Source organism: Cupressus sempervirens, chromosome 9, assembly GCF_028749045.1.
Source record: "Cupressus sempervirens isolate cs-2001-9-10 chromosome 9, ASM2874904v1, whole genome shotgun sequence".
NCBI classification, from domain to species: Eukaryota; Viridiplantae; Streptophyta; class Pinopsida; order Cupressales; family Cupressaceae; genus Cupressus; species Cupressus sempervirens.
The window spans coordinates 601,895,762-602,039,940 of NC_143126.1; positions in this window are offsets into that span (position 1 = coordinate 601,895,762).

Consider the following 144,179-nt stretch of genomic DNA (forward strand, 5'->3'; position numbering starts at 1 on the left):
TAGTGTCTTAGACTAAAATCCTTTTTTTATAGTGACCAAAATTCCTCTATCCACTTGCTCAAGGGGTCACCCATGCTTGTGAAGACATCTCACACTTCCATGGTCCTTAATAGAGACAATAGTCCCTTCAGAAGTGATGCCCCTTAGGAAGTAGATCTTGGTATGCCTAAGAAGTGAGTGCACTATAAGGGGGAGCCTGTGCTACCAAGATTCTAGGTTGTCCACTCTAGATAAGTGCAGCTAAACTTCAGTTCAAGTGAGAATTTAGTGGATATTTTCCTTTTAGCCTAGGTAACAGTGTGTTTGTTCATTTTTAACAACAACCATTGTGTCTATTGTGTCTTGTTTGAGTGTTTCACATTAATCAAGATAATTTCCAAATTTACAAACTTGAAAAAATGTGTCAAAAAACCTTGAAAATATTTGCAAAACAATACACTTTTCAAACTTGTTCAATACCTTCAAGACATTTTGCAAACATACACTTATCAAACTTGTGCAATAACATTACAGAAACATGGACACCCAAACTTGTTTCACATCATGTCCTTATCATATTCCTTGCATAATTTATATTTTTCACTTAGGATCCCTTTTGCATAGCATAGCCCTCATCTTGATCCCTAGACTATCCTTATTTTGAACTTATCATACCTTACATCATCCTCATTTTGCACATCATAGTCCACATTTTGATCCTCATAGTCCTCATTTTGATCCCATCATGTAATCTTCATTTTGCATCTAGGTTCTTATATATCCCTCATTTTGATCCCATCATAAACCTCATTTTCAAACTTTTGTTGAAAATCCAAACAAAATATGAGTCCTAGAGTATACTCTTGTTCTAATAAATAAAGGATCTTGACATTGGTCTTTTTTAAAATAATTTTTCCTTTTACCATTTTACTTGAGTCAAATTTTATCTAAATCATGGTGGATTTGACTTGGTCCTTTTTATCAAAATTGTCCTCTTGATTTTGTCTTTTATTTCTTGGTCAATGTCCAATATTCATCCTTGTAAGGTTAGACTCTTAGCCTTGTATTTTCCAAAGATTTTCCTCAAAATTAAAACCTCCTTTTACACATCCCTAGTTTTCATAGTCCTCATCTTAGATAACCTTAGGTTGCATAACCTTGTCCTCATTTTTCACTATCCTAGTTTTCACAAACCATAGTTACATAAACCTTGGTTTGGATTTCATTTACTTAGCCCAAAAAATCCAAAAAATAATTCCATTTTTCATTTTCATATCAATATCCAAAAAATTTTCATATTATATCTAAAAAAAAATTCAAAACATCAAAAGCCTCCAAAGTCCAAGGAGCATTTCCAAACATCAACTTTGTCCAAGTCCACCAACATTTCAAACCAAACATTTCTTTGCATAAGTTGACCTTTGCATTACCCTATATTACACTTTAATCTTTCATGTCCTAAACACCATTAACCCCTTTCAAAATTGCACACATAAACCCTCAGTTACATTTTCATAATCCAAAATTCAAAAATTAAAAAAAAAATATTTTGCATACATACCCTTAGTATGCATTTTTCATACTTACATTCCAAAAAATCCAATAATACTTGCATTTTCATACCTTCATCCAATACAAACTTGCATTTTCATTTCAAAGTCCAAAAGATCCAAATAAATAAATAAATAAATAAAGTTTATTTTGCATACACCCTCATAATTAGGTGAATTAGGATACATTCTTAGACATCATGCCAATTTTTACAAGATCACAAACTTTGATAAGGCAACAAGGTCCATACCAAACCATGTACATTTTAAGTGACAATAATCCACAAACATTCTTTGACCCAATGCAAGACACATGTGAATAAGAAGGTTTTCATCCAAACATCATGGACACTTCAAAAACACCTTTTGTTCAAGCATAAGGTTTTGACCCCAACATGACATACACTTCAAATGACATTACCCCTTTTGATGAAACACAAAAAATACCCTCAACAACTTATGATCAATCACTTGAATCTTACATACTCCTTATTAAAAGCTTGCAAAATAAATTGGATAAAGAAGCCAAAAAGGTTCAAGAGAAAGTGGAATCTAGTATAAAATGAGGCTATGACATGGCTAAACTTTATAACTATCCATGAAATTTTTTTCCTCAAGCTCACATAAAATATCCCATGGATAGATAAAAAATACCAAAACTTATTGCATAACTTGCAAAGTTAAAGGGAAAATTTAACAAAATACTTCGAAATGAAGACGTTAAATATGATCAATCCAATCCTATTACATTCGAATCAAGTGAGCCTTAAGAAATGTCACAACCTTTCATCCCAACAATTCAATCACAAATAAGTTGGCCTTCAAAACCATTTCAAGATTATCAAATATATCTTATAAGTCTTGTTGAAAGATTGTTGGTGGCATTAATGTTGATGATATTCCTATGGGGGAGTATTGTAGATATGTTACTATGGTGATATGTTACATTAATTTCTAAGTTTGTCATTGATATCAACATAGAAATTTTTTGTGATATCTAACATAAGAACAATAGAAAGATTAAGTTGGTAGAAATGACTAGTTGATCATTTATATTATCTGAAGTTATGGGAGGTACTTTTAAGTATCTAATATATGTAGTTAAAATTGGTAGATGAAATTATAAGTCTAGAAGAAGTTATCTAAGTTTTGGTGATCTCTATTCCAAGACAGAGTTTACATAGGCATGTTTTAGTAAACTTGTTATATCTTTTAGTAGAATTATTATTCTAAGAATCGAGGTTGAGAATGTATCGAAGGCATGTTGATGATGACATGGCTAAGGTAACTTGTCATAATATTATGTCTATAGAAATTTATTCAAGTTGCAAGATAGAATATTAATGTTATCACTAAGTGTCATGTGTTCTTAATGTGGTCATTTAATAATTAATGAGAAGGTCTAATAGCCAACTTCGGGAATTTTTTTATGTACTAAGTAGAAAGGAAGGACATGTTCCTTTATCTAGAAGAGAGATGATGTGGTTTTATGATTGATGAGAAGTAGTAGTAAGAGTGGAATGTGAAGTTGAAAAGAGCAAAGTGGAAGTGAAGGAAAATTCATTTATGAGGTTTTGCTGAGTGATCCAAGGATTGATATTTGGAGCCCAAGTTTATGAACTAGTCTACAAGGTTTTATAGTGATTTTTTTAGTTCATGGAACTAAATAAAGGAGGACATAATAGTAAATTACTTAGTTGAGAAATGAGCTCTTCTTGTAGTCAAAATTTCATATTTGGGCAATGGGCTCATCTTGCATACATTACACCACAACTCCTAATAGGGTTAGAATCTCCTAACAAGGATTCAAAGTCTCCTAATAGGGACTATATGTACTAAATCTTGTAATAGACTCCTAATAGGGTCCACTTTTAAGAATCTACCTTAGGGAAAAATGACGCCAAGATCAAGAAGCTCAAGAACTTAGCACAATATGGACCAACAATGTATGATCATAATAAGAATAGGGTAAAACTATAAAGTTATGTCACCTTTTAGGCTGACTTATTAGAATGACTAAAATTGAGTATTTTTATTTAAAAAGCATTTTCTTTTCAAATATATGATCTTTGATAAAAATTATTCTAGCTAAGTTATATATGGTCGTACACTTTTTCAATTGGAAATGTCTATTAAATACATGTTTTATACTAGTTAGTATCCAATTACTAAAAACATACAATTATTTCAGAAAATAAACATTTCAATAACTCTTACTATTTATTTATTATGATTTTTTTTAATAACAAAGAGACACCATTTATAGAGCTCAAATTCAAGAATATTCTAATATAGACTTCATCGTGTCTTAATTAGATATAGTATATTGTAATTAAAAAATTCTACAAGTATGTATTTTAACACTCAAGAAGGTGTCAATTTTGAGAAAAAAATATTAAATAATATCAAAAAAATTTAAAATTATATGATGTTCTAGAGGAGAGAGCCTTCTTCTAGATTCTATAATTTTTCTTTTGGTTGGAATAGATTTATTTTGAAAAAAATGGTGGGAGATGAAAACTATCAATTTGAATAAGTTAAAATTTGAATCATTATTAAAGAGAAAATATAGGTCTAAAGCCAATTTTTTTTTTTGATTTTTCTAGCTACATATATTATCGATAACATAATCTAAGGTCAAAGGGAAATAAATTTAATTCCATATAGTTTTGTGGTGGGAACTAGACCCCTAATTTCCAACATTTTTCAGGGGCTAAAATTTATCTTTAAAAACTAGGAAAATATATAATTTCTTATTCCAAAAAATTATTTAAAATTATAACCTAAAATTAATCCATTTATATACATTTCATTAGTTTATTTTATTTTAAAATTCTAAATAATAATACCACTTTTATGTCATGGAATGTGAACAACTACACTTTTGTTAGCCTTTTCCTTTGTAAAAGGGTGACACATGTTTGTGCTTTTACCCAATATGAGAATGAATAATTTATGTATACACACTAGAATTTTCTATATATAAAGGACTTTAAAATGACTAGCAGTTAGCAAAGTGATAAGCCTCACAACTAAGAACATGTCCACAAAGAGTGGATTATCATCCATTGAGCACAAAATTTTGTGCAATGATGAAAGGATAAGCTTACATAGGTGTATCTCATAAAGAGATGTTGTAGAAACCATGTGCCCAATTAGAGTGCAAGCAACAAGGTTGTCTACATGACAACTCAAATGAATATGCAAACTCATATTTTGTTAACAAGACCACTAATATGGCTATGCATACTCCTAGGTGTCTACATGACAACTAATATAATAATGCACTAACCTAAGTAAACTTAAGTAAAGTGTAATAATAATTAATTATTTACAATAACACCCCCCCCTTAAGTGAAACTTAGGGGAATGCACTTAAGCTCACAAAATCTATGATGAAAATGCATAATGGGTCCTGGCTACTAGGCCATGTTAGTTACCCATGTAAAAATACAATGTTGTACATACAATACTATGCAAAACAATCTCTCTAAAAATGGAGAAAGAGGGAAAACCTCATTGGAAAAACCCTCCACCAAAAAGAGAGATAAGTACAATAAAGAAGAGAAGATTCATGTGACCCCACTTGGTGAAAAATCTCACACCCCTAAGAGATCTCACAAACGAAGATACTTGACCTCAGTGAAAGGCTTGGTGAAGATGTTTGCAATCTACTACTCTATAGGACAATACTACAATCTAAAGAGCTGCTCATGATTCAACTCTCTGATGTAGTGCATATGAACCTCAATGTATTTTTTATATTGATGCTACACTAGATGTTTTGAGATTTCAATAGCACTCTGAATATTAGAATGCATAACTATGGTCTAGGTATGTCAAAACCAAACTCCTCTAGAATATGTTGTTACCAAATAGCTTATATAGTTGTAGTGACAACTCAATACTAAGCCTTAGTAGATGAAAGAGTAATATTGTTCTAATTTTTACTCTACCAACAAATGGGGATGGAACCAAGATGAAACATGTATCCAAATGTGCATTTTCCATAATTAAGATCCCCTGCATAGTATGAGTCTGTATAACCCATTAATTATAGTCTACTACTAGCTGCATAACATATCCCATATGTATGTGTACCCTATATATAATGCAAGATGCATTTGGCTGCCTTCCAGTGAAGTTCATGTGGCTCTTGCATGAACCAAAAGACCATGCCAACTACAAAGGATATGTTAGGGCATGTATGTGTCAAGTAGATGAGACTTCCAACCAAATTTGTAGGAGTGGAACACTTTGCTTCTAGCTTAACACCTAAAAGAAATGGAGTAGATGTAGCCTTGGAGTCACTCATGTGACATTGACCAAGTAGATCAAGAGCATATTTAGGTTGTGATAATGTGATCCCTAAGGTGTTGGAATATTCAAATGTGGAAAGAGTACTTATGAGAGGGGGGGGGGGTGTGAATCAACAGTACTAAAATTTGTCCTATAAAACTTTTATGTGGAAATAAATTGCATGCATGTAAATACAATAAGTAAACATGTAACTAACACATGCATCAATAACACATAACACCTGAAATTGGTAACCCAGAAACCCTCCAAGAATAAGAAGGTAAAACTGGGGTGGGGATGATACCCACAAAAATTACTGTAACAATATTGTTTAACCACTTCTGATGGTTTTCCTTGTTAAAGGCCTGCCCTGTTAAAGGCTTTACACTGTGTCAATAGTGACCTGGTTAGAGGATTTACAAACACTTAACATGAAGTGTCACCCTGTTAAAGGATTTAAACACCTATCTCTAGGATTAATGAAATAGCTATTAAGCTAACCTATCACCATAGGATTTCCATGCTAATACAATGGCTAGAAAGTATTAGGTAAAATGAACCTGATAGTTTACAATCCTTGATTGCTGAATGCTGGCTCTGTTCTGCTTCATCTGATCTTGATCCTTTATGATCTGATATCTTTCACTTCTGAAAATACTATATCAACCACTCTATATCTTCTCCTCTATATCATCATCTTCATCATCTCCTTCTCTATCATGTCTTCTCTATGAGATATCATCTTCCTTATAAAGAAATTCGAGGATTTAGGGTTAGGTCTGGATCTACGATCCATATTCAATCTTCATTTCCACTTAATACTTATCTTTTGCTGATTGGTTGCATGCCTTTATCATTTTTCTTATTGGCTACATGCAAATTACATAGGAAATATAAAATATTCGATCTGATCATTAAATCCTTCGAGATTTCCTTATGTCGGCTGTAAAGACTATTTTCATCATAGTTTGTGCGATTCCAAACTCTTATGCTGATATCCTGGATTAGTAAGGTCCTAAAATATTTCTGTTGCTCGGCACATGCTGTTCTACTGAGTTACTCGGCACTTACACAAAACTGTGTTACTCGACATCTAAACTTTACTCAGCACCTGATCTTCACTCGGCATTTATACTTTACTCGGCACCTACACTTTACTCGACATTTACACTTTACTCGGCACCTAAAGATTACTCGGCATCTATTGCACTCAGCACCTATTCTTGATCTTGGTTAAGTGTATTGACACTCAGTTGTCAAATTTATTCTTTAAGCTAACATAAGGAAGACTGATGTATCTTGATACCAAGGAAATAATGAAGTAGAGCTAGGTTTAACATGACTTGAGACTATCAATGATGGATGTTGTAGTTACTATAATGATCAAGTCATCAACATTAAGTACAAGTAGCAAGTGAGAATCATCTTGATGAAGAATGTAGACATTCAGATGTGAATGACATTTGGTGAATCCTGCTAAGAGAAGGAAAGAATGCATCTTGGCATACTAAGCTCTTGGAGCTTGTTTTAGTCCATAGATAGACTTTTTCAACTTGAAAACCAAAGTAGAATCCTAAATGAACCCCTATTCCTGCTCCATATAAATCTCCTAATAGAGATCACCATTCAAGATATTTCTCTTCACATCCATTTGATGAACAACCCATTTTAGAGTTGTTTCTATAACTAGTGTCAAATTAATGGAGTTCATTTTTGTAGTTGGTGCAAAGGTCTCATTGTAGTCAATGCCAAGCACCTAAGAGAGAGCTTTTGCAACAAGTCTTGTTTTATACTTATCCACACTTCTATCTGCTGCAAACTTGGTCCAATAGATCCACTTACATCGAGCCCATTTTTTCCCTTAGGAAGAGAGACTAAGTCCCATGTATCATTTCTTATAAGAGAATTATATTCTTCCTCCATTACTTTATCCCATTCTATAATTCTTGATGCTTCTTTGATTGAGTGAGGATCAGGAGAAACTACTTTATAAGCATGAGGGAGTGAATTGTGTTGTGATCTTTTCCTCCTAGTATTTGAAGAATTCCCTACCAATGGTCCTACCCCATCCAATGTCTATTGAGACCATTTAGGTCTAGTGGAAGAAGATGTAGAAGTAGAAGGAATATCCCCAACCCAATTTGTCTAATGCCTCTATTTGGGTCATGGATGAACATCTTCCAAGTCACTATCATCACTATCACTCTCTTCAATGAAGGAGGAAGAAGGAGGAGTTGAAGAAGTAAAGCTTGGACAAATTTCTTCAAAGTGTACACTCCTCTCATAGAAAATTTCATGTGTCTTTAGATCCATCAATTTGTAGGCTTTATGAGATTCTACATAGCTCACAAAGATGCAAAGTTTACTTTGAGGTTCCTATGCCTTGAATTTTTGTGGAGGTATTTGTGCCCATGTTCGACAACTAAATACTCTAAAGTGAATTACAAAAGGTTTCCTTCTAGTCCAAGCTTCAAAAGGTTTTATTCCATCCAAAGCTTTATGAGGACTCCTATTTTGGATGTAGTTTTCCCAATTTAATGCTTCAACCCAAAAGACATGATCAAGAGACTTATGTAGTAGCATGCAAGTGGTCATCTCCTTAAGGCTTTTGTTCTCCCTTTTGGCAACAACATTCTACTATGGTGTGTATGGTACTGAATGCTGAAGGTCAATTCCCTCTTTAGTTTAAAAGTCTATAAGTCTTGAGTTCACATACTCCCCTCCATTATATGTTTGAACAACTTTCTTGGCTTTCTCTGATTGCTTTTCTACTTGAGGCTTGAAGGTGAGAAATTGTTTAAACACTTCATTCTTATGAGCCATGAAGAATACCCAAGTATAGTGAGAGTAGTCATCAATGAAGGTGAGTGCATAGAAAGACTTTCCAAATGATGGCACTAGAAATGGGCCTGCCACATCACTATGAACTAGTTCAAGAACATTTTGTGCTCTCCAAGACTTCCCCTTGTTAAAAATTTTTTCTAGTTGCTTCCCAAGTGTTCAACTTGAACAAACACCATCAAAAAATTGGACTTGAGGTAGACCATGGACCATGTTCTTGTTGTTATGCTATTGAAGATACTTATAGTTGTCCAAATCTCTCATGCCGCAGTTTTCTTTTTGTATTTGAATTCATTAGCAAGGCTTGTGTATTATATTTAGGCACAAAGGATGAGAAAGTGTAAAGCCTTGAATCATGATATAGTCATCTTTGATGCTTTTCACTACCACTGAATCTAGAAGAAATTCAACCTTATTTCCATCTCCATAGTGAGTGATTTGGCAGACTCAAAGAAGGTTGGAGGTTAGATTAGGAACATAGAGAACATCCTTAAATGCTCCACTTTCCATCTCAACTTCACCTTTTCCATCAACTTCCACTTTAGTATCATCTCCTACAAAGATGTGAGGTACCTCTAAAGGTTTCATGGAATAAAAATCTCTCTTTGAAACACCTATGTGATGTGTGGCACCCAAGTTAATAATTCATTCTCCCTCACTAACAATGTTTGTGAGTAAAGCTTGCCCTTTTCTTTTAGAATCTAAAGATGAAGAACCTTTGTATTTATAAGCATTAGGAAATGGAACATTATTTTTCTTCATGATGTTTTTCAATTCATCAATCTACTTGTGATAACACTAATGTTTGTCATGACCAGTTCTTTTGCAATAGGAACACTTCTTCTTTTCCTGATGATTGTTCCCCTTTTTGTTGGTATTAGGAGAAGAATTTCCTTGTTGTTGATTTGATTTAGGTTTTGAATTTTCTATGTCCCCTTATTTGCTATCTTTTCACTTCTTCTTTTAGCCATTGTCTTTTTTTGAACTTTCACCAATTGAATTTTTAGAGCTTATTCATGAAAGGTAATTTTTTGATAAGAAGACCCTAGGGTAGCTTTTGTGGTGTTGAAAGAAGAGACAAATGTGTACTATTAAGATGGCAACTTATTGTGAATTAGATGAATCAACCTATCATCATTAATGGGACTAGCACAATTGTTAAGTTCTATTCTCAAATCATTCACCTTAATGATATAATACTAGATAGAATCAAAGCTCTTAGGATCTAGGGAGATAAGCTCACATTCAATCTTGTAGACATCCTCCTTTGTCACTTTCCCATATAGGTTTTTAAGGGCATCCCAAGTTTCCTTGGAGGTATTATATTTTATGATCTAATAGAGGATCTTGTCATCAACCCCTTACCTAATGAGTCCTAGGTCTTTCCTATCTTCTATTTCTCAAGGATGAATTTCTCTTTGAGATATTCAATCACCTATTGGTTTTGGAAAAGATCCATCTGCATATTGTGAAACTTCTTCATTCATCGATTCATGCCATTTTTTAACTGACCATGTGGCATAATTATGTGGTGTTAATTTTATAATCTTAAGGTTTCCCATAATGCAAGGAATGAAATATTAAAAATAAAAGAGGAACACAACACCAAAAGACACCCCCTTGTCACTCAATCAATGCCCCCCCTCCCCCCAAATGAATGATTTTGGAACTTCGTACTTAGTGTGTTTATAGTAGCCACTTGCCAATTTAGGCCTAAGTGAACTTCAACCTCTTCTTGGAGTTGAAATCTAGTACTCAACACTGTAGCTTAGATATACAACAATTTTGACTTTTGATCAAAGAAATACAATGCAAAAAGGACCTATTTTTGAAAGTGGTATTTCTAGCCACACAAACGTATAATTTGATTGTAGATCTAAAAAGTAGATGAAAGATTATGCACTTTCAAAAAAATGGAACCTCAAAATGTGTCTAGATGAGCCTATATAGAGCATTTGAAGTTGCAAAATTTAGGATTGGACAGGTATAATCACCAAACATTGAATTTTCTAAAAATTTTGTGAATCAAAACTAGAAAATAGTAGCATCACTAAAATATTTAGGAAATTATAGACAAAATAAAAATAATTGCACTTGATTTGGAGTTGAGATGACTAATATAGGCCTCTCGAATTTGGACTATCAAATCAAAACTATATAAGGTGAAGGGTCTGCCCCAATAGCCATTGTAGTAGTGTAATTTGGCCTATTTTTGATGGTCAAATGACCATCAATTTTAAGATAGTGAAATGGTGATGTCAAAAAAAAATCCACCTTCTTGCTTATGTGGTAGTATAAAAGATGATGTGTCAGATGACTATGTAAATTTGTACATCTAGCATGGGCATGACAGTCATTAATGTGGTGCATAGTCAGATGTTGATGTAGCACCATGTGGCTTGTATGGCCAGCTAACTTAACAATTGACTAAGATTCACTTGGCAATATGCATAAGTGTTGATATGGTGTCAGGAATGATCTAACTTGACAATAAGGTGTCTCCATGTGGTCAACTAGGAAGTAGAAAAATGACAACAACATGGCCAGTGGTAGGAGTAGAAGACATTATTGGGAAGCAGTGGTGGTTTTCCTAGAGTTGCAAAGATTGTTGATAGTAAGTTGGCTACTAGAATGGAGAATCCGGTAGGGGATCAATTGTGGTCAGTGGTGGGTGTGGCACTTTAGTCCCATATTCACCATGTGATGGAGTGCTAAGGTGTTTAAAATAAAAGGTCTACCAGTTATCAACACATCTTAAAGCTATTGGTATCTTGTGTGATCAATGATTAATGTGCATCTATCACAGTTTGTTGAATTTGTTGGACTATGATTGAAGTTCGTTAAAAATGTCATGAAATACTAGACTATTCCAACCATGAGTGTTGGGATTTGACCACCTAGTTTTCTTGTGATAAATGCCCTCCTACAAGTTTGGTGGCCAATTTATTTGGAAAAAACTAATTACAAATTTGAAGTATTGCAAAGATAGAAATAGAAAATACAGATCCAAAAATTAAATGCACAGATCTAAAAAGATCATACCAATTCTGCTAATTGGGCCTTTGAATTTTGGTTTGCAAAAATTTTTGACTCAAATTTGACTATGGCCTAGGGTAGCCGAATTTATAGTCAAAATTCACCAATTTGATGCTCTAGATGCAATGGTGAGGTTCAATTTGGCTCTAGATGCTCCCAATAGCTACAGATAATCTGGATTTGAATCATGGTCCTCTAAGAGATTAACTAAAAATGGTCTCCAATGGCTATGAAATGAAGCTCTCTTAGCTCTAATACCATTTAAGAATTTTTTTTAGGGAAAAATCATACTAAGATCAAAAAGCTCAAGAACTTAGCACAATGTGCACCAACAATGTATGATCATAATAACAATATGAGAATGAATAATTGATGTATACACACTAGAAGTGACTATATATAAAGGCCTCTAGAATGACTAGGATTTAGCAAAGTGATAAGCCTCAGAACTAAGCACATGTCCACCAAGAGTGGATTATCCTCCATCGAGTAAAAAAGTTTGTGTGATGATAAGAGGATAATCTTACATAGGTATATCTCCTAAAGAGATGTTGTAGACACCATGTGCTCAATTAGAGTGTAAACAACTATGTTTTCTACATGACAACTCAAATGAATATGCATTAAGGTAAGTAAAATTAAGTAAAGTGTGATAATAATTAATTATTTCCACTAACAACATCCTCTAATAAATAATATTTATATTAGTACATCATCTTGTGGGCATCATTTCCACTGGGATTTTCCCTATGATCAAGGGTTTCCCTAGTTAACATATCTAGTGTAATTACCTATGTGCATCTTATTATGGTTATTGTTTACCTTGGTTGAATGGTTAAGTTTGGTTAAAGAAGATATATGTTTTAATTGTTTGATAATTGATTCACCCCCCCCCCCCCCCCCCCCCCCCCCCCAACCTCCTCTCTTAGTTATCTTGGTGGACTATTATTTCTAACAATTTTGGAAGATCCATGGAAAGCATGTTCAAGAAAGATAGTCCTATATCTAACGAAGGTAATTTTGACAACCATTTGTTGAAAATTCTTGTTAGGCTATTAGATTTACGTAAAGAGTAGAGTATTGAGTTTTAGACCTAGAATCCTTTTTTTGTATATAGAAGAACATAAGTTCAATCAAAGGTAGATCCAAATCAAAAGAAGACATGAAGATTGAGAAAGGTATAGATCTACCTGCAAAGAGAAAAATAGAAGCTATGAAATTCTTTGTTTGTTGGACATGTTAAGAGTTTGGTTACTTTTCATCCATATGTCCTAACAGAATAAGGAAATCTAGAAAGAGTTTTCTTTCTGACTAAGTTGAAGAATTTAAAGAAAATATGGAAAGAGTATTGAATAACTGTGATAATTAGACTTGATTGGTTAATAAGGAAGAAGTAAAATAAGAGAGTGCAAATGTAAGAATTGATAAGAAATTTAGGATACAAGAGAGAATAATTGATTACAATTTAGATTATGATGTTGTTACTAAGCCAAGGAATGATGAAGTATTTCTTGAGACTAACAATGACTTGTAGAATGAAGTAGAGCCAAGGCAAGAACAAAGCTTAGAACCTTCAATAGAACCAAGAGTTGAGATAACAACTTATACTTTAGGAAAGAATATGATAAAGAATCACCCATCTAAGCACATCATTTGATGGAAAGATAAAGGTGTGATGACAAGAAGTAGATTCAATGAAGAACTATGTTTGATATCTCAAATTAAACCCAAGAATGTAGATGAAACATGTAAAGATGATTATTGGAAGCAAGCTATGAAAGAGGAATTGGATTAGATAGTAAAGAATGAGACATTGGAACTAGTCCCTAGACTAGTAGACAAGAATGTGATAAGAACTAAATGGGTATTTTGGAAGAAGATGAATGAACAAGGAGAAGTTATAAGGAACAAAGCAAGGTTGGTATGTAAAGGTTACTCACAACAAGAAGGAATAGGTTACCTATGCTCTAGTGGCTAGAATAGAAGTAGTAAGATTATTCTTAGCCTATGCAGCACAAAAGAATTTTAAAGTATATCAAATGGATCTCATGTCAAAAATTTTGAATGGAGAACTTGAAGAAGAAGTGGACGTTGAGCAACCTAAAGGATTTCCTTTGATAGATGAAAATGACATAGGATGCAGACTAAATAAAGCATCATATGACTTGAAGCAAGCACCAAGAACCTACTATGCAAGGTTAAACAAGCATTTGAAAAAGCTTGGATATAGCAGATAGTAATCTATATTGGAAAGAAATTGGTGATAGTTTGATGATTTTGGTAATATTTGTTGATGATATCATATTTTGAGGAAATGATCTATAAAAGATGAGACACCTAATATTCTATAGAAGAAGTATAGATCTATGATTGGAGGTTTGTAATAGCTGACTCACAGAAGGTTAGATATTACAAGTGTAGTTGGAATTGTTGTAAGAGTCTAAGATGATCCCAAAGAATCAGATTATGTAGTAGTGAAAAGGATATTTAGATATCTGAAGGGAACATCAAAGTTTAGATTGTGGTATGATGGATCTACTAATTTTACTCTAAGTGCTTAGAGTGATGTAAATTAGGCGGGTAGTGTGGATGACTGAAAGAGTACCAGTGGTAGAGCCTTCTTTCTCGGAGGAAGATTGATTTCTTGGTTAGACAAGAAGCAAGATTATATATCACAAAGTACAATAGAGGTAGACTATGTTGTAGCAACAAACAATTGCAATCAAGTTATTTGGATGAAGTAGATGTTGAAGAATATAAGGATAGAAATCAGTGAACTTGCTATAACACACTATGACAACAAAAGTATAGTAAATATGTCTAAGAATCTAGTATTGCATTCAAAGTGTAAGCACATTTCTATTAAGTATTACATATTAAGAGAGAAAGCTATAGAAAAGGAAATCAGATTAGAGTATGTAAACACAAAAGAGAAAATTATAGATATACTAACTAAGCCTAACCCAAAGAGACTTTTGAGTATTTTTAAGGTATGCTTGGGGCGATGCCCTTTCCTACATCAAAGTAGAAGATGCAAGAGTACATCAGTCTAGTGTAACAGAGAACCATTGTTATCTGGACTGAATGCTAATGATTTCTATATGGGGGAGTATTTCTGATTGATAGAGTCATCTAGGACTCTTGTTGGATGATTTTTTGAATAATTTCTTTTGACACTTGAGCTAGTAAGAATTAGTTGTTGTAGAGCTTGATGTAGAAAGGTTGGTTGTTGAAACCTTTGAAATTGATGTCAATGGGGAAGAAGACCAGCATGAAAAACATCATGGTAGAGAATTTTAGCATCATGAGGAGAAGATCCCAAAGAAAAAATACAACATGGAATGAAAGTTTGACAGAGCACACCAAGGTATATCAATGGGGAGAATAATTAATGAAGAGGATTTGAAAAGAAAGATAATAAGTCTTTTGTTGGTATTCTTGGAACTAGATGTTTTTTATTTATGTTGCCATCAATGCCAAAGGGGTTGATTATTGGAAGATTATTGGAAGCATGAATTCTAATGATATTCCTATGGGGGGGTATTGTACATATGTTACTATGATGATATGTTACATTCATGACTAAGTTTGTCATTGATGTCAACATCAAAGTTTTCTATTGTGTTTGACAAAAGAATAGTGGAAAGATCAAGTTGGTACAAATGGCTAGTTGAGTATTTATAATATCTGAAACTATGGGAGATACTTCTAAGTATCTAGTATATGTAGTTAATGTCAAAAGATTAAATGATAAGTCTAGAAGAATTTATGTAAGTTTTGGTGATGTCTATTCTGAGATAGAGTTTACACAAGCATGTTCTGGTAAACTTGTTATATCTCTTAGCAAAATTGTTATGCTAAGAATCAAGGTTGAGGACATGTAGAAGACATGTTGATGATGGCATGGCTAAGGTTGGTTGTCATAATATTATGTGTATTAAAATTTATTCAAATTACAAGATGGAAGATTAATGTTATCACTAAGTGTAATGAGTTCTTAATGTGGTCCTATAATAATTAATTGAGAATTTCTAATAGCTAACTCAAGGAATTGTTTTATGAACTTGATATAAAGGAAGGACATTTTCCTTTATCTAGAAGAGAGATTATATGTTTTGATGATTGATGAGAAGCAATAGTAAGAGTGGAATGCAAAGTTGAGAAGAGTAGAGTAGAAGTGAAGGAAACTTCATTGCCAAGGTTTTGCTAAGTGATTTGAGGTTTGATATTTGGATCCAAGGTTTGTGACCTCGTCTACAAGGTCTAATAGTGATTGGTTTAGTTGATAGAACTAAAGAAAGGAGGACATAACAATAAAATACTTGGTTGAGTAGTGAGCTCTTAATGTAGTTGAAATTTCATGTTTGGGTAGTGGGTTCATCTTGCATACATTACGCCACAACTCCTAATAGGGTTGGCATCTCCTAACATGGATTCAAAGTCTCCTAATAGGGACCCTATGTACTAAATGTTGTAATAGACTCTTAACAGGGTCCATCTTCTAACTAGGAATATTTATATTAGTGCATCATCATGTGGGCATCATTCCCACTAGGGTTTTCCCTTTGATTAAGCATTTCCCTAGTTAACATATCTAGTGTAATTGTCTATGTGCATCTTATTATAGTTGTTGTTTACTTTGGTTGAATGGTTAATTTTGGTTAAAGAAGATATATGTTTTAATTTTCTAATAACTGATTCACACCCCCCCCCCCTCTTAGTTATCTCGATGGACTATTATTTCCAACAAGCCTCTCTAAAAAAAAGCACAAACTTCAACATGTCAAATTTCTCAATCCAAACAAACATAATCAATAAAATTCATTTTGAGGAATATCTTCAGTAAAATAAATCTGAACATGTACATACCAGTTCTACAATGCTAGAAAGATCACCCAAGAAAAGGAAATCCAAGTATTATATTCTTAAGAAAATCTTTCAAAATTTATTTGAAAAGGATGATGATAATGATTCAGCCATATGTAGAAATGGATCATCCTAAAATATTCATATTGATGCCACACTAATGTCCCCTCAACACACTTACATTTGAGAAACATCCATGTTTTCCTTTACCCCTACATATCTCAAAAACTCATGGGAACATTTTCCTTCATCACCCTCAAGTTTCACTTCTATGTTGAAACTTCCCAATGGCTATCCATCAACAACTTCCAACTAGTCCCATCCTTGACATACATCCATTTCATAAATCCCAATTTCTAAATCCCATTTTATATAGTCCAACTCAAAGTCCAAATCCATCAAATTCAAACATTAATCCCTTTCCAAACATTCACAACCCATGTCAAGAGGATGACATAAACATAAAAATGTGTCCTAAAACTAATCAAGATCAAGATCAAAATAATTTGTAAGACAATCCAATCTGTGATCAAGGCCTCATTTCCATTACACTTTAAAATAACCCCATTTTCCAAGATGATCCATTTCCCCTTAACCTTTCACTTTCTATGAAAGATCAAGATCTCCCTTCCACATTTCCTAATGATCCAAATTCAAGTCAAGATCAAAGTATTTCCTCACTCCTAGATGATCCAAAAGACCCCATCATTCCTTTATATCCTCTATAAGATTATGTCATCACTCCAAATCCTCCATAATATCCCATCTTGACAGATGAAATATCCTTACTCCCATTCTATTGAATGATCTCATTGTTATACTTTATCCCCTTCATGGTTTACACACATTTTTTCAAGATGTTCTTGAACCCCCTTCAGTTAAATTGGTTCCCTAGTTCAATAAAATCTAGTCCAATTCATTATCATATTAAGTCTTCCATACCATACACACTTAAAAATAGACTCGTATCTAGTAGAAAGTATCCCACACATCAAAAACATTATCAAGTCAAAGGGTCTAACTTTGAAGAACAAAGTATGTCAAAACTATTTCATATCAAAGAGGATTCTAAAGGTCATAACTTAAGTCCTAACACTCACTCTTAAGATGTTGGTATCCCTTCCAAATCTAGATCCAAATGTATACCTCTCCCATCAACCCTTCCATCCATTTTAGGTTCATATTTTCTTCCATCCACTAGTTCACAATCTGCTTACCCTTTCCCATATGCAAGTCAACAAAGACACACATCCTGGAGATCCCTTTAACCATCCAAAAGTCCTAGAAATAATTCATATCCATCCCTTGATTCTATGTCCTCTCCAAGTAATCTAGATACCAAGCATAAGGTCTATAAGTCAAGTAATCCATATGTAGTCAATGATCAACATGTCTAGTCTAATCAACATGTGAAAATAAAGAAAAATGTGATCCCAAAAGAAAAAGAAATATCAAAAAGGCCACAAAGACCCATGAATCCAAAGAAAAAGTTAAAATAAATATAAAGTCCTAAATCTCTATTACAAAAAATGCAATCAAAGGACCCACAAAAAAATGAAAAGTCAAAATACATGTGCGTTCCAAAAAATCTTCTTGAAACACAATCATAAAGAAAGATCAAATTTGACATCCAAAATTTATATTACTCCATAAAAAACCTTTCAATCTTCCACATCCATTTTGAGTCCTTGTGTCCTAAATTCCACATCCTTTCATTTACCAAACCCAAAATTGCCTTGTCATCTATCATTCCATTACCCTTCAAGGTGTGTGCCATTGTTTTTCTTACATCCCTTTCTAACTCCTAAACATCAATGCATTTTCCACTTCCATCCTCCTACATACTTTTCCTATCCTTTAATTAAGCCATTTTAATCCCTTGCCTAAATTCCTTTCATCCTCATTTTCATTAATGAATGCCTAAGCCTATCACCATAGTCATGGTCCATTAATGCAATACCTTTCTAGAGATTTTTTCCAAAGAATTAGATGCTTAAGTCCTTCATCCATGTCATGTCATGCATCTATTATATTCTAAGAAATATCAAAAAGTTTTCAAAAAAGAGTCAAAATAAAAGTTAGAAAAAAAAAAGAATAAAGAAAAATCATTCTTTCCAATAGTAAAAACCTAGCAAAAAAGCATCATGTGTAGTCTATGAACATCTTGCATTCCATACTTAGGGAAAATTTTTACTCATGTTCTCTATCATTTCCTCCATCATCATATGTCCATTTTACCCCTTATGCTATTGGTATTCATATTCTTTTTTTTCCCCAACTTTGATATTTACAAGGATATAGATCTCTCTAGAAGCACATCTTATCATATCTATTTTACACTATCCTAATACATTTAGTCCATATTTTCCTTTGTAACCTCCATTCCATATCCCATTTTCCATTATTGATATTTCTTACCTTATTCACTTCCTATCATTTTCCTATCACAATCCCTATCTTGGTCTTGATGAAAATAAGGATAGGAAATGCACAACATATTTTTAAATAAACCTCTTGACATGCCTATCCCCATTCATCGCCTATTACAAGATAGAGTTGCCATTATCCCAAAAGATCAATCTATCAATGCCCATTACAATCACTAGACTTATAGAACATAGGAGGCAGTTAAGACATGTCACAAATACCAAAGGGGAATATTGGAGGTTAGTCCAAAAATAGCCCCCTCAGTGTTACCCAAGGATATTCAAACCTATGACCAAGCTCTGATACCACTTGTTACAAGCTAGAGTTGTTGTTACACCAAAAGATCGACCTATCAATGCCCAATACAACCACTAGACTCATATAACACAAGAGGTAGTAAAGCCATGTCATGAATCCTAAAGGGGAATGTTGGTGGTTAGTCTAACATCACCTACCATCCAATTCATAAAGTATCAATAGCCTATAATTTTCATATCTAGTTGTTGATCATTTCATAAAACATGTCCTCCCATTTTTGTGGATAGTCCATGGTGATCCAACTTTTACAAATATTTTGAGTGACCATTTTCTAATGCCCATCTACCTTTTCCACTCATCCATCCACAACACCCTTGCCTTGCTAAATGCTGAGGACAATTCTTTCTTTATACATACCTTAAAGATCCTTAAAAAAAAGTCCTAAAAAAAATCACATATAATACTGAAAAAATCTTTTAAATTCCACATACGATCGTGAATTTTTTTGAAAAAAAAATCAAATATGTCCTAAAAGAATCAAACAAAACATAAAATATACTTTAAAAAATCCCTAAAAAATCATAAAATGTCTTGAACAAAACAATAAAAATCAAATATGAACTTGAGAAAACCTAAAAATTGCAAAATATCCTTAAAAAAAATAATGCAAAAATAAATTAAAAAATTTCAAAACGCCCCCAAATTGAAAACCTAACTCACAATAAACCTTGTAAATAATCACTCCTTTTTCTAAAAACTTGCACATTAGACTCAGACTTAAATATTACACTTCAACGAAGTCATGCTTTGACAAGGTCCACACAAAACTGCTTATGTTGAACAATCAACCTGTGAATCATCAATCTTTGAAATACCAACCAACACTTATTAAAGAAAGAAATAACATATCAGAATGGTTGTTGTCTCATGTTATTTAGTGAGTGTTTTAATGTTGCTTTGTTTTCTATTGATCATGTTACTATGCTACTTGATGATATAAATTGATTTATGTGAGTGGCCAAGATGGTTCATGATCATTTTTGCTTTTTTATTTTGAATTTCTTTTGATAGTCTAGGGCATGATTCTTTGGCTTAGGGTGGATAAGGTCATTCTTTATCTACATTGTGTTTGTTTACACAAAAGGCTTATAATTTTGGTTTGGTTTTCTATGTCACAATGCATTGCATTCTATTTTCCACCTAAACATAAAGCTCTTATGACATAAAGTGCACCTATGAAAGCAGTCTTCATCACTCTTCTTAGTCTCATTTCCTTCTTCTACAAATATTTCTTTCATTAACCTCTTTCCCTTCAACATCATTTATTTTCAAAAAAAAATCCTCAATTCAATTTCTTGCTCAATTTTTAATGGGGGCACCCTAACTCCTTTTAAATTCATTGGGGTATTGAGATTTTCCATTATTATTCTTTGACACAACACTGAGAATTGCATTGTATCAAAAAGGGGGAAAATATAGACATTCAAAAATGGTTCGTGCCTGCTCTTTTATCACCTTTACATCCCATCTTGTCCCATTTTATCATTTCACTAACTTTGATATTTTGACCAACTTGATCATCATTGAACCAACATGGAGATCATCTCAGAAGCAATTCAAAACCATTTCAATGTCATCTTATCATCATCAATACTTTAGGCATTGTTATGTCCTTCAATGCCTTATCAAAATTCATTAATACATGTCATGTGTCCTTGGAATGTCATCATTTTACCAGTTTGATCCTTGGCATTGTCACATCATTTAGTGCCTTATCAACGTCATCAATCCTTGTCATGTGTCCTTGACAAATCATCATTTCTATCCTTCATTTCGCATCATTTATTTCATCAATTTAATCATGTCCCTAATTCAATCCAATGTCATCACATTTGATCTACATTTTCATCATAATCCTTTAAAAGGGTTATTCCTTGTGTTTATTTAATCATTTGGCCAATCATTTCTATTGATTTCTCTTATAGGAATAAATAACCCATGCTTTATCCTTATTTCTTTAATCATTAAAATCATTTCATTTTATTAATCCATTCTCTTTTATTAATTAATTATTCCATTTCAATGAATTTTGATAATTTTCTATTTCCTAAATTCTAATTTTCTATTTTGGAGTGAATAATGAGTTTTTAAATTCAAAAATCCCAACTCTTACAAATTCCCACTAATTGTGCTTTCACTTTCTCTTTTTAAGCATCCACTATCCCTTTTTCTTTTGTCATAATTTGTCATAGTTCATGATATTTTCCTTTTTCCATTTTCATAATTGTCATAGTTCATCACAATTTTCCTCTTTTTCCTTTTCTTGTATTTGTTATGTAGTTTATGATGGATTTCCTTTTTCTAAAACTCTTCAATTTTGTGCATCCATTTGTCATACTTTATGAAAATTTTCCTCTTTCAATTTGTAAACTTTCATATTTTATGGCATTTACCTTTTTGTCTACTAAAATTTCTAATTTGCAATTTCTTTTGCAAATTTTCTAAAACGTGATCATTTCTCTCATTCTTGGTTGATATGAGAGCTACATCCATTCTTTTGGAGAAGCAAGAAAGGGCACAATTGTCAAATTGAGAAAATTTTCTATTTTTCTTACTTTATCTCAATTTATTTTGTGTTAGGATGAGAATTTTTTTGTGCATGCTTTTAGAGTTTGATGGTTCCTCTTGTATGTAGATTTTTGATCTTTCCTCTCCTATAATGAGCTAGTTAAAGGATTTATAGAGACTATTAAGTCCTTAATGACTATTAGGGAAACCTTTGATTAAAATGATTATGATAAAAACTATTTGCAATGATTAGAAATAAAATAGTAGGGTTTTATTTGTATGATTACAACTTACTTTTCAATTTCAAACATCTATTTAGTTCATGCATTGATTCCTCGATAAGCCTTCATTGTCACCTCTGTGATAGATTTTCTTGGCAACCCTTCAAACAAGAAACTTAAGCCTTCTACTTAGTTTCACTTATCAACCTCAATAGCTTTGTTCAATCTTACTATAAATCTTTTAAATGGGCACAGTTTCTCTTATTTTTTCTCTCCTTTGCATCTCTCTCACGCATTAAATTTTTTCCGTTGTCCATCCTTAAATAGATAATTATGGTCCTTCTTAATTTCAAATAATCACCATAGATCTTAGGGTGTGTGATCTAATTGAATAGATTCATTATATCTATTCATCTCCTTCTCCTCTAGAAAGCTCTCATGGAATTTGATCATTAGGTAACTTAACTAATCCTCCACTCAAATTAAATAATCCAACACTTCAATCCTTATCATGAACATGCTTTCCATATCCTAGAAATCAACTAATTGACTAGAAATATGGATTTCTCATACACATTCAAAATATTGTCACTTGGTCATTACAAGGTTCTAACACTCGATCATCATTGGATTTCTTTCTGGACACTTACATTATTTACTTGGTTAAAATTGATTCTTGTTGAAAACTAAGTTTCACTGGACTTGTACAAGAACTTGGATTTCTCTATATTAGCATCCCTCTATATGAACTTCAAGTTCCTTAATCTTCTATTATATTCCTTGTTCAAGCTTATGCAATCTATTAGTCTCCTTTTATGTCTTCATAATGTAAACAATCAAATTATCTTGTCAAAGTCTAAATAATTAGACGTCCATTGTAGCTTCCTTTTTGTAACTCAGCCTTTCCTCTAGGTGGTTTTATTATGAAAAACCTTCCAAATCCTCTTCATCAATCAAATAGAAATGACATCAATATCAGATAGCAACATGTCTTGTCAGTAAATTTGACATCAATGACAACATAACAATTATTTCTAATGTAATTTCCAATATTCATCTAGTTCATTTTTTTGTGATCACTTATAGAAGGACAACACAAAGGACATAGTCACAGTAATCCTTGCTAGTAAGATAAAAATACATAAAACCCCCATGAATGGCTACAATATAACATGACCCTTAAATGTCACTATTTCTTTATGAACCTATAGATAACTTTAATATTTGAGCGAGGACCAAGAAGCTTCCCTATTAGGGTCACTGACGTTGATGCCATAGAGTTATGAAGAATAGGGTTAGGGGAAAAGTTAACATTAGTTGATCTCATATAGAGTTATAAAATAATATAAGTCAACATTAGCTGATTTCATTTCTAGAAAGGAGAGGTGTATTTTGTTAATAAATATATCTTATTTTTTCACCATGCACTATTTATAGTAACCTATTAAACAAAATATAATGCATAGCTTGTTCTTTAATCAACAAACAAATTAAGAATATGTTGAAAGTTAGTAAATAATAAAATTGGAATAGTAATGTCTTTGAAATCAATTATTAATAAAAAGGTATTTGAAATCAATTAATAATAAAAAGGTACTTAGCTATATAGTAATAGATCAAAGTAATTAAGAATAAATCTATACATGAGAAGGGTAAAATTATTTAAAAAAACAAATTAAGAGAAAATATAACCTAAAATAAAGTAATATGGAGGAAGCCCATGAAAAAGGGGTCCTATGAAACCAAATCAAATGAACCAATCCTGATTGAGATAAATAGTTTAAATAATTAATTAATCTTAAACTTTATAAATATTTGATTAATTAAAAAATAATTGATTATGATTGGTTCATAGAATATAAACTAATTTTAGTGCAATGTAGTGGCTTCTATTTATTGTAAGTAATTAAAAATTTATTCAACTATTAAATAAAAGTACAAGTCAAATATAGGTACTAAAAGTTATATGAAAAGAGTTTATTTAAATGTTCAATGATTATATAATATAAAAAATAATAATTAGTATAGATGTAGTGTATAATACTATTCAAAATAAATGTGCTTCTCATATATAAACAAGTGCCACATAGCGGCTTAGTACTTGCTTTTAGTTTTTATATAAATCTAATTTTAATTTAATAAATTTATTATAATATCTTAAAAAGAGTATCCATTCCACCATATACGCCCAAGGCACGATCCCAGTCTCAACCCTTTTAGGCATTAAGGGGCCTTGCATTCAACAAGATTTGATCCCTGGTGGGCTCTTTGTGAGCCTTTTAACTTCACTAGTAGACCAAGGGGCCTTTGGAAAATAATAATATTTTCATAATAATAATATAAAATAAATTTTCTTAAACAATTATATAATATAAATAATATAGTTGTTTTAATATTTTTGAATGACAAACAATATATTGTAAGAAAATATAATACTAAATATAAAAATCTAAATCAACTCACTTGCATTCAAAATAATATTCTTACATTCAAAAAATTTATTAAACATTAATGAATCAATCAACTTAATAAATAATCTGTCTTAAAAGTATTGGTTTTAAAATCCATCATATCAGGCCAATATAAGAGTTAAAAAACTTGTATCAATAATATGCAATGTAATAGTTTCATAAGGAAATTTAAAGAGTGATTTTTGTGAACATGTACAAAACAAAATTTTTAACCACTAGTTAAATATAAAATTTAAAAAGTATCACAATAGTACTTAGCCTACTGAAATAGTCTATGAAACATTCTTTGTAGAAAAAAGTCTAAATAGGATGAAATATGTGAAATTAAAAATATAAATTAAGTTAACTAAAACCTAGAAAGAGAGAAAATTAACATAAAAAAATTAAAGTTTCATAATATTTATATATATAAGAGCATCCTAGGATATACAACACAGATAGTGTTTCCTCAAAGTTAAAATATTTTTAATAATTGAAGAAGTTAAAGAAAATTATATTTATACTTTTGAAAAATGAAAAATGATAATTAAAATTAATAATACTTACATTTAATTAGTTGCAATCTAAAAATTATTAATAGTACGTGTGATTGCAATAGTGCCTATGAAAAATACAAGTGGCTTTAATTTTCTATAAGTAATTTAAAATTTATTTAATTATTATTTTTCTTAATAAATATAAGTAAACTATAGGTATTAAAAGTTATATGAAAAGAATTTATTTAAATGAAATGATTATATAATATTTAAGAAAAATTTAGTATAGATTTATTGTATAATAGATTTGAAATAATAATGTGCTTCTTATATATAAATAATAATAAATGATGAAATGGTCTATGAAACATTCTTTGTAGAAAAAAGTCTAAAATAGAATGAAATATCTAAATTTAAAAATATGAATTAAGATGACTAGAACTAGAAAGAGAGAAAATTAACCTAAAACAAAATTAAAGTTTAATAATATTTTTATATGTAGGAGCATCGTAGGATATTCAATGTGTGTAGTGTTTTTTCAAAATAAAAATATTGTCAATAATTTAAGGAATTAAAAAATTCATATTTATACTTTTGAAAAATGAAAATTGATAATAAAAAAAAATAATACTTACATCTAATTGGTTGCAATCAAAATTATTAATCACTAAGTACACGTGATTGAAATAGTATAGCCTATGACAAATGCAACAAGTGTCAATTGTATTTTTCATAAATAATTTAAAATTTATTAAATTATTAAATAAATTTAATAAATACAAGTAAAATATAGGTAGTAAAACTTAGATGAAAATAATTTCTTTAAATGAAATGATTATATAAAAAAGAAAAAATTGGTATAGAAATAGTGTATAATAGTATTTGAAATAATAATGTGCTTTTTATATATAAATTATAAAAAATGATGAAATATTCTATGAAACATTCTTTTTAGAAAAATGTCTAAATAGGATGAAATATGTGAATTTAAATATATAAATTAAGATGACTAGAAAATTAACCTAAAACAAAATTAAAGTTTCATATATTTATATATATAGGAGCATCTTAGGATATTGCCACACAATGCTCGTAGTGTTTCCTCATCGGCACCTATAAGAACTAAATACATTAGCCAATCAAATTGCATTAAAATATTTTCAATAATTTAAGAAATTACTAAATTCACATTTATACTTTTGAAAAATAACAAGTGTTAATACACTAATAAGGAGAGTATATTCTCTTGCAAGTTTCTTAACAATAATATTTTAAGTGGAATAATTCTCTCAATTTTTCTTCATATATTTTCATTTTTCTTATGAAACTCTTAGAGTTTATAAAGTTTACAATGCAAAAAAAATATTAGTATCTAATCTAGAAAAATAACTATGTATATAAAATAATAGCTAACTCAAAAACAATATTTTTTTCCTAACCTTTTGTTTGGTTTTTAGATGTTTTTTTTTTTGTGTTATTTATAATATGAAAAGAGATTGTAGATATAGTAATTATATGTTCCATCTAAAAATATAAAATTTAAAAAATAGATTAATTAAAATATGTTTTTGATATAAAAGCATCACAAATTAGGGGATTGGCCCATTACAACAGTGGCGACACAACCAACAGAAAGCTAGCCAAAGATCAATAGACAACCACACACAACACCTTTAACGATTTACATAAAAAACAAGAGTAGGAGAGTAATAGTAATTAGAAGTACTAGGGATCCAAGCCTTAGGACCAGCGGTGTTTAAACATTTAAAAAAATATATAGGTGGTCATTGGATCGTACCACCTATAGCCCAGAACAAAGTTTAACCAAGAAAACAAAACCATCATCAAAGGATGGAGAATGAAAACCAACAGAGTGCCAAACACAATAGAAAATAAAAGGCCACTACGTGGCATCTTCTTTCTTTCCTTTTCTAGCTAGGAGCATGATGGGCCAGAGTAAAAACACAAACTTGTGTCACCCTTTTGTAAAGGAAAGGGCTAACAAAAGTATATCTATTCAACTTCAATGACATAAAACTGATATTATTATTTAGATTTTGAAAATGAAGGAAACTAATGAAATGTGTAGAAATGGATGAAGATTACGATTATAATTTTTAATAATTATTTGGGATAATAATTGGTGATTTTTCCTAATTTTTTTAGATAAATTTTTAGTTGTTGAAAAATGTAGTTCCCACCACAAAACTATATAGAAATAAACATAGTTCCCCTTGATCTTAGACTATGTTATAGGTAACATATATAGTTAGAATGATAAAAAATAAAAATTGGTTTTAGACCTATATTTTCTATTTTATAATGATTCAAATTTCAACTCAACTAAAATCAATAGTTTTCATCTCCCACCACATTTTTCAAAAAAAAATCTATTCTAACTAGAAGAAAAATTATACATTCTAGAAAAGGACTCTCTCCTCTAAAATGGAATGTAATTTTTAAATTTTTTGATATGATTTGATATTTTTCTTTCTCAAAATTGACATCTTTTTTAGTGTTAAAATACATGCTTATAGAATTTTTCGATTACAATATACTATATCTAATTAAAACACTATAAATTTTATATGAGAATATTCTTGACTTTGAGCTCTATAAAATGATGTTTATGTTTATTTTTAAAAATATCATTAAAAATAGTAAGGGTTATTGAAATGTCAGTTTTCTAAATAATTTTATTTCTTTAGTTATTGGATACAAACTAGTATAAAGCATGTATTTAATAGACATTTTCAATTGGAAAAGTGTGAGACCATTTATGATTTAGCTAGAATGAATTTATCTAGATCATATGTTTGAAAAAATATGGTTTTTATATAGAAATAGAAAAATTTAATCATTCTGATAAGTCAGCTTGAAAGGTGACACAACTTTGTACTTTTACCCCCTAGTCTCCAACAAGGAAGCCGTAGAGAAGCTTTCAGTCCCCCTTCCCCAAGTTGTCCTCCTTTGATGAATCATCCAACAACTATAGAGAAGTACCAGTCATGTGAGTCAATTTAAGGGTGAACTTTGAGAATAGGCAGAAACCCTCCTCCACCATGGTGCACCTATTTTTGAGCTCCTAAAGATCCTTCTAGCTAACCTCCCCTTTCTCTTTCAGTCTCAAATTTAATGCCTTGCAATTCAGTAGAGTTTTGTTGCTATCCTGCATCACAAGATCATTAAAGTGGTGGCCTTTAGGTTAACCAAACTCACATTTTTGGTTGGGGAGGATATGGTGTCACGAGAGTCAATCATGGTTTTTGAGTTCTCTTGCTTGTTAGTTGGAGGCTAGGTTATGGTGGCAAAGACATGGGTGGGATCAAAGAAGGGCTAAAAGAACTGTGTTTCTTATGATTTACAAGACTACAAATTCCAGAATGTACTAAACATTTTAAAGTATCATTGTATCGAGTGTAAGAAATTCACATCAAATACCTTGAAGATCTAGCCTTAGTCATAATGTGATTTCTTTCCATAATCCTAGCATAATGCCAAAAAATGATGGTGCAAATTTTGAAGCCAGTATAATTTATTGCATCCCCTTCTCTATGCCCATTCATGAATTAATCCACATAATCAATCCTTGTGAAACATCTTGTCAAACTCAAGATGATCTTAAAATTATGATAAAGATAGCAATTCTACCAAAATGGCCCCTTCTCCAAAATTAGAAGGTCATCTAACTTGATTTAGAGGAGTATTTTCCCTATTAATTGGGGAATTTATAGAGTTAGGAAATGATTCAACACTCTTACAACTTTTATGCTCTCCAAATCAAACCCCAAACTAGTAAAGGCATCTGCTACCGCATTGTCATTCTAGTAGGTGTGCTCTAAGTCTTAATGATCCAAGGTTGTGAGGTACTACCAAATGTCACCCAATATGTGATATATAGCCCACCTAGGCTAAGTACCCTATTGAATAGAGTTAATGATCAGTTTAGAGTTCTCCTCTATGGTTAGTCTTTTCACTTTTAATTCCATAGAAAATTTTAGCCCCTAAAGTAAGGCAACAACCTCTACCACATTATTGGTTCCCTGACCCAAATGTCCCAAGTAAGAAACCAAAAAATCACCCTTTTCATTACTTAGTACACCTTTAGTTGTCACTTGCCCCCCCATCCCCACTACACAACACCATCAAAATTTATTTTGACCACAGACCTAGTTAGGGAAACCAATGGGTATTTTTTCTAGCAACCAAGTTTTAATTGTGAAAATTTTAGAAGTTGGGGAGAATATTCCACTTCCTAGCAATATCCACCTCCTACCTTCTTGGGGGTTTCTATGGCACTTGAAATTTTGCTACTATGATATTCTCTATAATGGGCATACTCAAAATTTCTCCCACCACTTCCTTACCCCTTTCTTCCTCCTTGAAATCCCCATTGTTTCTCTCCTTCCAAATACCCCAACAAACACATTAGTCAAGGAGATTCAAAAGGACTCTAAGGCATGGGTGGATGAAGGGATAGTCCTAGTTCTTCATGAATTTTTCTAAAGCTCTATTAATGACCCAAGCCATCGGGAATTTATTCTAGATGTAGGACTAGACTTTTAATGAATAGTGGCACTCCAAAAAAAGGTGAACAATACTTTCCTTGTCCTCCTTATAGAGGTAGCATCACTTTTTTATTTGAATACCTCTCCTTCAGAGGTTATCAATAATAATGATCTTACCATGCATGATTTTCCACTTGAAAAATTTGGCTTTTGGCATTAACTGTCTATTCCATACCTTTCTTTAGCTAATCAAGCTCTAAGTATTCTAAAAAATAAGCCAATGAGAAAATCCAACCAACAACCAATCATTAGTCCTCCTATACTATATCACCTTATCCCATTGGACATGTATAGGGAGAGTGTGGTGGCATATCATTTCCTCCAAATCTTTAATAAGGGTATCCTCTCTATTAGGGATATCCAAGGTGGATAACCCTTCCATTTCCTTTGATTATCAATATAATTTTTTACCTTCATTCCCACATTCCTTTTTAAGAGTTCCTATAGCCCATTGAACTTGTTGTAGATGAGTGGTTTCCCCCCACCCAATTTTCCTCCTAGAATCTTATAATTTTACCTTTCCCAACCAGTGATTTCACACCTTTCTATAGGAGGGGCCTATAATTGAGGATGTTGTTCTAGATCTTTGAGCCCTTAGGGAGGTCATTATTAAAGAGGTTATATCTAAAGAGAGTGTTGGCTAGGTATTTAAACCTCATGATCCATCCCCAACTAGTCTTATTTTCAACCATTCTTGACCTAACCTAAGTGAGTAGAGCCTTATTCATATCAAAAATTCTTCTAATTCTTAGCCCACCCTTATCTTTAGTTTTGCACATAGTCTCCCAATTCATGAGGCTCCATTTTTTTCTTTCCTTCATACCAAACCAAAGGAAGTTTCTTTATAGATTTTCAAGTTTATCCACCATATTCTAGTTTATAATGAAAATTGAAGGGAATAATATTGGTATTCCTTAAAGAGCCTCTACCAAGAGTTGAAGTTTACCCACATTTCATAATAATTTTACTTTCCACCGAGCTAACTTTTTCTTGTGTTCTCACTAGAATAGAGTTCCAAAAGGTGGTAGATACATCCTTGGTAGTTAGAGGAAGGCCAAGGTAGGTATTCAGGAGGTTGTTCAACTGAAAACCAAGTATCTTTTTTAATTTTCACCTGCAAAACCTCAAGTGTATTAAAAAATAAATCTTACTTTTAACCAAGTTAATTTTCTAACCTAAGCAATTCTCATAATTGGTGACGAGGGTCCTCCAAGTGCTAGCTTCCTGAATAGAGGATTCTATGAAATGAAAAGTGTCATTTAAAATTTTTTGGATAACCTCAAGTGTTAGAGTAGTAGTTGGCTTTAAACCTTTCATGTTGTCGAAGCAACCAACTTGGTAACCGACCTTCCTACCACTTCAACAACCATAGTGGAAAGGTAAGGGGAAAGAGGATCTCCCTATCTTAGGCCTCTTCTAGCTTCAAAGTTACCCCACAGAATCCCATTAAGAAACACCTCAAAATGGATGGTTTCCACCATAGTTTTTATGATATTCACAATGTTCTTACTAAACCCTACTTGTTCTAGAACATCATATAGGAGAGACCAATTGAATCTATCATAGGCCTTGCAGATGTCTAGTTTTAGGTCCATACTCTGTCTTCAACTTTTTTCCCCTGAGTGGATGGTTTCATGTGTGGTAATTACAACATCTAGGATTTGACATCCTAGGACAAAATCCTTCTAAGAGATCCCAATAACCATGTCTAGGAGATCTTTAATCATGTTAATTAACACCTTAGAGAAAACATTATAGATGGTATTGTAGATATTTTTTGGCATAAAATCCCTTATGATTCTTGGTGTCTGGAGTTTGGGCACAAGGAAAATAAAGGTTTTATTGATCCTCCTTAGAATCATCCCAATTCTAATCATATCCTTAGTGGCCCAAATGAATTCATTTTTTATCACTTCCCAAAAGTATTGGAAGAATGTAGGTGGGAAGCTATTTGGACCTAGAGTCTTATAGGCTTTCATGAAGAAAACAACATTCTTAGGCTCCTCTTTCAAGATTTTCTTCTTGAGCTTATCATTTTCTTCACCCCTAGGAAAATTGGGATATTGGTGAGAATAATTCTCCTGATTAAATTTATGCTCCATTTATCTTCCCTTTTATAAGAATTTGTTAAGAAATCAATCATATGTCATCCCACATCTTCTCATTCCTTTAGGGCCCTCCCTCCTTCCTCCATAGAGGTAATGGTTTTCCATTTTTTATGATTTTAAGAAGATCTATGGAAGAAGGAAGTATTCCTATCACCTTTAGTCAGCCACAGAATGTAGGAGATTTTCTTCCAAAATATGTCCTCGATGCTAATAGTCTCCTTCCACTTCATCCTGTAGTTCTCCTCCTTAAGAGTGGTAGCATTAGTGACATCTCCCACTTCCATGTTTGATTGAATCCTTTTAAGCTCCTCATCAAGATCCTTTTTTATTTTACACACATCCTCAAAGGATCTTTTGGCCCAATCCTTAACATTCATTCTAACATTATCTAGTTTCTTACTCAGTCAAAACATAGTAGTCTCGTCCACTCTGATGTTGCACCATTCTTCCAATTTATTCCTAAAATTAGGATGGGAGTGCCACACGACTTCATATCTAAAGGGTTTAGGACCACTCACAACTACACCATCCCAAATTAAAAAAATTGGGGAGTTGTCAAAAATAGTTCTTGAGAGGTTGACCAAGGATGAGGGGATGATATGGGCCTTGTCTCCAAAAACAAGGAGTCATTCCAACCTTCTTGGATCAAATTATTTTCTTTCTTATTGTTGGACTAAGTAAAGACAATCCCCTATAGGTCCCCATCCCCAAAGTCATAGGTGCTAATGAAGTACAATTGATCTTGCATACTCTTAGCGAAGTCATTGATCCCCCCAAGCTTCTTTGAAGGGTAAACTGGGGAGTTGAAGTCCCTCATACACATCAATATTTTTCCCTTCAAGTTTTACACACTTCTTCTAACCTTTCCCAAAACTCCCTTCTACCAACCTAGGTAATCAAGGCATAAATGCTTAGCAGATTCCACACCATTCTATCATTGTTGAACTCAGTAATCATGTAGTTCTATTCTTTATGTATCTCACTACCCTTCATGACATTTGAGTTCCACATAGTAGCTAGCCTCCACAAAGCCCCTTATGCTTCTGAATGGAATAAAGCTGCTCTAGGCCATATCTTATTAGCCAACTTAATAATTTTTTGATTGATCATCTTTGTTTCGTAAATGAGGATATAGTCAATCCTTTTTTAAAGGATACATTGTCTAAGACCATACTACTTTTGGGCATTGTTCAGTCCCCTAATATTCAATGAGAGGAATTTCATTTCTTGCCTTTCTTAATTCTCTCTAGTGTAAGATGTCTTCTACTAGCCATCGTCCTTGCAGCTTGCTTCATATAGGTCATTCTACTATTAGGATGACTCATTAAGGTAGCAACCCCCACACCTAGTTATCCTTTTTGGGAATTCCTAATCACCCCTAATACTTGTTTGGGGAGAGGATGGGGCTAAGAGGGTCATCTTTCCCTCAACCACCTCAATGTTTTTTGTGTCTTTTTCCTCTACTACCTTGGGAGACACCAATTTGAGTCTTTTGGGGGTAATGATTCCCCATTTTCTCATCATATCAGGATCCCCATTATTATCCCCCACAATCAAAAGTAGTAGGGAATACTTCGTAGGAGTCACAAACACTATGGTCTAAACCATTATTAGGCAATTCAGGGTTCCTATAGGCTCTCTAGCTGGGCTTGCATGACCCTCAACCAAAGTGCTACCAGTAGGGATCACCTCTTTGTGATCCTCAACCAACACCATAATGTCACCAATAGGGGTATTGATTTCATTTTCCTCTAAGGCATGATTGATAATACCCTCTCCCACATTGAGAGAGTTTAGTAAATCATCTATCTCCTTCCTAAATGGTTATTCCTCCATATCCATTCCTTTCTTCACTTCCTCACTCAATACCCTTATCAACTTATCAGCTACCTCAACCTTTCCATGGATGAGGCATGTCATTTCTAACTTCTCCCTTGAGTTTTCCATCATACCTTTAGTAACTACTCCTAGAGGAGTAGCCAAAGGTTCCCTAAGTATAGTAGAGTCATTAAGAATGCCAGGTGAGTCCAAATTTTGTTTGTCCTTTTGAACATTGTGTACTATTATCACATGGCCAAAGCACCCAAATTTTTGGTATTATAGGCCAACATTCTCATATTTAGTTGGTTGAAGCCACATACCCCAATTAGAGGACAAAATTCCAAACCATGGTTAGGAGAGTCCTATTAATGGTAACATTCACATAGAATCTAGCAAAGACAAGTCTAGATTTAAGTAAGGTTACCTATTCCACCACAAAAAAATGATGAAAGCTGTAACTAATGCATCTCAATATCTTCTCATCCAAAAATTCTAGCAATAGCTCTGGCAAGAGGACCCACACCAGGGCCGAGATTTGGAGTTCCAGACAAGCATCAAAACTAGGATGTCATTTCATCAAGGCCAGGCAATGTTTGCCATAGTACCAAGTCAATGTGAAGAAAGTTGATAGATCCTCAACAGTGATGAAATGGAAGTAAAAGAGGTCACTAGGCATGGCTAAGACACTAACACTTCCCTTCACAAACCATTTCTATACCACCCACTTCCTAGTCATGTCAAATGATGGCCTAAAGGAGATGAAATGACCCACAACATAGTGTTTGAGGGAGGCAACAATGTTATCCAAAACACTATTAGGAAAATAAATATATAGACCTGTGATACTATGGGTGACCATGGGATCCTCAAGCTTGTTTCTTCCCACCTTATCATGAACAAGAACATCTTTCAACCTTTCATTGGGGGGTATTCAGAGTTGTGTGTTAACCTTGCAATCCTTTTCCAGAAAAATCTAGAATTTTTGTGTGTGGTAGTTTTCCACATGTTTATGAGTTGGAAAAAGGTGTATGAGTCATTAAAATTGTGTCTTATCCCTAATAAAATATAGGAGGGATATTTTTAGAGTATCAACAACTCATTATATGACTTTTATATGGGTCTAAACTAGAGGACAAAATCATGGACCAAAATCCTATTCTTAGAGTTACAAATGACAAGTAGGTAACATATGGCATGGTTCATTTTGCCCATGGTTTCATATGACCACAAATGGTTTACAAGTTCTAAATCACTATAAAAGGAGGGATTGGCAAGGTATTTGAACCATCAAGTTCTTTTTGCAAGACTATGTGCTAGAAGGAGTCTCTCTAAGTCTAAGTTTGTGTTCAAGTTGTGGTGATGTGCACCTATAAGAACTTGCATTGCAAGTGTATTGTAATCTTCTTGATTTGGGAATACATTGTTCAAGTTTTTGAGGGTGGGGATTTTTTTCCCAGAAAAGATTCCCCATAGTAATAATTTTTCTTATGCATTCATGATTATTTTTATTATCTTATTATGCATTTCTTGAGATCTTTATAATAGTTAATTAAATTTACATAATTGTCCTCTCAAGATTAGTGTAGGAAGTGATTATGTGCACCTTTTCTTGCTTACAAGTGGTATCAGAGACTCGCTAATTTTGGTTCTATTTTTTGTGTATATAGTTTTTTGACTTAAATTAAGGTTTGAGTGGGAGCTTGTGCAAAGGTTTTCATTCCCGTGTTGCAGGATTGCAAAGATGGCAAGCATATTAGGGAGGATTGATGTAGACAAGTTTTATGGCACAAAATTTGAGATGTAGAAGCTAAAGATGGAAGATCTATTGATTGATTAGGATCTATGGGATGTAATTAATGATAATAAGCTAAGGTCCACATATATGACTTTAGCCGTATAGTATGATGTGATAGACATAAAAGCTAAAGATCTCATCAGATTATGTCTTGTAGGCTCAATTGTGATTAATGTCCATGAAGAACCTATCATGAAGAAACTTTGGAAGAAGCTAAGTGAGATTGCTAGTACATTTTAGGTCAATGTTTGACCTTATTTTTCAACCAAGCCCTGATTCTTGAATACTTTTTAAAAAATTGCCTAAGTTGGTTGAAATTTTGACCAACTTAGGGTTTCCCAATTTGGTCAAAATTTCAACCAAATATAGCCCATAATAATTTTTAAAAAAGTGAATTATTTTGTTATTTGGGTCTGTTGGGTGTTTTTGGTGGTAGTCTATAGTAGTACGGGATCCAGTTTTAGGTTAGTGCCCTGGCCTTATCTGGGACATATTCAAGGTAATTGATGATATTTATGCAATGTATTAGCTCATGTGTTTGATCAAACCTCATTTCAAGGCTTCTCTACTCCTCTCTAAATTGCGCTTGTCCCTTTCACATTTGTGTTGCAACTACAATGCTATTAAAATTCATCAAAACTTCAACATTCTAACTATTAGGCTATCCATTTCTTTTATATTTCATTAAAAGATTGAACCCAACACAATACACACTTTTCATTTATATTGAGATTGGCTTAAGTTGTAACTTAACCATTTTTGAAAGATTAAAAAATTAAAATCTATAATGACATAACCATTAATTAGTGTAGTCCAATAGGATTCAAATATATTGGAAATGATAAATTGAAGAGAGATAACATATTTACAGTTAATACAAGAGGAACAATAGGAGTATCATGTTATACAATCCTTTCCATGTCCAACCATTGGATTTCTTTTAAGCTAGTTCATTGCTCTCCCATTTCATTCTTTCCCATCTACCAATCTTCTACAACCACTTCAATCTTTACATTCAGTAGTTGTTGTATTGGTTTCTTGTAAAACAATTTAACGATATGGCCCTTCCATTATATTCTAAAGAGAGGTTTTAATAAATACAATTTTTTTTAGTAGGTAATCATCATCTCATATAGTATATATTATTTCCTACATTCAAGAATGCAACCAACTTTATTCTTAAGTTCCAAAGGATGTTTGATATCATTCAATCTCCTCAAAACTATTTTTGTAACAATCCTAAAATAAAATAAAGCATGACACAAATATATAAAAATTAGATATATTCCTCACAATTCTAATAGTTGTTACATTCAAAGACTAAGGTACACTTTGTATGGAAATTAAACGTCGTATTTCAAAAATATGAAATAAAATTTGTTATTATGAAGTTATGATCTAATAAAATCTATTACAACAAGTGATCTTTTTCTTTAGTAGTGGGTAGTTGAGTTGACATCAAAGGTGATTAAGATATTAAAAAGAAATTCATATCTTCTTTATTCTAATAGAATTCATTGCATTTCTCATGTTAAAATCTCAAAGTTCAACTAAAAGAAACTTTTCCCCTTCAATAGATTCTTGGAAAAAGCCATTTTAAGAAATCTCATATATGAAATTTAGACCTAAATCTTTACAATTAAAAAATTTAGTCATTTATTAATTAGTGTACATAAATGAGTAGCTTTTCTTTTATGTGAGGAAATTTCTATTATAAGAATTAATTCATATGTATATGTTAGGAGAGGAAAATGATTTTTCACAACAAAACCATAAAGTTGAGCATGAGAGAAACTTTTTTTAGATAATTAAGATGATTTAAAATAAAATATGAGATTATTAATTATCAAATATGAAAATTAATCAAACTAATTAATTTTAAAAAGAACTAATATTTTACAAATCCTAAGATCCAGGCATGGCGTGAATATATAGCTATTTTTTATGACTATAGACTTGAACTCAAAGACTACAACAAGATGCAAGATTTATTATCTGTAGGTCCTAAAGCATTCCATCCTTCATGGGCAATAGCTATATTAAGGATACAATAGATTCTAGTAGAAGTAATTTCTTCTAGTTTGGCAATTGTAGGAACAAATAGATTTCAGTTTCTAATTATATGGTTGAAGCTCTAGTATGCATGTTTACAAATAGAAATATTCATTATATTGTGTTCAATGATTAATTCTTCTTTTCGGGGTGAAGATCCCCCAGTGGCCCATCATATCAAGATTCCCATTATTAGTCCCTCCAACCAAAAGTGGTAGGGAATTCTCGGTAGGAGTCACCGGTTCTATGGTCTGAACCATGGCTAGGGGATTCAAGGTCCCCATAGGCTATTTAGCCTGGCTCACTTGAACCCCAACCAAAGCATTACCATTAGGGATTTCCTCCTTGTGGTCCTCAATAATGTCACCATGAGGGGTTCTCATTGCATCTTCCTCTAAGGCATGATCAACAATACCCTCTCCCACAATAGGAGAGTTTAGTAAATCATCTATCACCTTCCTAAATGGGTATTCCTCCACATTTGTTCCTTTCTTCACTTCCTCACTCAATACCTTATTCAAGTTATTGGCTACCTCAACCTTGCCATGGATGAGGCATGCCATTATTGACTTCACCCCTGAGTTATCCATTGTACCTTCAGTAACTACTCCCAGAGGAGTAGTCAAAGGTTCCCTAATCATAGTAGAGTCATTAACAATGTTAGGTGAGTCCACCTTATGTTGGTCCTTCCAAGAACTACACACATTAGCACATGGCCAAAGCACCCACATTTTTGGCAGTATAGGCTAGCATTCTTAGATTCAGTTGGCTGGAGCCACTTACCCCTCTTAGAGGACAATGCACTAGTACAAAAATAACATTAGATTACTAAATAAACTACTAAAAATTATAAATATGTGACTAATTTTGATCATGCGTCCAATGGTAGTTTATTGCCAAACATTTATCTCTCAACCAAATTTAAGACTAAACTATTGTAATCATTGATTAGAAGATTGATTTAGTAATTTAGTTTTGTTACTTGGTAGTTTATATGGTAGTTTATTTGTTAATTTGATAGTTTATTTGGTATTTTATTTGGTAATATATTTGGTAGTATATTTGTTAGTCTTTTGGGTAGTCTATATAGTAGTATTTTTGGTAATTGGTTTGGTAGCATATTTGGTAGTATATTTTGTAATTTATTTGGTAGGTTATTTAATCATTAATTTAGTCATATTGGGGCATGATAGAATTGAACCACCGTCTTCCTAGTTATAAAGCAGGTGGTCTTCCATAGAGCTAGTACCCTTTAAAGAATAATGACAAAAATTAACAAATTTGTGTTCCCACCGTTAGATCTACCATGACTATGGTCACTATAACATGATATACTCTTCTTAAAGAACATGAATTTTAGTTATGATGAAAAACAAAAATCTAAAAATTTATCAATAATAAGTCAAAAATTTTAAATTATTTTGTTCAAACATTTTAAAATTATATTTCATGTCAATTACACTTCTCTAAATTCTTGTAGTGATAGACTCTTATAAAATATAATTTGGAGCACTTTGGCGACACACAAGTATTGTTTCTTGTGCTAACTTCTCATAAAATGATACAAATGATTACACAATTTATGTCAAGAAAATATAACTTTGCATCAAATAAAAATATCAAACCCCATTAAAAAATCACATGTATTGAAAACTACAGAACACAATCAATTGAAATACTCACTTTTTGACATATTGAGGTGCCAAAGGATCAATTATTTTCCTCTGTCTTATGCTTAGGTGGGTCCTAAAAGTGTTCATTACACCTAATATTGACATTTATTGAATCTCAGTCTTAAAAAAACATAAAAATAGGAATCTGATAAGAATAAGGCACATGAAATTTTATTTTTATCAATGTTTTATAATTAAGTTATTCGTAATAATAGGGAAAGTGGTACCAATTCAGAAATTTAACAACAAACTAAATAATATGTTTGTGATGAATTGCTTAAAAAAACCTATTACAAAAGGAAACAAGAGCTCTTTGTGAGCTAGAGTCCCTTACTTTTGGATTGGGACTGTAGTTGTAAGGACTCATAGCAAGGATTGTAGCTATCACCATTTGTTGAGAATGTAGGAAAAACATTAAATCTATTGTAAAAATCCCTAAAATAGTTGGTAAAAATGTTACATAATGAAAAGAAATTAGCTAATTTGATAATAGTTTGAAAAAAAAATTAACTTAAAACTTTTGTTTCTATAGACAATAGTAAAGTTTCTCAGACTACATCATGTTTATGTACTTTTCAAATTGGATGTTTAACACAATTAATGTGAAATGTCAGGTGTCACACATCTCATCCAATATAATCCTTAAAAATGTTCTATTTAGACCCATGTTAAAAGACACATTTTATGATGAAGATCTATTAAAATTATCCAATTCAAGAAAAGAAAAAGTCAAATTAGCCAATTTAACCTATTTAAATAAATATACTTGTGTAAAATTAAATTCACAAATTTAACCCATTTAAATATATTTATGAATTTTTCAATCTTTAATGATTAAAAAAATATTTTTAATGTTAAATAAAAATTATAACTCATCCATTAATTTTTTAATAAATATGATAGTTTTTATGTTACCCTATTAAGGTAAACAACAAATCATGGTGTACATACAAAATGAATCACTATGACTAGCTCTGAATCACGCAACAATATCTATTGAAAATTTAGATTTTAATATATTTATTAAGTAATTAAAAATTAGAACCAATGTTAATGTACATCCAAAATTCTTGATATTTAATAAATAAAACTTTTTACCTGATACCAAAACTTATACTATTTAGTGAAATACACTCCCCGTTTTTTCATGTTGTTGACAAAAGTATGAATTCTAAGAGGTTTGCAATAAGTTTATTAAATGAAATTTTACATTATTTTACCAAGCCATTTTCTTACTATCCTAGCATATGATTTTCTCATTTGGGTATGACTTAATTGTTATTTGGCTATTCTATTTTGAAATAGAGTTTACTATGGCAGCGCATTGAAGGAAGTTTTTGATGGATCTTAATTTGTGACAAGTAAACCCTTATAATTGTTTTTATGCTTTGCAAGAAGTTTGGTGACAATGATCAACATGGAGGGGGAATCATTATTGGAGAACCTTTTGGAAGTGTTTAGATGCCTAGGGAACCTGCCTTCCACTAGACTGAGGCAAATGATAAGTAGGTTCCTATGCAATCTGTAGTAGAAGCTCTTTGTTCAATTTGGTCTATATAGGAAGGGGACCAATTTCTTAATCTAAGAGTAGGTTTTCTAGATTCAATGGTCAAAAGCTCTATTATTGGAAATTATATTCCCATGTCACCAAAAGTCTAATATTTTACTAACAATTAGTAACAAGACTTATTTCGTTCTTCTAAAGAACCATCATTTAGTGTTATCTCTCATGTCCCTACTGATAGTATTTGGTCTAAAATATTTTAGAGTGATGCACATCATTTGTCACAATTTGATCAAAATATACAACAAATGGAACAAGCTGAAATTTTGTTTCACCACTTACAATAGGAGCAACAAAAATGTCAAAAGAATTAGGTGCTTCCACGATAACAACTTCATATGCAACTAGGAGCTATGTTGCATAACCCAATAACAAATTCAATTTTAGGACATAACATTGATGATATATCATTACAACACCCTTTAATACTACAGCCCTCTTTGCTCCCTTCCCAAAAGTCTCTTGATGGCCCCACACTACCTCAATCTACAATGGTACTGGATACAATCTCTAGGTTTTAGCTCCAACATCTTCAACAACAAGCTCATAATCCTATATAACTATAGACAAAGTAGCAACTTCTTTAACAAAAAAATCACACCCATGCACAAATACATCATCCTCATATGTTTTTGCAACATCAACAACAATCTCATCAAACATCCTTAGATCATTTACTTTCATAGTTATAGAATCCTAGATATGAACAAAATCACCTCCATCCATCTCAAAGTGGTTTAATCGATCAGCTTATATTACAACGAGAAGGCTTAAGGCCTGACTCCCACCTACATCTATAGTATGTGCTTAGAAAAAATATTTTCATGGAGAGAAAGCTTTGGCTGGAGAAACTTTTCCATTAGAGAAGACATGACTCACAATCTCACCAACTTTCTTTGGCATCTAAATGACAATATATGGATGAAAGACATGTTAGCATAGTTTAAGACTCCAATGAGTTTGGTGATTGTAAAGACAAAATAATCTAATATGTAACCCTTTGATGCACATCATTTTTCATAACTTGATCAAAATAATTAATAGATGGAACAAGCTAAGCTTTTGTTTTGCCACTTACAACAAGAGCAACAATAGCATCAAAAGCATTAGGTGTTGCCACAAGGATAGCTTCATATGCAACTAGGAGTTTCATTGGACAATAAAATTACAAACTCAAGTTTAGGACATAGTATTGATGATATAATACTACAACACCCTTCAATATTACATCCCTCTTTGTTCCCATCCCATAAGCATCTTGCTGGCCCCACACTGCCTCAATCTATAATGGGACTAAATACAATCTCTAAGTTTCAGCTCCAACATCTTCAGCAACAAGCACATAACCCTTACAACTATAGACATAGTAGCAACTACTTCAGCAACAACATCACACCGATGCACAAATACCCCATCCTTGTATGTTCTTGTAACATCAACAAAAATCTCATTAAACATCCTCAGATTATTTACATTTGTAGTTATATGATCCTAGCTATGAACAAAATCACCTCCATCCATCTCAAATTGGTTTAATCAATCGACATATATTATTGGATGAAGGCTTGAGGCCTGACTCCCACCTGCATCAATAGTCTATGTTTAGACCAAATATTTCTATGGAGAGAAACCTTTTGCTAGAGCAACATTTCCATCAGAGAAGACATGAGTCACAATCTCACCAACTTTCTTTGGCATCCAAATGACAATATATGGATGAAAGATGTGTGTGTGGAGTTTGGGATGTGGAGGAGTCTAGTTGTTGAAATGTTTAATAACTACAACATGGACTATAAAATAGAGCAGAAATGATTAACAAAATAGAGTTAAAAGAGAGTAGCAAAATACACTAGAATAGAGCAGAGATGCACAAAGGAAACTAAAACTTATTTTATAAACATTATCAAATTGTTACATCCATATAGGGAAGACTGATCTACTTATAGACGTGTGCAACCTTTTGGAGAATTCTTTCTAGAGACTACGGTGGGGAAAACTTTTGGAGTCTTCCTTGTAATTGGATATTTCTAGAAACTATAATAAATGCTCAACTACTACTTTATTAAATAAACATTATTCTAACACCCTCCATTAATTTCTACCACTAATGGATCTATATGTGGGAGAAATTAAAAATTCAAATAGGATGGGTCACAACATTCAGCCTTCTTAGGTACCCATTTACAACATAAAATCTTTGTTCTACTTATCACTATCACTTTGTTTCTCTTGTCATTATATTTTGGGTTTTAAACCAATTTACCGATAACCATTTGAGATTTTTAAAATAATACATTTTATTTTTGCTTTAGGTTTTTCACCCAAGAAAGTGGTTTTGGATTACCACAAACCCTTCAAAGACTTGACACAAATATCATCTCAATGGTGGGGAAATCATCTTTGAGTTTTTCTCTTTTGTGAAATCTCATTCTTCGACAATGATTTTGGGTTGCTCAAATCAGTTATACTCCTTATTGAGAAATTAAAATTTGAAGGATTTTTATTCTTTTTGACATTTGGAAATTTGCATGTAAACAAAACTTTGATCATACCTATAATCTTTTGCTAACTTGATCCGTAGCTCCATCCAAAGTCAATTTTTAAGCATTTACACTTTCTATTCCAATGCATCTTTTCACTATAACTCTTTAAGCCACAAATATTACATGGATGTAGATCCCAACACTTTTATTTCATGTGTCCTTTCCTATTACAATTTGAAAATTTCATATATTGTTTACTTTGATGAATTTTTCTTGAACCAATAACATCATTTCTTTCATCTGTTGTATATCCTAGTCCTTCATACTTTGGTCTCATTGTTGGTAAAATAGGTTCTATGATTCCTTGTTCATGTTTTCTCAATCCTTTACCTTTATAACTCATTTTCTTTATGATATTCCAACCAACATTCTTATTATCACAACTAGTATTATTGTCCTTTTCCTTTTTACCTTATTTATGATCTTTAGAAACACATTTATCAAGTGATGATTTGAAATCTTCCAAATCTTCTGTACTACACAAAATATCACATATTGATTTTTTCTCCAAGAATACATTCCTCCAAGTGTGTAATTTATTTAATTCATCTTTTAACAAGCTATTTTCTTCTTCTAATTTCTTTATTTCTCTCTCCAATTCTTCATTTCTTTTCTTAACAATATCAAATGATTTTATTGTTGTTCTAGCTCTCCATTTACTTCTATATAAACATTAATCTAATCTAAAAAGCTACATCTTTCTACACTTAGTTCATTTCTTAGCTTTGTTAATTCTCTTTGGAAAACATCATTTTCACATATCACTCTTACATTTTATTTCTTTACCTTCATTAATACTTCTTCTAAATTATTGGTTTTCTCCTTTGTAACTCTTCTAGCTTTTCCCATTAAGATTAAATTCTCTTTCTTTTGTCAATTTCTTTACAATATCTAGAATCTTTAAAAAAACAAATTTATTGAACAATTATTGTTCTATTAACTATAGCCTTCCAATCCAAAATAACTCGTAAGTTATACACAATTCTTAACACTCTTTGTAAACATCAAATCTCGTGCATACTTTGATTCATTTTTTATGAAAATTCTAGCAATGATTTGCAAACTTTGATCACTTTCAACCTTGTTTAGGAGTTGAAGACACATAACCTTTTTTTTAATACACTTCAATGTGCTCTATAAACACAGTGGTGCCTTTTTTCTTCTTTAGAACTAGTTGCTCCAAAACAATGCTTGCACTTTCTTCTAGCTAGTCCAATCATTTTAACAAATTAGACTTTAGTAGCATTTGTCTTCTCTAGAAAAATTTCTTTACCACTACCAATATAGTTATTACAGAACCCTAGATCTGCAAACAAATTAGAGTTTCACATAACAACACAAATAACACAACCCATGAATCACAATATGCTCTGATACCATGATGAAATGATTAATAACAACAACATAGACTATAAAATAGAGTAGAAATGATCAACAAAATATAATTAAAATAGAACAGTAGAATACATTAGAATAGAGCAAAGATGCACAAAGGAAACTAAAACATATTTTATAAACACTTTCAAATTGTTACATGCATGTATGGGGTAGGCTGATCTACTTATAGATGTGTCCAGTCATTTGGAGAATTCTTTCTAGAGACCACAATGGGGAAAACTTCTAGAGTCTTCCTTGTAACTGGATATTTCTAGAAACTATAATAAATGCTCAACTACTACTTTATTAAATAAACATTATTCTAACACTGGTGAATTTGTGTAGACAAAAGCATCTAATCTATATCCCCTTGATCTACACTATCCATATCAGTGGATGTTGGGTACACATTCATAGAAGTCAAACTTTCCAAATTTTCAATCTTCACATTCTTTAGCATTGAATGCAGATACAAAATCTGGTTACCCTATTGAGTAGGTTAACTATCATGAAGATTCTATTGATGATAGATTGCATGGTATGATTGAGCCCAACTTCATTTCATTTGAAAGTCCAACAAGTTTTTCTTTAATGAACAAGGATTTTGCACAATCTCTCAAGAAAACTTCAATAATTAAGAATGCAAGAACATTTCTATGTTGTATCCTTGGTGGGACAAGATAATCAAATTTTGTCCAAAAATAGTAATGGTAGGAACCTTAGGTGTTGACTCTGCATGAATAGATAAGAACTCTGATTATTTCATATGCATTTGATGGGTCTTCATTTGTGACAAGAAAACCCCATTTATATTTTCATTTATAGCTACTATATTCTTTGTAGATCTATACTCAAGAGTCGAGGGTTCTTCATTTGTTTGGTTAAGTCAATTGTAACTGGTGAACAATATTTCAATATGTTTGGAACTTTTGTATACAGTATTACTTTAGAGTAATATGTGTGACTCACTTGCTAATCACTATTTTTTCATTTTTGTTTGAAATGGTCATTGTTCACATAAATATGATAACCCTATAACAATGGTGATATTTCCTTTTAAATCAATCTTGGTTGCCACATGTCAATATTTGTAGTAGTGTGTTATGGATTCTTATTTATTTCATCAATGATCTAAAAACTATATATACCTTCACTTGAATCATCCTCTATTTATTGCTATCAACTATTACTACTACTCCCTTTCTATATATTCTTCTTTCACAAGATGATCTATAATACTTCTAGCATACTTATCTAATCTATAAATTCTTTTACAATAATTTTCCTTTGATTCCACTCAATCAAAATTAGCATCACCTCTGATTTTATTTCTTTGCATAATAATCTACATTATCCACACTATGCTTGACACCCTAGCATCAAGTTTTATGACCTACATACTATGCCCTTTTTAGATACATTCTTTTTAAAATCTCATTAACTAATGGAAGTACATCATAGACATAAAGTAACACAATACACAATAGAAGCTAGTTTAGAAAGTATTGCAAATGACATAAGGAATAACATGTGGTAACCCATCTTCATCATCAATGTAGTATGAAGAGTATATAAATAGTAGTATAGCTCCTCTCCTTGACCATGTAAGTGTACCACTTTGGACACATGCACATAATAATGATGCAATTGACACCATTCTTTCACACTTTGTGCCATACTCCACTCTATCTAAGAGTACAAGAACTAGGTCTACATTTGTTTATGTCCCAACCACTGAAGTGAAATTAAATCTTTATTCTTTTTCACATGTTCATAATTTGGTTGCAGTAAGTGTTGTCTATAAAGTGCCACTATCACCAATTGACCCTAAATATGATGAATCAAATCTAATTGCATCTAGGTAATCTCACACTTCCTCTACATTTCTACCTAAAGAGGTGAGTGTGGTGGCTCTATTACTTCTATCGGAAGAATTCCCATATAGCCCTATTATACAGAGAAAGTACCTTTCCAAATTCCCCTTCTTATATTGATTGTTCCCTACATTCTTCACATCATTTGGATTTGCACTTTTCATGGCTCATTTCAACAACATTTATTCTCCAAAAATGTGGATGTTTCTAGTTACAACTTAATTAGATATGCCATTCCCTTTCACAATTCTTGTGTGACATAGTTCACATTTCTACATCCCAAAATATGATGTGGATGACTGCCATCTCCCTTGGAATTTTCCTCAAAAACATTGTTATTTGCATTGGCATTGGTGAGAATTTCACCATTAGTAAAAATGTTTCCAAGGCTCCCATTTGGAAAAATATTTCCACTAGGTATAGTAGCATTGTCATTATTAACACTAGCATTGGTAGAACCAATTGTTCCTCTAGTAGAAGCTAATACAGTATTAATTATGTTACCTATTACAAGTTGAGGTCCAAAAAAAGACATTCATATGCCATCCTACATTAAAAACTTCACATTGTCTCTATATTTCTACTTGCTCCATCTCTACAAGTAATATCAATAATATGGATATAAAATATGGTGAGGCTTAATTTCAATCATGAACATTGTTTTATTTTCTTAGTATGATTTAACAACATTGATTTCTTTCAATGATGGTTACAAGCTCTACTACAACAACAAAAGATAATAAGTTATCTTTGTACTTGCAATATTTTCTTTCACATTTGTTTCCACCTTGTCCTATTTTTTGATCCAACTATTGTAGAGTTCAGATATAGGCTGGTCCAATACTAAGATTCTTCTTTCAATTGCTTAGCTAATTAAAAATACAATGATAATGGTGATCATCTAGAACTACTCATAGCAACACAGTTAACTTAGATTCCCTTTAAAAAGTTGAATCCAACAAAAGCAATGACTAGCATACAAGGTGAAAGCAATTAAAAAGATGATTAAAAGAGAAAATATATCTTAATTTTTTATGCAAATAATTGGTATATTTTTAACAACATTTGAGGAAAAGAAAATAGCAAAGAGTATAGGCTTACATAAGTAAATTTTATAAGCAGTCCAAAGGAGAAAATATGTGATGGACCACAATATATCCATAGTGTACTTAGGTTGGTTGCATAGTTATGTGTAGAGGCCAATTTTGATGGCTATACTCAAGGACATTGATTAAGCTTTCTCTCAATCACACTACCACAAGATGGAATTAAAAAATAAACAAAACTAAAAAACCTATGAATTGTTTGTTCCTCCACTTTGCAATTAAGATTTTGTGAATACAAATTTAAATTTACTCTATCACTGGTACTCTACAATTTTTATAAGTACCCAAGGAAATATTTTGTATTTATAATTTAATATTCTTTCTTTTTTTTAGAGCTACACAACTTTTTATTTCAGAGAATATTTTAAAATAATGATCAAACTCAAATATATCTAATAATTATGAATGTAACCTAATACCTACCTAGTTACCTGATTCCTTTACAATAGTATTCTTCCTCATGTCCAAAGCAAAACTATACCAATCTTTGGGGAAAAAAACATTAAAGAAATTAAATATTCACATTTATATATCCAATAGAAATAAGAGGAAAACACTTATAAAATTTGTACTCTAATGAGACTAGCTTCCCAACAAATTATACTAATCCATGAATACCCAAATAGTAAATAGGGATCTCCATGCTAATCAGATGACACATTTATTAAATATTGATTTACTAGATTAAGAGCTATCATTGTGGTCAAATGCACATTGTTATAATATTAGAATAACTTAGCTTGATAGTAAAACATATTTTAAGAGTTGAATAAATGCATCATTAAGTAGAAAATTTAGAAACCAAGTAAATGCAATGGAGAGCAGCCATTACTAAATCTAGCTTTTCTAGGTCACTTTTTATTACTCTATTTCCAATTCAAGCATGCTTTTAGATTCTGACCTTTCACTTCATTACTATTAATGACTATTTAATTTTATGCAATGTGATCAAAAGGTATTTATATGGGCCTAATAAAATCTTATTTTGGCTTGTGTATAATGTTTCTAAAAATTTACCATTGAAAGGTGAATTGTAACTCAATTTAGGGATTTTGCTTTCATTTTAATAGACCCTTAATGATTTTAAATTATTTATTTATCATTTTCGTAATGACTGTTATGAACCAAATCTCATTCAAAGATGATAATATACAATTTGTACATTGTGTTTTAGCATCTATTTCCCATACAATGTTTTTATGTTCTCTGAGCCTTTATGAGAAACAAATGACAACTTCAAAAAAAATTCTTGGCAACAACCAATGTTGAGGGACAAACTTGATCAACACAGGAGAGTGTTGAGTAATAGGAGGATAGTGTCGAGTGGACTCAACACATGAAGAATTCAAGTGGACTTGGCACAATATATGCTGAGTGTTCTTGGAAGAAAGGGATGTCGAGTGAGCTCGATCATCTTTGCAAGGTGATGCTCGATAATAGAGTATGTCAAGTGAGCTTGGCACTAAGAATAGAGATGGAACCCTATCAAAGACTAGATCAACTGAGAAATATAATAGACTACCATTAAAACACAAAGATCTGAAGGATGAAGATTTCAACTATGAACTTCTCAAATGCAAAATACTATGCAATGATGAATATAAGAAGGGAACAACATAGTTTAGTATGCTTGCTTTCTTTCTATACAAATAAAATAAAAACTATTACAAAATATGGAAGCATTCAACTTCAACCAGAAAACCCTAAAAATATTCAAACTAATTAAACTTTAAACTTTAAACTTATAGCTCTGATGGCCACATGCAACAATGCCTAGAGAAATCACTACTTCATAGGTCAAATCAATAAAACTTATAGAATGACAAAAGATCCAACACATGCAACTAAAAACACAAAACTGGAACCCTTCTATCTTCTAAAATTTGACTTGGTCTACTAATCAATTTCCTTCTCTACTATAAGCTCTTGCACTTCTCTACTATACAAATGATCCAAAAATCCTCTACTAATTGAATGGATCATATTCATTCCTTTTAACTCTTAGCAAAAATATTTTCCCTCTCATTTTAAATTCAAACTCATCTAAACCCATTCAATATTTTTGACCATTGTGTAGGTTGTCAAGGTGGTAGGTGGGAGTTTGGCTCTAGGCGCAACCACCTATGTATTAAATATTTCAATAGTCCCCATTTGTCTCAAGCCAAACAAAACAAGGATCACTCCTGATCCAAATCAACTACACCAAGACTCTTCCTTAGGTGCACAAAAGTTCCAAAGCTTAGTAAATATATTTGCTAGCTACTACTCAGACTTACAAAACTCGATCTTGATATCCCCATTCTCCACCAACTCTCTGATGAAGTGATATTTCATCTCTATATGCTTGCTTCTCCCATGGAAGACTAGATTCTTAGATAGTACAATTGAGGAGATGTTGTCAAACAAAATTGTGGTTCCATCCTCTTTCCTTTCTTTTAAATATATCAAGATCCTTCTTAACCAAATAGCTTGGCATGCTACTACATTCGCTACTATGTATTCAGCCTTTGCTCTAGATTGAGCAACGATAAGTTGCTTCTTGGATGCCCATAAAATTGCACTCAATCCCATATAAAACATGTATCTGGACATTCTCTTCCTATCATCTAGACTTCCAATCCAATCACTATCCATGTAACCAACTAACTTGAAATCATTTTCTATGATGTACAAAATCCCAAATCCCTTGGTACCATTCACATATCTTAGGATCCTCTTTCCTACTTGTCAATGAGAATCCTTTGGTGTTTCTATAAATATGGGAATCAAACTTACTATATCCATTATTTTTGGCCGAGTACATCAAAATTTCAACTATAATCTTGTATAATATTGGATTCACACTTTTGCTATAATCTTCCTTTCTTAACTTTAGACCTACTAATATTGGTGTTGGGGCTACCTTACTGTTCTACACTTTGAATCTCTTTAAGATCTACCTCACAAATTTTTCTTGAGATGAAGATTTCATCATGCATTTTTTTTAGTTCTATGCCTAGAAAGTACTTCAAGAGACCTAGGTCTGTCATTTCAAATTCATTCTTCGTGGCCTAGTGAAGATCAAGTCATTAACATACAAGACTAAAATCAACATATTTCTATTTTGTACCTTGATGTATAGTGTGAGCTCACCACCACTTTTTCTAAAGCCATTCCTCATCAGATATGAGTCAATCCTGCTATACCATGCCCATGGAGCTTGCTTGAGCCATATAGAGCTCTCTTCAATCTATAAACTTTATTTTTTTAACCTATAGCTTCATAACTAGGTGGCTACTCTACATAAACTTCTTCCTTCAATACACCAATTGAGAAGGCATACTTCACATCCATTTGATATACCTTCCACTTGTGCTAGGTTGTAATTGCTATGACAACACACATGGTTTCCATTCTTGCAAATAGGGCATATGTCTCATCATAATCTCTACCATAGTGCCACTTGTACCCCTTGACCACTAATCATGCCATATGCCTATCTATTTTTCCTTCAACATTGCATTTGGTCTTGTAAACCCATTTCACTTGAATTACATGTTTCTTGGGAGGCAAAGTAGTTAACACCCATGTCTCATTTCTTTCAATAGCATCTATCTCCTCATCCATAGCATTACACCATTTATCTTCATTTACAACTTTTTTAAAACAAATTGGATCACGACAAGAAAATAATGTAAAATTTACACTCTCATTATAATCTTCCTCATACCTTTCATTTTGGTATATCTCCCTTAGACTTTTAGTCTTTCTTTGCAATAGGGAGGTGAGAGTGGGATCTAAATTCTTAGTATTGTTGATGCTACTATTTTTCATACTAGCTTGGGGCTATCTTGATGTGCTTGGAGCTATTGCTTGGCATGCTAAGGGATGCTTCCCTTTGTGCCTTTTTTTGCAATCCATGTTAGTTGCTTCATCTTCTTGTTGATCACCAATGCCATCTTCTTCCTCTTCAATAGTAGGCACTTTATGTGAAGTTCTTGAGGATTCATCTACCAAACCATCCCATTAACTATTTTAAAGAAATTCCACATCCCTTGAAATGAAAATCTTCTTTGTGATTGCATCATATAGCCTATAGGCCTTTGATTCTTAGTTGTACCCTATGCAGATGCACTTCATAGCTTTTTCATCAAGCTTTTTCCTTTTTTCCTTAGGCACATGTGCATATGCTATGCATCTAAACACTCTCAAGTGTTCAACTATCCATCTGTTCCTTAGCCATGTCTCAAGAGGTATCTTGTCATGAAATGACTTTGTAGGATACCTGTTAATCATTTAATATACTACTATTGCTATAGCTTCTCCCCAATATTTAGTTGGGAGCCTTTTTTCTTTTATCATGCCTCTACCCATTTTAACAATGGTCCTATTATTTCTCTTAGCCACTCCATTTTTCTTTGGAGTATAATTGGTTGTAAGCTCTTTTCATATGCCATTCCATCTACAAAAATATACAAAAATATTCGAGGTATACTTCTCTCCTCTATCTAATCTAAGGACCTTAACATAGTGTCCACATTCTTTTTTAGCCAAGGCTTTAAATTCAAAAAATTTATCAAATGCTTCATATTTTTTCTTCAAAAAATACATCTATGTCCTATGACTAAAATCATCTATGAATGTCATAAAATAAGTATTCCCCCCAATAGAAGTAGTTTGCATAGGGCCTACCAAATCAGAATGCACCAATTTTAATCATGCTCTAGCCCTTCTAGAATTTATATAATTAAAGGGAAGCCTAAATGTTGCTTACCCAAAGTACAAGCCCCACACTTTTCATAGGAATCTCTTATTCTTGGCAAACCATCTACCATTCATTTCTTGGACAACAAATTTAAACTAGTAAAGCCAAGATGTCCATATGTGAGATGCTAAAGCTTGGAGGGGTCTTCAATCATGCTCCTAAGAGCTAATTATTAATGTAGTATTGTACATGCATGCTTGGGAGCTATAGCACTGACTTGAGAATAGAAACATGTCTCTATCCTCAAGGAGGACATCTAGTTGTTTATCATTTGGACTACTTCAAGTAATCAATTACTCTCATCCTTCTCATGAATAACACACTTGTCATTTTTTTTCAACACCTTGTATCCATTTTGAATGAGTTTTCCAACACTTATCAAGTTGTGCTTCATATCGGGGGGAAAATACACATTCTATATCTCCTTCTTTTCACCTTGCTTGGTGCAGACCATGATAGATACTTTTCCCACTATGGGAATGGTTCCAATATTTCCCATCTTAATTTTAGAATTAAAAGTCTTATCAATGAAAGAGAATAAACTTTCATTACCACTCATGTGGTTGCTACATCTGTTGTCTAGGTACCATACCTCAGAGCTACCTTCTTCACCAATGTTACACATGATAAATGTTGTGGGATTGATTATATTTCCCATGTTAAAATCAGCCACATTAGCATTCTTCTTTGACTGATCACCCAATTTCTTCTAGAATTTACCTACATAATGCGCATACTTATGACAATAGTAGCATTCAACATTCCTCTTGTTAGAGTTGTAATTCTTCTTACATCCTCTAGAGCTATTTTGAGAGGTGCTTTCTCCATCTTGGTTGCTCGCTCATCTTGAGCTTTCTACACCAGCATTCATTTGACCATTCTTTCCACAACCTCTACTTCTTGCACCTCTACTAGAGCCATTTCTTCCTCTCCTACTACCTCTTGAATTTTATTTAGCCTTGAAAGACTGCTCTTGGGAAGTTGTTACTGATTTGTTTATCTAGTGCTCATGGGTTTGAAGAGTTCTCATCAAATCATCTATGGTCAATGTGGTGAGGTCATTTTCCTCCTCAATGGTCATAACAAGATTCTCATATATCTAAGGTAAACTCCTCAATATATTTTCCACAATCCTCTGCTCTACATAATATTCTCCATTTAACTTGAGCTGGTTTATCAAAGTGGAGATTCATGAGCTAAACTCTACAATAGGTTCATTATCCCTCATCTAAAGGTTCTCAAACTCTTTTTTGATCATCTATAGCTTCACTACTCTAACCTTATTAGTCCCCTTGAAATTTATCTAAAGGATATCCCATGCTTCCTTTGCATAATTTTTTGTTGCAATGAAAAACTATCTTTGTCATTACTGCCTCAATCATTTTTAATACCTTTGCATCCTTTCTCATTGACTCTATCAATTGAGTCTTCTATGGGTTTGTGAGAGCAACATATAGTCCTAGGACTATAAAATTATTGAATCTATTGATCAAAAACTCCCATAAATAATTAGCTACCATTATGGTTTTCATCTTCTTTACCCATGTATCATAATTCTATCCATTAAAGGATGTTGGTTGTTGCCATATATTTCCTACATTCCTACCATGTCAAATATCCTAGAAAAGAATGGCCCTAACTCACTATGGATGTGGGGCCTCAAAGCTCTGATACCATTGGTGAAACAATTCACAACTTCAAAATTTTTTCTTGACAACAACTAATGCCAAGTGATAGATATGCTCAGCATAAGAGGGTGCTGAGTGATAGGAGGATAGTACTAAGTGTACTTGGCACATGAAGAATTTGAGTGGACTCAACACTATAGGATACTCAACAGAATATATGCCAAGTGTGCTTGGTAGCAAGGGATGTCGAGCGAGCTTAGCAATAGAGTATCTTCAGTGAGCTCGATCACCTTTGCAAGGGGATGTTTAGCAATAGAGTATGTTGAGTGAGCTCAGCACTAACAAAAATGATAGAATCTAGTCAAAGACTAGACCAAATGAGCAACGTAACAAACTACAATTAAAATGTAGAGATTCAAAGGATGAAGATTTCAAATATGAACTTCTCAGATGTATAATACTATGCAATAATGAATAGAAGAAGGGAATGACATAGTTTAGTATACTTGCTTTATATTCAAATAAAATAAAAAATATTATGAAATCTAGGAGCATTCAACTTCAACTAGAAAACCCTAAAATCTTCAAACTAAAAAAACTTTAAACTTTAAACTTACAGGTCTAATGGCCAAATGCAATAATGCCTAGAGCAATCACTGCTTCATAGGTCGAATCAATAAAACTTACAAAATGAACAAAGATCCAACTCATGCAACTACAAACATGAAAATGTAACCCATCTATCTTCTAAACTTTGACTTGATCTACTGATCAATTTCCTTCTCTACTCTATGCTTTGGCACTTCTCTACTTTGCAACTGATCTAAAAACCTCTACTCGTCGAATGAATCAGATTCGTTTCCTTTTTTTTTTGGAAAAAATGTTTTCTCTCTCATTTTGAATTAAAACTCACCTAAATACATTCAATATTTATGATTTTTGTGCAATCCATTATGTAGTCTATCAAGGTGGTAGGTGGATAGTTCACTCCAGGGGCAACCACCTATGCATTAAATATTTCAACAGCCCTATCCTAGCCATTCTCCCACTCTATTACCAACATTGACTTTTTGTTTTTCTATACATGTTAGTCTTTCTGTCCAAGTCAGTATGGTGTTTATATCAATTTAGTGCCCTGCTATCATTGTGATTCCTTTTGGACCTATTGTCATTATGGCAAGATATACCTATGTCTTCTAATATTACAACCATACAACATAGATGTTTCCATCTAAATATGCAACTTTACTATGCAAAAATATGTAATGTGACATCTAGTTTGTTTAAGAATCTCCATTCATCTTCCTAATGGATCTCATTTTTTAAATCTCTCAAGAAATCTATCTTTCACTTTCATATCTTTGAAAAAATCCTAGCACCTTGAGCTTTTCAGGTGGTAGCTTTATACTTCCAACATTGTTCTTCTAGCCTTCTTCATTATTGAGGGTGTGTGATTACAATTTCAGCAATTATCATCTCCATTTCAATGTTATAGGCTTTTAAAGAAAATAATAATAAATTAGGGCACATGGAAATATATTTTTGGTCATTCATTAACATTAGTATAAGATGAAAACCTTTGTCATACAAGAATGATCAATTGTACCTAATTTGTCTACTTGGATATTAAGGATTACTGACAAAACCAAAAGTATCTAGTTTGGAAGTATACTTGATCAAGAGAAAAATGGATGCATTTTCAATTTCTCCAATTTTAAGAAAACATTGGAAACCAAGAATCAGACAAATATTTTACATGATACAATTCAAAATGCCACTAGAGCGACTAAGGAGATGCACATGTCACTCAATGAAGATCCACATAGATGTTACTCAGGGTTTCATGTTTGATACTCGCCCTTTCTTTTCTAACATGTGAAATGCACAATATCATTTTGTGGGGTTTATAATGAGATTTTTGAAGTTCTCATTTCCATGTGCATCTTTTAGTTTCCCATTGTACTCTGAAGCCTACACGATATTCAAGGCATCATGAAAGTTAGCAAAGTTGTGGTTAGAGTTATGGATTGTATCTGCCTCAATTATTGACATTGAAAGAGCAACCCATACAGCCCCAAAAAACCTTCCATGTTTATTTCTCGACACATATACATTTTGTGACTATCTTGTGCCCAACTCTTCTCCCACTCCAAATGGAGTCCTTATCACCCATATAGTGTAAGGGCATTGGTTCTCTATTTTAAATCTCACACCTTCCACCCCTCCAAAATGAAATAGTAGAAATAGATTAATTATATGAATATTTTGAAATTAATACTTCATGTTATGCTCTATGATCTATTATTATTATATTTATAATACTTAAATTAGATGATACATAAGAGATAAAAATATTAATAAAAAATATTCACACCAATTTATTTTTAACCTCCAATAGTCTCATGATTGAGTGTGATCTTCAATGGGTTTAAATTTTAATATTACATCATGAAATATAATTGAATAAATGAATACAAAAATAATCATGTCAAATCTTGTGCAAAAATAATCATTTTGGTAAATAAAATTTGAATCAAAATATTTATAAAATATATTTACAATTCAAAAAAAACAATTATAATTAGCCGATAGGCTATTTTAGTGTGAAGACCATCCATCGAAATTCAATGTCTGACATTGGGAAAATAGTTATAACACTATGAAAATGGTTGAGACCAATGCAAAATGGTCAAAAGTTTTAGTGCTATGAATTTCCTAGATTTCCACCACTCCCAAGTGTTATTGTAATTTCCTACATTCATGACATAGTAGTGAAAATGTCATCCCCAACCCATCTCAATATCCATCTACTCTAGATTATTCTTCATATCTTTAATTATTGCATACATTCCTAACTAAACATGTGCATTCAAAATATAGTCCCATTTGTTTGTTGGAATTGAACAAGAATTTGTAGTAACAAATTATAAATTAGGTGACATATTGACATAGGCAAGAGGACAAATAACTAGGGCCCAAAGGCTCACCTAGTTATCCAAACCACCTTGCAAGAGTTAACACAACAAAAGAAAACACAAGGAACAACAACCAAAGGAGGAAGAAGAGTGAAGTACTTTGTTGAAATTAGGTAAAGCCAATATAGGTAATTTAGAAACCTTTTGTTTCAAAGTCTCAAAACTCTTATCAGCTCCATGTGTCCACTTGAATTCCATTTTATCTCCCCTCATTGTTTTAGTCATAGCATTACAAATAGCACTGAAATTCTTTATAAAATTTCTATAAAAACTAGCCAAACCATGAAATGTTCTTACCTCACTCACATTCTCAAGTGTAGGCCATTCCAAAATTGCTTTAACCTTCTTAGGATCCATCCTTAATCCATCAGTTGAAACCACAAATCCCAAATACAAAATCTCCTCTTGCATAAAAGAACACTTTTTCAAATTAATCAACAACTTTTCCTCTTTCAACCTCTGCAATGCTTGTCTAATATGCTCAAGATGTTCTTCCTTAGTCTTTTTGAATATCAGAATATCATCCAAATAAATAATCACAAACTTACCCAATAATCTTTTTAGAACTTCATTCATCAACCTCATGAAAGTACTAGGAGCATTAGTCAAACCAAAAGGTATAAGCGACCATTCATACAAACCATATTTTTTCTTGAAAGTAGTCTTCCATTCATCACCTTCTCTGATTTTGATCTGATGATAGCCACTCTTCAATTCAATCTTGGTAAAATACTTTGCTCCACTCAAACAATCCATTATGTCATCCATCATTGGCATTAGAAACCTATATTTCACTGTTATCATGTTAATGGCTTTGGAATCAATACACATTCTCCATTTTCACTTCTTTTTAGGTGCTAATATAGCAAGTACAACACATGGACTCAAGCTTTCTCTAATTAAACATTTTTGCAACAATTCATGCACTTGTCTGTTAAGTTCTTCATTCTCTGCAAGTTTCAATCTATATGTTTCTTTGTTTGGCAAACTAGCTCCAGGGATCAGATCCATACAATGACTTATACTTCTTAATAGAGGTAAACCATCAGGAATATCATTAGCAATAATTTCTTTATGCTCATTCAAAAACTTTATAATTTCTTTTGGCACTCGATCAATACTACCATTTGTCATTCGGTCACCATTGACTAGCACTTGGTTAACACTATTTTCTTTCACTTGGTCTCCATTGACAAAAATTGGTTTTCTTGGAATTATAGCAAAAAAAACATAATTCTTTTTCATTTCCTTTTCAAATTGTTTCCCATTAACCATGCAAATTTTTATAGTATTACAATTAACCTCATCTAGATTTTTGATCAAAGGCAACAATGTTTTTTTCTTCCCATTTACCCAAAGATTATATTGATTCAATCTTCCATTATGTAAAACATATATATCATATTGCAAAGGTCTACCCAAAAAAATATGACAACAATCCATGGGCATAATATCACACAAAACATCATCAAAGTAATATCCAATTTTTAACTTCACAAGGCATTGCTCACTTACCAATATCTTATGCTCATATTTGATCCATGAAACATGATACGGTTTGGTATGTTTCAACGTCTGCAACTGTAACTTTGTAACTAGCTCTTCTAATGCTAGATTTGTAGAACTTCCACTATCAATGATCACTTTACAGCATTTTCTAGCCATCTTACATCTTGTCTTGAAAAGACTTCTCCTTAAAAAAGGTTCTTCATCACCTCCCTTATTACATAAGGTTCTTCTCACCATCAAATTTTCTCCAGCCTCAAATCCACTTGGTGAACCCTCATCATCTTCTTGAATCACAACATTTATATTACCTTGTCTACTTTCAGAGGATCTACATTCAAAAGATCTCTGTCCCTCTTTACCGCATCTAAAACAATTACCATGAAATCCACCTCTAGAATAAGAATTACCTCTTCCTTGGTAAGAATTAGTACCTCGTCGGTAAGAATTACTACTTTTTCATTCAGTCTTGCCTTTTTCATCATTCTTCCATTCAGTTTTGCCTTTATCTTGCATAGAAATGTCAAATCTGCCACTTTCACCATAAGATCTACCTCTACCTCTCTAGAATCTACCACCTCTACCTCTTTGTCTTTGTTCATGCTTCTTTGTCAAGATCTACTCAGCTTTCAAGGCATATTGATATGCTTCTTCTAGACTTTCCAGCTTCACAAAACTTATTTCATCTTGTATTCCAGATCTCAATCCATTAATGTACCTTGTAATTTTCTCAGCATCATCATCCACATGTCTAGATCAAATGTCTAGTCTATAGAATTCCTTAATATACTCTTTCATAGTCATGTATTTTTGCTTCAAATTTTGCAACTTTCTCAACAAGCTAACCTGGTAATTAGTAGGAAGGAATTTTTTCTTTACCTTGTTCACCATCTTTGGCCAAGTTTTGATCTTCTCCTTTCCTCTCATTTGTTTATCAGTTTGCAAGTGCTCCCACCATAGTGATGCATGACCTTTCAACCTAGTGACCACAATCTTCACCTTTCTATTATTAGGATTTTTTTCATACTCAAAGAACTTCTCCATATGAGAGATCCAATCCAACATAGCATAGGTGTCCAATTTTCCATCATAAGGAACAACTTCTATAGTAGGCTTTGAATTCACTCTAGACAATACTCTCAACAATCTTGCTTCATCTTGGTATTCTTCAAGTTCTTGATTAGGGTTTGGTGGTGCTGCTTCATCATCACTTACATCATCAAGATGTGCTCTTCTCCTCTAGGCTATCTCCATAGCATCTAATCTACCTACAATTTTTCTCAACTAATCCAATATAGTATTATCAACATTATTTCCTCTACCACGAACCATCTTTACAAATCAGGTTCCTGTAAGATCATAACCCTCTGCAAGTTATAGGTCAAATCCATAGATCTGCCACCCTACAACCAAATCCAAATCAGGATTCTACATGATTCAATCTCCACAAGGATGAACCTCAAGCTTTGATACCAACTAATGCAGGAAAAAGAATGAATAATGAGGGCCAAAGGCTCACCCAGCTATCTAAACCACCCTACAAGAGTCAACACAAAAAAAATGGATGCGAAGAATAGCAACCAAAGGAGGAAGAAGAGTGAATTACTTTTATTGAATCATCAATATATCTTCTTACACATGCTCATCTATAAGGCCTTCTAGGTTACAACCAATTACAAATACATTCGCATTCAAAGATCTAACTACAAATTTGCACTTTCAGTTCTGCTCCCTAATCTACTCTCTTTGAAACTTCTTCTCCCAAAAAATTCTTCTCTCCAAAACTTTCCTAATTCTAAGCCTTAAAATTCTATTTATACTTGCCAAAATGGCTTACAAATCATTCTAGAGTCATTACATAAGAGGAAGGCTGACCCAACAATGGTCTCGACTCATCCCAAGTAAAGATCTAAACATAAATGTCATGAATGAAATAAATCCTGCAAGTCGGCTAGCAAAATCACGTCCAAATACTGACACTCGGCATACATTGAGTAACTCAAAACATGAAGAATCGCTCAACATGCACTGGGTAATTCGGCACATGAATGAATGCTATAGTAACTCGACACATGAAGGAATTGCTACAGTAACTCGACACATGAAGTAAACAGGATTACTAGGCACATGAAGAACTGCTAGGCACATGAAGGAGTTTCTAGGCACATGAAGGACTGCTAGGCACATGAAGGAACTACTAGGTGAAAAAAATGAGCAAGATAACAAGGCAACCCAGGATGCTCCTACATCACATATAGTTAAAGGATTTAATGCTTATTGATGAAGTTACAAAATAACTATTAAAATGTGTGTAAATTATACATAATGAAGTAATAATTGTTTTATATTTAAAGGAAAACATATTTTGGTTTTGAAGGGACCTTATAAAACACTCTCACATCATATCATTTCAATCCAAAGATACTATCTACAAGCTAGATTGTGGACAACAACAAAACATAAGAAAAAAAGAAAAATGGATAAACCTTAAAGATCTTATAGAAATTTTAATAGATATTGATTATCACTCTTTTGAACCAAAGCTTCATTGATGTTGTGAACCTATTTGATGATGCTATCAATGAGAATTATGTCTTTATCCTTACTTTTATAAAGCCAAGAAACTAGTCTAGAAATGATGCTAGAGGCTCCATAGGATTATTTGCCTACTTATTTAATTTCATAATGCAAGAAATGGAATCAAATTAGGCACTATTTGATCAATCTTGAATATCCTCCACATAGTAATTTACATTGAGTAAAATTGGAGTGATTATGAGGTCATTTCTAGTTCGATATTAGTTGAGAGGAAATTCAAGGAAGTTGGTTGATAATTATGTATTGATAGCACAAAAAATCCATGGGTAAGCAATAAAAGTTATAAAACTATTAATGAATTTACTAATATGACAAAAAAAATTGATCATTCATTTAGTCATTTGTTTGTGTGACTAATTATGAGTGACCAATTATATAGTCATTTATTTGATCATTTATTTAGTCACTTATCTTTTTCTAACCTTGTGATTTTGCCTAACAACCAACTTAGTAATTTATTTAGTCACTTATGTTTATAAATTACAAAACATTAGTTAAATTTTATCACTTTTAGTCAAGTGACTAAAATTTTTAGTCACATGACTAAAAGTTTTAGTTGTGTAGTCATTTATTTCCCAAAATTTCACTTTGATATTCCACCATTCTTTCAGCTTATTCCTAAAATTAGGATGGAAGTGCCACATGATTTCATATCTGAAGGTTTTAGGCCCACTCACAATCACATCCTCCCAAACAAACAAAATTGAGGAGTGGTCAGCAATGGTTCTTGAGAAGTTTACCAGGGATGAGGGGATGATATGGGGTCAATCTCCAAAAACAAGGAGTCAGTCGAACCTTACCTGGATCAAGTCATTATCTTTCCTATTGTTGGACCAAGTAAAGGGTTTTCCCTATAGATCCACATTCCTAAGGTCACAACTGTTAATGATATCCAAAAAATCTTGCGTACTATCAGAGAAGTCCCCAATACACATCAAGCTTTTGTTCTTCAAGTTTTACACCCTTCTTCCAACCTTTTCCCAAACTTCCCTTCTACTAACCCTGGTATTTAGTGCATAAATGCTTAGTAGATTCCACACCATTCTATCATTATTAAATTCAGTAATCATGTAGTTCTTTTATTTATTGATCTCACTACCCTTCAATCCTTTTCAAAAGGGTACATTGTTTAAGATCATATTGTTTATGGGCATTGTTCAATCTCCTAATATTCCATGAGAGGAATTTCATTTCTTACCTTTCTTAATTGTCACTAGTCTAAGCTATCTTCCATTGATCACCTCCTTTGCAACTTGCTTCATACTTGTCATTCTACTATTAGGACAACCCACTAAGGTAGCCACCCCCACATTTGGTTTTCATTTTGGGAATTCCCACTTACCTAATACTTGTTTGGGGAGAGGATTGGGCTGAGAGAGTCATCTATCCCTTATCCACTGTAACAATTTTTGTGCATTTAGCCTCCACTACCTTAGGAGACTCCAATTTAAGTCTTTTTGGGGTAAAGATCCCATAGTGTCCCATTGTATCAGCATCCCCATTATTAGCCCCCACTACCAGAAGTTGTAGGGAATTCTTGGCAAGAGTCACCAACACTATAGTCTAAACCATTGCCAAGAGATTTGGGGTTCCCATAGGCTCTCTAGCTCCCAACTAAAGCACTACTAGCAAGGATCGCCTCCTTGTGGTCCTCAACCAACACCATAATGTCACCACTAGGGGTTCTAATTTCATCTTCCTGTAAGGCATGATTGAAAATACTCTCTCCCATAATGAGAGAATTCAATAAATCATCTATCTCCTTCCTAAATGGGTATTCATCCATATCCATTCCTTTCTTTACTTCCTCACTTGACACCTTAATCTATTTATCAGCTACATCACCCTTGTCAAGGTTGAGGCATGCCATTTTTGACTTCCCCCCTAAGTTGTCCATCATACCTTTAGTAACTACTCCCAAAGGAGTAGCCAAGGTTTCCCCAAGCATAGTAGTCATTAAGAATGTCAAGTAAGTCAACCTTTTATTTGTCCTTCTAAGAATTGCACACTATTAGCACATGGCCAAAGCACCGACATTTTTCATAGTATAGGTGAGCATTCTCATTTATAGTTGGATAGATCCAATTACCCCATCTAGAGGACAATGTTCCACACCATGGTTTTGAGTGTCCTATTAATGGTAACATTCACATAGAATCTAGCAAAGACAAGTCTAGATTTAAGTAGGGTTACCCAGTTCACCACAACAAAATGACCAAATGTATTACCAATGCAACTCAATATCTTCTCATCCCAAGATTCTAGTGACAATCTTGGTAAGACAACCCACACTAGGTCTAGGATTTGGAGTTCTAGACTAGCATCAAAACTAGGATGTCATTTTGCCAAGGCCAAGCAATGTTTGCCATTGTACCAAGTCCCTAAGAGGATAGTTGATAGATCCTTAGCAGTCATGAAGTGGAAGAAAAAGAGGCCATTGGGCATGGCTAAGACACTAACACTTCCCTTCATAGACCATTTTTGTACCATCCACTTCCTAGTCATGTCAAATGATGGCCTAAAGGAGATGAAATGGCCCATAACATAGTGTTTGAGGGAGACAACAATGTTGTCTACAACACTATCAGGGAAATAAATTTATGGACCTATGATACTGTGGGTGACCTTGGGATCCTCATGCTTTTTTTTCCCACCTTGTCACCAATAAGAACATCTTTCAACCCTCCCTTGGTTGTATTGAGAATTGTGCCTCAACGTTGTAAGCCTTCACTAGAAAAATCTAGAATTTTTGTGTGGTAGTTTTCCACATGTTTATGAGTTGGAGAAAGGCATACGAGTTGTTAAAATTGTGTCTTATCCCTAGTACAATATAGGAGGGATATTTCTAGAGTATAAACAACTCATTAGATGACTTTTATATGGGTCTAAACTAGATGAAACGATTATGAAAAAAAATGCCATTCTTAGAGTTACAAATGATAAGTGGGTAACATATGAAATGGTTATTTTTCCCATGGTTTTGGTGCATGGTTTTGTAAGACCACAAATGGTTTCCAAGTTATAAATCACTATAAAAGGAGGGATTTGGGAAGTGTTTGAATCATCAAGTTCTATTTGTAAGACTAGGTGATAGAAAGAGTCTCTCTAAGTCTGAGTCCAAGTCTGAGCTGTGATGATGCACTCCTATAAGAACTTGCATTGCAAGTGTATTGTAATCTTCTTGATTTGAGAATACATTGTGTAGGTTTTGGAGGGTGGGATTTTTCTCCCAGAATAGTTTCCCCATGATAAGCATTTTGTTATGCATTTATTATTATTTTTATTATCTTATTATGTATTTCTTGAGATCTCTACAATAGTTAGTTGAATTTGCATAATCTTCTTCTCAAGATTAATGTAGGAAGTGATTCTATGCACCTATTTTTTTGTACAAGTGGTATCAGAGCCTGACAGTTTTGGTTATATTTGTTGGGTATAAGGTTTTTTGACTTAATCAAGGTTTGAGTGGGAGCTTGTGTAGAGGTTTTCATTTCTATGATGTAGGATTGCAAAGATGGGAAGCATATCAAGGAGGATTGATGTAGAGAATTTTTATGGCACAAACTTTGAGATGTGGAATCTAAAAATGGAAAATCTATTGATTGATCAGGATCAATGGGATGTGATTGATGAGAATAAGCTAAGGCCTATAGATCTAACTATAGCCATCCAATATGTTGTGACAAACATAAAAGCTAAAGGTCTTATCAGATTGTGTCTCACAGATTCAATTCTAATTAATGTCCATGAAGAACCTATCACAAAGAAGCTTTGTAAGAAGCCTAGTGAGATGACTAGTACATTTTAGGTCAAATTTTGACCTTTTATTTCAACCAAGCCCTAAATGGGCTTCTTTAATACTTTTTAAAAAAAAAACTCCCAAGTTGGTCAAAATTTCAACCAACTTAGGGTTTCCCAATTTGGTTAAAATTTCAACCAAAATAGGCCCATAATAAAGAAAATAAAAGTGAATTATTTTGTTATTTGGGTGCTTTTGGTGATAGCTTGCAATAGCACAAGATACATTTTTTAGTTAGTGCCCTAGCCTTATTAGGGACATATGCAAGGTATTTGATGACATTTATGCAACACATTGGCTCATGTGTTTGATTAAACCTCTTTTCAAGGCTTCTCTACTGCTCTCTAAATTGTGTTTTTCCCTTTCATGTTCGTTTTGTAAATGCACTATTATTAGAAGTCATCAAAACTTCATCATTCTAACTATTAGGTTGTGTATTTCTTTCATAATTCATTAAAAGATTGAACCCAACACAATACAAACTTTTCATGTTTATTGAGATTAGTTTAAGTTGTAAGTTAACCATTTATGAATGATTAAAAACTTAAAATCTATAACAACATAACGATTAATTAACCTAATCTAGTAGGATTCAAATATATTGGAAATGATAAATTGAAGAGAGATAACATAATTACAGTTAATACAAGAGGAACAATAGGAGCATCATGTTACATAGTCCTTTCCATGTCCAAGCATTGGATTTCTTTTAAGCTTCAATGTTCTCCCATTTCATTCTTTCCCATCTACCAATCTTCTACAACCACTTCAAACTATACATTTAGTAGCTATTGTATTGGTTTCTTGTAAAACAATTCAATGATATGGCCCTTCCATTGTATTCTAAAGAAAAATTTTAATAAATACAATTTTTTCTAGTAGAGAATCATCATTTCATACAGTACATACTACTTCCTCCATTCAAGAATACAACCAAATTCATTCTCAAGTGCCAAAGGATGTTTGATATCATTTGGTCTCCTCGAAACTATTTTTGCAACAATCCTAAATTAAAAAAACATTACAAAAATATATAACAATGAGATTTTAATTCCTCACAATTCTAATATTTTTTTCCTTTCAAAGACTAAGGTACACTTTGTATGGCAATTGAACCTCTCATTTCAAAAATGTGAAATAAAATCTATTACTATGAAGTTATAAAATAATAGAATCTATTACAAGAAGTAATCCTTGTCTTTAGTAGTGAGTAGTTGAGTTGACATCAAAGGTGATTAGGATGTTAAAAGAAAAAAAAAACATCTTATCTTGTTTATTCTAATTTAATTTGTTGCATTTCTAATGTGAAAATCTCAAAGTTCAATTGAAAGAAACTCTTTTCCCTTCAATAGATTCTTGGTAAAGGCCATTTTAAGAAATCTCATTTATGAAATTTAGACCTAAATATTTAGAATTACAAAAATTAGTCATTTATTAATTAGTGGTCATAAATGAGTAGTTTTTTTTTTGTGTGAGGAAATTTCTATCATAAGAATTCATTCATATATATATGCTAGGAGAGGAAAATGATTTTCCACAACAAAACCATAAAGCTGAGTATGAGAGAAAATTTATTTAGATAATTAAAATGATTTAAAAAATTAAATATGTGATTATTAATTATCAAACATGAAAATTAATCAAACTAAAGAATTTTAAAAAGAACTAATATTTTACAAATCCTAAGATCCAAGCATGACGTGAATACATAGCCATTTTTTATGACTACAAACTTGAACTGAAAGACTACAATAAGATGCAAGATTTATTATCTATAGGTCCTAGATCATTCCATCCTTCATGGACAGTAGCATTATTAAGGATAAAATAGATTCTAATAGAAGTAGTTTCTTCTAGTTTGGCAATTGTAGGAACAAGATAACACAGATGGGGAACACAATATTTGAAGAGTACTTGAAAGAAAATTCAAGCAATGTGATGTAAGTCCATTGAAAATCAAATTTGGATCTCTTTTCTTAAAATAAAATAGGTATTTTATCAATTAATAACATTTTCTAAGGAATTATTTTGGATGGTTTCCTTGTAAATCTATAGCAAGTCTTTTGGTGTAATTAAATATGAATACTAATCATCCTTTACCTAAGCCTACTTAGGATATGAATTAAATAGTAATTTTTCATTGAGATGCCTATGAATTTACACATTTATTAAGGACATGTGGTATTGGAGAATTCCATTCTAGGAATGATGATAGTTGTTATCCAATTCCACTTTATGTATGAGATTCACTTTTATTCATAGGATAACCACAATGTCCATTTTCTTTATATTTCAAAGCTTGTATTATGGAATGGGCATGTTGTAATGCTGATAGTGGTCAGCTAGATTCACCAATCACCTTTCTCATAAAACTTTTAAATACTTTAATTTGTCCATTTCACGCACACTTCACCAAGTGACTCTCCAAAGTTCTAATTTTTATAGTGTCATATGTATTGCACTTTTTGCAATGGCATCTCCTTGGGACATTTTGACAAATAACTCGAATCCCTTTGAGTATGCTTGCATCCATTTTTTTTTACATGGGTGTTTAAGCAAGGTGTTGATAATGAGTGTAAATCTTTGTAGTATCCACCTTCATTATGATTTAAAGGATGTCTCCATTTTTATTTTCTTCAATCCCATAAAAGTAGCTCTTCAAAACAAATCAATTAGATAGGCATGCCTCTTTTGTGAAGGGTTAACATTGACAAAGATTGAGGCTATATATGTTAGACCTCTTCTTGAAGAAAAGGGTTAATTAGATCACAGAGTTATAGATATAAATTGCATTCATAATAAAGTAGTCATTTGTGTTTAGAAGAATAATTGGTGTGTGAAATGATTAAGTCCATTACTTAATCTCTTATATGAATTATTGATTTATTTATTTTATTAACTTGACAATCCACCAAGTAGTTATAACTCATAATCACTCATCAAATGTAATCCAACAATCTTATTAGAAAAGGGCAAGGAAACAAAATAGGGATGTAGGAATATGAGCCCTATCCATTAGGTAGGTACTGATTGATTTGGTTTCATGTGGGCCCCCATTGAGTTGGTTGCTTGTGGATTAGGGATCAAATTGAATTAGTTTCTTATTTGATGCTAGTGGGCTTAATTGTCGAGGATAGTGTCTCAACATCCTATGGTGCTTCCCCCTAAATTTTCTAATCTAGTTGAAGCTCTAGTATGCATGCTTACAAATAGAAATATTCATTATATTTTTTTTAGTGATTGATTCTTCTCCTAAATTCACTAACTACTTTCCAATAGAGTGAAAGAATACTATTTCAAATAAGTTGTGCCTCTTGGTTTGTTATCCTTTAAGGAAAAATTGGTTATATCACAAAAGGGGATGTTACATGTCCTCAAAAATTTTCTATACACCACAAGAAATGTAGTAAAAAATTCATGGACATTTCCCTTGTAGTAGTTTTAGCCTATTCATTATGCCTTAGTTTTTTAGATAACCACAACATGACATTGAATGTGACAATAGTGAGTGTGACAAGCCCCATTATTGACCTAGGTGTTTTTGGGTAACTTGTGAGTTTTATGCTATAAGTAGTAAGCCAATGTTATACAAATTGCATTTCCTATTTTAGTATTTGTCTCAAAGTTCATTTGCAAAATATATTCTAAATTTTCTTGAAGTCATCATGTATGATAACATTATCTGATGGTTAATGCATTTCTTTGGTAAAATGATACCATGTGATTATGTCTGGTTTCATAGTCAATTTTATTTGGACTTGTGAAATTTAAATAGATCCTAACTGTATGTATATTCCAAACCTACACCAGTATTATGAGACATTTAGTGTTTAGATCTTTCAACAAATATTACAATCACCATACTTGAAAGGAAATTTTAAACAAAAGAATTTAGGATGCAAGTAGTATACCAATTTCAAAATCAAAAAAATTTATCCTAGGAGTCAAGAAATTGTAGATTTTCTTGGTTGGTACAAGGTGATAAGTATAATTAATCTTGATGTAGAGAAAAGAACCTCGTTGAGGCATTAGATCTTTCTAGCCCAGGATCTCATTGGAATGATTTCAAGTTTTTAATCAATTCATATATAGGTTAGATCATTGCAAAAATAAGTAAAGGTCAAACTTTCTTAGAAGTTTATTTCACTCAAAAGTATTGTTGCATATCCATTAGCAAAACTTCCTAAGTGATTTAAGAACAAAAATAAATTTTTTTGTCAATATCAACTCTTGACCAAAGTAATTCTGAGGAAAAAGTGTCAATAAAGGAAGGAAAGAAGAAGGATAATGAAAGAGTGAAAGGTATACCTAAGGATACAAAAATTAATCTATTCACTTTGTTGAGGGAGCAAAAACAAAATGCTAAATTTTGGAGAATCGAATAAAAATTGTGAATGAAGGAAGAGATTCTATGGTTGGTGCAAAACATAGTAATTAAAATTCATTTGATTACTAGTTTGAAATTCTTAGAAGTTTAGAACACATGTTGTCTCTTTATTTAAAATATCACATCAAAATGTATGATTTTTTTGGCTGGCCATTCCACATGTTCTGTAGGTAAAATCACTACTATACTGTCCCACTAGAGTACCTTTAGAGATTCCTTAAATGTAAGTCATAGCCAGCCTAAGATTAGCTTTCTTGACTAGAAATTGTATATAATATTTGGGAACTAAAACTTACTATGATACTCATTATTATTATAATTCTATTGCTTCACTCACAAAAAAAGTATAGCCTTTGTAAAGTACAAGCTAATGATTGTAGTTTAGTTTTCTAAAGATCAAATGGTATGATCTTAAACAAGAAATGCATACATGAATTTTTTAATCAAGATTAAAAAGCTTGTGAAGATGTTCATAGAAAATCACAATGTTTTATAAATAAATATGAAGTTTTTGTGTTGACCATGAATTTTGATCTGTGTAGTCATTGAGGTAGTTCACCTTTATTTTGATAAATCGTATAAGATTTATTGCTTTGATAAGTAGGAGATATTTTCATTAGAAGTAAAAAAAAGATATTGCTATCAGGATTGAATTGTAGTTTTCAAGTTAAACTCATTGACTCATGTTTAATGAGTAGTGGTTCACAAGAATGCATCTCCCATGAGAATGAAAGGTACACTTAGCACTCATTGTATCTAGGTGGTGCTCACAAAGGTGAAGCATTAGACCTTCCTAGAGAATACCCATTCCATTATTACTCCAACTCAAGTAAATATCATCATGGAGTTTCCCTAATTGTTAAGCCCACTTAGCTTGCTATGTGTTGTGCCTTGTAAACAATTCATTATAGAACCCCTTTTAGCTTGTCAATTGATAAGTAGGAGATATTTTCCATGTCAAATCAAATTATGATATTGCTAGTCAAATTATGTTAAATCTTGATAGTAATATAATAATTTGACTTGCTATGGAATATATCTCCTCTTTGTCAATTGATGAGCTAAAGGGACTTTATATTTAATTTTTTAGAAGGCACAACATTTTTTGATGGTTTTGCAAATGGGATAACAAGCTAAGTGGGGTTAACCTTAGAGGAAACTCCATGGTAATGTGTTCTTGAGTTGAAGTAGTACTAAGATGGCTGACATTCTAGAAAGGCCCAATGCTTCACCTCTATGAGCATCAACAAGATACAATGAGTGCTAAGTGTATCATTTAGCCTAATGAGAGATGGGTTCCTTTGAATTGTTACTCATGAAACACGGGTCAATGAGTTTGACTTGATAACTACATAGTTTAATCCTAATAGTAATATCATGCTTTATTAGTTTGTATTACTTAGGTTATTGGAACCTCCATTGAAATATATGTTAAATGTAGTGACTGCTCCTAAGTTACATTTTTCTATCACTGCCAAACACTTTAAGGCCATTTTTAGGTTTGATGATTAGTAGTATTGTTTTAAGATTATCAGATATTATTTTACATTTATGTTATTATATGATGAGATTACTTGCTACTCTATATTTCATGTATGTATGATGATTATTCAGTGTTTTCAATTATTGATTATGATTACTTAGATGGGTTATTATCACATGTTTTTTCTTACCGATACTTACCCCATACTCACATGTGTATGGTGTGCTTGTTTTTTTTCTTTATGTATGGTGTTTCTGATGTGGTTAAGGAAGGGAGTCATAGTCACCTGGTAGTCAGGATCTACACAATGCACCAATTCCTACCATTGCTTGTTTAGCTTAGAATATTATGTTTATACATGTGTGGATTTTATCTAGGTTGCAAGTACTGGGTATCGACTTCCCTGAATTTCCAGGGTGAGCATACCCTATCGCATTATCTCAATGGTAAGAGAGGTGAGATAAATTCTTAAGTCCAAATCCTACACCCTTAAGCCATTTGCCCTAATTGACAATCAAGACAAGTATTTGAGTTGAATACCCTTCGAATGTGTCTGATGATGTTAATTCATGATTCTAACCCTTTAGTTTGATTTTGTATGTGTTTTTCTATGATGGGTTTTCGTATGTTTACTTTATGAGTCTTTGGTGGATTTTCTAATAGTTATGTCTAATTAAAAGATTAAATTAATAATTTAATTTAATGGAAATTATTATGACACTTTAATATTTAATTGTATTTAATTAATTGAGAAATTAATTAAATAAAAAGAATTAAATTTGAAGATAAAAGTTATAGTATAAATTTGAAACGTTATAATATTTATTTAATTTAATAATAATATATTTAGAGTTTATTTTTAAATAAATGCTTGATATTATGATTATTTAAGTTAATAAATATTTTATCATTTAAGTTTCTAAAATATATTAAAAAGTGAGAAAAAAAAAATATTAAATTATTAAAAAGATTCTAGATTGCATGATGCATGCATGAGTCGAAAATAAAAGAAATTAATTAAAAAGATAAAACATGTGGACTTAATAAACATATTTTAATTCATAAATATTGCATGAGATTAAAGTAATAAATTAATTAAAAGTAGAAGACAAGTGGAAAATTAAATAAAGTAATTTAATAATTCACTTAATGTGGAAGAAAAGATAAAGAAAGATTAATTTGTGAGTTTGGATCTTGTGAGCAAGGAGTCCTCTCGGGGTGAGTGCACCATTAGTGCCCCAATTTGAGGAAAGAACTCCTTATTATCACTTGAGGGTTCATTTTATGAGGGGGGGGGGGGGGGGGGGGGGTGGCATAATTTTGGATACGAATTTTGGAAGCGAATTTCAAAAGGAGAATTCTAGGAAAAAATTTCAGAGAAAGGTTCTTGAAGAGGAGCGAATTCTCTCACATTTTTTGGGGATTGCTTACTAGCATCAGGTTCAAGTAGGGTCTTATGTTCTTGATCATTGATTAAATACACAATTATCCTTGCCTGTCTTCTTCATGTCGATGGATTGTAAATCCAAATTCTCTATGACGAAAGTTTAAACATTTCAATATTGTGAATTATTAAATGCTTTTCATTAACTTATGTATATGTGGGGAATAGAAAAGTAATTGAAAAACCCTCATTTTCTAGATTAAAGAAAATAGGATTTAATTTGGGAAGGGTTCGAATTTAAAAATGAAAATTCTAGATTTAAAAATTTGGATGGTTGATATTATTTCCTCTATCAGAGTAATGTGGAAATCAAATTATATATATATATATATATATATATATATATATATATATATATATATATATATATATATATAAGGAGTTATTTAAATAATTTTATATAATTATAAATTTTGTAATGTAATTAAATCTATTTATAAAGAAATAGAAAAAAATGTTTCATAACATATTTTCAATGTTTAAAAAAAAATTAATAAAAAAATATATGTATTGGGGAGGGGTGGCTTAACCACCCCCTACCCCTCTTAACTATTATAGTAGGTGACTGTTGTATGCAGTCGTACTTGTTGATGCAAGACAACTGCGATAGCAGTCCTATGCCGCATTTTAATAACATACGCAGTGAATATAAATTGCTATTATATATATCTTTTAAACATTATTATGTGCCCTTTTTTAATAAAGTTAAGTCAATTTTTTTAATATGAATTTGCATTTAAATTTTAATAAATTTTAATTAAATTAAAATTCTGTTATTATTTATTAATAATTAAATTATAAAATTATATTAATATTTTATAATTTAAGACTATAATAATGAATGTAATGTGTGTGTGTGTGTGTGTGTGTGTGTAATTTATTTATTTATTTCAATATGATTTAAATAATATTTATTAATAATAGAAGTTATTATTGAGGATTAAATTATTGATTTTAATAAAATCATATTTAGTTTATTTAAAATCATTAATGGTTATTTTTTATAACCTAATAAAAAAAAACATTATCCTCAGATAATTCTATTAGGAATTTGTCTTTTAACATAAGGGCAACTTTATATTTAGGGGTTGAATAAATGATCAGGTTAAATCATAAGGGTAATACTGAGAATCCTATACACTTGAAACGTACATTGAAATGCAAACTGAAACTTTACTTTTAACCCTATTATGTATTTTGAAAATCAAACCCAAACTATCAACTACATTGTTTTGTTTATACTATCTATGTTTTTTTGGGGTTTTGGGGTTGATTAGATGTTGACCAGTTTAAGTTGTTACCAGAGGCTTGGGGGTTATGCGATTGTGATGATATGATGATTTTTTCTCGATCTTTCTAAACCCAACCATGGTGATGTGTTGATATGCTCTATGATTGATGTATTTAGTGGTTGTTATTGCTTTCTAGTTTCCTTGTGTGAAGCTAAAGTGTATGTATTTGAGATACCTAACTTAACCATTTTTGAGTCATCAATCAGTTATATTTTCTTTTCTTTCTAGTTGCTTTGAGAGGACTGAGGTGTTTTGAGTGATTTGTTATTGATTATGACATGTTTTGACATGTTTTGATTTGACCATTTTAGATTCTTTGATCAGTATTATTTTGCGATACTTTTTGGTTGCTAGTTGAGAACCAATGGATATTGTGATACTTTTTGGTTGCTTGTTGAGGACTGATGGATATTGTGACTTATCATTTGGTGCTTATCAATTGCTTATGGAGAAATGATGTGATTATTATGATTATCTTTTTAATGCTTTCCAGTCAATTGTATAGGGCTAAGGTGATTTTGTGATTTCATGAGCCTAGGGTAGGTAATCTATGTGTGATGTTGGAAAGTGGCTTACAATGAGGGACGAGGGCTCTAAGAGGCTTTGGGGATAACTCATTGTAATTTGTTCTTAATAAGTGATAATATTACACTAAATATTGACTTAAATGAACCTAATAAGATTAATTTTATGTTCTCACTCATGCCTCGAGTGCTAGTACAAACTAGGATTGGAGTTGAGAGAACACTTGGTTACAATCTTGCATTTTTTTGTATACCTCATCAATATGAGAGGATACTAGTGGCTACAAGATCACTAGGGACCCAAGATTCCTAAGGGAATGGTCAGGTAACTTCCAACATGAATTGTGCGATGACACTTTCCCGCTTACATAGTAGATCCCTACATGTCTTTGTGTGCTTCTGGGTCTAGATGTTGATCTATGTTGGAACCTTTGAGTTAGTATAACTTTAGGATTCCTAGACTTAGAGACTATCTGTGTTATGTGATTTGATATCCTATTTGGGACTTGAGACTATCTCGTTAGCATGGTGGGAGTGGGCCATTTAGGTTCCATGCGGTCGGGTGGTAGTGCTTTTTTACTCTTACCATTGAGATCCATCCATGGACACCATGGCCAAAGCATTCCTTGTTAACATTTACCTTCATTCTATTCATGGATCATTATGATGGATGGTTATATTTTATGATGGATGTTATATCTTTTGACATATGGATGTATTATGTATGGTGGATGATTTCATTTATTTTATAGTTCATATAATGGGTCCGAATAGGATGATGTATTTCTATTTTTACATGTGTTTATTCTTTTAAGTCTTTCATACCTTGTGACATGTACAGTGGATGAATGAGAATTTCGAATTAATTTGCCAAGAGGCATTCGCAACAAATGTATATTAAATGGACATTGGACTTTTCATTATTCTTTCATATGGATGTGGTATTTGTGGACTTAGTTTTAGATTAGATTTAAATGTGATTCAACATCATGGGATCCTTAAGGAATGTAACCTATTATGTATGCTTTTAGTTTAATATATGTTATTGCTTCTGCTACTATGTGTTTGATGTGAATGGTTTATCTTTCGTGTTTTTAAAAAAAAATGCTACCAAACTTAGCAAAACTTTAGGTTATTTCTTTTGGATCCCTTGGCGAGATGTTACATCAAATCCTAATAACAGTATCATGATTTATTGGTTTATACTACTCAAGTTATTGGAACCTCCATTGAAATGTTGGCAATATGTCCAATCAGTCAGATAAGGTAAGTTATGGTTGTCATTTATGGTAACATATTTTTTTTGTACACTAGTCATGTTCACTTGTTAAGGGAAAATTGTCTAAGTATTAGATAGTGTTACAATAGCAGCATAGATTTGATGATAGAAAAATACTTCCTCGGAATATTCTCTTACATAGTTGACTAGAGATGCATGACATCATAATGATGATGTATACCAGTGCACATGTCCATATAGTCAACCAAGTTTGAGTTATGAAGGAATTAGTGATCTAGTATTGATACAGTGCACAATAGAGCATATCAACATAATGTGTTAAACAACTTGGTTTATTGTTTTAATTTATAATTTCTTGTTGAGCCGACTCTAATGATGTTATGTGAGCTAATGAAGGAAGAATTTACCAATATGTTTTGTATAAGTAAAGAACTTCATTTGCAAAGTTAAATAAGATGAAAACATATGATGATAATGATATGTAATTAGTGATTATGAAGTTGATATGATATTGTGAAATGATAGTAATAAGTGAATGCAACTTTATTGTATATGATGTGAAGCATTGTTATGCTTGATGTGTTGTTGATTAAGTTGTGTGCAGTCACTCTTGTATGAAGAATTGTCAACTAGAAGATTTGCAAAGTACAACAAGTATCTCAGAACTATTTGTATTCTTATTTCTAAAGATCTCATTGTATAGTTGCATGTTAGGGTAGTGGGATCTTCTTGCACACATTTTTATATGATCCAACAACTCCTAAAAGGATTGAAGAAACTCCTAATAGGGTTGACGCTTCTAACAACACCTAGTCTCCTAACAAGGACTCAAGACACTATACATTTTTCATAGACTCTTAACAGAGTCAATATCCTTAACTAGATTCTTTATATAGTGAATCATCTTGTGGGTTTCACCCCCACTGGTGTTTTCTCTTGGCCATGGTTTCCCTAGTTAACAAAATATGGTGTTATGATCTCTCATTGTGTATGGTTTTTTATACTATTCAACATTATTGGTTTACTTTCTTATCCATCTAGTAAAGTAATTAATAATATTCAGGTGTGTGAAAATAGATTGAAAATACTAATTCACTCCCCCTCTTAGTATTATCTATTTCTAACATGAAGTATATCTTATTGGTTTGTATTTTAACTATCTAGGTGATAATATCAAGATGGCTGGTTTAGACTTGAAGTATCAAACATTATGTTGCTTTGGTTATTTTGTTTATTTTCTTGGCATTGGTTGCTTTGAATTTATATCTATGTTTTGTGGACATTAATGAGAGCCAAGTACAACCTATTTAATGCCACATTTTAACACATTTTATGAACTTTCCTACTTACTTCCCCATTCCATTTCCATTCCCATTCATTCCATTTTACTATTTTACATTGCATATGGTTTAACATATATAAGTAGTATTTAATGAGGTTTTTGGATTAAAATATGTAAAATGTATTATTGATTTTTTTACTAATTGTTATAATTACAACATGTTTATTTATGAGCATAGATGTTCCTATCGCCTATTTTACAAGTTCTTCATTCTACACTTTGGACAAAGAACCATGTATGTGGTTGATCACTAGAATATCATATTTAGTTATCATGTTATCTTGGTGCTACAACTATATTTATTCGTGTGACAAGAAATCCATCTACATAGGTGCATTTATTAGATTGGTTATTATGAAATGATGATTTTACCATTGTTTATTCTTAGTTTTTGCCTAAGAAATCTACTAAGTATTCTTGCCATTAGATTTAAAGGAGTTGTTGCTATATCTTCCAAGCATTAAATCCTTTAATACTTAACTAAAGGAGGATAATCAGTTTCGATGTATGATGGAAAATGTCTAGGTCATTTTATGCCTAAATATGTTGTTGTATACAACCATAAAAATACCGCCAAGTATTTCAGTTCCATATTTATGGTTTTAATTTGCACAAGCCAGTAGTTTGTTGGCCTTAGCCAAAAATAGGTCATGTATTATTGTATGTATTTGGTATGTTTTGTCTATATAAGCACTATATTATGAAGATGTAAAGACAATCCTATATTACTCCTGAGAAATAAAAATTATTGATTCTGTTGATTGATCTTGTGTTCAACATTTTCCATCTCACCACCTGATGGACTAAGGAGGGGGCCCACTTCTTAGGACATCTAGTGTGTTTTCTGATTTTTATTTCAAGTGTGGTGTGATTGAAGTTTCAATTGTATAGTGTTTTGTTTAAATTAATAGTCGGATATGCATTATCAGTGTTTCTAAACAATAGAATTATTAATGTTTTATTGTATTCATTCAACAAAGAAAGTTCCCAATGTATTTTTGATTTCAAGTCAATACATTATTAATAGTTCCTATCATATTTAAACTATTAAATTATATTTGTATTTTGAATATTGGTATGTTAGACCAATTATCCAACATGATATTCTTGTATTGCTTAGTGATTAGTGTTCTTTGGAATTGTGAGTTTAATTTCTAGAGTTATTTTAGTTTGTATCATTATTTCTATTTGAAAATACATTTTTATTTTTAATGTTTTTATTATTTTAGTAGGTTTCAATTGAGTTCCTATCACAGGAAGTGATAGTTCCTGTTGCAATTTTATTTCAGTTCTCCATAGGTTCATTTTTGCGTGTTTTAGTTGCATCTACAATTGCTCAAATCATAACTCTCATCCCTTTATAGCATGTTGCTCAAACACCTTTTGCAAGCTTATGTTCTTTCATTGACACGTATAGACTACCTGAACTTCATCATAAAGTTGTTGATTATTTTGTTATTATTTTCCCCAATGTTGGCCTATTAGACATAAAATTTGTTTCTAATATTATTGTTTTCCTTTTAAGTGACTATTTTCTTGTACTTAATAATCTTAGAACCTTAATTCATTCAAATGTTTCTAAATTGGCATACTATTGTGGTGGATTATTAGATAAAGAGTAGCAAAGAAACGTGTCACATTTTTTCTAAATACATATCGCTTGATACAAACAAATTTTGTCCAAGGAACATAAGGGAAATCACACTTCTAGGAATTACAACAAGGAAAGAACCCTTTAGGGTAATTAGACCTAACTTCATATTTTGAACCATGTCTTGATAATATATCAAATTTTGAAACATGTAGTGGATTACAAGGAGTTGGGGGAAGATCAACAAAATTAAGGTTCTTTTATCAATAAGGATATCAATATGGACAATTCATATTTGGAACTAGCTACATTGTGTTTTGTATGATTGGAAATCTAGTTTGTTTGTTTTTATAAATTTTTGTTTCTCCTGAATAATAGTGGGTAGACAAAGTAAGACTCATAATAATTTTCCATTAGAATTTCTTGTTGAAAACATAGAAAAGGCTAAAAATACAAGCAAGACCAATATAAATAATAATTAAGATGTGATGGAGGTCTCCATGAAAATGACTTCTCTAATAGAATATTTTAAGAACTAAGCTTTAGATATGGATTAGGAGGTAGCTGAAATAAAACTAAGGGATTTATAATTTTATATATCATAGGTCCTTAGTGACTCAATAAGAGTTCTATCCCTACCACTAAAAACATAGTCATTTCTAAACTTCCAAATGAGCCATAAAATTTCAACAAAAAAGCAAGACCAAAAGACATTGCATTAAATTGAGAGTTCACATGAGAGTCAAATTCAAAGAAATTATCAAAACTAAAGCATTAATACTATAGAACATCTATATGGCATTCTTATGGCCCTTTTATCAGGATGGGTCAAATAGGCTTATGACATGTCCCCAAATTACATGGAGTGTACTTTGAGGAAGAGGAACATTAGAGAGAATTTGGTACAATGGAGAAACCTATTGTGGAGGATGTTGCATGGTAGAGTAGGTAGATTTGATTATATCCATAATTGCAATTGCTCAAGGACAAGCAATTCTTAGGGTAGGATTGTAAAGCCCATTTCTTAGGAATAATTTGTGTAGAGACTATTAGTATATATTTTGAGTTCCTATAGCCTAATTGGTATTGGTAAGGGGTCTCAAATCTTAAAGGGAAAACCTCCAATATTTCTTGCTTTCCATTGTTGGCATTAAGCTAAGCTGGTTAGTTAGATAGTGATGATGATTTTAAAAGTATTTTTTGACCTTTGGGGTGTTCAAAAAACTTTTGGAAGAGCATGTTAATTTTTTGTAAGTTTGTGAGTTGGCACTTGTCAACATCCTTTTCCTTTATTTACAAATCAATGCATTACATTGTTGGTGGATATGGTGGCTCATTAGGAGACAATAGCAATAGTAATAATAACAATAATAGTATTGGCAATAATGGCCACGGGGACCAATTCACTAAATAAAAACACTAAAAATTAGAACACTAGAATAACTAATAGTAGACCTCTCATGCCCATATTTATCCTAGAGTCAAACCCCAAGTTGAAAATGAAACTACATAAAATAGTTTACAAGATCACTTCATGAAAGACTGAAACAATTAAAACCATCAAATGTAGGTCCAACTTGAGATATCTTCAAGTAATCATAAGGACCTCTAACTAATTTATAGAGTTGAAGACCATATGAAAATTACTTGTAGAAAAAGGTTGGCAAATTGATCCTCTTCTACTATAATGTGTCCAGCAAGACAATGACAAGAAAATGGGTTCTAAAAATATATGCCTATTTCTGGTTTATCCCCATGCTAGAAGATGAGGTGATTTAAATATGCCACTATTCACTTGGATGTTATTACTAATAATTGGTGGCACAACAAAATGATCATAATGGGACATGATCAAAGTACCTCTTATGAATATTTCACTAAGAGGTTTATTGCCAAATTTGACCCTAAACATCATTTTAAGAAGTTGGCTTAGTTTGAACAATGTTGTTCAGTGGATACCTACATTGCTGATTTTCAAAGTTATCAATATTGGCAACTAATATAACATTGAGGAGGTTGATGATGCTATTTATGGATGGATGAAATATCTTAGTCCTAACTCTTTAGAGACAACCATTAAGAAGGCTAAAGACATGGATTCAATAATTGCCAAGAATAAACTTCAATCCAAAAGATATATGTTACAAACTAAATCATGTAGAGGGAAAGGGTTGAATTTTAATATGAGTACCAATCCTACAAAACATATGATATAAAATTTACAATTTTTGGACAAGTATGAATAAACTAGGACTTTCATAGAACAATTCAACTCTTGATGACACCAAATTTTTCTTTCAAAACTATATGTGTAGATATAAACATTAAGTGCAACATGTCCAATTTTTTTGTAGATATACACATTAGTTACACCAATTTTTTTCTTTCAAAACCATATGTGCAGATATAAAAATTAAGTACATGTCTAATTTTTTTTATAGACATACACATTAGTTACACCAAATATTTCTTTCAAAACCATATGCGCAAATATAAACATTAAGTACAACATGTCCAATTTTTAAATGCAGATATACACATTAGTTACACTAATTTTTTTTTCAAAACCATAAGTGTAGGTATAAACATTAAGTACAACATGTCCAATATTTCTGTAGATACACACATTAGTTACATCAAATTTTTTCTTTCAAAACCATATGTGTAGATATAAACATTAAGTACATGTCCAATACTTTTGCATATATATTTTCTTATGAAGAAAGACCATGTTTGACAATATGGACCCAGAACAAAATAAAGAGACAATGGCTACATTGTGGTCTTAGTTCTAAAGAAAAGTTGATAAATGTAATTGTCCTTGCAAAAAGTGTAAGAGATTAAGGAATCACAGAATTATAATCATAATAGCCCAGAGTCATTGTAGGCAACATGGTCATGTTGAAGGGGGCCATGATTTTTATCCATTTCTAAATGTGCATTTCCTACTAAAGAAACATGGAGGTGTGAATATCCAAGCTGAGGATAACACTCCCATGGAAGAATATGATAATGTGCTCGAGGACATGATTGAAGGAAATGGTATTAGCACAGGTGATGAAGATGGTCATGATTTTGGTACTAGTGCATTTGATAATGATGATGAAGATGGTCCTTATATACCTTTACTTGATAATGCACATGAGCCCCTATATGAAGGCTCCCAAAAAATTCTTCTCCTTGCTATAGTATTTTTGGTGAACTTGAAGGTTTTGAATGGTTTATCCAATGTAGCAATGTCATGCATGCTAAGGTATGTATTTTTTGTCATCTTCAATGTTAGAATACCATTAATATTTATTATATTAATAATGCATATTTGTTGTTGTATATTGATAGGTGAGTTTTTGTTACCACCATCAAATATTCTGCCTTGTTCATACAAAGAATTATCTATCATTATAAATCAAATTAGAATGAAGTATCAAATAACACATGCATGTCCCAATGATCACATTCTATATCATAAAGAACATGAATTTGCAACAAAATTCCCTAGTTATCATATTAGTAGATAGCGATTAAATCAAATAATTAAAAAGGTTCCTCACAAGATTCTTTGATACATTCCCATTATTCCACATCTTCAACAATTATTCAAGTGCACTAGCTTGGCACAATTTATGGATTTCCATACATGCAATAGAAGTCAAGATGACATTATCTGAATACCTATGGATGATTCTACATTTAAAGAGATAGAAGAAACATGGTCACATTTCAAAGAACCTCATAATCTCAAGCTTTCATTGGCAGCATATGGTGTCAATCCATTTGGAGATATGAGATTTGTTTACTTAGTGTGGCATGTTTTTGCTATTAACAATAACATTCCTCCTTGGATGTCCATAAATAGGGGGCACATAATGTTTTTGAAATTAAAAGTGACCAAAAACAAGTGGTGGGCCCTTACAACCAAAAGGATGGTAACCAACACATCACCAACAGAAACCAACAAAAAACATTATTGAAGCAAAAACAAAACAAGAAGTAACTTAACCACTATATTTCTACCCAAACTACTAACTAGCATACTACTAAGAATAGATACAACTAATGTATAGTATAAGTCTATAGAGCTTACAATACTACTGAAGTTCATAATAAAAATTGTTGGCACAATTAGGCCAACACAAGTCTGAGTAACAACTAAATACCAACAAATCAAGTAATAATAATAACATAAAACAACTAGGATCTTGTGATCCCTTAAAACTATAGACTTATTTTTCAAGTTTTTCCTTTCCCTACCTAGCCAATAAAACTTGAGCCCAATCATTAGCAAGAAACTTAAAGAGGAGCTTATGATCTTCCATGTCTAGCCCTATTTCTTCTTTCTCCTATGCAAGCAATTGGAGGGTGGTGGTTGTAGCAGGAGTGACCTTTAGGGTAAATTTAGATAAAGTGAATCATCCTTCCTCTAAATTTTTAACACTTTGATTCAGTTTGATAATCATCTCCTTTTTCCCCTCGACCTACTCTTTTTTTTCAGTTCCCTCATTTTTAACTTTCTCTTTGGCTTTTTCTGCCTGGTTATCATCCTACAAAACCTTTAGGTTAGTAAACACCTTAGATGTTTCCTTGATTGGGGAGGAAATGGTAATGAGAGAGGTATGCACTTTGCTACTATCTTCATAGAAGGTAATGAGTTGTAGGGTGAAGCTAGCTAAAACATGGGTAGTCTTTATAGTGATGGCATTTCCAATCGACATTTGAGTATTTTCAATAGACATCTGGACATTATCAATAGAATTGTTGATAGAATTCTCACTTTTTCCTACCTCCTCTTTCCCTTTTTCGCTCTTGGAGTCATAGTTATTCTCCTTCTTCTTCTCCCTTTTATTGATCCCAAAGCTATCCTCCTCTACCTCTTCAACCTAAATCTATTAGATTTTTTCCTATGCCTTGCCTGGGATTGGGAAAGCCTTCCTAACCTTCTCATACCCTTTCCACTTCCCTCCTCCTCTGAGTCCTCTTCTTCCACCTCCACCAATTTTTCAACTTTAATTTTTTTGCTACCCTTTTGTTCCACAATGATGGGGACACAACCCAAGAACATAATGGACACAAAAAAAAAGGAAAAATATATTAACTGAGAAAATAAGCTAGTACAAACAGTACAGAGAAAATAATCTTCAGAACATGCCCTAAGGGCTTACAATAGCATAAATCTGGAGAATATTTCTCCTTTTAGCACCTCCTCTCAAACTCCACTCCGAACTCCCTTTTACAATGCCAGAAATCTCCTTAAATAGACCCCGAAGGCTTAAGGAATAGGAGTACATTCTAGAAAGTGCTAGTCGGCATCCACTGACAAAATAGAAGGTTCTAGAAGTTGCATTAGAAGTTGGTACAAATCTAGAAGAATCCAAAAATGGTAGCCGAACTTTCGGGAGGCATAACTTTTGAACCATAGCTCCGATTGACAAACCGTTTACATTTTCAAAAAGCTCTCAAAGTGCTCTATAGCCCTATGGACCAGCTTTGCTTGTCCCCCATTTTTTGACCCTTTTCGAGGTCATTTAATGCCACAAACCTGACTTTGAAGCATTCTTAGGAGGTCTCCAAAACCTAAAAAACTGCAATAACTTTCAAACTGTGGGGCCTATTGACCTGATTCTTTTTCTGAAATGCTCTAAATCATGATTACTTTCATCTGGCCAATTCACACCTTCTAGTTTACCGAAATGATGGCCCAAATACATGATCCTATTTTTTTGGGATTTTCAAACACACTGATAGTTGAACTATGAGAGTTGGAACCTTCATTTAAGCCAAATGGGTATCCAAAAATGTAAAGACATGAAACAGAAACTAATTCTAAGTACATTTTTTTGGGTGACACAAGATTTCCCTTATACCTCTGGATGCTCCTGCATCAGACACCCAGGGTAGATTGAAAAGTGACCCTATCACTTTATGGATAGTAGAGGAAATCCCAAATGGGAAACCTCAGCTGCTGAAATCCAAGTTGAGTCCTCGATCGATTGTCCTTTCCATTTGACCAAATACTCTTCATACTGCCTGTTTCTGGTACTCCTACCCACACGATGATCTAGAATGTCTTCTATCTCCTCCTTCTTAGAAGCAGGAATTGGACATGGCTCTAAAACTAGCTCCTCATCTGCACCATCATCATGATATTCTGTTAAATCTGCAATGTTGAAAATGGGAGAAATGTGAATACCATCTGTCAGCTCCACCTCATATGCATTTCCTGAGTCATGTTTCTTCAAAACTTTGCAAGGGCCAAATTTCTTCATTTTTAGCTTGTTGTAAGTACCAACTAAAAATCTTTCTTTTTGTAAGTGCACCATGACTAGATCCCCTACTTGGAATTCCTTATGTCTTCTCCTTTGATCAGCCCTAGGTTTATACTCTTGATTCATCTTGATAATGTGTGCTTGAACCTCCTCATGTAGATGCTTGATGTGTTCAGCAAATTCCTCAGCTTCAGCACTTGTCTTGTCCCCTTGTTCTATCTTCCTCAATTCTGGTTTAGTCCTTGGGCTATTCCCATATACAATTTGGAATGGTGATTTTCCAGTACTCCTATTTACAGAGTTATTATAAGCAAACTCTACCTGTGGTAGAATATAATCTTATCCCTTGGGTTTATCTCCAAATAAACATCTCAACAAATTGCCCAGACTTCTATTTACTACTTCTATTTGGCCATCAGTCTGTGGGTGATGCGTGGAACTGAATTTCAAGTCTGTTCTCAACTTCTTCCACAATGTCCTCCAGAAATACCCCACAAATTTAGTATCTCTGTCAGAAACTATACTCCTTGGAAGACCATGTAGTCTTACCACCTCTTTGAAAAACAAGTCTACAATATGGACAACATCATGAGTTTTGTGGCATGGAATAAAATGTGCCATTTTGGAGAACCTATCAACCACCATGAATACTGAGTCATTACCCCTTTGTGTCCTTGGCAATCCAAGAACAAAATCCATACTTATGTCCTCCCATGGCCTTGATGGAACAGACAATGGCTGATATAGGCCAGTATTTTGACTAAACCCCTTGGCAACTTAACAAACCTGAAAACTCTGTACAAACTTCTTCACAACATGTATAATTTGAGCCCAAAAATAATGTTCTCTAAGAATGGAAATGGTCTTATCCCGACCAAAATGTCCTGCCATCCCTCCACTGTGTTTCTCCTTAATCAGATTTTCCCTCATGGAACTCCTTGGAATGCACAATTGACTACCTTTGAACAACATGCCATCCTGAATCAAATAGTCTAACCACTTGGTTCTATCTACAGCAACAGGTTCTTTACAAGCTTTCCATGCTTCAGCAAAATCAGGATCCTCGGGGTACAAATTCTTGAGTTCATCAAACCCAACTACTTCAACCTGCATTGTTGTAAGCAACAACTGTCTCCTACTTAGTGCATCTGTAACCCTATTAGATTTTCCACTTCTATGCTTCAACACAAATGTATAACTCTGCAAGAATTCTACCCACTTCATATGCCTCTGATTCAATTTACCTTGGCTATTTAGGTACTGTAATGCCTGATGATCAGTATACAAAACAAATTCCTTTGGCAATAAATAATGCCTCCATTTCTTTAAGGCCTGAACTATTGCATAGAACTCTTGATCATAAATAGAACACTTCTTCTTTGTATCATTCAATTTTTCACTAAAATATGCAATAGGCTTACCTTCTTGGCTTAATATAGCCCCAATAGCGCTACCACTAGCATCACAATCCACCTGAAATACTTTTCTAAAATCTGGAAGTGCCAACACAAGCTGTTCAGTTACCTTCTTCTTCAGCAATTCAAAACTTCTCGTAGCTGCTGCAGTCCATTTGAACTCTTTTCTATCCCCTCTTATTGTATCAGTTAGGGGTGCACATATGCCACTGCAATTCTTAATAAATTTCCTGTAAAAACTAACCAGACCATGAAATGATCTTACCTCAGGAGCAGACCTTGGAGTAGGCCATTCCAAGATGGCTTTTACCTTCTATGGATCCATTTTGAGACCTTCAGGTGATATAACAAATCACAAATAGACTAACTCTCTTTTTGCAAAGACACACTTCTTTAGATTAATTAATAGTTTCTCTTCCCTTAGCCTTTCAAGGACACTACGAATATGCAGTAAATGTTCTTCCAAAGTCTAGCTGAAAATTAAAATATCATCCAAATAGACAATAACAAATTTTCCCAAGAACTTCTTAGGTACCTTATTCATGAGCCGCATGAAGGTGCTTGGGGCGTTTGTCAATCCAAAGGGCATGACTAACCACTCATAAAGATCCTCCTTGGTCTTGAAGGCTATTTTCCACTCACCTCCTTCTCGAATCCATATCTGATGATAGCCACTCTTCAGATCTATCTTTGTGAAGTACTGAGCTCCACTCAAGCAGTCCATAAGATCATCCATCCTTGGTAAAGGAAACTGGTACTTGATGGTTATCCTATTTATAGCTCAAGAATCTGTACACATCCTCCACTCTCCATCCTTATTTGGTGCAAGTACTCTAGGTACTGCACATGGACTCAAGCTCTCTTGAATCAAGCCCTTCCTCAATAGCTCCTGAACCTATCTATTTAGCTCCTCTGTTTCAGTAGGAGTCATCCTGTGAGCAGCCTTGTTAGGCAAACTAGCTCCTAGAATCAGATCTATCTGATGACTAATTTGCCTTATTGGTGGCAATCCATCTAGAACATTATCAGAGATAATATCTCCAAATTCCCCTAGTAAATTTGAAACTTCAAATGGTATTTCACTACTACCTTCTTTATCTTTCCTAGGAATCAAAGCATAGCACATACGCTGATGTTTCATGCCATCTAAAAACTTCCTTCCATCAACAAGAAAAATCCTAGCACTGCTACATAGATTTTCACCTTCCTTTTTCATGGGCTTCAATTTGTGGCGAACTCGATCCTTTGTCAGAGAGTATGTGTTTGCATGTCCATCATGTATTGCATGTCTATCAAACTGCCATGGTCTACCCAACAATAGATGGCAAACATCCATCGAAATAACATCACAGAGAACTTCATCATGGTAACTCCCAATTTTGAATTTTACTAAACATTGTTCACTTACCAGGACCTTATGATCATCTTTTACCCAAGAAATCTGATAAGGTTGGGGATGTTTCTCCCTCTTGAGCTTTAGCTTAGAGACCATCTCTTCTGATACCAAGTTATCAGTGCTACCACCATCAATGATCACATCACAACATTTATCCTCACACTTGCATCTGGTATGAAACAAACTCCTTCATTGTCCTGGTTCATTCTCACCACTTAGTAGGACTCTTTCATTTACCAAGGTCTCTCCTCTTTCTGCATCCTCTAAATGTGATGATTGTGCATCCTCATCCACATGAGCAAGCCTAGCTTGGCCCTCAGCTCTCCTATCTGTCCTTCCTTGTCATTGAGGGCATTCAAAGGCACGATGACCTTCTTCATTGCAATGGAAATAGGTTCCATGGAAGCCTCCTCTTCCTTGTCCATGTCCTCTACCTCTTCCTCTTTTATTTCCAAAGTCTTGATCATGGGAGCGGTTGAAACCCTCATTCCTCTAGTTTCTGCTAGTACCCACATATTCATTTTTCTTTTGGGTTTCATTGTGGCCTCCTGATGATCTACTGCTTCCCCTTCCTCCTTGACCATGTCCTCTTTGTCTTCCTTCAAACCTTTTATTCAGCTTCTCTTCAACTCGTAGGGCAAACTGGTATGCCTCTTCAATGCTGGTCATTCTTACCAGACTTAATTCCTCCTGGATGCTAGGTCGCAACCCACTGATATAACGAGCAACCTTCTCCTTATTTGCTTCTGCATGCCCCACTCTAATCAAGAGTTCGTAAAACTCCTCTGTATATTTTTGGACTGATCTTCCTACTTGCTTTAACCCATGCATCTTCTTAAACAGATCAAGCTCATAATCCACAAGAATGAACTACTTCTTCAATTTGTCCACCATGCTCTCCCATCTTGTGATCTTCTCCTTTCCTCTTCTAAGTCTTTCCAGTTGAACCTCTTGCCACCAGATTTTGGCATGGCCTTTTAGTTTGGCCTTTGCAAACTTAACCCTATCTGGGTCCCTTATATCCTCATACTCAAAGTATTCTTCCAGTTCATTGATCCAATTGATCAACTCATCTGGTTTTAGATTTCCTGAAAATATACCCACTTCAATTGTAGGTCTTTTCCCAAACTTAGTAATGGCCCTAAAAAGCCTTTCCTCTATAGGATTCAAAACTTCCCCATCTTCTTCCTCTTCTGGTCCCATTACTTCCTCTTCATTGTCATCCTCACTGTTGTCACCTGCGGCAACATTTGCTCCTCTACAAAGCTCCTCTTGCAATGCTTGTACCTGCCTCTAGAGGGCTCTAACCTCCTCAGGATCAATAGCTCTGGCCCTTCCACCATGCTCTCTTCATGGAGGCATCTTCTAACTCGATCCCACAACCACATAGTCCTAGTGCAAACTGCCTCACAATTGGCGCTCTGTCTACACACTCAGGAAAACTCGCTCTGATACCACTTGATGGGGACACAACCCAAGAACAGAATGGACACAACAGAAAAGGGAAAATATATTAACTGAGAAAATAAGCTAGTACAAACAGTACAGAGAAAATAATCTTCAAAACATGCCCTAAGGGCTTACAATAGCATAAATTTGGAGAATATTTCTCCTTTTAGCACCTCCTCTCAAACTCCACTTCGAACTGCCTTTTACAATGCCAAAAATCTCCTTAAATAGACCCCAAAGGGCTAAGGACCAGGAGTACATTCTAGAAAGTGCTAGTAGGCATCCACTAACAAAATAGAAGGTTCTAGAAGCTGTGTTAGAAGTCGGTGCAAATCTAGAAGAATCCAGAAACGGTAGCCGAACTTTCAGGAGGCATAACTTTTGAACTGTAGCTCCGATTGATGAACTGTTTACATTTTTGAAAAGCTCTCAAAGCGCTCTATAGCGCTACAGACCAAATTTTCTCGTCCCCCATTTTTTGACCCTTTTCGAGGTCATTTAATGCCCCAAACCTGACTTTGAAGCATTCTTAGGAGGTCTCCAAAACCCGAAAAACTGCAATAACTTTCAAACCGTGGGGCCTATTGACCTGATTCTTTTTTTGGAATGCTCTAAATCATGATTACATTCATCTAGCCAATTCACACCTTCTAGTTTACCGAAATGATGGCCCAAATACATGCTCTTATTTTTTGGGATTTTCAAACACACTGATAGTTGAACTATGAGAGTTGGAACCTTTATTTGAGCCAAATGGGTATCCAAAAATGTAAAGACATGAAATAGAAACTAAGTCTAAGTACATTTTTTTGGGTGACACAAGATTGCCCTTATACCTCTGGATGCTCCTGCATCACACAACCACTTCAAATTTCTTCTTTTTCTTATTTTCATGGCTAGGGGAAGGTCATGGGGTATGAATTCTGGTACTAGTGCTAGTACTCAGGGCAGAACTCTGATGTTGGTGCTTGTTGTCAATCACCATCACCCTAGGGGGGATAAGGGAAAGATGGAATTGGTATAGATGAAAAATTAGGCCTTGGGGAATAATGGTAAAGTTATGCCCCTTGTTCCTCTTCTCCCTAAAATCACTAACCATATCCTCCAGAGAATGTAGTAGAAAAAATAGGATAGAATTAAAATCTCTATTTCTAAAATGATTCAAGAGGGGAAAGTGGTAATAGTAGTAAATGCCAAACCTGCCCTCTAGCATAAGGTATTTCATGAGCACTAGGCAGATGTTATCCCACAGAGCTAATAGCTTATCCCTCTTAAATCCTCCTATATAGTGCACTAGTTCTTCATCATCTACAAAAAAACTTCTCATACTGGCCTCATCTTCCATTTTCATGACCTTTCTCCATTTTTTTCCTTTCATAGATAGCTTGATGGCCATGGCAATTACTTCATCATTTACTTGAAAATTAATTCCATTTATGGTTACCTTGCAATCATCCTAGCCATTAACAAACTAGAGGGCACAAATCTCATCATACCCTACCATCACCTACATATAAGGAAAAAATTCCCCCTCCTTTAACAAGAACCATGTAGCCATCCTATCTTTGAAATTCTCAATTTTTGTGGGCACCATCTTATTCATGTCTCCACCCATATCTTCCTTATCTTCTTCTAATTCGCCCCTGTAGTGATGCATATTTGAATCTACTTGTCTTCAATATCACTGTTAATACTATTAGCCCTAGGCCTCTTCGCAAAGAGGGAAATAATTTTATGAGCCCATTTTTGAGACACTTAAAAATCCCATGTGAATTCATTATTAGAATCATGCATGTTTAACTTCATAATTTTTACACCCCTAAAATCTTTGCCAATCCGAATAATGATATTATTCATACTTTTAAAGGGGAAGTAATTTGAATTATGTAGTATGTCAACATAATGGCAAAATGACACTCTACTTAATTTGAATTCATTCATTTTTCCATTTGTATAGCCATGTCTTCTCCTCATTTCCCTAAAACTTTTTTTAAAGTTAGCAAATTTCAACTTTCTAAGGAAGAAATTACCAAATTTGGCCTCGACCTTAAACTTTGTAGTCATAATTAATTAATACTCCCCCCTCTTTCCTTAGATATTACAAACTTAATATCCTCATTTATATTTTCCATATTTCTCCAACACTTGACTGTTGTTAATTCAAAACTAATGGCAGCTGCAACATCGACCGCCTTATTTCCTTCTTTGTAGATGTGTTGTAGGTGGACATTCTCCATCCCTTCTAAAATATGCCTAATGTCTATGACGATAGTTAAAATATTCCATCCAAGTTGGGACACTCCATTAACCATATTGATAATTAATTTGGAGTCCCCTTCTATAGTTATTTCCTTAAATTGCATTTCACTAATCAACTAAAGACCCCAAAGTAAAGCCATAGCTTCAGCCAAGTTATTACTTCCACCCCCCACCTTCCTAGAGTAGACTAATAGTGCATCACCATTCCCATTTATTAGCACTCCACTTGCCACTCCTATACGCCCCTATCAACACCATCAAATTTTAGTTTAAATTGTGTTAGTGTTGGTGGTTTCCATCTCATTTTCTATCTCTTTAACACTTTTGAGTTATCAGAAAGAAAAAAAACCTCTTGAAAACCCCATTTTTCAGCAATATGACCTTCTTGCCTACCTGGTTCTTCCTTTGGTAACTTACATTTGGCTACCCTTACATTTTCCTTTAGAAATTTCTCCATGATTCCCATAACCACCTCCACAGGTTTTTCCACCTCCCAAAATAATATATTGTTTCTTTCTTTCCATATATGCCAAAAAAATATATGGTGGAACAATTCTCCATAGAAAAACCAATTTTGGGTGGTAGAAGGAACAACTCTAGTTCTCCATGAATTGACATAAGTTGTCCTTCAAAACTCAATTTAGAAAAAATTTCTTCCACACCATAGCATAAATCATTAAGGCATACTAACATTCAAGGAACATGTGAGAGATACTCTCCTCCTTTTCTTTGTAGAGATAGCATTGGTTTGTGATAAAAAAACCCATTCCTTTTAGATTGTCAAGAGTTAAATTTTTGGCATGCTAAATAGTCCAGTAGAAAAAATTAATTTTATGGAGTAGATTACTAATTCAAACTTTACTCCATAATGGTGGGTAGATTTCATTAATAGAGAGGTGTTTGTAAGCTGATTTGATTCTAAATTTTCCCAAACTCTAGTATCCTCATGGATCAGAATTGGGGGTCTTTGTGCTCCTAATAGCATTTCCAATTTCTTAAGAAGTTGAATATCCTCCTAGGAATAAGTGTCTTTACATAATTTCTTCAACTTCCTCCCTTGGTCAATATAGTCCTCCAGCTTCCTTCCCATGTCTTCCTTTAGTAACTCCATTAGTCTTTGAATTTTGTGTAGACCAATGGTTTCCCTCCCATCCAATTATCCTCCTAGAATCTGATACTATGCCCATTCTCCACAATCTACCTTGTCCCTTCCCTTAGTAAGCTTCTACTCTTGACAATATTCATCCAAATTTTTGAGCCTCTCAGGAGATCATCATTGAAGAGATTCCAAGTGAAAAGGGAATTTGACAAATATTTAGCTTTCATTATATTACCCTAGTCCATCTTATCCTCTCCCAGTCTCCAGGCTATCTTCGTAAGGAGAGCTTTATTTAGATCATGAAGTCTTCTTACTCCCAACCCCCATTTCTCCTTTTGCTTATGAACCTCCTCCCTATTAACCAGGCTCAATTTGTTCTTCTCCTCTATCCCTAACCAAAGGAAATTCCTTTGTATTCTCTCAATTTTTTCTACCATATTTTGGTTGATTTTTGAAAGGGATAGGAAGTAAATTGGAATGCCCTAAAGTGCTGCTGAGAGAAGTTGTAATTTACTAGCATTGCTTAAAATTTTCCCTTTCCACCTTGCTAGCTTCTTTTGAATTCTTTCCACTATAGTATTCTAGAAGTCATTAGAGACCTCCTTAGTATCTAGGAGGTTGGTAGACTGACAACCTAAAAAATTTCTTACCTTCCTTTGTAATGAGGCATCAATATTAAAGAAAAAGGTCTTACTTTTATAGTAATTAACTTGTTGGCCTAAACTTTATTTATAATTATGGAGAATAGCCTTCCAAGCTTCAACTTCCATAATTGGGGATTTTCCAAAAGGGAAAGTATCATCAACAAATTGTTGTAGCACTACAATACTAGCAGTGGTATTAGGCTTAATCCCTTCAACGCATCCTATATTAATCGGTTTAGAGAAATACCACCCCAAAACCTCAACAACCATAATAAAATGGTAGCATGATAGTGGGTCACCCTATCTTAGTCCTTTCTTTGCTCCAAAATTTCCACAAGGGGAGCCATTTAAAAGAAAATAAATTTGAACCGAGCCTTCCATCATCTTAATTAGATTTATAACTTTTTCATTGAACCCCACTCTTTTGAGCACATCAAAAAGGAAGTCCTACTTCACCTTATCATAAGCCTTGGAGATATCCAACTTGAAGGCCATTCTAGGTCTTTTTTTTTTTCCATTGAATAAATGATCTCATGTGTGGTTATTGCTACATCTAGGAGTTGTCTTCTTGAAACAAATCCCTTCTGTGAAGTACCAATATTCTATTTCAGAAATGGCTTTATCTTCTTGACCAAAACTTTAGCAAAGATCTTATATATTGTATTGCATAGACTTATAGGCCTAAAATCCATTAGGCTCATGGGTGTCAGAGTTTTGGGAACTAAAGCAATAAAAGTCTTATTAATTATTTTTAGCATCTTCCCAGTTTTAAAGAAATCTCTGGTAGCCCAAACCAGCTCACCTTTAACAATCACCCAGAAATGTTGGAAAAAAGTTGGAGGGAAACCATCTAGATGTGAGGTCTTATAAGTTTTCATAGAAAATAGCACATTTCACTTCCTCCTTCATGATGTTTCCTAGGATTTGGTTGTTTTCCACCACACCTAGCACCTACGGGATCATATTAATCAATCTTCTTTTGATAGCCTAATTTCCTACATTATTGTCCTTAATGTAAGCCTTGCTAAAATATTCCACTACATATCTTCCCATCTCCTCCTAGTATTTATAAGCCCTTCCTCCTTCTCCTTCCAATCTTCTAATTTTGTTTCTTATTTTATGATTGGAGGCTAACTTGTGAAAGAAAGTACTCTTTTTGTCACCCTCCATTAACCATTGGAGTCTTGATGTTTGTTTCCAAAAAAATTCCTACCACAACATAATATCCTTCCATTTTTTTCTATATTCCTCTTCTTCCTGAGTTGCACTTTCAAGGTTATTTCCTTTAGCAATCTCCCCTTGGAGCTTTTTAATTTTTTCCTTCACTTCTTCTTTTATTTTGAACAAGTCTCCAAAGGAACTCTTAGCCCAGCCCTTAAAGTTTCTCCTTCTACTATCAAGCTTTTGGGTTGATATATACATTGTAGTGCCATCCAACCTTATATTCCACCATTCATGAATTCTATCTTAGAATTTTGGGTGAGATTGCTGCATTATTTCATGCCTGAAAGGTTTTAGTCCATCTTTTAAACCATCCTCCCACTGAAAGATTAAAGGGGAATGATTGAAGTAGTTCTAGTATGGAACTACCTAGTAAATTCTAGTTCCCTATCACCATCAGCCTATCTATTCTAACCTAGATAATATCACTCCTTTTTTCTATTATTTGTCCAAGTAAATGGGTTCCCTCTCAATTCCACATCAATAAAATCCATTATGCTCATAAAATCATTATGGTCTTGCAAACTTTTAGTGAAGTCCCTATTTCCTCCTAATTTATTTAAGTGATAAAGTTGGGTATTAAAATCTCTCATACACATTAATTGTTTATCTTTCATATTTTCTAGAATCCTTACCAACTTGTCATATGTTTCCTTTCTCCCTACCTTACTATTGGAAGCATATATATTTATAAGCCCCATATGTTCAATATTAGTTTGGAATTCTATTATTAAGGAATTTATATCCTTCCATACTTCAACCCCCATCATAGAGCATGGGTTCCACATGGTAGAAATGCCTCCCAAGGCTCCTTCATCATCCATATGCATGTAAGAAGTACCTAGCCAAACATGGCTAGAAATTCTATCAAAATTAGCTCTAGACATTTTAGTCTCCTGTATTAACACACAATCTAGCTTTTCTTGAAATATGCACTATTTTAGAGCATATTGCTTCTAGGGATTATTTAACCCCCTTAGATTCCAAGAGAGGAATTTCATTTCTTACATGTAGTTATAGTCTCTAGTGTAAGTTGCTTACCACTAGCCATGTCCCTTGCTACTTGTTTGCTAGTTGGTCTTTTAGTTGTCCCACATGCCCCTACATCTAGTTCCCCCACCACCCACCCCACCCCGCCCCCCCCACCCCCCCCCATGCCCCCTTTTCTTCCTTTTTTGAACCTCCCTTTCCCCATTATCCCCCTCCTATGGTGAAGTGGGGCTTAATTCTTTTTTAGCCTTTTCAATGCTTGCCAATACTTTAACTACTATCTCTACTAGAGAGGCATTTATCATCCTTATGGGGGTACTTACCATCTCCTGGGTAGCACCTTCCATGGACGTTAGTTCTTGGAGGCCCTGTCCTCCCTATTTTAATGGAGAGCAGGGAAGAGGGTGGCTAGCCACTATTTTACCTTTCTCCATCATTTCTCCTTCTTTAAGTTCCCCCATTAGTGAACTCAATAGTTCCTGCAACTCATGTCTAAAGGGATAATCATTCATTTTATTCTTATCCTCCAGATCTTCCCCCTCCTCAGGATCAATATGCCCCCTTGGTCCTTTACTTGGGGTGGTCTACACTAGATTGTCCTCCATTTTTTGTGCATCAGTAGTCTCCAATCTTGGGGCTTTTGAGGGTTCCCTTGTAGCTTCCATTACAAAACTCAGGGAACCTTCCTTTTGTTTATCCTTCTACACTTGCGCCTGATAGTCCACAATAAGGTGTCCAAATTGACCACATTTCTAATAAAATAGGCATGCATTCTCATATTTAATGGGTTTAACTTTCTCTCCCCATTTGGTTTTGAGTGTGACCACAGTCAGGAGGGTCTGGTTCAATGCCACATTCACATGGAATCTAGTATATACCAGTCATGATTTTTGCATAGTTACTTTGTCCACAGTAAGAAAGTGTCCAAAAGAATTTCCCACCCTTCTTAGGATCTACTCATCCCAAAATTCAACAAGTAGTCTAGGTAACCTTACCCAAACTGAAGCTAGATTATTTAGCTCTACACTAGTATCAAAGCCTGGGTGCCACCTTGTTAAGAAAAAATAATACTTCCCATAGTAGCAAGTTCTTGAAAGTATGAGGTTTATATCCTCCTCTAACGTAAATTTAAAATAGAAGAGGCCACTTGGCATTGCTGAAACACCCACACTACCCCTAATTCTCCATTTCTGACTTACCCATTTATGAACCATCTCAATTGTAGGTCTGACAGAAATGAATCTGCCCATAACACAAAGTTTAAGGCCAGAGGTAACATTATCCATGAAATTATTGGGGAGGGAGATCACTGGCCCATCTATGACATGAGAAATCTTGGGATCCTCTATTGAAAAATTAGCCATTGAAGAACCCAATAGTTCATTCTTCCAACCTCTTAGTGTTCCATCTATCAACTTTTGACCAACTTCCAATGGACAACTAGCAGGTCCCCCACTACCCAAAACCATAGTGTTGGAAAAAGTCTTCCCAACTTCACCCATGGACTCACCTCCATCTGTCGTGTCCTCCAAATCCTTGTGTAATGCTAGCACCATTTGTAAATTGAAAGTAGGAAGGAGGATCTAGAGGCCTAGGATGTACCATGAACAAATCCAAAATTTAAATGAGTGGTAATATCAAGTATAAAATTGGCCTAAAAGATTTTGGCAATGATAACTAAAATGCGACTTAGGGGCAGGCACTACATCCACCCTCCACAGACTTAGGCTTACTCCTGGAAGGTTACAAGAAAATTTAAGCTAATGACTCATTGTGTGGGTCTTATTGGACCCTTTCCCTTTGTAGGAGGATATGACTCCACTGAGTACACTCTATGGGCTCTACCCATGTCACCAACTATAGGCTCTAAAGCTATGGGTCTCTGGCCTAAGAACTGTGGTTTCCCTTGAGTGCAATAATATGATTTGTGTCTACATTATCCACATGTGAAACACTCTCCATTGAAGCTCCTTTAAACTCTAGGTGCACTAGAGTGCTAAAAACTACCCCCACTAGGATAAGACTAAACACTCTGAGATGGCCGATCATACTAGTTGTGCTTGATGCGCTGAGCATTGTGATACTTCCTAGTATTGGAACCACTGCCACCACTCTATGCTAGAGGGTAAGTTCCTCCCTACCTTTGATTACCCCTAGAAGCAAGTTTCCTAGTGCTACCTACTCCCTGACCATGCTTCGACCCTAATGCTAAAGGTGCTCCTACAAAACCCCCGTGTCCTAGGTTCACACTCTACTCTACAAGGATGGCTCAATGTACTGCATCCTTGAGGGTTTTAGGTTCAAAAACCTTAACACCCCCAATTAAATGGTTGTTCAAAACTTTGATGAAATGTTGTGCCAACTATGTTGGTTTGTCACTAAATCTTAAAAAGGGCATGAGCTCAAAGGCGCTCATACTCTATAACGGTCATAGTGTATTGTCTTAGGTTATGGAACTCATTTTCTCTATGCTACTTCCATTCCTTTGGTAGGAATCGCTCATGGAAGCTCTCTAAGAATAACTCCCATGTGACACTATTCATGGTTAAGCTCAACCACTTTTCCTCAATTGTCCACCAAGTGGCCCCAAAGAACTCTAGGTTGGTGATAGCAAACCTCACTTTGACATTACTGTCAAAGTCCTACATAGCAAAAACCTTGTCAAGGGCAATAAGCCACTGCTCAACTACATATCTAGAACCCTACCTATCAAAGGGCTTGACCTTGGACCTCAAAAGGTCCTTCATCTATGAAGATACAATGGATCTATGTCGATCCCTCGAAGGGCTCCTAGACCTAGGTCTATGCTCATGTCCTACATGATGTGCTCTATCCTGATCATGAATAGGAGGTAGGAAATCAATGATGGTTTGCATCATTTTCCTTAGACCAACCTCCTTCAAGTTAGCATGTTCCTCTCTATGGTTCTCTTCCTGATGCTCACTGGTATGCTCTTCCCTATTCTCTTCTTGATTAAGGTCTTCATGGATAGACTCATGGACACTGATAGCTCTACCTCATCCACGGCCCCTACTACGACATCTAATGGAAGACCTCATCCCAGATACCATCCTACAACAAGATACAAGATACTATAATAACCATAAAACATACTACTGAGAAGCATAGGTAAAAGACACATGTCTTGCAAACAGAATAGTTTCAATTTTCAGTTTTCCTATAATTTTGGTTTAAGTATAATTTAAGTTTTGAAGTCTAAGTGTTGAAGCATGAAAAATATGCAACTAACAGTTTAAGTTATGTTTCAGTTCAACTAGTTTCAAGTTTTAGTTTGAAAGAGATACACATAATAGTTTGAAGTTTTTCTTTCTTACTCAACTAGTTAATGCTAGGGGTGTTCCAATATACCCAAAGCTCCCAATGTAGAAACTCGGGCTCTGATACTAGATGTAATGCCTTGCCAAGGGATCCAAAAGAATTAACCTAAAATTTTACTAAGTTTGCTAAACATTTTTTTTTAAAGTAAGAAAATATAACATGCACATCAAACACATAGTAGCAGAAGCAATAAGATGCAATCATCAACAAACATACATAACATGTTACATTCCTTAAGGATCCCAAGATGTTGAGTCACATTTAAATTTAATCTAAAACTAAGTCCATCAAATGCCACATCCATATGAAAGAATAATTATAAAGTCCAATGTCTATTTAATATACATTTGTTCTAAATGCCTCTTGGCAAATTAATTCAGAATGCTCATTCATCCACTATACATGTCACAAGGTATGAAAGGCTTAAAAGAATATACATATGTAGAAATAAAGATACATCATCCTCAAATCCATGATACAAAGTATAGTAAAATAAATGAAATCATTCACCATACATGATACATCCATACATCCATAATGATAAAACATCCATCATAAAATCTAACCATCCATCATAATAATCCATGAATAGAATGAAGGTAAATGCCAACCAAGAAAGCTCCATCCATGGTGACCACGGACGAATCTCAATGATAAGAGTAAAAAGCACTACCAACTGATCGCATGGAACCTAAATGGCCCACTCCCACCACATTGAGGAGATAGTATCAAGTCCCAAACAGGATATCAAAACACAAAACACAAGTACTCTCTAAGTCAGGGAAATCCTAAAAGTACACTAACTCAAAGGTTCCAACATAGATCAACATCTAAATCCATAGGCACACAAAGACACATAGGAAACCTACTATGTAAGTGGGAAAGTGTCATTGCAAAAGTCACATTGGAAGTTACCTGAGCAATCCCTTAAGAATCTTAGGTCCCATGTGATCCCACAACCACTAGTACCCTCTCATACTAATGAGACATACTATGGAATGCAAGGTCACAACCAAGCATTCTCTCTACCCCATCCTAGTCTGTACTAGCACTCAAGGCATGAGAGAGAACATACAATTATCTTATTAGGTTCATTTAAGTCAGTATATAGGTGAGATTTTTTCACTTATTAAAACAACTTACAATGGGTTTCTCCAGGCAGCCTCTTAGGGCCCCGACCCCCATTGCAAGCCACTTCCTGACACTACACATAGATAACCTACCCTAGGCTCATGAAATCACCAATCAAGAATAATAATAAAGTCACCTTAGTCCTATACAAGTGACTGAAAGCATCATAAATATAATCTACAATAATCACATCAGTTCTCCATGAGCAACTGAAAAGTATCCAATAATAATTCTATTGATCATGATAGTTCTCTATAAGCAACTGAAGGCATTAGTGATAAATCACAATATCCAATGGTTCTCTAATGAGAAACCAACAAGTATCCCACTAATAGATCACAATAGTGATCGAAGACTCCAAAATGGTCAAGTCAAACATGTCACAACATGACATCATCAAGAGCAAACCATCCAAAACATCCCAGTCCTCTCAAAGTGACTAGAAGGAAAATCATATATATAACAGATCGATGACTCAAAAATGTTTAAGTTAGGTATCACATAACATACACCTCAGCTCCGCATAAGGAAACTAGAAATTAATAATAAATAGTAAAAACATCCATCATAGAGCATATCAACACATCGCCATGGTTGGGTTTAGAAAGATCGAGAACAAATCATCATAATATCACAATCGCATAACCTAAATTGGTCAAAGCTAGGTCAGCCCAAAACCCCAAACATAGACATCATAAGAAACAAGATGCAAATATTTTGGCTTGTTTATACAATCTCATGGTTAAATCAAATATGAGATTTCAGTTTTCATTTTAGAGTTGTAATCAAGTAAGATAGATCCTCCATTATCTTATAATTAACTCAAGTATTTGTTTAAGTAAAATAAGGATTTACCCCACAATTGAAAATTATGTTTTTCTAAATTTACTAAAGGATAAATATTATATTTATTCCAATTTTTCTAACATCATAGCTCTACTAAAGTCGAATTAATCCTCTTAAAAATTTCTCTATCTTGCTAATAAATACTCACATTCAATTAAACTAAATTTTATTTGGATAAGCTAGTGTTCATTTATCAATATTTAATTAATATTTATTAAATTTATTTTAATTAAATCAACAACTATATTAAATGTTATTTATTATTCAAAACTATTAATAATTCTATTAATTAACATAATATTTAAAATATATTATAATTATATTATTAGAAAAAACCTTTTATAAAATATATATTAAAAAAAACTTTAAAAAGGGCATGTTTTAAATAAGCCCATCGACTTAATTCAAAGGCCTTGCAACCTGTTGTAGTACCCTATGGCTGTAGGGCCTGTGGCAATAGGTACTTGGTACCTGTCATTGTAGTACCTGTGACACAAGTACTATTGCACAGAGCTGCGACAAGGGGGTGGGGCATGGGGAAATTTCCTCCCCCCCCCCCCATAATTATATATATTTTTTAAAAACATTTTTCAATGATAATTATAATATTTTTTCAATAACGTTTATAAATTTTTATATATTTTTTAATATTTATTGTAGATATATTATTTAAATTTTTTTTCCCAATAACATTATATATATATATATATATATATATAAAATTTGATTTTCTAGCACTATCAATAAATACAATAAGGATTTTTTTTTTTTTTAAACAAGATTTCTCCATTTAAATTCAACCGTCCAAATTTAGAGTTTTAGTCTTAGATTCAACCCTTCCCATTTAAATCCTATGTATACAAAAGTTAATTGACAAGCATCTGATCAATTTCAATATTGAAATGTTTAAACATTCATCATCGAGAATTCAGGTATACAATCCACAAACACGAAGAATATAGGAAATAGAGAAATTGCATAAATAATAACCAATCAAAACACAACACCCTACCTGATCCTGATCCTGATGCTAATACGAAATCCTCAAAAAAAATGAGAAAATTTGCTCCCCTTCACTAACTTTTCTCTGTAAATCTTTTCTAGAATTCTCCTTCAGAAATTCACTTCCAAAATTCGTCTCGCAAAATTCATGTGTCCAAAATTCATGGTCCCTCAAAAATGAACCCTAAAGTTGTGATAAGGATTTTTCTCCTCAAATTGAGGCACTAATTGTGCGTTCAACTGAGAGGACTCCTTGTTCACATGTCTCAAACTCAAAATTAACTTTTTGTTAATCTTTGTTTTATCTTTTCATGCACATTAACTAGATTATTAAATACCTTTATTTAATTTTCCACTTGACTTCTATTTTTAATTAATTTATTACTTTTATTCCCATGTGCACTTTATGAAATTAAAATAACATTATTATTTTCACTTATTTTATCTTTTTAATTAATTTCTTTTATTTTCAACTCATGCTTACATCATGCGATCTAGAATCTTTTAATACTTTAATATCTTTTTACTTTTAATTTATTTTAGAAACTTAACTGATAAAATATTTAATTAACTTAAATAACAATAATATTTAGCATTTATTTGAAAATGAACTCTAAATATATTATTATTAAATTAAATAAATATTATCACATTCTAAATTTATCCTTAAACTTTTATCTCTAAATTTAATTCTTTTATTTGATTAATTTCTCAATTAATTACATATTAAAAATATCATATTAATTTTCCATTCAATTAAATCATTAATTTAACCTTTTAATTAGACTTAATTAATAGAAACTACACCAAGGACTCATAAACAATGTACAAAAACCTATCATAGCAAAACACATACTAAATCAAACAAAGGGTTATAATCACGAATTGATGTCATCTGACAAATTCAAAGGGTACTTGACTTAGATACTTGTCCTAATTTTCAATTAGGACAAATGGCTTAGAAAGTTGGGATTTGGACTTAAGAATTTATCTCCCCTCTCTTACCATTGAGATAATGTGATAGGGTATGCTCATCCTAGCAATTCAGGGAAGTTGATGCCCAGTACCTGCAACCTACATAAAATCCATGCATGTACAGACACAATATTCTAAGCTAAACAAGCAATGGTAGGAAGTGGTGCATCCTGTAGATCCTGACTAGCAGGTGACTATGACTCCCTTCCTTAACCACATTAGAAACACCATACACATGTAGTATGGGTTAAGTATCCATAAGAAAACACGTGATAATGAACCATCTAACTAATCATCATTGATAACTAAAAACATTGAATAATCATCATACATACATGAAATATAAAGTACCAAGTAATATCATCATATAATCAACTAAACCCTTAACAATATTTGAAAAATCTGAAAGTAATGCTACTAAACATCAAGTATAAAACTGACCTAAAAGAGTTTGGCAATGATAACTGAAATGCGACTTAGGGGTAGGCACTACAGATTCAACAATCTCAAGAAAATGGTCACTCATTAAAATTGGATAGTGTTGCATCATTAGTTAAAGAAGCTCATCATAATGGAGATCCCAATATTATGCCAATGGTATATGATCTAGCATATGGCTTAAGAGATAAAAAGGTACACAATAGATTACTAATCATGAGCCATAAGTTTACTATCAACTCAGAAATTGAGACAAATAATCTTGATATGTTTAAATAGTTGTAGGTCAAACACCACAAATCTATGCACTACTATGGCCATAAATTTTGCATAAAAAGTCAGATGAAACGAAAAAACTTGTGATTCTAGGATAATTGTTTTCTTCATAGTCAATAGTATTTTGTCTAGAAATGACATACATCCTCAACAATCTGGAAATTGATACTATGACATTTTGGATAATATACTTGAGTGCAACATTAATTCATTCAAATTAGTTCTATTTTTTGTCAAATGGCATAGGCTATGGATGAATTGAAATGATCTCGATAGGACTATTATTGAACATGATAGTGGATATACAATGATTAATACAAGGTCATTTTATCCATGAAAACTAGGTTGGTCATTTGTTGTTAGACATGATTTGAGAGGAAGGTCAGTAAAGTATAATGTGATAGAAGAAGAAGATACTAAAGAATTGGAAGATGAAGTAAATGATGATCATGAATGATTGTTACCCAATTATAAAGAAGAAGAAGATGATGATGATGATGATTTTGATCATGATGATGATAATGGTGATGGTGATAGTGATGATGACAATGAAAATCATGATCATGCTAATGAATATGGTGATGATCATGGTGAAAAGTGCAATGATGGTGATGATGATAACATGGATGAAGATGATGACTAGACATGATCAATGAAATGTCTATCAAGGTACAGTCAATGTCAAGTATGATGGGGTCATGATTTATATTTATAGAACTTTGTTTGATTTCAATGAATGCATCATGTAATTTTTTTTTTCATAATTTGAAATTTTTAGAGCATTGTAAGCAAACAACTTTTCATTCATTACAATATGAGTGCATTTGATAAGTGATGTGACCAATATTTTCTTTCAAAACTATATGTGTAGATATAAAAATTAAGTATAACATATCCAATATTTTTTAGATATACACAATAATTAGACCAAATTTTTGGCTAACCTAAGATAAATGATTTACATATGTAGGCTATTCGATGCCTTTTGACAAGCATCTTGTATAGTCACATGGATCGATAGGGCTCTATAGATACAACTTTTTATTTGCATTGTTCAAATTATAAGTGGGAAAGGCAAAATTTTGGGGGGGGTGAATCAAAGTTTGGACTTGGACCCATAAAAATTTCACCATTCATGCATCACATGCATTAACATACTGAAATAACATGTAAAGTAAACGCATCTAAAACATGTAAGAAATTAAACACACACACTTGACACCAAATATGATCACCTAGAAACCCTCCAAATGAGAAGGTAAAACTGGGGTGGGGATGACACCCACAAATCTTAACTACTATTGCAATAAAGTGTATCCAATTAAGGTTATAATCATTTGACCATGAAACATGATCTACCCTGTAAAAGGCCTACTCAGTTAAAGGCTTAAAAAGACTATTAAGTCCCACTTTGTTAGAGGATTTCAACACCTTGTTAGAAGTGTGCCTAGTTAAAGGACTTTTGATCACTCACTTGGAATGTTACCCTATTAAAGAATTTAATAAGGCTCGTTAGGACCACTCCACCTAGGAGATTTAATTTAAATAACCTATCAAAATTTCTTAGCATAGATCTTGTGGTTTGCACTTGCTTGCCTAATAATAGATCACCTCTATCTAATCTCTGATTAATCCTTCATGATCTAATATATCAATTCTATATCTTATATCCTCTGTTCTTCACTTAACTAATTTTGAAATACATTCTTTCACTACTAAGTCACCTTGAATACTTTGCAAACTATCTTGTTTGCACCTTTAATTTGATCATTCAGCCCTTCACACTGCTCTCTACTACCTTCTCTTTTTCTCTCTCATTTAAAGTTTAGGGCTTCATCCTCATTAAGAAGACTAGTGTGGCTTAGGGTTAGGTATGAACCTATAGTTGAGATTCATTCATTTGTGGCTTAAATGTTCCCTTTTTCTATTTGGCTACATGCAATTATGTAGGGAATCTGCATGTAGATTTGTCCTTATCTCTATAGAAACAAAATCTAACCTTCTATTTCTTGAAAAGTGATTTACATAGTTGTTTATGCCATAAAAAACAAATATGTCCAATATGTGTTACTCAGCACATGTATTTATTGATGCTCAATATACACTATAATTTTGCTTTTGGCTCAACACCTAAACTATTTGGCATCTACTATTCACTCGGCACTTGAATCACTTGGCATGGTCTATCTGCTTGGCACTTGAGTGACTCGACACTCATGGCAACTTGGCATGGTGTTGTATTTACATATTATACTCAGCATACATTACTAGTTCAACACAAACTAAGTAAATGTCTTAAGTGTGTTAACACTCAATTGTAAAAACCAATATTCAATCAACAATCTCCCCTTTTGACACAAGTGTCAAAAACACTTGAATATACATAAACAATTTTATCTTCTCGAGTATAACATAACCATGACTCAACTTATATACAGAGCTTCAAAATTTTCAAAAAATTTGCAATAACCTTTGTACCTCAAAATGTATAACTCCTCCTAGGTTAATGTGTTTATTTTGTATCCAAAATCTATTCTCCATTCAGAGTAGATTTGTCTTCACTGACTAATACTCTTTCTTTAATGAACTTATACTCTTTATGCTCTACCTTAGTTTCTACTTTTATTTGTTTCTATCTCTGCATTATATTTCTCAAAATTGTATATCACTGGGGTCAAAATTTGATAGCTCCCCCTTTTTCTTTGTTCATGCTTCCCTTTTTGCTTTATTTGTCTCTCCCCCTTTCATTATTCTCCTCCTTTCATATTTACTCCTTTTAAACTATCTCCCCCTTGCTTATTTATCTCCCCATTTTTGACACTTATGTCAAAGGGGCTATACACTTATAGTGTATTTGTCCAAAAAGAATTTATGGACTTCCATGATATTTTTTAGAGCTACATCCCAATTGTCACATGCAACATCCAATGACTTAACTTGGATAGCTAGCTTGACAATAAGGTGTACTAGGCCATTGAGTGTAGAAAGATTGAGATCTTCCTTTAATAAAGTTTCTACATAGCCTAATTCGTTATGGAGTATTTCCATGTGTGGGGTGAGAGAGGCCTAAATTTATGTCAATTTGGCTCTTATATTAGCCTCTTCTACTATTACCATAGCTAGTTGACTCTGTGATTGAAGCAATGTATGAAAATGCTTCTCACTATGAGCTAGGTTCTTAGGTAGTTGTGTACCTGGTATGCTTAGATTCCTCTCTAGACTCAGAATTCTATGTCTAGTGTCCTGGGTAAAGAGTGTGGGATCATGCAATTTGGTGTACAATGAGAAGATATTCTCAAGTACCTTCTTCCCATCCTCAACCTTAGTTTCCAATGCAACTTAGTAAGTGCTATATCACCAGATATCTTTTCATTGACTTTTCCTTGAAACTTTCTTTCAGACCATTCTAATAGTTTGGCATTTGTAACTAGGTCTTCATCATTAATCTTCTCCAAAATATCTAAAAATTGCTCTAGTAGTGGCTTGGTTTCTTCAGGAGTAGGCAATCTAAATGCATCTAAAATGATGTATTTGATTTCTTGTAGTGCTTGCTTTTGCTTGTACTCCTTCCTAAGTATTTCTTGATGTTTCTTCTTGATGTTTCTTGATGTTACAAATTTTGGAATCAATATCTCTTCATATAAATTGATATGACCATAGTGAATTACCTTTTCAACCTTAAAAGAGCTTGATCTTGGCATTGAGATTTGTAGGGGTATTACTTCTGTTTTTAGCTTCTAAAGAAGTTTTATAGATGAGGAGCCTAATGTTGGTAAAGTTACCAATGCTTGGATAGCCTCATGATCCTTTACCTTTGGTGCTTGTTCACTTTCTTTAGACTTGTGCGTGCTTCAGGTATAGATGTATCTATCTGTCATGTTTTCTCTGTTGCTATCTCCTTTTCCTCTTCTTTGGCAGTCTACCCCTACTCAGTTGTGTCATCGTTAACACTTGTGTCAACCTTGATTTATGTGTCTACTATTTTTGGAATCAAAGGTTGATCACTAGTAACTAAAGGGATGGTAGAAGGTGGTTCTTATGTATTCACCTTATCCCTTGTAACCTCAGTTACTACCTTTTGGAGTTCCTCTATACTAATCAAAATTGGATTTGTGCATGGTTGTGCTTGTAGTGTAGATTGGTCTAAAATATTTTTCAAATCTGCTATAGTTAATGGATTGATGTTCTAAGCTGATGCATTAGAGACATCCTTGACAATTATAGTCTCTGCAGGTATACTTGTGTCATGAGGAGGACTAGCACTTGATATGTGTGTGTCTTGCACACTCTGTTCCTCATGCTATTGTTCAGTTGTTGTCATGTCAATGTCCATCTTCTTAGTCTCCCCCTTTTTATTTCTCTCTTCCTTTTTGTCCTCTTTTTCATCTTCTTTATCATTATTCTTACCCTAACATGGGTCCTTTTCACCTTGCTTTATAATTTTTAATCCATAAATTAATTTCCACATCTGTGTAGATTTCTTAACAAAATCTTAAATGTCATTTTGGAGAATGCTAATGGCTCCATACTTTGGTGTAAACCTTCCTCCATATTTCTTATTTGCATTAGAAATTTTCCCTTTTGTTATTTCTAGCATAACTTGGGCTAGAGTAGTCTCCCTTATTTTCTTTTCCAAATTTAAAGAATAGTGTCATTTTTGCTCAACTAAATCATACAATGTCTTGGGTACTTAATCGGAAAATTCTAATGGTGTATTCTTAAATTTGAACTTCATTATGTATAGGTCTTCTTCTACTAAATTTTTCTCCTCTTTTTCAAAATTATAAAAATTTACACTCTTAAGACTAGACAAATCTACATTATTTCAATATTTTCACACAGATTTTGAAGATCACAAAGTGGTGTATGACTTACCACTTTGAATTGGCTTGCATCTTCTAATTCAGTTCTTTCCTCATCAGAGTCAAGTTGAGCAATATATTTTCTTCTCTTTTTCTTTTTCTCCTAGCCTCCTTGTTCTATCTTCTTTATTCTCTCCTTGGCCTTTTGTGCGGTGCCTCGAGTGCTAGCTTTGGTGGCTGGTGTTGTAGGCTTTGCTAGACTTGGCTTTGCAACCTTCTTTGTTTTTACCATAGGTTATTTCTTGGCCTTTCTCTTTTTAGGCATGACATGTATTGGTGCTTCCTTAGCTTCTTCTTCCTTAGCACCCTCTTTTTCTTCTTCTTTATCCTCACCCATGCCTTGTGTTAATGCAAGAGGTTCTTTATTTTTTTTGTGTTCTTCCTCTTCATCCTCTTCATCTCCTTCCTCTTCTTCCTCTTTAGCACCTTCACCAAGTTGGCCTTAAGTTTCTTCACTATTTTATCCTTCTTCAATGTGGAGATTGTCTTCACCTCCATCTCTACCTTTGAATTCATCACATGATAATTACCAAAGATTTTTTTTTTTTTTTATCAACTTCCTCAACTAGAAGTTGAGTGATGGAAGCTAAGGTTTCATCAACAATAATATCATAACATAAGGGTCTTAGTCATCTTACCCTAGGTATGGTGGCCTATACATATGTGTAATCAACATCTACAAGAAAACATATGTCATTGTAATATTGTTTAACCAAAGAAATAGGTATTCCCATCCTCTACTTCATAGACTTCTTAAAGTCTTCAAAATAGCTTATCATGATAGTTTCAAAATTCTCACCCATTTGCTTAATGTATTCATTTATCTAGGTAGCAATTGTCTTGTTTGTCTTCCATCCTATTTTCCCAAAAGATGGGAATCTATTTTGTACATAGAGAAATATGCAAATTAGAATTGATCCAAATTGGCATTGTGTACTCTTAGTCTTCTTGACTACTCCAAGGTTCTCCATTATTTGTTGCAATTGAAGATTAGCTAGATCATAGGTATGATCTTTCTTCACAATTTTGTATCCTACATCTACTGTAATACAAGGCACACTATTCAGTCTCCTTGATTGATAAAATTTGTGAGAAATAACCCTTACTAAAAGGTTTATTAGTAGATTGCACATTTATTCCACTTTGCACTTGTATTCTTCTATATTGCCTCTTTAGAGTCACTTCATGGAGTCTTTAGCCAATCCAGGGTTGGAACACCAGTCACCCTTTGGATTATTCTCTTTGAAATCTTTATTGGTCCTCCTTCTAGCCATAGGGATCCACCATGAATTCAGCTCAAAACTATTATTATTTAGTTAGTTTTGAAAATAGTGGGAAATTCTAGGGCAAGCATCAAACCCTTCCTTTCAATGATTTTGAATTTTTCTTTTAAGATGTCATTTTCACACAATCTGTCATAAGCTTCCCTTATCTCCATATCACCTATTCCACCTATCTTGCAATTATATCATTGTCTAACATCTTGGACCATAATGACTTTTGGAGGAATCATAGATAACACATCTGAGGGATCTTGTTTATAAGAAACATCTGGAATTGCTTTGAAACCTGGCTATTTTACCTCATTACTAACTAATTGCACATTTAGTACCACTTTCCCTTCTACATTTCTTGAGCTTGATGCCATTATCAAAAACTAGGGTTCTTACAAGTATAAATTGTGTAGCTTAGCTTGTAAATAAATACATTTAAAATTAAAAGAACATGAGTGAAATCATATTTGAGATCTTTGCATTTGCTTCAAACAAACTTCTAAATTTCCTTCTACTCTTTTAGTTCTTACTCAAATTTGAAACGACAAGAAATGAGTGAAAAATGACCATATAACTTTCAAAAACCTTGCAATTAATGCTTAGTGCTTTTATAGCTATAAACTCAACATCAACACAATTTTAGATTCACTCAACATCTATAGGTATTACCATCACTCGACAACCATTAGAAACTTTTAATGCTCGACAAAAACATGAAAACTTAAAATTTTCATCTTGAATTTTCAACATCATCTTGCATCTTTATTCATGCTAATTTAGTTTTTTCAGTACTAACTTATTTTGGAACTAATGTATGATATAATACTTTGAATATTAGTCCCACATACCTCTTATTTGCTTATTTTGATGAGGTGTGACCACTTGATCCATTGGGTGAAGTGATCCCTTCTCCATTTGATGTACTACAACCATCTTTTTTCTTCCATGTCTTATTCATCTCATTCCTAATGTGTTTAACATATGTCTTGCCTTTACCTTTATCAAATTCACAACTTGGTGCCTTTGACCTAGTTGGATAATGCTTGCTAATATAACCAGTCTTCAAATAGGTAAAGGATGTGATTTGAATCAACCACCTTTTGTAGTTACTACTGAAGTGAGTCCTAATGCAATTCTCAGGAATATATCATATTCTTGATAGTAGTGATAGCTATATCTTGTATTGTAACCTAATTATAAGAGTTTCTATAGCTTCTTACCTTTTTTAGATTTTTTGATGTCCATGTGGATGTGGATCTAAATTCAAAGGCTCTATGTCCATACTTCTAATAGTTATAGCAATATCCTTCAAATTTTGGTGCATGTATGGTTCTGGTTCTACATTCATCTGCCTGATGACCTTGTTTATTGCACTTTTGACTGTTTCATGTTCTTAGGCTTAGCATTCTAATTTGTATTCTTGCTCCTACACACATTAGTAGTATGCCCTTTCTTACCATAATTATGACAAGTAGGTTTGGAATTCTTACCTTTGATGTTCCTCTCTTTAGTAGCTTCGAATGATTCTCCTTCTTCAATGCTTGTGTAGCCCAATCCTAATCTATCTCTATTAGATCTAGGGAATTTCAGTAATTTCTCAAAGTATATGATGGCTTCATTTGGCTTGTTGAAACTTTCAGCAAATCCTTTTTTCTCTTTTTAGGTCATTCTATAGTTGTTCATTTTGCAACTTCAATGTAGTTATCTCAATGTCCTTGAGATTCAACTCATGATAAACATACATCATTTGGATCAAGGTATCTAATTACATGTTTGAGATCTAGGATAGCTCTGTTGATTTCTCTTCAAGTCTATTTGCCATAATTCTTTTGTCTTCTTTATTCATGGCCTTGTCTTCCATGGCTTTCTTCTTTTCTCAGTCACTTTACATAGTAGTATAGCTTGTGATTCTTGCTCCAACTTTAGATTTCTAATTTCTTTGACTTGTGCTTTATTCTTTTCCATTAGATCTACAATTTTTAGATCAAATTCACTAGAATTATCATCTACAAATAACTTTGTGGTTTTGATCTCTTTGTATTGCGTGTCATTTTCTGCAATGGCAATCTCTTTCCTTCTCTTCAAGGAACTCTTCAAAGAATTTATGGCTTCATTTAGTTGATGTAGTATAAGGTGTATCTAAATCTCTTGGTTCTCAATGGTTTTTCCCAATTTGTAGACTTCAATTTCAAGATCTTTCCTCTAAGCTTCAAAGCTTCTCCTTTTAAGAACTTGGCCTTGATACCAATTGTTGCAATTATAAGTGGGAAAGGTAAACTTTGTAGAGGGTGAGCTGAATGAGGAGTTCAAACTTGGACCCATAAAAATTTCACCATTCATACATCACATGTATTAACAATTGGAAATAACATATAAAGTAAATGCATCTAAAACATGTAAGCAATTAAACACACACACTTGACACCAGATATGATAACCCAGAAACCCTCCAAATGGGAAGGTAAAACTAGGGTGGGGTGTGATATCCCCATCTTGACATATATAATATAATAATAGATAAGTATAATATAAGTATTATACTTATATTAAAATAATTAATAATGTATATTAGTATTAAAATACTATATTAAATAATATATATGATAAATATAACAAGGAATATGCTTAAATATAATATATAATCATAATTAATATATAATATGATTATCATATTAATATAATTGTCGTATTAATGTTATTAATATTAATGAAGGGGCATGACTCTTGGAGATACACATATAAATATAAGATACCAAACAATGAAAAGATCATTAGATAGAAGATTATAAAACTCATATGGATGAAATAGGGGAAATAAATAAATGTCCCAAAAAGGGGACATTACAAGTGGTATTAGAGCATCAAATTTTCCAACCTTTGGGAAGTAATTAATGCTATCAAAGACTGGGTTGCAAATGTGAAACAAATAACTGAAGTGGACAAGGCTAAAATGAAGCTTGTTGCTGCAAAAGTTTGGTTACGTTTTTGAAAGCATTGGGATCAACAGAGCACTCATAAACTTCTATGTTTGCAATTACAAATTTCATAGGATCCATATCACAAAGTAAGGAGAGAATTTATGAGAAAAGTGCATTAGTATCTCAAACTTACTCTTGACCATAAATATGTGTGCCTTGGTTCTCAGTATACTAGAAATGGTAAGGCATTGTAATGTTACGGAAGGCAATATAGCAATGATATAGAAAATATTATACTATACTCGCAAGTTCCAAAAAAATTCTCAACCTTAATGCTATCTGGTGTAATGATTTTGAATTTGGTCTTTGTTCACAGGGCTGAACACAATGATCTTTTCCAATTTGAATGCATACTATTTCCTTTTCTACTATAGCTACTTGAATTTTTGGTTGCTTATGTATATATTAGGAGTTAATCTACTCATGAGTGCTTTATTGATATTCTTTCCTTGATATTTTTTTATCATAAGGTCTGAAACAATCTACTTAGAGGTCTACTTGAGTTTTCCTTGAATATGAATCATATTTTCTTGAATAGAAAGAGAAGTGTTTCAGTCATTGTATCGACAATTATACCTTTTTTTTCCTTTTAGCTTCATACATCAGCATGGACATGGACAACTCAATAAAACATGGACATAAGAATATTAAGAGCAGGTTATCAAATCACATCAAGGAAAAAGAAAATACATATACAAGATAGAATCACATTGAAAATAGGAAGCGTGGATAGTACAAAGTGTACAAACCAATGCAGAGCATGCATGAAGATAAGGTTCCATGTCAAGGAAATAATGTGGTGTGGTGAAAACATCAGCACATTATATATAGTGTGAGTAGTCTGTTATGTTTAATATCTTGTAATATTAGAGGCTTCAGAACCTGCATTGCATTTTGAAAATGCCAGCACCTATACCCAATGGGATTTCTATGCCTATCACAACATTCTCAAACCTGCTATGATAGTCTATTTTAAAACCTAGCACTATAGATTGAAGCGCGCATATTTTGAGTGGAAGATTGTGAAAGATATATGTTTCATCATATAATGATAACTCATCAACAAGCAAGTGAAATATTCAAATGGAAAACTATATTAGTGTCATAGCTATGATGATCCTGTCAGTTTGATACAAGATGCATTGGTTGTAAAGAGGCTCATACTGTATGTCTTAATCATTCTAAGAAAGAACTCTTGAGTAGATTGTTCTTACGATAGAATGTTTGATGGAAGGGAAAGTTTATTTTTTGAGATACATCTTCAATTACCAGCCTACAGTTCTAAATACATGTCTTGGAAGACATTGAAATGATGTACATGTGGATCATGCTTGCTAACTATTGAGGTGCATATATATGAATTTTATTTGGTACCTATACAAGGGTAATGTATCAATTCAACTTGACAAGACATGTAAGAATAAGAGTATGAGTTTGACATTATGGATTTTGGGCATTTTAATAGAAAATACACATACATTAAGGAGGTAAGTACATGTCAGCATTCTTAAGGACCCACCACCTACCAAGTAGGTCTAAAGGTATGTGTATATTATTTCAAAGGTTTCTTTTCATATTAATATTAAATATGTCAATAGTGCTTATAAAGAATATAATAGTTAACATTTTGATCTTACTAGTATTGGGAATTTGAGAGAGAATTATGAGTAGTTCTATGCCATGGAGATTACATTAGTATTATTGAGCTAGTACTAGTGAAATTTCAACTAGTGAGAACATTATGTGCATTTATACTTTTATTTCATTAAATCATCATCTTCTAAGATGAGATAATGCCTGTAGTGGAATGTGTTGATTGACATGACTAAGAGGTACTGGATAAAGCCTACGGGTATGGAGTAAGGCCTACGATGGAGTGAATATCCCTGGGTACATCATACAAGGGCACCATCTTGGGAATGATGATTGGAGAGAGGTAACAATAATGAGGGAGAATAGTGAGGCCCACTAATTGGGTAACAAGGCACCCCATTATGGTTTCTCCTCCTATAATTGAATGATAAGATTAAGTATCTGATATTTCAAAGATTATGCCTAAAAAGACTTCTTATTGAAAAATAGTTGATAGAATCACCTTAAGGTCACAATTCTCCAATGATGAGATATGGCCTATGGTGGAATGGGCTGGGTGACACCACTCGAGGAACTAGATAAAGCCTACAGCTACTAGGTAAGGCCTATAGTGGAGAAAATACCCCATGGTACATCATACAAAGGCACCATCTTGGGAATGATGATCAAAGAGAGATAAAAATAATAAGGGAGAATGGTGAGGCCCACTGGTTGGGTAATAGGGCACCCTATTATAGTTTTTCCTCCCATAATCAAAAAATGATGAGTTAATAAATGAACTATACTTCTGATTGACAAGTCAGGGGATTGATATAAGAAATTCCTTAAAATAAATTATATAAATAAATGAGTACTAATAATATTTTTTTGTTGCAGGTTCACAATCAAGGAATTGCATAATGTGTGTCTTAATCTATCTTCATCATGTTTGCTTCATGTCTTCATCTGTCTACACAATGTTTTCTTCATTTTTTCATTCATTAAGATGTATATATTATAAATATTTTAGGACTTTTGTATGCAAATATGTTTTGTATCTATGAAGGAGCTTGTCTATGAATAATTTTGCTTGAGGACAAGCAAATTTGAGAAGGGAGGACTGTGATATCCCCATCTTGACATATATAATCTAATAACATATAAGTATAATAAAAGTATTATAATTATATTAAAATAAATAATAATGTATATATATTAAGAATATATATATTATCATATAATTGTATGTTTATACAATATATATACTTACATATATTAGATATTAAAATACTATATTAAATAATATATATGATTAAATATAAGATATGATTAATTATAGCAAGAAATATCCTTCAATATAATATATAATATGATTATCTTATTAAGATAATTATCTTATTAATGTAATTAATATTAATGAAGGGGCATGACTCTTGGAGATATACATATAAATATAGGATACCAAATAATGAAAAGATGATCAGATAGAAGATTATAAAACTCATATCGATGAAATAGGGGAAATAAATAAATGTCCCAAAAAGGAGACATTACATGGGGATGACACCCACAAATCTTCACTACCACAGCAATAAAGTGTAACCAATTAAGGTTACAATAGTTTGACTATGAAACATGATCTGCCCTGTGAAAGGCCTGCCCTGTTAAAGGCTTAGAAAGACTGTTAAGTGCCACCTTGTTAGAGGATTTCAACACCCTATTAGAAGTGTGCCTAGTTAAATGACTTTTTATCACTCACTTGGAATGTCATCCTATCAAAGGATTTGGTAAGGCCTATTAGGACCACCCCACCTAGGATATTTAACTGAAATCACCTGTCAAAATGTCTCAGCATAGATCTTGTGGTTGGCACTTGCTTGCCTAATAAAAAATCACCTCTATCCAATTTTTGATTAATCCTTCACAATCTGATGTATGAATGCTATATCCTCCATCCTTTGTTCTTCACTTAACTAATTTTGCAGTTTATTGTTTCACTTCTAACTCACCTTTAATGCTCTACAAATTGTCTTGTTCACACCTTCATTTTGATCATTCACCCTTTCACACTACTCTCTACGACCTTCTCTTTTTCTCTCTCATTTAAAGTTCAGGGCTTCATCCTCCTTAAGAAGATTGAGGTGGCTTAGGGTTAGGTATGAATATATGGTTGAGATTCATCCATTTTTCCACTTAAACCTTCCCTTTTTATGATTGGTTGTATGTAACTACAAAGAGAATCTACATGTAGACTTTTCCTTATCTCTAAAAGTTCAAAATCTAACCTTATGATAGCTAAAAAGTGGTTTACATAGTTGTTTGATCTATAAAAAACAAATATGTTCAATATATGTTACTCAACACATAGTTACTAATGCTCAACATATACTATAATTCTACTTCTAAGTCAACACCTGAACTACTTGACATCTATTGTTCACTCGGGACTTAAATCACTTGGCATGGTCTATCTACTTGGCAGTTGAGTGACTTGACACATGAGTGACTTGACACTCATTGCAACTTAGCATGGTCTTGTATTTACATATTATACTCAGCATGCATTACTAGTTTAGCATGAACTAAGTAAATGTCTTAAGTGTGTTGACATTCAATTATCAAAATCAATCTGAGATCAACATACATATCTTCTCTTTACTATCAATATCAACTTTTTTCCTAGTGTATCTCTTATTTTATGGATTTTAGGTATCACCAATTAGGTATTTTTCTAATATTTCTTGCTTGAGTGAGGAAAATGCAAGAATAGAAGACAAAAGTGAGACATCTAGCAGGTCTAAAATAGGGAGATCAACTAGAGGTCAAAAGGCTAGAAGAAAACTCAACAACTGAATGCAATTTTTTCTTGCTGAAGGGGGTCATGTTCTTATGATGATGAGAGTGAAGGTAGTAGGGAGGTTCCCTTAAGGTACACACATCTTTAAAAAGAATGGGCATCCAAGGAACTACATCTAGTTAATATTGATTTTTCTGTTAATGAAAGGATACATTGCATAGATCCATATTCATTAAATGGTTTGGGCCTATTTTTCATGGATGGCATAAACATTTGTTATAATAAAGTTTTCGAATTGATGGAGTATATAAGACCTTGTTACAATCACAACAATTGGATGCGGATTGTGCAATATGAAAAAAGTATGCATAGGTATGCATTGTCACCAAATTATATACAATGCAAAGAAAATGATCAAAGTAAAATGTTCACTATATATATTGATGGAAGGCCAACAGAAATAGGGAATATTATAGAATTTATAAATAATTCTTGACCTATGTCAACTAATAAGTTGGTGAGTTTTATATTCAAGGCACATGAGGGAAATTATGTTTTAAATGTATTTGTGATAAAATCAATAAGTGCAAGGGAAGAGTTTTTGATAGATTACAATTTGAATCATGTAGATACAAAAGAAATCCCATTCATGGGATTGGTAAGTATAACATTTAAACCAATTGCCACCAATTAATATTGACTCCAATATACATCTACTTTATTATTTAAAAAAATTGGTAAATATATTACTTTCATTTTGATGTTGATCGCTAGGGAAAACTTGATTATTGTAACTGTTCAAATTATATAGAAAGAAATGTCATATTATTATGTTCTTTTCTTTGTGGACTTGGAGTTATTTTGAAGGAATTTTACTAATATTGAATTTTATAGATATACACATTAGTTACACCAAATTTTTCTTTGAAAACCATATGTGCGGATATAAACATTAAGTACAGCATAACAAATACTTGCATTTCACTACTGATTGCTAAGAATTACTAATCGTTTTCACAGGGTGATATGGATAGACTACCACCCACATGTGGGGATGCACCATCTCACACACCTTCTTTAGTGAAGGTAAACCTTAATTATTGTAATTGTTCAAATTATATAGAAATAAATATCATATTATTATGTTCTTTTATTTATGGCTTTGGAGTTATTTTGATAGAATTTTACTAATATTAATGTCAAAAATGATAAGGAAAAGCTAAAATTATAGGAGATCAAATGCAATCTAAAATACAAGCATCATTTCTACATGACATTGTGATTAGTGCTAACCATATGTTCATGGCCCAAAAACTCAAACAAAGATATAGTGATGAAATTGTTAACATTATCATCAAGGGTGACACAAGTGAGGAGAAAGAGGCACTAAAGGAAGAAATGGGTTTTAGAATCAATTCCTTCAAGGTAAGTAGTAATTAATCTCAAGAAATAATATAAGTTCAATAGATGTTTATATTTTATAGTATCTTATGGATCATGATCTAAAATATTACGTGTTCTTCTACAGCAATATGTGACACTTGTGACACCACATGGTGAACATGGTTATGGTTGTAGCACACAACCTTCATGTAAGTAACACTTTCTCTTTACAATATTACTAAAAATTATAGTATTATTATATTATTGAGTTTATTTAAGGCAATTACTAAGTGTTGAAATAGGACATCTAATATTGAAAGTGGAACTGGTGTGACATTGTTCATTTTCATCAACATTATAACAACTAACTTTTATTTTTGAATGCTTCTAGCTAGTATCCCATTTGATCATTATCCATTGAAAATGTTTTTGCTAAAAATATTGTATTCTTCAACTCATGATGAAATTTGGATGCCTCCTTTAGTTGGTGGTTTGATATTGCTAGGTTCATTGTTGGCAACAAGGAGCATGCAAACATCCTCATCTATGCCTACTACAACTTGTAAAATCTTGTTTTCCTATATTTTGTAATAATGCATTATTATTTTTTGTTGGCTAGAATTTATACTCATGTACATATTTTGTGCACTAATAGATATTCCTTTAGTTGATAGAGAAACAAAGACTAGTATTGTTGAAGCTAATCCATTTCCTAGAGCAATCCATATGGCTAGTGCTGGTCCATTTGTTGGTACATTATTGTTAAACAAGAAAACTATATTTCTATCAAAATTATAAAAGCTTCCAGGTTCTTTAAAATTGTTATTATTTAAAGTTTAATTTTAGTTTAATTATACATAACTCATTTTGGACTAATAATCCCTTTATATTTTTGTGAGAAATAATGTTTTCTTTGATCATCTTTTACATATGACATTGAGGCAATTTGGACCCACCATATGTAAGAGGTATGTAGTTTCATATCATTGCTATAATATTTTTATTTTCTTTCATTTATAGAATTATATTAAATTTATTGATGTAACAATTTATTTTTTCAAAGGTGGAATGAACAGGGTTCTGAATTGAAAAATCAGTTGATTACATCTTTTGAGGACCTCTTTGGAAAAAACATTTTTGACATTGCCCTACTTCTCAAAAGAGCATCAAGACATATAAAGACTGTAAGGGGCCAATATATAAGGGTTCTAAAGGAGAACCCAACATACAATTTTCCTCCTATGATTTCACCATTGGAGTGGAATGAAATAATAGAAGATGCAAAGGAGAAAATGCTACGTGATAATAAAGGAAATGAACTAGAATAGAACAAAAGAAGGTATGTCATGATAGTATTAAGTAGAATGTAATCATCGACTAATTATTGATATTTGAAAATATATAATCTAATATGTTTCAAACTATTCATAGATTGTAGGACACATCAGTGGCTACAAGAGAAAGACTAGAAAAGGTTGGCCAACACAAACTTGGCTCTGGTGGCTATATGAATCTTTAGTCTTGAATTGTAAATAGTAGCAATGAAATTTCATATAAATTTTTTATATAATGTTCTAAAAAAATTTGTTTAATCAAACTATACATGCAAAATTGATGATATTAAAAAAAAAATACTCAACACAAAATTGAATGTAGAGCTCATCGATGAAGATAAAAGAATTTCCTTGAAGGAAGACTATAAATTTGTGGTTGTATGCTAATGCCAAGAATCTAAAAGCCATATGCAAGAATTTGGTGCACCAAAAATTGGTTAGATGAAAAGTAAATCAAGTTGAATAGTTGATAATTTTCTTTTGTTAGTTTGTGGTGATTGATCAGGAAAGTATTGTACATAGTTCATAAATTCTTTGAGGCTCGAGTTATCACGCTGAAAAAATAAAATTGGGCCCTATTTTATCAGGATCTTGGGCTGACATGTGATTATTAACTGTAACCCTAAAGTAGTAAAAATACTTATATAAAAGGGCTAAGGGTTAGGGATTGTTTTCATAATTGTAATGTGAAAATTGGTTCTTGCTGCGGTATTGAGCTGTAAGGGATTACATATTGTAATCAAGTTGTAATTATTGGATTGTAATAATATTGAACTTGTTGTTTGGTGGAAATAGCCTAGGGATTGGGTGAACCATGTTAAATCTTGGTGTCTTGTGTTCTTTTCTATGTGATCTATTATTTTTTGATATTAGTTATATTTTGCATGTAATTATTATTTCTATGTATGGTTTAATCCTAACAAGTGGTATCAGAGTGAGGTTTTTTTCTTAGTTATCCTCTGCAAGAAAGTCTCACGGTTAAGTGGGAGTCTCATGGTTGAGTGGGTGTGATGGTAGATGAGGGTAAGCTGAGGGTTGACAAATTTAATAAGTAGAACTTCCAATTATGGAAGATGTAAATGGAAGACTATCTTTATCAGAATGATTTATGGAAGCCATTAGAAGGCAAAGCCAAGAATTAGGAATCTTTGTCAAATGATGAATGGGATCTTTTGGATAGAGAGGCACTTGGAAGCATTCAATTATGTTTGGCACCATCGATGGCATTTAATATTACAAAAGTGAAGACAATAGAAGAATTGATGCAAACCCTAGCGAAACTATATGAAAAGACCATGAAGACCATGAATTCAAGAAGACCATGAAGCAGAGGCTAAGGATACCAATTTCATTGGTAGAAAAGCATGTAAATGGTGTATGCTTTCTTGTAGATATTGATTATACATACATGCAAGCAGCTATACCAAGAGTTAGATGGCTAAGACCTCTTGGCTATGAAATAAATATAGATGAAGCATCTGCAGCTATAACTACATTATTAGCTAAGGAAGTAGACAAGAGTGCACCACATTTTGGTACTTATGATGTAGTAAGGTCAAAGGTGGGCATGCAATTGAAGACTTCCTCCACACTAAAGAATAAGGATAAACTTGTAAAGAGGTTAAAGGCAAAATATGGTGAGGACACTACAGAAGAAGAAGATGATGATGAAGTTGAAGATGATGAAGAAGAACAAGGATAGGAGACACTTACTTTAACCCAAGGCATGGGTGAGGATGCAAAAGAAGAAGAAGGTGTCAAACAGGAAGCACCCAAGGCTGAACCAAAGAAGAACAAGGCACAGAAATAGCTTACTGCACAACTCAAAGGGAAGAAGAAAGCAACAAAGTTGAGCCTAGCCAAACCAACTACAAGAGTAGACAATAGGGCAAAAACACAAGTGGCAAAGGAATAGGGGAAAAAAAAAGCCATAGAGCAAGGAAGGCCTCTAGAACAAAAGAAAAGAAGAAAATATGTTGCACCCCTAGAGTCACATGAAGAAAAGACAGAATCTGACAATGATCAATTGGGATTGGTAAGGCATCCCACCAAATCTAATTTGAAAAATATTTTTGATAATATTAGAGACAATGCAGATTTGACTAGATTAAAAGGAATTGATTTTAATAAATTTTCAAGAGAAGAACAAAACATAGTGGAAGAGTCTATCTACACTATGATGGCCAAGTTCAAGACCACCCTACTTGAACTAGACAATTTTATGCCTAAGGAGCTAAGCTCCATTGTAGAAAATAAATGGTATTACTGCCTTAATATGGAAAAGGAAATAAGAGAGTCAACAATGGTTCATGTGATGCAAACCTTACTAAAGGTCAAATAAGTAAGGCTAGTAAGAAACATGGGAGAAAATTCGTACCCAAATATAGAGCCTTTAGTACTTTATAAAATAAAATAGAGGATGTTGTAAAGAAATCCACACAAATTTGGGAATTGATCTATGGATTGACTACTATCAAGGAAGGGTAGGAAGATCCCTTTGAGGGAAGAAATGATGAGGATGAAGAGAAGAATCAAAAAGAGCAAGAAGGAGGGAAAGAAAAAGAAGAGGTAATAGTGGAGAAGACATGGCAAGGTGAAGAGGAAACAACTGAGGAGAAACAACCAAAATAGAGTGTCCAAGACACCCAATTGCCACCACCAAGTCCTCCACATATAGCACCTACAGAAACTGTAATTTTCAAGGATGTTCCTGAGACCTCAAGTCAAAACATCAATCCACTAACTATAGAGGATCTAAAAAAGATCCTTTACCAAACAAGATTGCAATCATAGCTATGCACAAATCCTATTTTGGTGAGTGTAGAGGAGTTGCAAAAAGTTGCAGCAAAAATTACTAAGGAGAAGGTGAACAAACAAGAACCACCTTCACAACCTCCCATAGCTATAGAAGATCAACCAAAAGAGAAAGCAACACAAGATACAATTGCTAAGGTTGATCCCACAATAACTACCAAGTAGTTAGCAATTGAGAAAATAGGACAAGATGTTCCTATAGCACAAAGCCAAGGTGCACCTCCAAAAAATCATTATCATTGATCAAGGTAGAAGAGAAGAAGACTAGGAAGAGGAGAAATCTCCCAAGGAAAGAGAGCAAGAGGCAATATAGACATTGGTTAATCTACCTACAATGGTGACTCCTACCAAATAGCTAAGCACTGATGCAATACCTCTGTAAATCTGAACACCTAGCTCAAGCTCCACCAAGGTTGCAAGGGTACTTCACTATGGAGACCCTACACTCAATGAGGAAATAGTCACACCTAGTTATGACTACAAGATAATTAATTTGGCACAGATAAATGAAGTGCAAGAGGCACTTGAGAGAAAGAAGAAGCATGAGATACTTAGAAATGAGTATAGACAAAAGAAAGCATTGGTAGAGATCAAAGACATATTCCTTCATGCATTCAGCTTGCTAGTACCTGATGAAACAAAGCTCATTTTGGAGCAATTTTCCAACATAGTGGACCAAGTACAAAATGAAGACCTTGATACTATTGTCAAATTATTAGAATGGTCTAAAAATAAATTCCAAATGAAATTTAATGAGAAAATATCTAGTGAGGTAGCACTATCACAAGTTGAACTGGTTAAAAATGTTGAGAAAGTTAAAATAGTACTTGAGAATATATTCTCATTGAACTCCAAATTGTGTGACTCATCATATTTCACACAAGAAACTAGCTAGAGAATACTAAGCTTGGAATAGAATCTTAAGATATCTAGCACACAACTACCTAAAGATCCAGCTCAAAGTGAGAAGCATTTTGTAACAATGCTTCACACTCAGAAGGTGTTAGCTATATTAACAATAGAAGAGGCCAATGTTAAGGCCAAATTAATACAAATACAATCTACTATTACCCTGCATCTAGAATTACTACATAAAGAAGCGGCCTATGTAGAAAATATTTTAAAGAAAGACCCTAATCTTTCTTCCTTAGAAGGCCTAGTACATCTTGTAGTAGAGACAACCATCCAACTCAAAGCACCGGAAATAGCATTAGACAACTAGGATGCTTCTCTAAAGATGATAATGGAGGTAAATAAATTTTTTTGGCTAAATATTCTATTCATTTTTAGGACCCTTTGACATAAGTGTCAAAAAAGGGGGAGAAATTCCATTCTTGGAGAAATATATGAGGATAATACAATTTTTTGATGGAAGTATTAAAGAATATCCAAAGGGGGATATATTCATGTAACACAATTTTGAAGAAGAAATAAGGGAATAAAGCCAAAATGATGCAAAAATTGCAAGAAGATGTGAAAGGGGGAGCTGAAACAAAGGAGGAGTACTAACAAAGCAGATACAAAGTACAGATAAGGCAAAGAGTATTAGACACATCAACATGACACAAATTTAGCTTAAGGGAATCATGGTTATAGAAATGGCACATAAGCTCAGGGGGAGTTACAAATTTTTGAGGTATACAAAAGTTTTGAACAAGCTTTTGAAGTTTTGCGGATATGTTGAACTGAATGTGTATTATAGTCATAGAGTTTAGACTCATAATGCTTTGTTAAGTGTTTTTATCACTCATGTCAAAGGGGGGGATTGTTTGTCTTAGATTGGTTTTGACAATTGAGTGTCAACACACTTAACCAATTCTTAATTTTATGTCAAGTACAATACAAATGTTGAGCTATAGGATGTGCAAAGCTAGAAATTCAATAGGTGTCGAGTGAACTTCAAGTGGTGAGCAACATTTAGGTGTCCAGTGACAAGTGATGCCAAGACACTATAGGTGTTGAGAAAAGTATAGATTTTGAGGAAAACAAAATCACTATAGGAGCCAAGCAAGACAGAATTCCTATATGTGTTGAGCATTAGTTACTAGTAAGTGTCGAGTAACACAGAATCAAGATATGAGTTTTTATCTTCACAAACTTAGATGTAAACCATTTTTGAGCTGACTTAGGGTGAATCTTGAAGGATCTTGAAGATAAGATCAAATCTTTTGCATTCCTTATGTAATCAACATGTAGCCAATAAGAAAAATGGAGAAAACATGCAACCAATTAGAAAAGTGAAATAATTGAGTAGGAAAATAAGAATGAATATTGATCATAGATTCATACCTAAGCCTAAGTCTTCAAAGCCTTTAAAAGGAGGATGAAACCCCATTGTAGAATTTAGTTGATCAAGAATAGAGTATCAAAATTTCAAGGAGAGATATATCAAATCAAGCAAGGATCAAAACATATAAAGCAGAATGAGGATATGGAATCAACAATTAAAGATTGCAAGTCATTGAGTCAAGAATTTCTAATACTCTCTAGCAATTGTATTAGGAATGAAAATCCTATGATGATAGGTTGGTTTAATAGCCATGTTGTAAGCCTTTAAAGAAGATGCTAAATCCTTTAACAGGGTAACATTCCAAGTGAGTTTTTGTAAATCCTTTAATCAGGTCATTTTTAATAGGGTGTAAAGTCTTTAACAAGATAGGCCTTTTAGAGTGCAAACAATTGGAAGTGGTCAAATATTGTAGCCTTGAATAGTTACATATTGCTGCAGTGATACTTTGTGGGTATCATCCCCACCCTAGTTTTACCTTCTCATTTTGGAGGGTTTCTGGGTTACCAAAATCTTGTGTTATCTATTTTCATGCATGTCTTTACTTTCATATTTATTATATGAATTAGATGCATATGAATAATTTCATCTAAAAGGTTTTGAAAAGGTTTTACTTTTGATTCACCATCCCCCACCCCTCTCAAAAGTAAATCTTCCCACTTGTAAATTCCAACATATGCCATATCAAGAGTACACTAGGGGTGCCTCTATATAAAGTCTCTAAGATACATCTAAAATGCCTCAAAATCAGCTACATGATAATTCATACAACTAGGCACATGTCCATCAAATATGGATTATCCTCCATTAAGCATGGAAGTAAGTGTGATGATGAGAGGATAAGCCTACAATGGTGTATCATGCAAATCAGTGTTGTAGACAACATGTGTTAGAAAGAGAGTGTGAATAACTATTTTTTCTACATGACAACTCAGTGAATGATGCAAACTCTAGTGTTGTAGATACCATGTGATGAAATAGATGTGTACTTCTGTGTTGTAAACATGACAACTCATGAGAGTACACAAACTCCTAAGTGTCTCACCTAAATAAATAATAAAATAATGCATTAACCTAAGTAAAATTAAGTAAAGTTTAAATCTTAAATGCTTATTTACACCAGCAATATATATAAAATAAATTAAGGGATTGCAGATTCGACAATTTGATTGATAAAATTAACCTATATAATGATCAGTATGTTGTAGGCCTAGTTCAATAGCATTGAGGAAAAAAATCATTTTTTCATGTTCAAAACTAATGTTTTTTGTATTCCCTTATCTTCTAGGGTTCCTCAAGGTGTTGAGTGTTCATGTATCTATTCCTACACCCTATTCAATGAAATTGACAATGGTAGAGAAATACCATTGAATCTACTTAGCCTAAATTGTAGTCTATGTGATGTAAAGTTGGAAGGGTTCATGAGAGCCATATAGAAATTTCTCCTTCTATGATTTAGTTATCTAAGAAATTTTAAAGGCCAATAAAATATGGTATCAACATTGTAATGCCTCTTGCCTCTATAATTGAAATGCTCTCAAGTTTTCATCCTTTCATTTTGACTTTCAGCTTTTCACTATATCTATATAAATGAAATATTTTGGGATTTCTATTTTAGCTCAACATGCATCTAAAATCCCTTGTCATAATGGTACAAAATTTAATTGGTTTTGATCTCTATCTTACAGGGGATTTTGAAATTCTAAAATATTTTCTTATTCTAGTGTGGCTTGTGATTCTCTTGATTGACTGGCAATTGATAACTATATATAATGAATTTCTACTAGCTATAAGCATGGATAGGAAATCCCATTCATCAAGTGATTTTGGATTAAATTGTTTTGTGTTGAATTATCTTACAAGATACAATGCACTCTCACTAAATGCAATTGTAGAACCTTTTGAAGGCTTGGTAATTCCTATTGTCTCTACCCAAACCATATTCTTGGTGTGTTGGATTCTACCATAGGATTTAGGTGAAGTTAATTTTAACATTTACATTACTTTAGGAGTACATTGTATCATAATTTGGTATTCAACCATATAAAATTATCTTTTGTAAATTGTGAAAAATATGTAAATGCTCCTTCTAGTTCTTGGTTTTACCTTCTAGATTGAATGATATGCTTAATATATGTTCAAATAATTATGTTTGTGATACTTTCATATGCTATGGTTTCATTTAACATGCTTGGAATGCCAGTGCACTTTAAGTATTGCACTTTCAATGTAAGTTTTGTTATTGTTATTCTTTTCAGTTACTGATCTTTGCAGACATCTTTCTTTTATTCATGTGATAGTTGTATTCATAATATGTAGAATGTTTCATAAAGGTTTTCAAAAATAATTTTGCAGGATAGAAGATTGTCTGGATAAAGAAAAAGAATGAAACACTTGGTTTCTTCAATCCTATCTTCAAACACTTTCCAATTTTTCAAATAAATGTTTCCCCAAATTATCATGGTATAACTGTTAAACTATATGTTGATTAAACATATTGTTACCAAGTTCCTAATTTTCAAAGGAAGAATGGAAGAATGTTTATATTTTGTTGCTTATTTCTTTGTTCTATATTGTAGCTTCTAACATTGATATACCTGTCTTCCTGAATTTGCGCGAGATTCTATCCTAGCTTTCTCTGAAATAGTTTCTTGCATATGGTGTGGTTCTTGATTCACAAACTTAATATTTTCATTTGCAAACACATTAATTTCCACTTGCAGGGAAGGAGATCATAAATAGTTAAGTTAGTGTTTACGCATTCATAGGTTGAACTTAGATAAATAAGCTTTCTTTACTCAATTTTGATGCCTACTAACATCATACCAAGGCATTTTCTTACTCTAGGACCTATTCAAGGAATAATTTGGTTGGCTAATTTGACATTGTAATTTATATTTCAGTTTCATAATGTTTTGCCTTATTTTCTTTTGTCACCCATAAGCACAATTTTCTTATCTGCATTCTTTTTCCTAAGAACTTATGTGGCATTTCACATGTTATGTCAAATTTCTTAGGGTTGCATTGAGTTCCTAATAAAACACTAGACACATTTATAAGTGCCTTGTGGTGTTCCATTGGTGGTCTCATTGTCAAGTTTTGGTCTAATTATCACAGTCTCAAGTAGATATAAGTAGCACTTTATCTTCATACATTGATAGTAATAATATTATGTTAAATCATATTTTTGTGTATTTTCTTTTCAATTTCTTATTTTATTTACTATTTATGTCAAAAGCTAACTAGGTATATGCCATTGTTTCTTTGTTTAGGTAACAAAAGAGTAAATAAAAATTCCTTCAATCCAAATGCTATGGACATGTCCTACCTACCAATCATGGTTGATAGAAAGAGAGGAAAAAAAATTACAAATGAATTACCTAGATCACTGCTAACATGATTGGTAGATAATATAAAAACCATCATTCTCTCCTTTCATCAGTCAAAATCATGAGATTTTGTCATATTACAAAATACACACCCCAAACCCAACTCAACATGAATGATGGGGCACCATATATGGCATGGATTCAGAGTTCAGTTTTGTTCATCTCAATTATTTGGGTTTGTAGTTTGGTGAGAGGTTATGCATGGTAATCTTTTTTCTTTTGATTTTTTGGTAGCTAGATCATCATTGAGGGGTCTCACTATCCAATACATTATTATTCTGAGTGTAAATAAATTAGTGGATTTGAGTTGTAGTTTTAGTACTTTAAGGGTTAATATTCATTTTGCTAAGTAGAAATTGTTTACCATTCATTTTAATGAGAGATAGATGGGTTGTTGTCTAACATTCTTTCAAAAACATGGGTTTATGATTTTAGATTCAAAAACTATCTAATTGAAGTTTGATTGTAATATCATAAATTATCATTTAATTCAAATTTAAAAGTGCAATGGTCAAGTACACAAATCTTGCAAACACAACAATGGTCAAGTGAAGGCATATAGCTTGCAAACACAACAATTTTGCATACACACACATCTTGTTAATAACAACTTTGTAAAGGCATGCATCTTGTGAAAATGTTATTAGGGTCTTTTGGGTTATCTATGTTCAAATATGGACAAGTTCAACGTAATCATGTTGTTTACAATGTGTTATAGATTGGAACACAAAATGTGACCAAATTGTGCAACACACAAAAAATTGTGACAGTGAATGGAAAGTTTCTTGGCCCCACTATATATGTTCATGAAGGTGATAATCTTGTCATTGATGTGAACAATAATGGGCCCTATAATTTGACTCTTCACTAGTAATTATAAAATACTATACTCCAAATTATATTACCCACGTCCTCATTATTTTATTATTATGAACATTAGACAGATCTTTTGTTAAGATTTAATTATTTGTGATTATTGTAGGCATTGGGTAAAGTAGTTGAAATCATGCTAGGCGGATAGACCTTTGTACATAACACAATGTCCCATTACACTAGGGAACAACTTTACATACAACTTTACAATCACAGAACATGAAGGGATGTTGTGGTGGCATGAACATATTACATGCTTCAGAGCCACAGTGCATGGAGCTTTGGTCATTAAACCTGGGCTTGGAAAGGCTTACCCTTTTCCTAAATTGACTACTGAGTTTCCCATTGTTTTAGGTATGTGTTTCTTTTCATATTGTCTATATATATATCAAAATGTGTACTACCCTCTTTTATTGTATACTCATTTACATAATGTATTTTCATTTAGATAATGAATACAAAATAAGAAAATTTAATCTCTCCATATGCATCCCCCCTTTCTTCAATGTAAACCTCTTTTACATTTTATGTTCTCTATCTAAAATCTTTACTTTGTTAAAAGTTATATATTTTTGTTATTCATTTATTTTAATAGCATAATAAATGATATAAGAGATCTCATATCATATAACTATCCCAATCATTTCAGGTTGTAGCTTTCAACAAAGTCTCCTATGAATATTGTCTTATGTAATAAATTTAGTTGATTGTTAAAGTCCTTATTAATGTTGAATCATGAAGTAAAATTGGCTTATTGTCAAAGTATCTTATTGAATGTTTAAGGATGAGCTAATTAAAATAGTTTTTCTATGGTGTGTACAAGGGAATGGTGGAATTCAAATGTGGAAGATATGATAGTAGATACACTGGCAAGAGGAACCATTCCAAATAAACTATGATGCATACACCATCAACAACCAACCAAGTGATTTCTTCCCTTGCTCTACCAATGGTTTCTAACTAATCAGAGCTACTCTAAACTATCATGATAGCCTATATTTAAAAATAATACCTACTAATGAATGAATGAATGAATTCAATGGGTGTAGATACAATCAGTATATTGGTCTATAAGGGCAAGAGCTACTTGCATATTTTATAATAGGTTCTTTTGGGTTATTTGCAAAAATAGATTAATATGACATATATAAAATACTACACTTTTTTAATGTGGGTTATTTAGGTTTATAAAGTAAGTGAGAGATTACTCAATGGACTTGTTTTCATTGGCTTTACATTTTAGACTGTTATTTGGGGGCCTTGTTTTCTAAGGCATTATCTGTTGGATATAATTGATCAATTGTGTGTTGTCTTTGATGTTACAAAAAATTTATATCAGTTGAAAGTCAGTACATGTCGAGCTCACTTGGTCAATGAAGACAGTTTTCATAGTCTACTGAGCATTATTAAGTTTACTCTATGTAGAAGGTAGTTTCTACAGAGCTCACTTGAGCATTGAAGAAAGTTAAGTAGAAAAGAGTGTTAATAGAGCTCACTCACTTAACATAGGGAAAGTTGAATAGAGTCAGTGTTAACCAAGTTCACTTAGTTACCAAAAGAATTTTCTAAGTTTGCAATGTTAACCAAGCTTTTTTTGGATAACATAGCAAATCACTTTAAAATTAGTTTCTACTGAGCTAGGTTGGCTACCAAAAGATTTTCTTATTTTGGCATATAAACCTTAACTATTTTAACTATTGATTCTAGATGACTAAGGAGATGAATATTGGTTATTCTAATTTGTATTTGAGCTGACTTGATAATCTAAAAGGTATAAGTAAAAGGTTAAGTTGAGATTTCAAAGTGTAAGATGCAAGTTGAATAAGTTGAAACATATAAGAATGGAGGAAGAAAATTTGAAGGTTAAGTAGATATCCTTGTAGAGCAAAAAAATATTATTCGATTAGGAAGGATCAAGTATCAACTAGAGTAGAGATCAGTAATTAGTTTTATTAGTCTAAATTTTAATTGATATCTAAGGTATCTAGGATTTATTTTAGTGGTGGTTGATTCATGCCCCCTCTCAGTTACTCCTCTTATATTTCCAATAATTGGTATCAGAGCTTTTAGTGCTTGTAGAAAAGGTTTCAATGACCTAAGCTAAAGATCAGGATGTCTTACAAGTGAGAGATTCCAAGGCTAAATAGAGACAACTTTGCAGCTTGGTAAGGATTTATGAGGCTTCACCTAGCTACCATCAGTGATTCAGGATGCAAATATATTGATGAAGAATATAAAACTCCCACTAGAGTATTATCAATTGAAGATATTGTTGAGAAGAGGAACCATAAAATTATAATGATTGACATTACATCTACTCTCAGTTATGCCAAATTTGATGAGGTCAAAGACTGTAAAATTTCTTTTCATATGTGGAACAAGCTGAAAATAATCTATGGAGGAGATGAAAATGTAAGAAGAGCCAGAGTAGAAAGCCTTAGAGGACAAATTTGATCAAATTAGGATGAGAAAAGATGAAAATGTTGCAAAATATGTGGAAAGGATCAAGGCCAGTGTTAGTGCAATTAGAGCATTTGGAGGAGAAACCAAAGAAGAAAATGTTGTAAGTAAAATTCATAGAACTTTGTTTCCCATCTATGCAATTAGATTGTTTGCTATTGAAGAAAAGAGATGTGATCCAAATAACTAGATAGACTTGGATGCCCTAGTAGGAATATTGATAGCTTTTGAACAAAGTGTAAGATGCAAGTTGAATAAGTTGAAAGAGATAAGAAAAGAGGAAGTGAATTTGAAGGATAAACAAATATCCTTGTGGAGTATAAAAGTATTATTCGATTAGGAAGGATCAAGTATGAAGTAGAAGAGAGATCTATAATTAGTTTTATCAGTTTGAATTTTAATTGACATCTAAGGGAGTTGGGATTTATTTTAGTGGTAACTGATTCAAAACCTCCCCCCGCCCCTCTCAATTACTCCTCTTATATTTCCAACAATTGGTATCAGAGCTTTTGGTGCTTGCAGAAAAGGTTTCAAGGAACTAAGCTAAAGATAAGGATGTCTTACAAAAGAGAGATCCCAAAGCTAAATAGAGACAACTTTGTAGCATGGAAAGGACTTATGAGGCTTCACCTGGATACCATCAATGATTCAAGATGCAAATATCTTGATGAAGAATATAAAACTCGCAATGGAACATTATCAATTGAAGATATTGCTTAGAAGAAGAACCATAATATCATGATGATTGACATTGCATCTGCTCTTAGTTATCCTAAATTTGATGAGGTCAAAGACTATAAAACTACTTTTGATATGTGGAACAAGCTAAAAGAAATCTATAAAGGAGATGAAAATGTAAGAAGAGCCAAAGAAGAAGGCCTTAGAGGATAATTTGATCAAATGAAGATGGCAGAAGATGAAAACCTTGCAAAATATGTGGAAAGGATCAAGGCCAATATTAGTACAATCAGAGCATTTGGAGGAGAAATCAAAGAAGAAATTATTGTATGTGAAATTCTCAAAACTTTGCTTCCCATCTATGAAATCAATGTGTCTACTATTCAAGAAAATAGATGTGATCCAAATAAGAAGATAGGCTTGGATGCCCTAATAGGAAGATTGAAAACTTTTGAACTAGACAACTTTGACAACTATGTTCCTGCTTCCAGGAATATTGAGTCTACATTTGAAGCTAAACTCTCACTCAAAGAAAAAGGTGAGAAAATAAAAGATAATCAATAAGAAAGTGAGGAAGAAATTGAAGAAATTTTGGATAGTGATCTTAAAAATTTTGAAGCTCTACTTGCAAAGAAACTTTCTAGGAGTAGAGGAAAATACAAAGGTAAAATCCCTCTAATCTATTTTTCTTGTGAAGAAATTGGTCATATTGCTGCTAGGTGTCCAAACAAAGAAGGCAAGGAAGAGAAGAAAAGCCACAAGTACAAAGGCAAAAAGGAATTCAAAGGTCACAAATTCTACAAAGATAAAGGTAAGAAAAATTGTTTTATGGCTAAATATTCTAATAACAGTGAAGATGAAATAGTGTATATTGTTGTAAAAGATGAATTTGATGATGGAGATAAGATGGCACTTGTCTCTCATGTTAGAAAAAATGACACATAGATCATAGATAGTGGATGTTCTCACCATATGACTAGAGACAAAATTAAGTTTCAATATTTTGAACACTATGATGGAGGTAGTGTAAGGTTTGGGAATAATGAACCTTGTTACATAAAATTGAAAGGCCAAATCTCATTAACCAATGAACTTGTATGTGACAATGCCTATTGGGTTGAAGGACTAAAACATAATTTATTGAGTGTGGCACAATTGAACAACATTGGATTCAAGGTAGAATTCAAGAATGGCAAGGCAAGACTACTAGATAACCAAGGAAATCTTATTGGATCAGGAGGTAAACAAAAGGTAACCTATTTTATCTTGATCTTGGTGATTGTTCATGTTTCATTTCTCAAGTAGAAGAGAGTTGGTTATGGCATAGAAGGCTATGTCATGTAAACTTTGATAATATGGTTAAGATTAGCAAACTTAGAAGAGTAAGAGGTCTTCCTAGTTTGAAGAAACATGATGTTGATTGTGTAAAAATTGCCAAATTGGTAAAATGGGAAAGACTAATTTTAAAAGCAAAAATTATCAGTCAGAAGATGTCTTGGAAATTGTGTATGTTGATTTATGTGGACCCATTGGAATAGAAACTTATAGTGGAGAAAAGTTTTTCATCCTTTTTGTTGATGATTATTCTAGAATGATGAATTTTATGTATATGAAAGAAAAATTAGAAGATTTTGAGAAAATCAAATGGTATCTGGCTAGAGTAGAAAAGGAAACTAGAAAAAGATTGAAATGCTTAAGGTCAGATAGAGGTGGTGAATTCATCTTAAATGAATTCAACAATTTCTACATTGAAATAGGAATCAAAAGACAAGTAGCAGCCCCTAGTACTCCTGAGTAGAATGGAATAGCTAAAAGAAGAAACAAATCCATCATAGATTGTGCAAGGACACTAATGATTGAAAAGAATTTTGCTATCAAATACTGGAAGGAAGCTATCGATACTACAATTCATACCTTGTACCAAGTTCAATTGAAGGACTCAAATAATCTCCTAGAGCCTGGTATATAAGATTGCATAACTATTTGATACAAATTAGTTGTCAAAGAACAAATGATAACAACAACCTATGTATTAAGGAAGGAATAGATAAGGAGATTGTATTTGAAGAAATATTTGGGGATGATAGTTCATTCACAAGAAATGATGACTTATGCAAAGCATTTTTAGAACAAATGAATAGAGAATTTGAAATGTCCATGTTTGGTGAAATAAAATTCTTTGTTGGATTATAGGTACAATAGAATAGAAATGGTATCTATATCACTCAGTCTAAGTACATCAAAGAGATACTCAAGAAATTTGGAATGGAGGATTCAAAGCCAGTTTGAACCCCTATGTATACTGGACTTAAGCTTACAAAAAATGATAACTCCAAAGAAGTAGATCAGACCTTATATAGATTAATGATTGGGAAATTATAGTATGTGGTATATACAAGGCTTGATATTGCCGTAGCAGTTGGAATAGTAGCAAGATTATCAATTAAACCTAGAGAAAACCACATGATGGCAATAAAAAGAATCTTGAGATATCTAAAAGGTACTAAAGACTATGGCTTATGGTACAAACTTGGAGGCAACCTTGACCTAAAAGTATGTACTGATACTGATTGGGCCAGAAATCTTGATGATAGAAAGAGCACCAGTGGTGGAGCATTCTTTCTTGGTAAAAGGTTGGTATCTTGGACTAGTAAGAAGAAAATCTACACATCTCAATGCATAGAAAAATTAGAATATGTAGCAAGAGTAGTGAATAGTTCTATCATTTTTTGGTTCAAATAGTTGTTGAAAGGAATGAATGTTGAATTTAAAGAGCCAATAGTGATGTATTGTGATAACACCAATGCAATCAACATATCAAAGAATCCAGTGATGCATTCCAAAACAAAGCACATTGCAATAAAATATCACTTTGTAAGAGAATTAGTATAGGAGAAAGAAATTAGATTAGAATATGTCCATACGAAAGAACAAATTGTAGATATGTTCACCAAGCCATTACCTAAGGATGCATTTTGTATCTAAGAGGTAAGCTAGGGTCATTTCCCTATCTAAAGTTCACTAAATAAAGTTTAGTAATGCATCAACAAGTACCAAGTTGAAGATCAATCAGTTGATGCAGTATTGACATGAACATATTGCAAATGAATCTATACTCAAGGTACATTGGCACTTATCAAAATTGTCTTTGCAATGTGATGTTAAAGAGGGAGAATTTTAGTATCATATCTTTCTAAAATTTTGCAGAGGGAGAAGTTAAACAATTCATTCACAAAGGGTGAGTACTATATGAGAAGTTTTCTACATAAAATCAAAGAGGGAGAAAATTTCTAACAGAGGGAGTCTTGTTCTCAAAATATCATTGAGCTATGACATGTTGTGTTGCCATCAATCCCAAAGAAGGAGATTGCTAGATATAATTGATTAACTGTGTGTTGTCTTTAATGTTACACAAATGTCATATCAGTTGACAGTCAGTGCATGCCGAGCTCACTTGGTCAATGAAGGTAGTTTTCCTAGTCTACTGAGCATTCCTGAGTTTACTCTGTGTAGAAGGCAATTTCTACCGAACTCACCTGGGCAAAAAAGAAAGTTAAGTAGAAAAGACTGTTGATCGAGCTCACTTAATTAACAAAGGGAAAGTTGAACAGAGTCAATGTTAACCAAGTTCACTCAATTACCAAAGGAATTTTGTAAGTTCACAGTGTTAACCAAGCTTCTATTGGTTAACATAGGAAATCACTTCAGAGTCAATTTCTACCAAGCTAGGTAGGCTAAGAAAGGATTTTCTTATTTTGGCATATAAAGCTTAATTATTTTACCTATTGATTCTATCCAACTAAGGAGATGAATATTGGTGATTCTAATTTGTATTTGTGCTAACTTGATAATTTGAAAGGTATAAGTAAATGTTTAAGTTGAGATTTCAAAGTTGAAGATGCAAGTTGAATAAGTTGAAAGAGATAAGAAAAGAGGAAGTGAATTTGAAGGATAAGAAAATATCCATGTGCAGTAGAAAAGTATTATTAAATCAAGAAGGATCAAGTATGAACCAGAGCAAAGATCTCTAATCAATTTTATCATTTTGAATTTTAATTGACATCTAAGTGATCTAGGATTTACTTTAGTGGTAACTAATTCACCCACCTCTTAGTTACTCCTCTTATATTTCCAACATTATCACCTTGGTCAAACTCATTATCACAAAAATCAAGTAAACACCTATAGTCTGCAAATAGGACAACTATATGAAGGCATACATCTTGTAATCATGTCAGTCAAAAAGAGATGTCATAACCTACAAGCTCAGTGATCTGATGAAGTTTTGAATTTTGATGACTATTACAACAATTGCAATGATATATTTCTAGATTTGATTGTGTTAAGATTTTTACCATAAATATTTTGAATCACATTGTGTGATCCATCATCAAGTTGAAGAGCAAGAGATGAAAAACAATGTGATACAACAATGTTATGATTAAACACTCCACTACACATTTAATGATGAGAAGAGCACTTAGAATTTTCTTTTAAAAGAGGAAAGATTCAAAAACTTATTCAAAAAATTACACACAATTAAATGCATGAAATTTCCAAAATTCATGGTAAATTAGCCCGTTAACTTTTAAATTTGTTCATGTAATCAAATTTTAAAGGTAGTTATACATAATTTAATCCATACACAAAATTGATCTATAGTATGAATTTTGGGGCCTCAGTGCTCATGATATTATTACCTCAGGTCTACAACCTACAAGCACAACAATCTAGTGAGGATTTTCATATTTTGCAAACACATTACTCTAGTGGAGACACATGAGCTATGAACTCTACAGTCTGATGAGGATCTATGACTAATATAAAATGCTATGACTTGACCATTGTAATGAACCTTTTTCAACAAGATGAGCTCTTATTGCAATCAAGTGAAATCCTACAACCAATAAGCACAATAGTCCCATGTAGACACATATTTTGTAGATATGTTAGCCCAATGAAGACACTTGACCTATGGATGTAGTGATCTAATGAGAGTTTGAATTTTGACAATTGCCACAACATTGATTCCATGAAGATACATATCTAGAAAAAACATTAGCACAATGGAGAAATGTGACCTCTAAACATATTGGTCTAGCATGAGTTTGAATTGATGAAAGACTAAATAATATTGACAAATTGGTCAAAGGGAAGTTTTTGAAAATTTGTTTTGTTTTTAATCAAAGGAAAATAATTGAAAAATTGATATATTATTAATAACTAACTACATCTATCAAATGTATGTAGATGTTTGTTGCAATTGGTCAAAGAGAATTGTTAGTTTATACTGTTGATTGGAGAAAAATGCTTTTATGCAAAAGATTTTTAATAACATTTGGTAGGAACTTATAGAAGATCTCTATCTTAATTGTTAAAATATGATACTACACATTATGGTAGCCAAAATGAACCTCAAGAATGCTTATGATTTTTTTCCACCCCTAAGAAATTTGGAGGAAATGATTTTATGCTAAACGAATGTGTTTGGAAATTTTTGGTAGGAATAAAGAGGAGAAATAGGAAATTTCTTATGATATTCATGTACTCTAAGATTCCTCCATATGGATGTAGATGGTTGTCCCAGAATTAAACATCGTTGGACATATAAATGAGTAGCATGCATGTATGTATTCATGTGTTTCTTTATAAGAATGAAATAAAAGTTGCCTATAGAGAAGACTATGTTATGACACCAAAGACTTAGCCACATAGGTGAGAAGGGTCTACAAACCTTAAAAAATAAAAACCTTGTTGATGGGTTGAAAGACCACAATCTTGAGTTTGATTTTTATGAGCTTTGTATCTATGGTAAAGAAAATTACATTCAATTTTACTCAAGTTATCACAAGTCCTTGCGCATTTTGAATCTAATCCATTTGGATGTATTTGGTCTAGTTGATGTTCCTTCTATTGATAGATCAGTTTATTATGTTTCTTTCATTGATGATTTCAATAGAAGAACATGGGTTTATTTCCTTAGGAGTAAAGCTAAAAATTTTAGTCATTTCAAAGAATTTAAAGCAATGGTTGAGTTGGAGACTAGAAAGAAGATAATGTATTTGAGAACTGATAATGGTGGTGAATATTGCTCTAATATCTTTGACACATTTTGTAAAGGTTGTGGTATCAAAAGAGAGAAGAAAACTCTATATTCTCCACAACGAAATGAAGTTGAAGAAAGAATGAATAGGACCTTGATGGAGAACGCTAGGAGAATGTTGTGTGGAGCTAGACCGGAACAAGGGTTTTAGGATGAAGTTGTAGCCACTGCCTACTAGTTGATAAACAAGTTTCCCACATCAACTCTTGTTGATAAGACACAATTGGAAGCATGGTCGGGCCACAAGCCTTCACTTAGACATCTAAGAGTTTTTGATTATGAGGCATATGCTCATGCACCAAAGGAGAAGTAGAGAAAATTGGACAACAAAGCTGTCAAATGTATATTCATCAGATATAGTTATGGTGTGAAAGGATGCAAGCTTTAGGATCCTGTTGTACAAAAGGTATTTTATTTTAGAAGTGCTATTTTTAGAGAAACTAAGCCTTCTTCTATTACAATGTAGCTAGAATGGATAGAAGAAAAGAAATATGTGATTCAACTTCCTACTACACCCGAGAAAGTTGAATTGAGGCCCTTAGAAAGATGAGATGTTGAAGAGAGCTCTATGAGTTCTAAATCATCATAGGAAGAGGGAGAACCTATTCATGAACCTAAACCTGAACTAGATCTTGTTCAAAGGTCTACAAGATAAATGAAAGCACCATAAAGGTATGGATATTCTCTTGATGATTGGACATGTAGTTTTTCTTTGAATGCTAACATTAATGAACCAAGATCTGTAGAAGAGGATCTTGGCATTAATGATTTAGAGTCCTAGAAAATAGCCATGGAAGAAGAGATGGAAGCTCTTTTATGGAATAATACATGGTACCTTGTACCATTTCCTAAAGGATAGAAACTAGTTGGTTGTAAATGGGTGTTCAAGAGGAAGATGGGTTCATATGGATACACTAAGAAGTATAAAGCATGATTGGTTGTAAAGGTTACTCCTAGGTTGCAGGAATTGATTATGGTGAGATTTTTTCTCCTCTAGAAAAAATGAAATCCATTCAATTTTTTTTTTCTATTACAAGAGCTTATGATCTAGAAGCTGAGAAAATGGATGTGAAGACAACTTTCTTTCATGGAGATTTGGAGGAAGAAATTTATATGACATAGATAGAGCACTTTGTCATGAAAGGTAAAAGTTATTTGGTCTGTAAATTGAAGAAGTTCTTATATGTTTAAAATGAAGTCCTAGGATGTTGTACCAAAAGTTTGATACATATGTATTGAGTTGGATATTTGTGCGATCCAAATCTTATCACTATATATATATATATATATATATATATATATATATATATATATATATATATATTACATGTCTAATGGTGATAATGTTAATCACAGATTCATTTACTTATTCATGTCAAACAAGTAACATGCCAGGCACAACATATAAGTTAGAGCATGTCGAGTAAACAGTGAGTGCCAAGTCACTCAAGTGCCAAGCAAATAGTATGTGCTGAGTGATTCAGGTGCCAAGAAAGTAGTGCATGCTAACTCATTTGGAAGCTAAGTGATAGTCTTGAAATCATAGTTAGTGCTAAGCACTAGGGACATCAAATGTTGAGTAACACAATTTTGATGTAATTGTTTGTATTGGCACAAACTACTATGTACACCATTTTTGAGATAACTTAAGGATTGATTTACAATATTTTGTTGATACAGATGAATCTTAAGTATGAATCAGTATGTATTACATGCATCCAATCAGAAAAAGGAAAGGTTTAAGTGGAAATATGTGTAAATCATAGCCATTGATTCATACCTAATCCTAAGTCACCTAGGTCTTCTTAAGGAGGAAAAAACCCTAAATGTTCTATGAGAGAGAAGGAGAGATCACATGCGCAAACAGGACATTCATGCTGACCAAGATATTATGATCTAAGTTACATTGCAGAATCAGTTAAAGGAGAATAGAGGAAGGAAATAGTGGATAGTAGAGAGGCATATGAAAAAGAAGGATCAAGTACACATTACTATAGAGGTGATCTGACATCAAGCAATAGAGTGTTAATCATAGGATCATTGCTAAGACATTCTAATAGGTGAATTAGTCAAATCTCTTAGCAGAGTAGTCCTAACAGGCTACATTGAAACCCTCTAACAAGGTGCTTACTTAATTGTGAGTTGAAATCCATTAATCAAGCACACTTCTAACATGGTGTTAAAATATTTTAACAGGGTAAGACCTAACTTTCTTTGTAAGCTTTTAATAGGGCAAACCTTTCATTGGGTAGATCATGTTTCATGATCAAACATTGTAACCTTCACTGGATACACTTTATTACTATAGTAGTGAAGATTTGTGGGTCTCATCCCCACCCCAATTTTACCTTCTCATTGGTGGGTTTCTATGTAATCATATCTTGTGTCATATAAGTGTGAATGCTTACTTGTTTATGTACTTTAGATGTATATACTTTACATGTTATTTTAGTTTACTTATTGAAGTGTGAGATGGATGTATGGTGAATGTTTTTATGGGTAAAATTTTAAAGCACCGATTCACCTTGCCACCCACCTTAGAGTTTTGATTTCCTATTGTAATTCCAACAAATAATTTCCTAGTTATTGCCTTATATGTTGATGATGTGTTGTTATTGGCAAAGGAAACTGTTTGATTGCAAAATTAAAATCTCAACTCTCAGCAAAGTTTCAAATGAAAGATCTTGGTGCAACAAGGCACATTCTGGGAATATAGATTATAAGAGATGGAAAAAATAGTAACCTTTGGCTAGGTTAGAGTAATTATGTTGGTAATATATTGAGAAGATTCAATATGCAAGATTCCAGACCATTGAGTGTCCCTATTACTATGTGAACAAATCTTCCTAGTTCATAGTGTCCTCCATCCCCATTGGAGATGGAAGAGATGAGTTGAGTATTGTATTATAGTGTTGTTGGAAGTTTGATGTATGCTATTGTCTATACAAGACCAAACATTACCCAAGAAATGGGATTACTTTCCTGTTACATGTATAATCTATGAAGAGTGCATTGGGATGTAGTAAAAAGAGTTTTTAGATACTTGCAGGGTACCTTAGAGTACTCTATATGTTTCCATGGAATAGGAAATGAGCATTCCTTGGATATTTAAGGCTATGTGGATTCAAATTAGGTTGGTAATGTTGATAGAAGAAGATCCACCAATACATATGTGTTTATATTATTCGATGGTGTAATTAGTTGGATGAGAAAGTGAAGAGTTGTGGTCGCTTTGTCCACTACAAAGGAAGAGTATATGCCAGCTACTCATGCCTGCAAGGAAGCTATCTAGCTAAAGAGACTGTGTTTAGATATAAAGTTAAAAAAAGGGTAAAATGATAATTTATAGTGATAGTCAGAGTGCAATCTGCCTAGCAAAGAACTCAATATTCCATGCTATGACCAAGCACATTGATGTATAATATCATTTTGTGAGAGATATGGTCAAGGATAGCAAGGTGAAGTTGGTGAAGGTAGAAACTTTAGCAAATATTGTCGAGGCATTAACTAAGGCCATAAGCACAAAGAAATTCAAATGGTGTTCAGAGTCTATGGGCCTTTCGGCCCCTAATAATTAAGTCCATGACACTTTGGATCCCCTGCCACTTGTAAGGTGTTTGACAAGTGGGACAATGTAGAGAATTGTGTCTCAACCTCACAAGATTTTTTAGAAAATTCTAGAATTTTTTTGTGGTAGTTTTCCACATGTTTATGAGTTGAAAAAAGGTGTATGAGTTGTGAAATATTGTATTGTCCCTAGTACAATATAGGAGGGATATTTTTAGACTATAAACAACTCATTATATGACTTTTATGGGGGTCTAAACAAAAGAACAAACTTATGGATGAAAATATTATTCTTAGAGTTACAAATGACAAGCGGTTAACATGTGGCATGGTTGTTTTGCTCATGGTTTTGGCCCATGGTTTTGTACTTGACCAAAAATGGTTTCCAAGTTTTAATTCAATATAAAATGAGGGCTTGGGAAGGTATTTGAATCATCAAGACTGGGTGCTAGAAGGAGTCTCCGTGAGTCTAAGTCTGAGTTCAAGTTGTGGTGATGTGCTCCTATAATAACTTGCACTACAAGTATATTGTAATCTTCTTGATATGAGAATAAATTGTGTGAGTTTTGGGGGTTAGATTTTTTCTTCTAGAAGGGTTTCCCCATAGTAATCATTATGTTATGTGTTCATTATTATTTTGATTATCTTATTATTCATTTCTTGAGATCTCTACAATAGTTATTTGAATTTTCATAATCGTCCTCTCAAGATTAGTGTAGGAAGTGATTTCGTGCACCTTTTCTTCCTTACAAGGGAAGGGGTGGGAGAAAGTAGTGGACCCAACCTCACACCCAAAGTTAGCATCTAAACCCAACAATGGGGGTTTAGAAGTGTTGGACAAACCCAACTCCAAACTCGACAAAGCATGAGAATCTTCCCATGAAGATCCAACACCATAAGCAGGTTTGGGCACATCAAGGCCTCTAGCATGCTTCAGCCCTCTAGGGCCATGGTAGTTCAAAATTCAAAATGTAAAAAGAGTAGGAAAAGTTGTAGAGTGGTTCCTACTCAAAGCTCTAGAAATTTATTTTTTAAATATGTTAATATCAAATTAGTATTATTCAATCGACAGTTTGCTAATGATTCCTTTCTCACTCTTTTGGAGGATGAGTAAAACATCAGCAATGCCTTGCAATACTTAGAAACCTTTTGTTAAGCCTCTAGCCCTATTATTGAATGGTACAAAATGCTCTGTTATCGAAAATCTTTTCTTCCAACTCTATTATGGCTTAACCAGTTTGAATGGACATGGGTAGGTATGGGGAGATCTTTCACTTTTTGGGCATCCCATTTACCTTTCAAGCTTTACTAGTTGATTTGTGGAATGTTGTGCTTATCACAATTGAAAAGAAGCTTGACTATTGGCTTACTAATCCCCTTTCTCTCATAGGGAAATTCCAAATTTTCTTAAAGGTCCTCGCTACTATGCATGTTTATTATTCTTCTTGTTGGGCTCCTTCTAAATCCTCTTACATGAAATTAGAGTGATTTCTCTATAACTCTCTTTCGGCTTCTAGTTCTAACCATCATAGCTTTTACAGAGTGACTTTGGATTTTTCTTCTCTCCCCAAAGAGTTTGAGCCTTAGCCTTCTTTCCACACATAAGAAAAGCCTTGCTCCTTGTGCCAAATGCATTATACATGTCATTACTAGAGATAAAGCTTGGAAAGTTTTGGTTTGGCATTACATTTATTTTGGGTTTCCTATTTATAGGCTTGAATGGAAGGGGATTGGCTTTCAAACCCTTCTTATCATGTGTGAGCTTGTGCACATACAGGGCTCTTTTGTTATCAAGAGAATCTACAAATCGTAGGAAGCTATCAAGCCTTAGCTTCACTGGTCTAGTGATGGGTTCCATGATGGGTTCTCTTTGAATCAGTAGAACATTTGGTGGTCTCCACTATTTGCCACCCAGGGTGTTCCTCTAGTCAAGACTCAAGGTGCTAGTCCTCTATGTTTTTTCAAATGTGGCATCAAGACAACTAAGAACCTCTTTTTTTACGTCTCTACAAGTCTAAGATATTGGTAAGATATGCAAGTCCAGTTCTATCTTGCCCATTCAGATTGATAGACTTTTGATCTATTACTTTTTGTAATTCCAAATCACTTAATTCACAAGGTGCATATTTAGTCTATTTGACCTTGGTGGATAGACTAGAAGTGGTATCTTGTCACTCCCTTCACTAGCTACAAGCCAAGTTTGGGGTATCAATGGCTTTCTCTCCATTTGTTGATGGTGGATACCCTCAACTAGCATCAGTATTTGTAGTCTTCCCTTTATTAGTGGAGAAAGCATTTTGACACAATTTGGAGTGCCATTATGGAGCCCAAAATTGCTCACTTTGCTTGGTGCCTAGTTTTTCAAGGTCTTCCCCTTGGGCCTCGGCTCAAGCATATTGGGGTTCCAATCCTTGGTGTCTATTTTGTGGGTAACTAGAGAATTTTTTGCATAATTTTGGTTCTGTAGTTATGCTCAAAACTACTGGCACTAGATTCATGATTTCTTTAAGCCATTTTGGCCTAAATCTTTTTCTTGGCATAGGTTATTTTGGATGACTCCCCCAAGTTCCCTAGACAATTTACCCGAACCTAGAATACTTTTAGGATGGAGATTTTGTTTACTTTGGGGAAAGATAGGAATGTTATTCTTTTCACTAACAATTTTCTTGACATAAATGTCACTATGTACACTAAAGCATGCATTTGTAACAATGTAATGATACAGATTCATGTATAAGCCAATCAGGTGGCTTTGGAGGTGGCTCAGCTTGATGAACTACTAAATCATTGGGGTAATGCTCCCTATATGGTCACTAGAGTGCCTCCTAATGCTTCAGCTGATACTACTCCACCAAGGTCATAGCTCTTCTAGCTGCCACTCACATACACCACACTAGTAGGCTTCCCACTAGTGCTCTCCCAATGGTGGTCGTAGTGGTTGGCATCATCGCTCAACTTCCTCACCCTATGGTGGCATAGGCTGGTCCTTAGGCCTAGTGGCTCCCCTCCTACTTCTCGATGTGTTTTTTCTGGCAAATG